This window comes from Scyliorhinus torazame, chromosome 7, assembly GCF_047496885.1.
Source record: "Scyliorhinus torazame isolate Kashiwa2021f chromosome 7, sScyTor2.1, whole genome shotgun sequence".
NCBI lineage: Eukaryota > Metazoa > Chordata > Chondrichthyes > Carcharhiniformes > Scyliorhinidae > Scyliorhinus > Scyliorhinus torazame.
The window spans coordinates 99,477,826-99,622,004 of record NC_092713.1 but is presented as its reverse complement, the minus strand read 5'-3'; the positions used below and the strand labels follow the sequence as shown (position 1 = coordinate 99,622,004).

The 144,179-nt window shown below is 46.8% G+C and overlaps 1 protein-coding gene across 4 annotated transcripts; it reads left to right on the top strand.

The window, feature by feature from the left end:
- Positions 1 to 31,093: 31,093 nt before the first annotated feature.
- LOC140427309 (ubiquitin-conjugating enzyme E2 U-like) lies at positions 31,094 to 118,408 on the top strand. Of its 4 annotated transcripts, none has more exons than XM_072512872.1 (11): positions 31,094 to 31,199; positions 34,832 to 34,983; positions 36,385 to 36,466; positions 53,470 to 53,562; positions 54,285 to 54,382; positions 80,411 to 80,540; positions 93,279 to 93,363; positions 98,237 to 98,322; positions 101,121 to 101,208; positions 105,581 to 105,699; positions 118,065 to 118,408. In XM_072512872.1, exons 2-11 carry the CDS (start codon positions 34,918 to 34,920, stop codon positions 118,217 to 118,219), a joined length of 1,002 nt encoding a protein of 333 aa, XP_072368973.1. In that variant the 5' UTR covers positions 31,094 to 31,199; positions 34,832 to 34,917; the 3' UTR covers positions 118,220 to 118,408. The 4 variants fall into 4 exon arrangements, with proteins under 4 accessions (XP_072368973.1, XP_072368974.1, XP_072368970.1 ...); XM_072512873.1 differs by having other exon boundaries at positions 31,103 to 31,228; positions 118,068 to 118,408; XM_072512869.1 differs by having other exon boundaries at positions 31,103 to 31,228.
- The last annotated feature ends 25,771 nt before the right edge of the window (positions 118,409 to 144,179 follow it).

The following is a 144,179-nucleotide window of genomic DNA, read 5'->3' as shown; positions in this document are numbered from 1 at the left end:
GAAGCTCGCCTGTAGTTCCTTCCTCTTTTCCAGCTTTGCTGGGTCCTCATCTTCTGCATAACTCCTATCTACCTCCAGCATCTCATCTATTACCCTCTGCCGCTCCAACCTCTCCCCTTTGTCCACCCTGGCCTTAAACAAAATCACCTCACCACCACCTTTAAGCCTCCCAGACAACTGCCTTCGACACCTCACCCGTACAGTTGAAACCTACATATTCCTTAATTACATTTTCAATTTTGTCACAGAATCCTTGGTCCCCCAAAAGTCCCACATCTAATTTCCACCCCAGCCTCTGCGCTACCCCCTTCTCCTGCACCATATCCACCCAATGCAGAGCATGATCTGACATTGTAATTGCCGAGTATTCCGACCCCTTAACCCCAGCCAGCAAAGCCTTCCCCACCACAAAAAAGTCTATCCGCGAAACTAATGAACTAATGAAACTAATGCAGCAGGGGCATGGGAACCTGGATTGTGGTTTTAGGGTATGGGAGAATGAGAATATAGAGGTCAGGAGCACAGATTTGACTTCGCAGGAGGGGGCCAGTGTTCAGGTAGGTGGTTTGAAGTGTTTCTACTTCAATACCAGGAGTATACAAAATAAGGTAGGGGAACTGGCAGCATGGGTTGGTACCTGGGACTTCGATGTTGTGGCCATTTCGGAGACATGGATAGAGCAGGGACAGGAATGGATGTTGCAGGTTCCGGGGTTTAGGTGTTTTAGTAAGCTCAGAGAAGGAGGCAAAAGAGGGGGAGGTGTGGCGCTGCTAGTCAAGAGCAGTATTACGGTGGCGGAGAGGATGCTAGATGGGGACTCTTCTTCCGAGGTAGTATGGGCTGAGGTTAGAAACAGGAAAGGAGAGGTCACCGTGTTGGGAGTTTTCTATAGGCCTCCAAATAGTTCTAGGGATGTAGAGGAAAGGATGGCGAAGATGATTCTGGATAAGAGCGAAAGTAACAGGGTAGTTATTATGGGAGACTTTAACGTTCCAAATATTGACTGGAAAAGATATAGTTTGAGTACATTAGATGGGTCGTTTTTTGTACAATGTGTGCAGGAGGGTTTCCTGACACAATATGTTGACAGGCCAACCAGAGGAGAGGCCACATTGGATTTGGTTTTGGGTAATGAACCAGGCCAGGTGTTGGATTTGGAGGTAGGTGAGCACTTTGGGGACAGTGACCACAATTCGGTGACGTTTACGTTAATGATGGAAAGGGATAAGTATACACCGCAGGGCAAGAGTTATAGCTGGGGAAAGGGCAATTATGATGCCATTAGACATGACTTGGGGGGGATAGGTTGGAGAAGTAGGCTGCAAGTGTTGGGCACACTGGATATGTGGAGCTTGTTTAAGGAACAGCTACTGCGTGTTCTTGATAAGTACGTACCGGTCAGGCAGGGAGGAAGGCGTCGAGCGAGGGAACCGTGGTTTACCAAAGAAGTGGAATCTCTTGTTAAGAGGAAGAAGGAGGCCTATGTGAAGATGAGGAGTGAAGTTTCAGTTGGGGCGCTTGATAGTTACAAGGTAGCGAGGAAGGATCTAAAGAGAGAGCTAAGACGAGCAAGGAGGGGACATGAGAAGTATTTGGCAGGTAGGATCAAGGAAAACCCAAAAGCTTTCTATAGGTATGTCAGGAATAAAAGAATGACTAGGGTAAGAGTAGGGCCAGTCAAGGACAGGGATGGGAAGTTGTGTGTGGAGTCTGAAGAGATAGGCGAGATACGAAATGAATATTTTTCTTCAGTATTCACTCAGGAAAAAGATAATGTTGTGGAGGAGAATGCTGAGACCCAGGCTATTAGAATAGATGGCATTGAGGTACGTAGGGAAGAGGTGTTGGCAATTCTGGACAGGCTGAAAATAGATAAGTCCCCGGGGCCTGATGGGATTTATCCTAGGATTCTCTGGGAAGCCAGGGAAGAGATTGCTGGGCCTTTGGCTTTGATTTTTATGTCATCATTGGCTACAGGAATAGTGCCAGAGGACTGGAGGATAGCAAATGTGGTCCATTTGTTCAAGAAGGGGAGTAGAGACAACCCCGGCAACTATAGACCGGTGATCCTCACGTCTGTTGTGGGTAAAGTCTTGGAGGGGATTATAAGAGACAAGATTTATAATCATCTAGATAGGAATAATATGATTAGGGATAGTCAGCATGGCTTTGTGAAGGGTAGGTCATGCCTCACAAACCTTATCGAGTTCTTCGAGAAGGTGACTGAACAGGTAGACGAGGGTAGAGCAGTTGATGTGGTGTATATGGATTTCAGTAAAGCGTTTGATAAGGTTCCCCACGGTAGGCTATTGCAGAAAATAGGGAGGCTGGGATTGAGGGTGATTTAGAGATGTGGATCAGAAATTGGCTAGCTGAAAGAAGACAGAGGGTGGTGGTTGATGGAAAATGTTCAGAATGGAGTTCAGTTACCAGTGGCGTACCACAAGGATCTGTTCTGGGGCCGTTGCTGTTTGTCATTTTTATCAATGACTAGAGGAGGGCGCAGAAGGGTGGGTGAGTAAATTTGCAGACGACACTAAAGTCGGTGGTGTTGTCGACTGTGCGGAAGGATGTAGCAGGTTACAGAGGGACATCGATAAGCTGCAGAGCTGGGCTGAGAGGTGGCAAATGGAGTTTAATGTAGAGAAGTGTGAGGTGATTCACTTTGGAAGGAATAACAGGAATGTGGAATATTTGGCTAATGGTAAAGTTCTTGGAAGTGTGGATGAGCAGAAGGATCTAGGTGTCCATGTACATAGATCCCTGAAAGTTGCCACCCAGGTTGATAGGGTTGTGAAGAAGGCCTATGGAGTGTTGGCCTTTATTGGTAGAGGGATTGAGTTCCGGAGTCATGAGGTCATGTTGCAGCTGTACAAAACTCTGGTACGGCCGCATTTGGAGTATTGCGTACAGTTCTGGTCACCGCATTATAGGAAGGACGTGGAAGCTTTGGAGCGGGTGCAGAGGAGATTTACCAGGATGTTGCCTGGTATGGAGGGAAAATCTTATGAGGAAAGGGTGATGGACTTGAGGTTGTTTTCGTTAGAGAGAAGAAGGTGAAGAGGAGACTTAATAGAGGCATATAAAATGATCAGGGGGTTAGATAGGGTGGACAGTGAGAGCCTTCTCCCGCGGATGGAAATGGCTAGCACGAGGGGACATAGCCTTAAACTGAGGGGTAATAGATATAGGACAGAGGTCAGAGGTAGGTTCTTTACGCAAAGAGTGGTGAGGCCGTGGGAGGCCCTACCTGCAACAGTAGTGAACTCGCCAACATTGAGGGCATTTAAAAGTTTATTGGATAAGCATATGGATGATAATGGCATAGTGTAGGTTAGATGGCTTTTGTTTTTTGACTTCCCATGTCGGTGCAACATCGTGGGCCGAAGGGCCTGTACTGCGCTGTATCGTTCTATGTTCTATGTTCTATACCTTATGGACTGCTGAGAAAAACGAGTACTCCCGTTCCCTCGGATGCAGAAACCTCCAAGGGTCCACCCCTCCCATTTCCACCATTAGCCCAGCCAACGCCTTCACCCCCCCCTTATGGGACCAGCGAGCGCGGCCGTGGTTTGAGGGCTTTGTTGTTGCCACCTTTACCGTTTTCGTGGTGCCTCGGTGTGGGCGCCAATCTGTAATAATCATAGGTTTGCACCGGTGAGGCTGGACGCAAGGTGTAGGGAATGGTGGCAGGCAGGGATTGAGAGCTTTGGCAACTTGTTCATAGGGGGCAGATTCACAGGGCTGGAGGACCTGGAGGAAATGTATGAAATGTTCAGGGGAATGGCTTTAAGTACCTGCAGGTTTGGGACTTTGTCAGGAGAAAGATGCCGTATTTTCCTGGGCTCCGCCCCAGAGGTTGTAGGACAAGTGCCGTCGAAGGACAAAATAGGGGAGGGGAAGATGCCAGATAGCTAAAAGGAGTTGATGGAGTGGTAGGGAGCCCTGGTGAGAGATATTAAGATGAAATGGGGGGAGGAGCTGGGAGGGGTGGTGGGGGCTGAGATGTGGGCAGAGGTCTTGTGGAGGGTGAACCTGTCCTCGTTGTATGCGAGGTTAAGCCTATCCCGTACCGGCCCAGAACAGGAGCCGGAATGTGGCGACTAGGGGCTTTTCACAGTAACTTCATTGAAGCCTACTTGTGACAATAAGCGATTATTATTATGTGGGTTTTCAAATGAAAATACCCCCTGAAGCTAAGCGAAAGGGCCGATTTCTAGCAGCAGCTGCCTGGTGCATGTCTTCCCCCTGCATAATGCCGCCCAAGGTCCCTCCACCAAGTTATTGATAGGTGCTCAATGTTCCGATTTTAAAATGTTCTCAGTTTTTTTGCGTAACATTCAAAAGATGATTTTGAGTTTTAGAGATCAAATGCTTTCCACTGTTCTCATTGGATAGCAGCTATACCACTGAGGTACAAAAATGTTTTAAAATGTTTATTGCAGCAATGCAAAAGAGTTCAAAATTCCTCCTATTTAGAATTGGGCCCGATTTATATTGCAGTTTTTTATATAATTGCAATGCCTTGTTAAATTCTAATAACTTCACGTTGGAATTCATTCAACTTTTATGTGACAGTTATTTCTGTGTGCTCTTCTTTATGGTCATGCAACTCTTAAAATTGTTCCCTTGTCTTGACCTTCTGCAAAACACAACATTCTTGTATTATTATGTCTGCCAGCTTTGACGCATCTTTCAACCTCAAAATTGTTTTGTTCACCACATTTACATGGTGTATTCGGTCTAGTAGCTCATAATGATCAGGCCATTTCTGCTGTCATTGCCTTCAGTGTGGAAAGAATGAAGGCTGAAGTAACAATTGATTCCTACACAAGAGTCTTACAATGGAACTTTGTATGTCAGCCAACAGAACCTGCTTAAAGGGCTGCAGGTGGATGCAAGTGAGAGGGCTCTCTGTCCCTTGATTACAAGGTGAGGTTTGTTAGATGATCCTTTTCAGAAACTTAAGAAAATTAATTAATCTGCCACTCATCTATCCTCACTCAATCTCACTCATTACATACATTCTCCCGCTCATTCACCTTGACATTGACATCTCTCCTCTCGCTGAGATTGTGATCACCAACAAGCATTCTGTAGCTATTTCTTGCCACTGACATTGTCTTAACATATCCCAACACTCAGGGAAAAAAAATCCATCCTCAGAAATTTCCCTCAGCTCTCTTAATAATTATCTTTAAAATTGCTGGCTATGTCCTCCATTTCTGGCCTTCTATTGATATCTATCCCACTGTTGATTTGCTAAATTTCACCCTCAACTCTGAATTCAGCACACTCGTTCCCATAAAATTATTCACGGCACATGATATTTGCTCTGATGTAGTCTTCAATTTCACTCCATCAAGTCTGAGAGCTGCAAACTTAAGTGCACCAAACCCACGACTGGCCAGAGATTGTCAGAAAGTAATAGAATCTAGCATTCTGCCTATGATTGTTGTTAAGCTAACTGGCCTATAGTTCCGCATATTGTCCCCCTCTCCTTTCTTAATTAGCAGGTTTTTGGTTTGCTATTTTCCAGCCCTTGAGAACTATTCTAGAATCTGAGGAATTCTGGAAGATCAAAATGAATGCATTGGGGATTACATGAGGAGAGCATGTGAGCAGCTGAGTTATTGCAAGCTCCAGCTCTGCTCATCTTCCAATCTTTATTTCTTTCTATCCTTGTGCACATCTTTGTTTTGTCTTTTCTTGGTCTACACAGTTAGCACAATGTAGTAAATGTTGTTGGTCAGTGTTTCAGCTTCATTGCGTTGAGATGAAAGCTTTAATCCTTGTTGATTCGTGGCAGGTGGAAGGAGTTGGGATGGATCCCTGTCTTTGGTGGCACAGCTACTTTTGGGAGGATTCCTGCCCTGACAGTACGGTGCGGTGCTTACTGGCGGATGAAGGCTGCCAGCGATGACGTTAAGCCATTGAATAGCTTGACTCTGCGATATGTGTCATCAAAGCCCAGTTTCAGGCGTTACGAGGTGTCTTTATGAAGGCAGTGGCAGCACATAAGGAGGTCCTTGCAATGGCGAGAGCATTGTCTTTGGTGGAAGTCTGCCTCCATACAGACCTGTGGCATGGCCTATCGTCCATTCTGAGGGGTGTGGATGAGAATGAAGGGAAGCTGATTAGGAGCCCTGCTGAGCCTAGTGTCTCCAGTGAGATGGTGCAGAGGTTCCCAGCCGAATTTGAGAACTGGCTGCCATGTTTTGGGAATCGTGATCTGGAGTGCGGGCAGCTCAAATGCGATGTAACACATTTAATCCTGTCTTCGAAGCCTGGGGTCGGGGTGGCCTTCCAATCTCTGGTGCTGCGCGTCATAATATCCACTCATGTATATAATGAGGTGCAGACAGGCAGTGATTGACACACAGGATAACCAATGAACACACACGACACATAACAACCAATCACCAGACAGGACACCACCACTATAAAACACACAGGGCATTAAGACTCTCTCTCTCTCTCTACAGGACACAGCTACTGAGATAGCAAGAGTGCACAAGCCAGTGAGCACTATCACCATGAGGTAGAGTGTTAGTCTGGTCAAGCCAGTAGGAGGTTATCTGTTAGATTGATAGAGTGTCAACTCACAGCAGACTATGTGCAGCAATCAGGAAGTTCAATAAAACAGTGTTGGACCATCTCCTGTGTCAGAAGCCTGTTTCTAGTTTCACTGCATCCAGTTGCAGTCAACGTTGAACCAACTCACTTAACACACTGTGTGGTCCTGTTCCTGGTATAAGGGTCCTTCCTGTTGATTCCCTTATTTCCTATCTCTTTATTTTGCTGTTATCATTTTGGCATATATGTTTAAGTCGACCAGGGAAAGTGTGGAATTCAAAAGTTGCAAAACAGAACACTCTGCTAGCTTTGAACAGCAAAACACAGATTTTTCGGCACCCGAGTGCTCAGTGGGACTTGATTCGATTGATTGGCTGATGGCCAATGAAATGGCCAAAAGGCTGTATTCTGCCCGGTAACAGGCGGTGATTGGGTTTTGCCTCAGTGGGATGATTTCCAGAGAGCCAAGGGATACACAATTTTAAGTCCTGGATGGAATGTAAGGAAAGGACCTGTTCTCTTCTCCCCTTTGGGCTTTCTCCAGAAAGGCTGCTGTATTTCTGAAACTGCAGTGACCTGAATGAATCTACCGTGAAAAATATTACAGACTGCAAACAGAAATATCAAACTGAAAGCCTAAATTGAAGGAAGCTGTGCTGGAAACAACCATCTGAAACAAATACCTTGGGTGGTTCCCCCGAATTGGCATTTCCCTTGACCCTGCCCCAACCCGAGGTGTTGGCGAAACTGCCTCCAAATTCTCAATGAAGCTATTATTACCGGACTCCCTGAGTATTTCCCCGGGCCTATCGGGAGCGGCGCTGTTGCTAGCGCCTTCAATCCTGACCCCTTACACAAACTCTCCTCCATTCTTACCCACTGGGAGTCAACCCCTCTGACCCAGTTCAGCACCTTCTCCACATTCACCACCCAGTAGGTTCGGAAGCCCCAAACCCCCTGCCTGCCTTCCCCTCTGTAGTAGCCCCTTTCTAATTCTGGCCACCTTCCCTCCCTATATAAACAACGTAATCATTCCCTCAATCACTCTAAAAAATGCCTTTGGCAGGAAAATCGGTAGGCATTGAAAAATAAACAGAAATCGCGGCAACACGTTCATTTTAACCGCCTGTACCCGACCCGCCAGTGACAGAGGGAGACCATCCCACCTTGCCAGATCAGCTTTCACTCTCCCCACCAAACTAGAAATATTGTACCTACGGAGCCCCCCCCCCACCCCCCACTCCCGGGCAACCTGCACCCCCAGGTACCTAAAGTGAGTCCCTGCCCTATGGAATGGCAGCCCCCCCACCCCCGGCCGCGACATCATAAAATATTCACTCTTGTCTAGATTTAACTTGTCCCCCAAGAAAGACCCTGCAGTGATCTGCATATCTGTACATACACAAGGGGTTAATGTAAATACACTACAACTCAGTAATCACCAGAGGGAGCACTAGAGATGTATAAATAGACAGACGGAAGCCAGGATCAGTCTCTTCTTAGGACCAGAAGCTAGTGACCAGCAGCATACAAAGACAGCTCAGCGCAAGCAGCTTACCTCTAGCATTTCTTATTTTATATCTTAATTGTGGAATGTCTAGTTTAGGCTCTGGAGAGAGAACAAACTGACTCAATAAAGCATCTGCTTCAACTGGAAGACTCTGAGCATTATTCGGAAAGAAGAAATAATATAGACCCAAACACCCGAAGCAGCTCCAATATTCCCCCAATTGACACACTCGGTTACAACACGTATAGCAACAAGTCATCGGCATATAAGGACACCCGATGCTCTATCCCCCCCCCCCCCCCCGCACTATCCCTTTCCATACCCCCAAACTTCTTAATGCGATGGCCAACGGCTCAATCGCGAGTGCAAACAGCAGGGGGGACATACGACATCCCTGCCTCGTCGCTCGGTGGAGAGAAAAGTATTCCGAGCTAATGTTATTTGTGCGGACACTCGCCCTTGGCTCCTTATATAGTAGCATTATCCAGTCCACAAATCGTGGTCCAATCCCAAACCGCTCCAGAACTGCTATCAAGTAGCCCCATTCTACCCGGCCGAACCCTTTCTCGGACGCCCAATGCCAAAACCACCTCTGTTTCCTTCCCTTCCATCGGTGCCATAACCATGTTCAATACCCTCCTCATATTCAAAAAGAGCTGCCTCTCTTTCACAAACCCCGTCTGATCCTCACCCATCATCTTTGGGAGGCACTGCTCCAGCCTACCTGCCAGGACCTTCGCCAATACCTTTGCGTCCACGTTTAAAAGTGATATGGGCCTGGATGACCCAGACTCCGTCGGATCCTTGTCTTTTTTAAGCAACAGGGAAATCGATGCCTGCTCCAAATTTTGTAGTAACACCCCTTCCCTATCGCCTCCTCAAACATCCCCACCATCAGCAGTGCCAGCTTATCCGTAAATTTTTTATAATACTAGAAACCCATCCGGCCCTGCTATTTTCCCCGACTGCATCCTCCCAATCGCATCTTTAATCTCCTGCGCCACTATCGTACCTTCTCATGCAAACCTGTCCCTCCCCCCTAACCTCGGGTATTCCAGCCCATCTAGAAATTCCACCATCTACTGAGCTCCCGCAAGTGGTTCTAACCTGCACAACCTCTCATAGAATTCCTTAAAGACCTTGTTTTAAAAAATATATATATTTTATTCAATTTTTCGGCCGAACAAAACAATACAAAGGTTTTCCCTTTTTCCAACAATAAAACAATATAAATAACAGTGACCGTTTTAACAAGTAAATAAATAATATATAAACTAAACTAAATGGCAACTGCCATAACAAAAATAATAACTCTCCAGATAATAAAATCAATCAATCCAATATACATAACCAAGTACAAATATCTATACCAAAACCACCCCTGAGGACCCACCTGAGCCCTCACCCTCTCCCCCCCCCCCCCCGCCCCCCCTCCCCCCCTGGGTTGCTGCTGTTACCTTCCCATTTCCTTTATCGTTCTGCGAGGTAGTCAATGAACGGTTGCCACCGCCTGGTGAACCCTTGAGCCGAACCCCTGAGCGCAAACTTTATCTGTTCTAGTTTTATAAACCCTGCCATGTCATTTATCCAGGTCTCCACGCCAGGGGGTTTGGCTTCCTTCCACAAAAGCAATATCCACAAAAGCAATATCCTTCGCCGGGCTACTAGGGACGCAAAGGCCAAAACATCAGCCTCTCTCGCCTCCTGCACTCCCGGCTCTTCTGCAACCCCAAATATAGCCAACCCCCAGCCTGGCTCGACCTGGACCCCCACCACCTTCGAAAGCACCTTTGCCACCCCCACCCAGAACCCCTGCAGTGCCGGGCATGACCAAAACATGTGGGTGTGGTTTGCTGGGCTTCTCGAACATCTCCCACACCTATCCTCTACCCCGAAAAATTTACTAAGCCTTGCTCCGGTCATATGCGCCCTGTGCAAGACCTTGAATTGTATCAGGCTTAGCCTGGCACACGAGGACGAAAAATTTACCCTACGTAGGGCATCAGCCCACAGCCCCTCCTCAATCTCTTCATTCAGCTCTTCTTCCCATTTTCCCTTCAGCTCATCCACCATGTTCTCCCCCTCATCTCTCATTTCCTTGTATATATCTGACACCCTACCATCCCCCACCCATGTCCCTGAGATCACTCTATCTTGAATCTCCTGCGGCGGGAGCTGCGGGAATTCCCTCACCTGTTGCCTCGCAAAAGCCCTCAGTTGCATGTATCGAAATGCATTCCCTTGGGGCAACCCATATTTTTCCGCCAGCACTCCCAGACTCGCAAACGTCCCGTCTACGAACAGATCTCTCAGTTGCACAATCCCAGCTCTCTGCCATGCTCCAAATCCCCCATCTATTCTCCCCGGGACAAACCTATGATTATTTCTTATCAGGGACCGCACCGAGGCTCCCGTCCTTCCCCTATGCCGTCTCCACTGCCCCCAAATTTTCAGTGTTGCCACCACCACTGGGCTTGTGGTGTATTTCTTCGGGGAGAACGGCAACGGCACCGTCGCCAGTGCTTGTAGGCTGGTTCCTTTACAGGACGCCATCTCCAATCTCTTCCACGCCGCTCCCTCCCCTTCTCCCATCCACTTACACACCATTGAGATATTGGCGGCCCAGTAGTATTCACTTAGGCTCGGTAATGCCAGTCCCCCCCTATCCCTGCTACGCTGCAAGAACCCCCTCCTCACTCTCGGGGTCTTCCCAGCCCACACAAAACTCTTGACACTTTTCTCGATTTTCTTGAAAAAAGCCTTCATGACCATCACCGGGAGGCACTGAAACACAAAAAGGAATCTCGGGAGGACGACCATTTTGACCGCCTGCACCCTACCCGCCAGTGACAGGGGCACCATGTCCCATCTCTTAAAGTCCTCCTCCATCTGTTCCACCAATCGTGTTAAATTAAGCCTATGTAAGGTTCCCCAACTCCTGGCTATCTGAATCCCAAAGTACGGGAAATCTCTTGTTACCTTCCTCAGCGGTAAATCATCTATTCCCCTGCTCTGCTCCCCCGGATGCACCACAAACAACTCACTCTTCCCCATATTCAATTTGTACCCCGAAAATTCCCCAAACTCCCTGAGTGTCTGCATTATCTCAGGCATCCCCTCTACTGGGTCCGCAACATACAGCAATAAATCATCTGCATACAATGATACCCGGTGTTCTTCTCCTCCCCTGAGTACTCCCCTCCACTTCCTGGAGCCCCTCAGTGCTATGGCCAGGGGCTCAATCGCCAATGCAAACAGTAACGGAGACAGGGGACACCCCTGCCTCGTCCCTCTATAAAGACGGAAGTAGTCAGACCTCTGCCTGTTCGTGACCACACTTGCCACCGGGGCCCTATATAGCAGCTGTACCCATCCAATAAACCCCTCTCCAAAACCAAATCTCTTCAACACTTCCCATAGGTAGTCCCACTCCACTCTGTCGAATGCTTTCTCGGCGTCCATCGCCACCACTATCTCCGCCTCCCCCTCTGGTGGGGGCATCAACATCACCCCTAGCAGCCTCCGTATGTTCGTGTTCAGCTGTCTCCCCTTAACGAACCCAGTTTGATCCTCGTGGACCACCCCCGGGACACAGTCCTCTATCCTCGTCGCCATCACCTTGGCCAGGAGCTTAGCATCTACGTTTAAAAGGGAAATGGGCCTATAGGACCCACACTGCAGCGGGTCTTTTTCCTTCTTCAAAAGGAGCGATATCGTCGCCTCCGACATAGTCGGGGGCAACTTCCCCCTTTCCCTGGCCTCATTAAGGGTTCTCGTCAAAAGCGGGCCAGTAGGTCCATATAATTCCTATAAAATTCCACTGGGAATCCGTCCGGTCCCGGGGCCTTCCCGCCTGCATGCTCCCAATCCCCTTTACCACCTCCTCCATCTCAATCTGTGCTCCCAGTCCCGCTCTCTCCTGCTCCTCCACCTTCGGGAATTCCAGCTGATCCAGGAAACACATCATTCCATCCTTCCCTTCCGAGGGCTGAGCCTTATATAACCTCTCATAGAATGCCTTGAACACTCCGTTCACTCTCTCCGCTCCCCGTTCCATCTCTCCCTCCTCATCTCTCACCCCACCTCTGCTATCTCCCTCTCTGCTCCCCTCTTCCTCAATTGGTGGGCCAGTAGCTGACTCGCCTTCTCTCCATACTCATACTGTACACCCTGTGCCCTCCTCCACTGTGCCTCTGCCTTACCCGTGGTCAGCAGGTCAAATTCCACATGTAACCTTTGTCTTTCCCTGTACAGTCCCTCCTCCGGTGCCTCTGCATATTGCCTGTCCACCCTCAGAAGTTCTTTCAACAATCGCTCCCTTTCTTCACCCTCTTGCTTCCCATTATGTGCCCTTATGGATATCAGTTCCCCTCTGACCACCGCCTTCAACGCCTCCCAGACCACTCCCACCTGACCTCTCTGTTGTCATTAAGCTCCAAGTACCTTTCGATACACTCCCTCACCCTTAGACATACCCCCTCATCCGCCAATAAGCCCATATCCATTCTCCATAGTGGGTGCTGTTCTTTTTCCTCCCCTACCTCCCCCAAGGTGGAGCGTGGTCCGAAATGGCTATGGCCATATACTCCGTCCCTGTCACCTTCGGAATCAGTGCCCTTCCCAAGACAAAAAAGTCTATCCGTGAGTATACTTTGTGAACATGGGAGAAAAATGAGAACTCCTTACTCCTAGGCCTACTAAATCTCCAGGGATCTACCCCTCCCATCTGCTCCATGAAGTCCTTAAGCACCCTGGCCGCTGCCAGCCTCCTCCCGGTCCTGGACCTCGACCGGTCCAGCCCTGGATCAAGCACCGTATTGAAGTCTCCCCCCATTACCAACTTTCCCGCCTCCAGGTCCGGGATTCGTCCCAACATACGCCTCATACAATTTGCATCATCCCAGTTCGGGGCGTATACGTTCACCAGAACCACCGCCTCCCCTTGCAATCTGCCACTCACCATCACATATCTACCCCCACTATCCGCCACTATGGTCTTTGCCTCAAACAGTACCCGTTTCCCCACTAAGATAGCCACCCCCCTATTCTTCGCATCTAAACCCGAATGAAACACCTGCCCCACCCATCCTTTACGTAGTCTGACCTGGTCTATCAGTTTCAGGTGCGTCTCCTGCAACATAACCACATCTGCCTTTAATTTCTTTAGGTGTGCGAGTACCCGTGCCCTTTTAATCGGCCCGTTCAGCCCTCTCACGTTCCACGTGATCAACCGGGTTGGGGGGCTCTTTACCCCCCCCCCCCACTTGTCGACTAGCCAGCCCCTTTTTTAACCCAGCTCCTCACCCGGTTCCCACGTACCCGTATATCCCCCCCGACGGTGCCCTCCCGCCTCGACCACCCCATCCCATGACAGCTCCCCCTTCTCCTTAGCAGCAGCAACCCAGTTAACCCCCCCCTCTCCGCTAGATCCCCTCTAGCGTAATTGCACCCCCATGTTGCTCCCAGAAGTCAGCGAACTCTGGCTGACCTCGGCTTCCCCCCTTGTCCTCGGCCCCCACTGTGCGAGGCCCCCTCCTTCCTGCGTCCCCGTTCCTGCCACAATTACCATAGCGCGGGAACAAAGCCCGCGTTTCCCACTCGGCCCCGCCCCTAATGGTGCATTTCTCTCCTCCTTCCCCTTTCCGTCCCACCAGCGCCCACAGTTCCTCATACTCCCCCCCCCCCTCCCCCACATGGGGAAGAGAGAAAAGTTACAGGATCACAGAATTAACAATTGAAAAATCATCCCCCCCCCTTCCCCTTCCTCGCCCCACATATCACCCCACCACTTTGTCCCAGAAGCTCTTTCTCTCGCCAGACTATTGCAGCTTCTCGTCCACAATGAATGTCCACGCCTCTTCTGCCGTCTCAAAGTAGTGGTGCTGCCCTTGGTGTGTGACCCACAGTCTCGCCGGTTGCAACATTCCAAATTGAACCTTCTTTTTGTGAAGCACCACCTTAGCCCGATTAAAACTTGCCCTCCTTCTCGCCACCTCCGCACTCCAATCCTGGTATACGCGGATCACCGCGTTCTCCCACCTACAGCTCCGAGTTTTCTTCGCCCATCTTAGGACCACCTTTCTGTCGTTGTAGCGGTGGAACCTCACCACTATGGTTCGAGGTATTTCTCCAGCCTTTGGTCTTCGCGCCAGAACTCGATAGGCTCCCTCCACCTCCAAAGGGCCCGTCGGGGCCTCCGATCCCATTAGCGAGTGAAGCATCATGCTCACATATGTCCCGACGTCCGCCCCTTCTGCGCCTTCGGGAAGACCCAGGATTCTTAAATTCTTCCTCCTCGAGTTATTCTCCAGTGCTTCCAACCTCTCCACACACCTTTTGTGCTGTGCCTCGTGCGTTTCTGCCTTCACCACCAGGCCCTGTATTTCATCCTCGTTTTCAGCAGTCTTTGCTTTCACGACCCGAAGCTCCAGCTCTTGGGTCCTCTGCTCCTCCTTTAGCCCTTCAATCGCCTGTAGTATCGGGGCCAACACTTCCTTCTTCAGCTCCTTCTTCAGCTCTTCCACACAGCGCCGCAGGAACTCTTGTTGCTCCGGGCCCCATAACAAACGGCCACCTTCCGACGCCATCTTGCTTTGAGCTTCCCTTCCTTGCCACTGCTCCAGTGGATCCTCCGTAATCCGGCCGCTATCCTCTCCCTTTTCCATGCGTGTCCGGGAGGGATTCCCTTCTGGTTTACCGCACAGTGTTTTTGGCCGTTTAAATTGCTGTTGGGGCTCCTATTAAGAGCCCAAAAGTCCGTCCCAATGGGAGATGCCGAAACGTGCGACTCAGCCGGTCATTGCCGCACCCGGAAGTCCTTAAAGACCTTGTTAATCTGATCCAGAACCACCGCCAACTTCCCTGCCCTGTCCCACACCTGAACAATTTCCCTTGCCGCCACCTCCCTCCGGAGCTGACCTGCTAACATATGCCCCGCCTTCTCTCCATGCTTATAAACTGCACCCCTTGCTCGCCTCAACTGGCGCACCGTCTTCCTGGTAGATAGTCAATCAATGCTCGCCTGATGTTCCTTCCTCTTTTCAAACTTCACTGGGTCCCAATCTTCTGCATAACTCTATCTACCTCCAACATCTCATCTATTACCCTCTGACGCTCCAACCTTTCCTCTTTGTCCATCCTATCCTTAAACGAGATCACCTCCCCCCTCATCACCAGCTTTAAACAACCGCCTTTGACACTTCCCCCGTGTATTGAAACCTACATATTCCTCAATTACTTTTTCAATTTTGTCACAGAACCCTCGGTCCCCCAACAGTCCCACATCTAATTTCCACCCCGGCCTCTGTACTTCTCCAGTACCCAATGCGGAGCATGATCTGATATTGCAATTGCCGAGTACTCCAACCCCTTAACCCCAGCCAGCAGAGCCTTACTCACCACAAAAAGGTCAATCTGCGAGTATACCTTATGGACTGCTGAGAAAAACGAGTACTCCCGCTCCCTCGGGTACATAAACCTCCAAGGGTCCACCGCTCCCATTTCCACCATTAGCCCAGCCATCGCCTTCGCCCCCTCTCTGACAGGACCAGCGAGCACGGCCATGACCTGTCCAATCTTGGCTACTGCACCAGATTCCAGTCCCCCCCCCCCTATCAGTTTGTGTGAGTCGAAGTCGGGGATGGCCCCACATAACTTCTTCACGAATGCCACATCGTCCCAATTGGGACCATATACACTTACCAGCACCACTAACCTCCCCTCCAGTGCCCCTGTCACAATCACATATCTATCCCCTGACCTGCAACCACCTTCTCCAACTGGAACCGTATCCTTTTGCTGACCATTACAGCTACCCCTCTATCAAATCCAGAGTAAAACACCTGACTAACCCAGCCCTTTTGAAGTCTCACCTGGTCCTTCACCCTCAAGTGAGTCTCCTGCAGAATTGCTACATCAGCCTTCAAGTTTTTAAGATGCGCAAGCACCCTTGACCTCTTGACTGGACCACCCAACCCCTTCACCTTCCACGTGACTATCCTAACTGGGGGTCTCTCGCCTCCCACCTCCTTATCCACCATCATCATACCACCGGGCCCTGCCCTATGGGCCTGACCCGCCCCTATCCATTGTTAACATCGAAACCCCTCCCCCTTCCCAGAATTCCCCCCTGTACTTTCGCTCGAAAGAAGCTCACCCAGTATTGATCCCTTTCCCCCACCCCGCTCGCCTCATAGGCCCATCGAAACCTGCTACCCAGGCTCCAATGTCCGCAGCCCTCCTCCCACCTCACCTCCGTTCACTAGCCGACTTTAGTTAGCTAGTCCGGGTGCACCCCCCCCCCCCCCTCCAAGGCATACTGTCCCCCCCCACCCAGTCCCAGAGGAAAAAGAAAAAACAATCCAACCCATACAACTCAATTATGTAACATATAACTGTCGCAACAAAGAATGCCAATCAAACCAAACAATTACTTAAACTCTATAACAATGTGAAGTCAAGTAAGGGCAGCACGGTAGCATGGTGGTTAGCACAATTGCTTCACAGCTCCAGGGTCCCAGGTTCGATTCCGGCTTGGGTCACTGTCTGTGCGGAGTCTGCACATCCTCCCCGTGTGTGCGTGGGTTTCCTCCGGGTGCTCCGGTTTCCTCCCACAGTCCAAAGATGTGCAGGTTAGTTGGATTGGCCATGATAAATTGCCCTTAGTGTCCAAAATTTCCCTTAGTGTTGGGTGGGGTTACTGGGTTATGGGGATAGGGTGGAGGTGTTGACCTTGGGTAGGGTGCTCTTTCCAAGAGCCGGTGCAGACTCGATGGGCCAAATGGCCTCCTTCTGCTCTGTAAATTCTATGATAAGTTACAATACAGGTCAATGAAAAGAAAGTTATAACATTTATAAATTTTCCAGCTCCCCAATCAACGTCCCCAACCTTTCTTTCAGCTCCACTCCTCAATACTGTCCCAAGCATTCTGCCTTCACGAACGCGTCCGCCGCCTCCACCGTTTCGAAAGAAAAATCCTTGGTGTTGCACACCACTCTCAGCTTCGTCGGGTACACCATACCAAATCGCACCCTCTTGTTGTATAGTGTTGTCTTAACCCGGCCGAACGCCGCTCATCTCTTCGCCAACTCCACCGTCAAGTCTTGGTATATCCAAACTGTAGCACCAGCCGACTGCACCTCCCGCTTCTGCTTCGCCCAGCTTAATACCCTCGCCTTCATGTGGTATTTATGGAAGCGGATAATTACTGCTCTTGGTGGCTCATTTACTTCAGGTTTCGGCCTTAATGACCGATAAGCTCGGTCCAGCTCATACCGGGAGGGATCCTCATCCTCCCCCATTAACTCCGCCAGCATCTTAACAAAGTACTCTGTTGGACTCGGGCCCTCTGACCCTTCGGGCAAGCCCACAATTCTCAGATTGTGCTGGCTCGAGTGGTTCTCCAAATCTTCGAGCTTCGCTCAAAGCCCCCTGTTGGCTTGCACCACCCTCCGCAGCTCGCCCCCTATCGAGCTGAGCTGATCGCTGTGCTGCGACACGGCTTCCTCCACTTCCATCATCTTCTCACCCTGCTCTCTCACCTCGGCCGATGCCTTTACCACAGCTACTCTCACCGGGGCGATTGCCTCCTCCACCAATGATTTCAGCGCGACCGCCATCTCCTTGTTCAAGCCCTCCATGTGCCTCGCAAGCTGCTTCTTCAGCCCCACAGCACTCACCTCGGTCACCTTTCCTATTGTAAACAGTGCGGCCCCACCATGTGGTGCGGCATCTGCCACCTTGCCAGCACTTTTGCTGGCCCTCTCCCTTGTCGGTGAACCCTCGTTTCCTCCCTTCTTTCCAGATGCTCCTTGCAGCCCTTTTCACATCCTTTAGAGACTTATTATCTTTCCTTCTTCAATCCTCAAAAAATTTCCCCTGGGACTGGACTTCAAACCTCTTAAAAATTCATCTCAAGCGGGAGCCACCCAACGTGCGACTCCCCCTCTCCATGCCGCCACCGTAAGTCCTCAGCATGGCTTTGTAAGGGGAAAGTCATGTTTCATGAATTTGATTACGTTTTTTGAAGGGGTAACCAAGAAGGTAGATGAGAGCAGTGCAGTCAACATTGTCAACATGGACTTTAGCAAGGCCTTTAACAAGATACCGCATGGTAGGTTGTCGCAAAAGGTTAAATCTCACAGGATCCAGGGTGAGGCAGCCAATTGGATACAAAATTGGCTTGGCGGCCAAAGCCAAAGGGTGGTTGTGGAAGGTTGTTTTTCAAACTGGAGGCCTGTGACCAGCGGTGTGCCTCAGGGATCGGTGCTGGATCCACTGTTATTTGTTATTTATATTAATGACTTGGATGAGAATGTAGGAGACATGGTTAGTAAGTTTGCAGATGACACCAAGATTGGTGGCATAGTGGACAGTGAAGAAGGTTATCTAGGATTGCAACAGGATCTTGACCAATTGGGCCTGTGGGCCGATGAATGGCAAATGGAGTTCAATTTGAATAAATGTGAGGTGATGCATTTTGCTGCCTCAGCTGATGAGCTCACAGACAGCTGGCCTTCTCCCCATACTCATAAAAGACCCCCCTCGAACGCCGCAACTGGCTCAAAGCCTTCCTCGTAGATAACAGATCAATCTGTGTCTGCAGTATTTTCCCACTTGCTAGGAGCTCCGGGGGTAGGGTCACATGAATACCTGTGGTCCACCTCCAAGATCTCATCAACCAACCTCTGCCATTCTGCCCTTACCTCCCTCTCCATATGCACCTTGCATGATATAATCTCTCCTCTAATCACTGTCTTCAAGGCCTCCCAAAGCGTGGAGGGTGAGACAGAATCATTCTTATTGAATTCCACATATTCACCAATGATCTTGGACATATTCACACAAAACCCCAAACTTGCCAATGACCCTACATCAAAATTCCACGATGGACACCAAAAAAGGCCTGATTCCAGAACCAAATCTACCAGATGTGGGGCATGATCCAAGATGACAATGGCCAAATATTCTGCCTTCTTTACCGAAAGGAGAAGAGACCTACCGACCAAAAAAAAGTAAATCCTCGAATACACCTCATGTATTGGGGAGTAGAATGAAATGTCCTTACCCCATGGCTGCATAAACGTCCACGGACCTGTTCTCCCCCACCTGTTCTATAAACGCTAATAGCATCTTCGTCACCCCCAAGAACACAAACTATTTTGGCTTAGAACGGCCTAACTTCGGATCTAGAATGCAATTTAACCCCCCCCCCAAAAAATAAGTTGGTGCGTATCCAAATTCAGAATGGAAGCCACCAGGACGGCAGGGTGGTGCAATGGTTAGCACTGCTGCCTACAGCACTGAGGACCCGGGTTCAATCCCGGCCCAGGCTCACTGTCTGTGTGGGGTTTGCACATTATCCCCGTATCTGGGTGGGACTCACCCCCACAACCCAAGATTTGCAGGTTAGGTGGATTGGCCACACTAAATTGCCCCTTAATTGGAAAAAAAAAATTGGGTCCTCTAAATTTATTTTACAAAAAGAATGGAAGCCACCAAGCTTCCTGATAAATCTGTATCATCACAATTTGGCACATATATATTAACTAATACCACCAAACTACCTGCCAAAGACCCTGTAATCATCACGTACCTACCGTATGTGTCCGCCACTACCTTGTCTGCCAAAAAATTAACCTCTTTATTGATTAAGATTGCTGCGCCTGAACCCTACCGTTGCAGCCTGAGTGAAAAAACTGGCTCACCCACTATTTCCGCAGTCTGATATGATCCCTCACCCGCAGATGAGTCTCCTGCAAAAACACCACATCAGTCATCAGATTCTTTCGATGAGAGAAAATTCTCAACCTTTTTACTGTGCCCCCCCAATCCCCTTACATTCCAGGTGACCAACAGAATCTGGGTCTCCAACCCCCCCTTTAACCTGCAGTCAGCCATTTCCACTGTAAGGAATTATCAAATGCCTGCCCAGAGGATGTAGGCCCAAGGCCCAAACAAGATAGCTACTAAACAAACCCAAACAATAAAACAAAGATAATCCAATGATCACCAGCAGAAAACTTATCCTCCACCTATTACCCCCCTCCCCTGAACCAAACCCCACCCAAACATCTATATTGATCACATTACAAAGAACACTGCCCTCTCCTCACCCTCCCCACCCATACAAAAGCGCTTGGCTCATTGAACCACTAAAACAGGTCCAACAGGCCGCAGCCACTCTCTCCACCTTGTTTCCGTTCGCTAGCTAAAACTGCATTGCCAGTGAGATAGCTCCCAACCCCCACCCCCCGAAAAGGGCCGAAAAAAAGAAAAAAGTGCCCCCACCCGTCCCAGCTACAGAAATATAATAAAAATTCAGCACCCCTTACAAAAGTATTTTCCCACCAGGAGGCATAAATTTCCAAATATAAGAGAAATATTGCCTTAAACAATATCCCACAAAAACAATTATCCAACCACCACTGTACAGCTTGTACAAAAACAATCCCATCCCAACCCAAAAAACAAAGAAATCACAACAAATATATACAAAATACAGAAAACAAAACCCTCTCCTATAAACAGTCATAACCAGTCCACACAGAGCCCGTTTAATTCGACCCCAGTCCATGCTCTGTAACAAAGGCTCTGTAACAAAGACCCAAAGGTAACATTGCAGCCGCGTAGGGTACACTCCTCCAAACTTCACCCCACTCTTGTATAACACCGCTTTGGCCTAATTAAAGGCTGGCCACTTTTTCGCCAGCTCTGCACTGAGATCCTGATCTATTCTGACATGGCTTCCTTCCCATCTCAGGTGACGATTCTCCTTAGCCCACTTCAGGACCTGCTCCTTCTCTTGGAAGCTATGGAATCTGGCCACCACCGCTCGTGGTGGTTCATTTTCTCGAGACTTCTGCTGGCGTCTCCCACCACCTTACTGAACATCTGCAAAAGGTACGTAGTTGGATTCAGGCCCTCCATGCCCTCCGGCATCCCAATGACCCCTCAGATTCTTGTTCTTTTCCTCTACCATCGAGATCTCAGCCTCCAGCATGGTGCTTTTATGGCTGTGCCTCGACAAAGCTGCCTCCACTCCTTTCAACACTGAGCCATGCTCCTTTACAGCCTCCGATGTCCTCTCCAGCGCCTCATTAACAGGGCCCAGCGCCTCCTCAATTGACTTACGCCGAGTGTCATACATCACTCTGAATTGCCTCTCGAAATGTTTGTCAAATAGTGGCCAGTACCCCTATTAGCATATCTGCTATGATCAGGGTGGCCCCAGCTGCCTGACCCACTGCCGCCATCTTCTCTGCTGAAGCTTGATGCAAAGCTTTCGACTCAATTGAAGAATTTCCAGCTGCAGACTTCGGAGTGTGGACTTTTTTGACATACTTCTCCTTTTGGACCTCTCTATTTTCTTATAGGAGGAGATTGTCCATAAAAGAAACCCTGGGAACCGGGTAAGAAGGACCAAAAAACAAGTACGTTGGCAGGAACTACCTAATGCATGACCTCCTCCTCAGATTTTTCAGGCATGAACTCCCCTTGATAAATCCGTGCTGATTCAGTCCTATTTTATCATGCACTTCCAAGTACTCCGCAACCTCATCCTTAATATCTTACCGACCACCAAAGTCAGGCTAGCCAGCCTATAATTTCCCATCTTCTGCCTCCCTCCCTTCTTAAACAGTGCTGTTACATTAGCCATTTTTCAGGCCTCTGGGCCCCTCCCTGCCTCCAGTAATTCCTGAAAGATCACCACCAATGCCTCCAAAATCTCCTTGGCTATCTCCTTCAGAACACTGGGGTGTAGTCCATCTGATCCGGGTGATTGATCCACCTTCACTCCCTTCAGCTTCCCCAGCGCCCCCTCCTTAGTAATGGCCACTATACTCACCTTTGCCCACTGACTCTCTTGAAGTTCTGGGGCGAAATTCTCCCCCAACGGCGCGATGTCCGCCGACTGGCGCCAAAAACGGCGCCAATCAGACGGGCATCGCGCCGGCCCAAAGGTGCGGAATGCTCCGCATCTTTGGGGGCCGAGCCCCAACATTGAGGGGCTAGGCCGACGCCGGAGGGATTTCCGCCCCGCCAGCTGGCGGAAATGGCGTTATTTGCCCCGCCAGCTGGCGCGGAAATGCGGCGCATGTGCGGGAGCATCAGCGGCCGCCGACAGTTTCCCGCGCATGCGCAGTGGGGAGAGTCCCTTCCGTCTCCGCCATGGTGGAGGCCGTGGCGGAGGCGGAAGGGAAAGAGTGCCCGCACGGCACAGGCCCGCCCGCGGATCGGTTGGGCCCCGATCGCGGGCCAGGCCACCGTGGGGGCACCCCCCGGGGTCAGATCGCCCCGCGCCCCCCCCAGGACCCCGGAGCCTGCCCACACCGCCTGGTCCCGCCGGTAAATACCAGCTTTGATTTACGCCGGCGGGACAGGCAATTTCTGGGCGGGACTTCGGCCCATCCGGGCCGGAGAATTGAGCGGGGGGGTCCCGCTAACCGGCGCGGCCCGATTCCCGCCCCCGCCCAATCTCCGGTACCGGAGACTTCGGCGGGGGCGGGGGCGGGATTCACGGCGGCCAGCGGCCATTCTCCGACCCGGCGGGGGGTCGGAGAATGACGCACCTGGTATGCTACTGATGTCGTCCATCGGGAAGACTGATGCCAAGTACCTATTTAGTTCCTCTGCCATGTCTTTGTCCCCATTACTACTTCCCCAGCCTCATTTTCCAGTGGTCCAATGTCCATTCTTGTCCCTCTCATACCTTTTCATATCAAAAAAACTCTTACAATCTTTTATATTACCAGCTAACTTACACTCATATTTCATCTTCTCCCCCTTATTGCTTTTTTGGTTGTGTGGTGATGTAGGATGTAGGGGTTAAGGTAGTCCTAGGAGCTCGGTCTTTCACGTCTTTATTCTTCTGGCGGTGCTGGGCTATGCCAGGTCTGGTATCACGGTCATTATCCTGAAGCTCCTCGGTCAGTGCACCTCCCTTGGGGATGCCATGGGAGGTCCCGATGTGGATGATTGGATGATCCACATTCTGAGAGATATTGATTTGGGATAGGTCTGAAGGTAGGACCCAGTCTTTATCCCTGGTTAATTCCACTTCAAAGCTAGACGGCCCCACGTGGCAGTTGGTCGGCTGGACTTTGTTTTGTACTAATATCATGGTTTAGTTCTGTTTAGTTCTGACAGTTCTTGTTTTTCTTTGTCCTCGTATTGCTTCAGACTTGGTGAAGTGCTGGGGTGTTACTTTTATTCCTCTTAGTTTTGATGCCCTTGCAGGCTAGTGCTGGTAGTGTTGGAAAGTGGGCCTTGGTAGCATGGACAAGCAGATATCGATTTTTGTTGGCTTCTGGGTAGTCAAATCCATCCTTTATTTTGATGGTCTTAGTGGTGGTTGGGGGGGAGGGGGGGTGGAGAGGTGTTAGGTTGAAGATTGTAGAGGCTCCCACATTTCTGGGGAGACCGACAAGCCCTGTCTTCCAGGATGCCCCCGATCTCTTCAACGGGGCCAGGCTATTTTCCTCTTGAGTCTTGACCCCAGGGTTGCCTCGTGCCCTTTTGGGGGTGTTTTGTCCTAGGATCTGGGGCTGGGAAATGGGGTTGTAGGGGCTCGGTGTTTTGCTCTTGGCTCATGTCCGTGTTCTCTTTTTATCTTTTCTATGATAGACCCTGGGTTGTTAACATGGATCTGATTGTGCCTGGTCCTCGCTTTGCATTTGTCTTTTGTCATCCTGAATGTGAGGGTGGCTGTCTGTTCTTGTCATCTGGAGAAGAATTTAAATTGCACTGTAAGAGTTAGCCAAATTCCCCTTAGTACTGGGTATTGCTTTCTTCTTCTGTCATTTTGTTTTGTAGCTATGCGTGAGATGTAGGTCTATAATGCTGCATGTATCATCTTTAGGTGCAGGTGGGTCATTTATCAATGGGGAACATGTTGGGGATTTTGCCCCTGAATCATCTGGCCATGTTGTTCCTAAAGCTGTAAGGACTGTTGTTTTGAGCTGTATCTGTTGTACATTGACACCCTTAGCTGCCTTTTTGCTTTTACTTGTTTTGTGTGAATTTGAAACACTCCAATAAACAGATATTTGAAAGAGAAAAAAAATACATCCAATTCCTCTGAAGCTACCTCCTTTAAAACCCGAAGATGCAAGTCATCAGGTCTCAGGGGATTTGTCACCATTCAATCCCATTAATTTCTCCAGCACTATTTACTTCTACTTTTATTATGTTCTTAATTATTGTTAGACCTTCCATTATTTGTGGAATGTTTTGTGTCTTCTACCTTGAAGACAGATGCAAAGACCATTTCCTTATTCCTCATTATAATTGCACCCATCTCTCCCTTTAATAGGCACACTTTTACTTTCATAATCTCTTTCTATTATTATATATTTATAGAAACATTTGCAATATATTTTCATTTGTCTTGCTAATCTACTCATATCTGCATTTTTTTCTTTCTGAATTTCTTGGTCCTCATTTGCTGAAATCGTCAGCTTGACTGTTCTTTTTGGCAACATCACAAGCCTCTTCGTTTGATCTAATACTGACTTTAACTTGGCTTATTAGCCACAATTGAACCACGTTTTGTGGAGCTTTTTGTGTCTTAAAGGAATGTTTATTGGTTTCAGATTGTGTATAAAGTAGTTTAAGTACTCACCCACTTGCACTCTGGTCTCTACGTGTTGACTTCCTATGTTGTTCTAATGAACAACAAACAGCACCTCCTCTTTCAATTAAGCACTTTGTAACCTTCCAGAATCAACACAGAGTCCAGCAATTTCAGATCATAACCAAGCAGCAGGTACTGGCAATGATTCCGGTTTTGTTATTTTCTAGATTCACCTTTGGTTTCTTTGTCCCACTATCACTCCCTTTTGCCCTGTACCATTAACAGCCCTTTTGTCATTTCTGTAATGATATGTATAATGTCAGTATAGTAAAGGGTTAATATCTGAATCTATGAGTAAATCAAACACTAGATGGCGTCACTAATTCACTGTATATAAGACAGCATCTCAAGGAATTCTGGGAGAAGCTGAAGAGAACATGAAGAGAGCAGAGTGAAATTGAATAGAGAAATATAGCACAAGGTCAAGTCATAGTGTAGGTTAATACTTAGATAGAATATTGAATACTGTACTACAGATTCAGTATCATTAGTTTATTATCTGTAACTCAGTAGAGTGTGCAAACTTCATTGTAGTTTAGTAGTGTAAAATAAATTGGTTTTGAATCAATCTTTTTATTTGTATATTCTTTGTCAACACGACACATCTGGCTATCTTGGAGGAAATCTTTTTTTGTTTCTATCAGTTCAATAAACATTTTACGCATATACACACTTGTATAACATACAAGCTGTTCCTAGCCAGGTTCTTACCTGCTTTTAAAATACGAGTTACCATATTAAATTAAGTAGGGTGCTCTTTCCCAGGGCCAGTGCAGACTCGATAGACTGAATGGCCTCCTTCTGACCTCTCAGAGACATTGAAGGAGCATGGGGAGGTGTAGAAGGGTGTGGAGGTGGCCTTGTCGTGGCATGGGGATCAAATCACCTGATTGGAAGCTGAGGTGTTGCTAGCTGAGAAGGGGAACAAGAGTCTGAGGGCAAAGGTGGGAGAATTGGAGAACATATCGAGGAGAAAGAACCTCAGAATTGTGAGGTTGTCAGAGGGGGTGGAGGGCCCGAAGCTGACTGAGTACTTTTCTTCGATGTTTGCCAAGCTTTGGGTGGGTGAGGTGGGTGGGGGTTGGTGGGGGCACGTTGGAGGAGGCTTGTCGGAGAAGACGGAGGCTTTTGTCAAGGAGCATGGACTTGGATTTGATTGAATGGATTCATTTGGGACTTTAATGGGGACAGTTGGGAGGGATTGGTTTGAGAGGGGCTGTAGTTTGTATCTGTTGTATGTTTGGGATTGAGGGGGCTAAGGTTGTCAGGGGGTAGTGGTCATGGCAATGGAATTGGGAATATATGGCCCTCGGGAGTATTTTAAGGGTGTTGGGCTTTGGGTACTCTTCTGTAGCCGGTATGGGTTGGGGGGCATCATTTTTCTTTGTTCTTTGAGCATACTCCCATTATGTTTTTTTTGCCTTTGTGGTTCCTCAACTCTACCCACACAGACTCCACATCATCTGACCCTATGTTATTTAGTGCTATTGATTTAATTTCATTCCTAATTAACAAGGCAACCCCGCCTCCTCTGCCCACCTCCCTGTCTTTTCGATAGGTTGTGAATCCCTGGATGTTTAAATGCCAGTCCTGAACCCCCTGCAACCATGTCTCTGTGATGCCTACCACATCATACCTGCCAGTCACAATCTGGGCCACAAGCTCATCTACCTTGTTCCGAACACTGCGCGCATTTAAATATAGCACCTTTAATTCTCTATTGACCGTCCCTTTTTGTTTTCTTAGTGTGGTGGACCTTGGTTTACTGAGCCTTTCCATACACTGTGTCATATTTTGTGGGATGGGGACTATCGTAACCTCTCCTGAGTTTTGTCTTTTCGTGCTTTTTTGTATTCCTAAGCAGCTACGCTTCCCACTGATTACTTCACCTCTTGGTTCCCTGACTTTCCCTTCCCCCCCCAATCTTTAGTTTAAAGTCCTATTGACCACCCTATTTATTCTTTTCGCCAGAACACTGGTCCCAGCTCGGTTCAGGTGGAGACCATCCCAACGGTATAGGTCCCCCCTGTCCCAAAACTGATGCCAGTGTCCCATGAAAAGGAACCCCTCTTTCCCACACCACTCTTTCAGCCACGTGTTAACTTCCCTTATTCTTGCCTCCCTATGCCAATTTGCACGTGGCTCGGGCAGTAATCTGGAGATTATGACCCTTGAGGACCTGTTTTTTAATTTGAATCCTAGCTCTTTATAATCTCTAAACAGGTCCTCTTTCCTAGACTTGCCTATGTTGTTGGTACCGACATGGACCACAACAACTGGATCCTCCCCCTCCCTCTCCAGTATCCTTTCAAGCCGGTCAGAGATGTCCCGCACCCTAGCACCGGGCAGGCAACATACCATGCGGGACTCTTTATCCTGCTCACAAAGGATACTATCTATCCCCCTGATAATAGAATCCCCTACAACTACAACTTGCCTATTTACTCCCTCCCCTTGAATGGCCTGCTGAACCATGGTGCCTTGGTCAGCTGACTCATCCTTCCTGCAGCCCTGTTCGCCATCCACACAGGGAGCAAATGCCTCATACCTGTTGGACAGAGTCAAGAGCTGAGGCTCCTGAGTTCCTGACTGCTGGTTCCCTTTACCTGCCTGACTTGCAGTCACACCCTGCTGTCCCTGGCCACTGGCAGGATTTAAACTACTTACTCTGACAAGTGTGACTGCCTCCTGAAACACAGTGTCCAGGTAAGTCTTCCCCTCCCGGATGTGCCTCAGTGTTTGAAGCTCAGACTCCAGCTCATCAACTCTGAGCCGGAGCTCTTCGAGCAGCCAACACTTACTGCAGATGTGGTCGCTGCAGCTCGCAATGGGATCTGCCAGCTCCCACATCAAGCAGCTCAAGCACATCACCTGACCAGCCATCACTAATTAATTAATCAGTTTAATTTAAGCCTCCTAACAGTGGTCAGGACCGGGGGCACAAAATGCACCATGAAATAGAAAGTGCATGTCAGAAAGGCAAGGTCACAGTGATCATGGGGGACTTCAATATGCAGGTGGACTGGGTAAATAATGCTGCCAGTGGACCCAAGGAAAGGGAATTAATTGAATGTTTACAGGAGGGCTTTTTGGAAAAGCTTGTGATGGAGCCCACGAGGGAACAGGCCATTCTGGACTTAGTGTTATGTAATGAGCCAGACTTGATTAAAGATCTTAAAGTAAGGGAGCACTTAGGAGGCAGTGATCATAATATGGTAGAATTCAATCTCCAATTTGAAAGAAAGTAGGTAGAATCAGATGTAAAGGTGTTACAGTTAAATAAAGGTAACTACAGGGGCATGAGGGAGGAACTGACGAAAATCGACTGGGAGCAGAGCCTAGTGGGAAAGACAGTAGAACAGCAATGGCAGGAGTTTCTGGGAGTAATTGAGGACACAGTGCAGAGGTTCATCCCAAAGAAAAGAAAGGTTATCAGAGGGGGGATTAGGCAGCCATGGCTGACAAAGGAAGTTAGGGAATGCATCAAAGCAAAAGAGAAAGCCTATAATGTGGCAAAGAGTAGTGGGAAGTCAGAAGATTGGGAAGGCTACAAAAACAAACAGAGGATAACAAAGAGAGAAATAAGGAAAGAGAGGATCAAATATGAAGGTAGGCTAGCCAGTAACATTAGGAATGATAGTAAAAGTTTCTTTAAATACATTAAAAACAAACGGGAGGCATAAATTGACATTGGGCCGCTCCAAAATGACGCTGGTAATTTTGTGATGGGAGACAAGGAAATAGCTGAGGAACTAAATAAGTACTTTGCGTCAGTCTTCACAGTAGAAGACATGAGTAATATCCCACCAATTCCGGAGAGTCAGGGGGCAGAGTTGAATATCGTAGCCATCACAAAGGAGAAAGTGCTAGAGAAACTAAGAGGTCTAAAAATTGATAAATCTCCAGGCCCAGATGGACTACATCCTAGAGTTCTAAAGGAGATAGCTGAAGAAATAGTGGAGGCGTTAGTTATGATCTTTCAAAAGTCACTGGAGTCAGGGAAAGTCCCAGAGGATTGGAAAATCGCTGTTGTAACCCCCCTGTTCAAGAAGGGAACAAGGAAAAAGATGGAAAATTATAGGCCAATTAGCCTAACCTCGGTTGTTGGCAAGATTCTAGAATCCATTGTTAAGGATGAGATTTCTAAATTCTTGGAAGTGCAGGGTCAGATTAGGACAAGTCAGCATGGATTTAGTAAGGGGAGGTCGTGCCTGACAAACCTGTTAGAGTTCTTTGAAGAGATAACAAATAGGTTAGACCAAGGAGAGCCAATGGATGTTATCTATCTTGACTTCCAAAAGGCCTTTGATAAGGTGCCTCACGGGAGACTGCTGAGTAAAATAAGGGCCCATGGTATTCGAGGCAAGGTACTAACATGGATTGACGATTGGCTGTCAGGCAGAAGGCAGAGAGTTGGGATAAAAGGTTCTTTTTCGGAATGGCAACCGGTGATGAGTGGTGTCCCACAGGGTTCAGTGTTGGGGCCACAGCTGTTCTCTTTATATATTAACGATCTAGATGACGGGACTGGGGGCATTCTGGCTAAGTTTGCCGATGATACAAAGATAGGTGGAGGGGCAGGTAGTATGGAGGAGGTGGGGAGGCTGCAGAAAGATTTAGACAGTTTAGGAGAGTGGTCCAAGAAATGGCTGATGAAATTCAACGTGGGCAAGTGCGAGGTCTTGCACTTTGGAAAAAAGAATAGAGGCATGGACTATTTTCTAAACGGTGACAAAATTCATAATGCTGAAGTGCAAAGGGACTTGGGAGTCCTAGTCCAGGATTCTCTAAAGGTAAACTTGCAGGTTGAGTCCGTAATTAAGAAAGCAAATGCAATGTTGTCATTCATCTCAAGAGGCTTGGAATATAAAAGCAGGGATGTACTTCTGAAGCTTTATAAAGCATTAGTTAGGCCCCATTTAGAATACTGTGAGCAATTTTGGGCCCCAGACCTCAGGAAGGACATACTGGCACTGGAGCGGGCCAGCGGAGATTCACACGGATGATCCCAGGAATGGTAGGCCTAACATACGATGAACGTCTGAGGATCCTGGGATTATATTCATTGGAGTTTAGGAGGTTGAGGGGAGATCTAATAGAAACTTACAAGATAATGAATGGCTTAGATAGGGTGGATGTAGGGAAGTTGTTTCCATTAGCAGGGGAGACTAGGACCTGGGGGCACAGCCTTAGAATAAAAGGGAGTCACTTTAGAACAGAGATGAGGAGAAATTTCTTCAGCCAGAGAGTGGTGGGTCTGTGGAATTCATTGCCACAGAGGGCGGTGGAGGCCGGGACGTTGAGTGTCTTTAAGACAGAAGTTGATAAATTCTTGATTTCTCGAGGAATTAAAGGCTATGGAGAGAGAGCCGGTAAATGGAGTTGAAATCAGCCATGATTGAATGGCGGAGTGGACTCGATGGGCCGAATGGCCTTACTTCCACTCCTATGTCTTATGGTCTTATGGTCTTATACACCCTGGTAGCTGTACATTTTCATCTTGCAAATGGGGGTGAGGTAGGGAGAGGGGCTGTGGCTTGTTGGACATGCTTGAGCAAGGTTCAGTGAGCCTAGCTTATTTCTTTGGTTGGCGGGTAGGCAGGAAGAGAGGAGGGAGTTGTTTGTCTGGAAAGCTTATGAGTGGGGCGGGGAGGGGGGGAGGAATGGGGAGGGGATCTGAATGGGCCTAAGGGCGTTTATGTGTCTCATCTGAGGGGCGGGGTTGGTGGCTGTCTTGTGTGGGTCCTGGGCCTGGACCCACCGGAGATGGCGACCGTTGTCTTTTATAGAACAAATAACAAAGAACAAAGAAATGTACAGCACAGGAACAGGCCCTTCGGCCCTCCAAGCCCGTGCCGACCATGCTGCCCGACTAAACTACAATCTTCTACACTTCCTGGGTCCGTATCTCTCTATTCCCATCCTATTCATGTATTTGTCAAGATGCCCCTTAAATGTCACTTATCTTTAGAGATTGGTCATAGTCAGTGGGTAGGGGACGGGGGTTTATTTGTATGGATTTGTTTATTTTGTGTTTTATAAAATTGAAACTTTAATTAAAATATTTTCAAGATAAAAGTTTGAATGGTGATTGCAATAAGCAAATTTTAGGGTGAAAGCTAATAATATGAAATAATTTTGCGTTGACTGTATTAGACTCCTCAGGTTATGGTAGCTTGACTGGAGAAATGTTTGGTGGGAGATTTTTACGTTGTGCTAATGTTTGTGTTAGATGAATTCAGAGTGAGCTTTAAGTGGCGGTTCAATTCCACATGTGCACAGACTGTTCCTGCAGCGACTGTGTATGACCAGCAGGGGGAAGGGGAAGCAACACCGTCTGCTCCCACCGGAAACACCGTCTACTCGTTACTTAGCAACCGGGGCAACACTTCCGGACTGCAGGAGCCAGCTGCAGACACCCAATTTAGGGCGAAATTTGCTGGAAATCTGCGGGTAGAGCACTCGGGCCAAAACTGAGGGTACTGCACGTTTCAGAAATATATTTAAGGTGCTTAAGTTTTAACCTTTTTATTTAAAAGATAAATAAATTTGCATTCATTCCATCGCTCCTGAAGGAAGCTGATCTCTGTAATTATTGTCCTTAAGTTTTATTAAGTGTTGATAAATCTGTTTTGAGCTCCAACATTTGTGAACAAGCTGGTCTGCAACTGGAAATGGAAACTCCCTCTCAATAATGCCCCTAAACCCCGCAATAATACCCCAAATAATACCCCAATGTCCCTTAAAGACTCCTCCGACTACTGCACTTCAATACCCCATTTCACCTCCCCTCAATATCTCAGACACCCCTTGATACAGACCCCCTCAATACCGTCTATATCCACCCCAAAACTCCTCCATTGCCTCAGTATTCTCAGCACCCTCTATATATACCCTGTATACATACATCTACCATCTATGCCTCTTATACCCACCCTCTAGCAACTATATCTACCCTCAGTGCCCTGTACACTTAGGCCTGGTGGCCTTACACCTACCCTTAACTCAATGACTCCCTGCACCCATTCTTGGGATACTATACACCTCGCTTAGTTCAATTCCCCCGACAGCTACCATTCATACCCCTTTATATCAACCTTTTGGGGGTTACCATTGATGAAAAACTGAACTGGACTAGCCATACCAATACCATGGCTTCAAGAGCAGGTCAAAAGCTAGGAATCCTGCAGTGAGTAACTCACCACCTGATGGTTTGTCCACCATCTACAAGGCACAAGTCAGGAATGTGATGGAATACTCTCCACTTGTCCGGGTGAGTGCAGCTCCAACAACACTCAACAAGCTCAATACCATCCAGGACAAGGCAGCCCGCTTGATTGGCACCCCATCCACAAACATTCACTGCCTCCAGTGTGTACCATCCAGAAGATGCACTTCAGGAGCTCACTAAGGTTCCTTGACAGCACCTTCCAAACTCATGACCACTACCATCTAGAAGGGCAAGAGCAGCAGACACATGGGAACCACCACCTGGAGATTGCCCTCCAAACCACTCCCCACCCTGACTTGGAAATGTCTCACTGCCCCTTCACTGTTGCTGGAACACCCTCCCTAACAGCACTGTGGACACCACATGGACCACAGTGGTTTAAGAAGGCAGTTCACCACCACCTTCTCAAGGACAATTGGAGATGGTCAATAAATGCTGACCTAGCCAGTGATACCCACATCCCAAAAATGAATTTTTAAAAATCGACCTCCGATCAAAGCCCATTTCATTCACCATCAGTGGCCACTACACCTCCCTTAGCTCATACTCCTAACTTCCTCTTAGTGCCTCCTTTACCTGCCCTTAGACTAATAGATGTACCCTTAGTGTTCGCTACAACTGCCCTCAGCTCAATGTCTCTACATCTGTCCTTGGATGTCGGAAATGTGGTCACTGTTGTAATATAAACTTAGGATCAGGATGTTACATAGAAGATAGGAGCAGGAGGAGACCTTTTGGCCCTTCGAGCCAGCTCCTCCATTTATCACGATCATGGCTGATCATCCAACTCAGTAGCCTAAGGGCAGCCAGGTAGCACAAGTGGATGGCGCTGTGGCTTCACAGTGCCAGGGTCCCAGGTTCGATTCCCCGCTGCGTCACTGTCTGTGCAGAGTCTGCACGTTCTCCCCGTATCTGCGTGGGTTTCCTCCGGGTGCTCCGGTTTCCTCCCACAGTCCAAAGACGTGAGGTTAGGTGGATTGGCCATGATAAATTGCCCTTAGTGATCAAAAAGGTTAGGAGGGGTTATTGGGTTACGGGCAGAGGGTGGAAGTGAGGGCTTAAGTGGGTCGATGCGGACTCGATGGGTCAAATGGCCTCCTGTACTGTATGTTCTAATCCTGTTAATCTATTACTGGCACAAGCTTGTGTCATGTGTGCGATGCAAGACCTCAGAACTTCTGGTTGAAGCTAGTTTTTGAATTTAATTGATAAAGACTTTGAAAATGGGAAGTAAAGACCAAAAAAGATCTTTTAAACCTTGAACTAATGCCAGATTTTAATTTTAACTGCCAGACTAAAGGGATTTTCTAGGGAACTTTCAGATGCTGAATGTTAGCAGGTCACAGACCCGCCAAGGATATTATTGTCAGTTCTACTCTATCTAGTTTCCCATCAGAGGTGTGTTGTATTGAGATGTGGTGAGCAGAGCCCACAAGGTGTCAAGTCAGGTTAGCAAGGAATGAAATCTCGGTAAAAATGTGTTACGGCTGGGATGGGTGTAGTGCCCGTCTTATTGAGCCCCAAGACATCGCATTTAAATTTTAATGTTTAATTTACTCATGCAAATGGCCAATTGTTTAAAACAATTAATAAAAGGGACTTCAACCAGGTACCTTCAATAAACTCAGAACAATTGTTTATTGTAAAACAAAACTCTTTAACAAGTTGCAGGTACTGGTTAACACAATAGTTATACATCCAGATTACAATCTATCTCTTCCTAAAACAATGCCCCCAGCGCACAAACAGACAAACAAAGGACAAACACAGAGTCTGTAGAAATGGGCTTTAGCGGGTAGGCATTATAAAATAAAGGATAAAGTTTGAAGGGTCTTGATGCTGTCCGCTGGAGTTCCAGACGAGCTGTTGGTCCTAGTGTATGCAAGTTCTCACCAATAGAACTTGGTGTGGAGGAAAATGTGGGGTTGGATCAATTCTTCTGGTCTCAGCTTTGCTAGTCCCAATGCGGACAAATCGAGGATTCTCAGGCTACAAGTTAATAGCCACACAAAAATTCCAGCAAGGCTCAGAGAGTGAGAGAGTAAGCCTTCCTTTATCAGCTTATTCCCCAACACTGACTTCAAAACCAGCAGGTCCAAAATTTAAGCTTTTTTCATTTCTGTCATGTGATTTCCAGCAAGTTACCAGTTTTCTTTCATTATTTCTCCATTCATTAAAATAATTTCAGTTCAAAACAAGCAGATGTTTCTCAATTACACGTAGACCAGGTGAGTTCTTGCAAGAGGCCTGCTTGTTGACATTTCCAAGGTTAACATCTGACCTTTTCTTTAAAAAACTCCCCGGTCAGATTCCAAATGTCTAGATAATGCAATGTCCTACCATATTTTAAAAGAAACATTTAGTCTTGAAAGATATGACACTGACAAGTGTCATATCTTGGGTTTTGGAAACTTATTGGCAGTCAGCTTTATGGGTGGTGATCTATGAACAAGCCATGCAACTTCCATGTCACCTGCAGAGGTTGGGCAGAGAAAGGGGATAAATATACAATGATAAAAAAAATCTTACTCCAAAATACCCTTCAAGTAAGAAATAAAGTAAACCTAGTGTTCACATCATATGGTATTATAGTGTGTCAATTCAGACTGCATTTTTCCCAATCATCGTCGCTCTAAAACAAGACAAACTCTCACTGTGAACATATTAAACAGGATAATTTCTTACTGTCAAGTAATCAATTTTGCATTAAAGTTCAAATGGCATTTTGCCTTTCATACAAAATCACTTTTCTTCCTATTCCTCCCTCATAATAAGTGATTGGCAATATTGTTTGGATTTAGATGTTATTTAATTAATTTTGTTTATTTAACTGTTGTAGTATATTAAACTGTGCTTTCTGATTTGTTTGACACTACAAAGGTGGAGGAAGGATGAAATGACTTATTTTATACTGACGCGATTCAGCAGATTATTTCTTTGATGAGGAGTCATTATCCTGAAAGGCCATGCAATCCAAGGCTTACTTATTACTGGCAAGAGAATATGCTCAACTTCAAGAAGCTAGACTCTTTGTAAGTAAGTCTGAATAGCTTAATATATTAGTTGACCTTCTATGACAGGAAAGACTTTCACACAGTCTGTTTTGCATTATTTTCTCCCTCAGAATTGACACAAAATCTGGGGGTCAGAGCAAAGTGATTTGACCCTTTTGACTGATCTCGTTTGTCATTTTCCTATTTTTCCCATATTTTGTCAACTTGATGTCCTGAAGCATTGCTCACAGACAAAACAGCTTTATTTTATCACCCTAGTCCTGTTCAACTTCCAATCTTGAATTATTTTTGTTACCTGCTCTATCTTTCAAATTCTCTCTCTCATAGTTGCTTCCATTGTCTCTGTATTGTCTGCAGCCTTGTTCTGATTCTTTCTCTGCCTAATTCCTTAGGTCTTTCCTTCCCTCTTCACTGCCACTGCTACCGTCCCAACCCCATCACCCCCCTGATCATTACACCTCATACACTTTCTCTTTGAATCTCCCCGGACTCTCTTCCCCACACTATCTTTCATAGTTAGATGATGAATGAGGTAAGTGAGTTGTTTGATTTTGTGCTGTTTGATATTTTTGAATTGGTCGCATTTAAGTACATAAAAATTCTTGAGCCAATTTGTGCAATATGGAAATAATTGTCTGGCTCAGTTGGTCAGCATTTGATGGGTGAAATTTGAACAATCTGATGCTTTCTGCCATAAAGATACAGAATTCATATTCCCATATTTTACAGATATAGGCTAGACCCAAAATGTTTAAATATAGATGTACTAATGCATAATTTAATAATAATAATCTTTATTGTCACAAGTAGGCTTACATTAATACTGCAATAGAGTTACTGTGAAAATCCCCTAGTCGCCACATTCCGGCGCCTGTTCGGGTACAGTGAGGGAGAATTCAGAATGTCCAAATTACCTAACAGCACGTCTTTCGGTACTTGTCGGAGGAAACCGGAGCACCCGGAGGAAACCCACACAGACACAGGGAGAACATGCAGACTCCACACAGTGACTCAAGCCAGGAATCGAACCAGGGACCCTGGAGCTGTAAGGCAACAGTGCTACCCACATTGCTACCGTAATTTATCTGATCAACAGGAATTTAGATTAAACTGATCAGGAATTTCAAAGCTGACAAGGACACTTTTTCTGCACTTTAACTTGATTTCCCTGAAGATCGTGATTCATGCAAAAGTACAGTTATGTGGGTGACATCTGCCCTCTTGGGTGAGCCAGGACAGTATTGGTAGATTCATTTTCCATGGAAGGCAAACTGAACCCAAATGTCCTCGTTCACCATTCAAGTAGGTCACTGGATGTTGAGTGGAAACTGCAGTTGGGAGGAGGGCATCCAAATAAATGTGCGTGTTTGAAGCACTCAGGGCACTTCAATAATATAATATACTTTTATGCAACTGTAGGGCATTACTGTGTCCCCAGTCAGAGATGATCTGTTGGAGTGGGTGGCCACAGTTCAGGGATTGAAAGATTCCCTCTGGGAAGGTAAGAGATGAACTGAACTGCAATAATTTATTTAATTTATTTCTGAAACTTCATGTGTAGTGGAGAGCAAAAATTGAAATGTCTTGTTCTACATCAGATGTTGGCAATTACTAATTTAAATGAAAAGGCCACAATAAAAGTCTGGCCGTCTGTTTCAGATCTTTAGCTGTTTGATAATTACTCGGCATTTCTTCCTGTCTGTGCACAGTTTTCAGTTCTAATAAATCTAAGCACGTTCACATCCCCCGTTTCCTTTTTTGAAATTGATAAATGAGATGGTAAATTCACTCTGCATCATTTTGGAGCTAAATGCTGACAGATGGGGTTGAAATTGCAAAGGAAATTCCATTCTGAAGGAAACAATTTAACAATTAATTTTAGGTTTTCATTGTTTTCTATACAAATGATCATTCTTTTTTGCCATTTTTTTTCTTCCTTATTTTTCGACCAGTTTTACCCCCTGCCCTCCTCCTGTCCTGAATTCATTGATTTCTTTCTGGAGGAGAATTCCATAAGCAACACTTATCACCTGCATCATCTTGATGTCTCTTTCCTTACTCTCTCCATCTTCCCTTAAACTCTGTCTCTGTCTGTCTGTCTTCCCTCTTGCTCCCTCTCCCCTCACTCTCTCACCCAACTCATATTATTTTCCTGTTGTGTTCCCTCTTTCTTCCAGGTGTTGCTCAATACTGATCACCAGTAGCAGGATCTATGCTTGTTTTCTACTCTCTAATCTCAGACCAGTGAAGTCAATTGTAGCTCAGTTTACAGTCACTCCAACTGAGAAGCGCTAACCCAGCACAGATTGAACCTGGGATTTTTGTCGTTTCAATTGCTCTAAGATTTACTGTTCAAAACAGTTGGACTACCTTACAAACCCATCACCTGTTCATTACTTATTTTATATTGAACTTAGTTGTCAAAATTAAGTATAAAGTTTCAATGGTTGAACGACAAAATGTTGGCCCTTGAAGGCTCACTCATCCTGTCCAGTGTGGAAATAATCTCTAAAAACAAGAATGTCTCAGGTAATTGCAATTTAAGTGGAATGAGAGGCCCTGCATTGGTCCTTGCTGCCTTCAAGCTAAGGAAAAACTTCTCCTGGCATCTGCTTCTGAACATTATTGGAAAATAGACATGGATGTCGGATGAGAAGGGTAGGATCATTGCATAATAGACAAATAGTCTGTTCACACTCATCCCAGACACACCAAGAACAAAGATAAGTACAGCACAGGAACCGGCCCTTCGGCCCTCCAAGCCTGTGCCGACCATGCTGCCCGACTAAACTAAAATCTTCTACACTTCCTGGGTCTGTATCCCTCTAACCCCATCCTATTCATGTATTTGTCAAGATGCCCCTTAAATGTCACTATCATCCCTGCATTCACCACCTCCCCCGGCAGCGAGTTCCAGGCACCCACTACCCTCTGTGTAAAAATCTTGCCTCGTACATCTCTATACCTTGCCCCTCGCACCTTAAACCTATGCCCCCTAGTAATTGACCCCTCTACCCTGGGGAAAAGCCTCTGACTATCCACTCTGTCTATGCCCCTCATAATTTTGTATACCTCTATCAGGTCTCCCCTCAACCTCCATCGTTCCAGTAAGAACAAACCGAGTTTATTCAACCGCTCCTCATAGCTAATGCCCTCAGGCAACATCCTGGTAAATCTCCTTTGCACCCTCTCTAAAGCCTCCACATCCTTCTGGTAGTGTGGCAACCAGAATTGAACACTATGCTCCAAGTATGGCCTAACTAAGGTTCAATACAGCTGCAACATGACTTGCCAATTCGTAAACTCAATGCCCCGGACAATGAAGGCAACCATGCCATATGCCTTCTTGACTACCTTCTCCACCTGTGTTGCCCCTTTCAGTGACCTGTGGACCTGTATACCTAGATCTCCCTGACTGTCAGTACTTTCGAGGGCTGTACCATTCACTGTATATTCCTTACCTGCATTAGACCTTCCAAAATGCATTACCTCACATTTGTCCGGATTAAACTCCATCTGCCTTCTCTCCGCCCAAGTCTCCAAACGATCTAAATCCTGCTGTATCCTCTGACAGTCCTCATCGCTATCCGCAATTCCACCAACCATTGTGTCGTCTGCAAACTTACTAATCAGGCCAGTTACATTTTCCTCCAAATCATTTATATATACTATGAACAGCAAAGGTCCCAGCACTGATCCCTGTGGAACACCACTAGTCACAGCCCTCCAATCAGAGAAGAACCCTTCCATTGCTACTCTCTGACTTCTATGACTTAGCCCGTTCTGTATCCATCTTGCCAGCTCACCCCTGATCCCGTGTGACTTCACATTTTGTACCAGTCTGCCATGAGGTACCTTGTCAAAGGCCTTACTGAAGTCCATAGAGACAGCATCCACTGCCCTACCTGCATCAATCATCTTTGTGACCTCTTCAAAAAATTCTATTAAGTTAGTGAGACACGACCTCCCCTTCATAAAACCGTGCTGCCTCTCGCTAATACGTCCATTTGCTTCCAAATGGGAGTAGATCCTGTGTCAAAGAATTCTCTCCAGTAATTTCCCTACCACTGACGTAAGGCTCACCGGCCTGTAGTTCCCTGGATTATCCTTGCTACCCTTCTTAAACAAAGGAACAACATTGGCTGTTCTCCAGTCCTCCAGGACATCACTTGAAGACAGTGAGGATCCAAAGATTTTTGTCAAGGCCTCAGCAATTTCCTCTCTAGCCTCCTTCAGTATTCTGGGGTAGATCCCATCAGGCCCTGGGGACTTATCTATCTTAATATTTTTCAAGGCGCCCAACACTTTGTCTTTTTGGATCTCTACACACTATCTACACACCCTTCTCCAGACTCAACATCCACCAATTCCTTCTCTTTGGTGAATACTGATGCAAAGTATCCATTTAGTACCTCGCCCATTTCCTCTGGCTCCACACATAGATTCCCTTCCCTGTCCTTCAGTGTGCCAATCCTTTCCCTGGCTACCCTCCTGCTTTTTATGTACGTATATACGGGGCAGCACGGTAGCATTGTGGATAGCACAATTGCTTCACAGCTCCAGGGTCCCAGGTTCGATTCCGGCTTGGGTCACTGTCTGTGCAGAGTCTGCACATCCTCCCCGTGTGTGCGTGGGTTTCCTCCGGGTGCTCTGGTTTCCTCCCACAGTCCAAAGATGTGCAGGTTAGGTGGATTGGCCATGATAAATTGCCCTTAGTGTCCAAAATCGCCCTTAGTGTTGGGTGGGGTTATTGGGTTACGGGAAGAGGGTGGAGGTGTTGACCTTGGGTAGGGTGCTCTTTCCAAGAACCGGTGCAGACTCGACGGGCCGAATGGCCTCCTTCTGCACTGTAAATTCTATGATATAAAAAGCCTTGGGATTTTCCTTAACCCAATTTGCCAATGACTTTTTGTGACCCCTTTTCGCCCTCCCGACTCCTTGCTTAAGTTCCTTCCTACTTTCCTTATATTCCACACAGGCTTTGTCTGTTCCCAGCCTTCTAGCCCTGACAAATGCCTCCATTTTCTTTTTGACGAGGCCTACAATATCTCTCGTTATCCAAGGTTCCCAAAATTTGCTGTATTTATCCTTCCACACAGGAACATGGCGGTCCTGAATTCCTTTCAACTGACATTTGCAAGCCTCCCACATGTCAGATGTTGATTTACCCTCAAACATCCGCTCCCAATCTATGTTCTTCAGTTCCCGCCTAATATTGTTGTAATTAGCCTTCTCCCAATTTAACACATTCACCCTAGGACCACTCTTATCCTTGTCCGCCAGCACTTCAAAACTTAGTGAATTGTGGTCACTGTTCCCAAAATGCTCCCCTACTGAAACCTCTACCACCTGGCTGGGCTCATTCCCCAATACCAGGTCCAGTACAGCCCCTTCCCTAGTTGGACTATCTACAGATTGTTTTAAGAAGCCCTCCTGGATGCTCCTTGCAAATTCTGCCCCATCCAAGCCTCCAGCACTAAGTGAGTCCCAGTCAATATTGGAGAAGTTGAAGTCTCACATCACAACAACCCTGTTGCATTTATTCCTTTCCAAAATCTGTCTACCTATCTGCTCCTCTATCTCCCGCTGGCTGTTGGGAGGCCTGTAGTAAACCCCCAACATTGTGACTGCACCCTTCTTATTCCTGATCTCTACCCATATAGCCTCGCTACCCTCTGAGCTGTCCTTCCATAGTACAGCTGTGATATTCTCCCGAACCAGTAGCGCAACTCCGCCACCCCTTTTACATCCCCATCTATCCCGCCTGAAACATCTAAATCCTGGAACGTTTAGCTGCCAATCCTGTCCTTCCCTCAACCAGGTCTCTAATGGCAACAACATCATAGTTCCAAGTACTAATCCAAGATCTAAGTTCATCTGCCTTACCGGTTATACTTCCTTCATTAAAACATATGCACTTTAGGCCACCAGTCCTGCTGTTTTCAGCAACATCTCCCTGTCTGCTCTTCCTCAGAGCCATACTGGCCCTATTCCCTAGTTCTCCCTCAATGTTTTCACCTTCTGACCTAGGGCTCCGGTACCCACCCTCCTGCCATACTAATTTAAACCCTTCCGTGTGACACTAGCAAACCTCATGGCCAGGATATTTATGCCTCCCCAGTTTAGATGCATCCCGTCCTTCTTATACATGTCACACCTGCCCCGGAAGAGCTCCCAGTGGTCCAGATAACGGAAACCCTCCCTCCTTCACCAGCTGTTTAGCCACGTGTTTAGCTGGTCTATCTTCCTATTTCTAGCCTCACTGGCACTTGGCACAGGGAGTAATCCCGAGATTACAACCCTAGAGGTCCTGTCTTTTAACTTTCTGCCTAGCTCCTTGAACTCCTGCTGCAGGACCTCATGCCCCTTCTTGCCTAGGTCATTAGTACCAATATGTACAACGACCTCTGCCTATTTGCCATCCCCCTTCAGGATGCCCGCTACCCGTTCTGAGACATCCTGGACCCTGGCACCAGGAAGGCAACATGTCATCCTGGAGTCCCTTTCACGTCCACAGAAGCGCCTATCTGTGCCCCTGACTATAGAGTCCCCTATGACTATTGCTCTTTTGCGCTTTGACCCTCCCTGCTGAACATCAGAGCCAGCCGTGGTGCCACTGCTCTGGCTGCTGCTGTTTTCCCCTGATAGGTTATTCCCCCCAACAGTATCCAAAGCTGTATACCTGTTCAAGAGGGGGACAACCACAGGGGATTCCTGCACTGACTGCCTGCCCCTTCTGGTGGTCACCCATCTCTCTGCCTGCACCTTGGGTGTGACCACATCTCTATATCTGCTATCTATGATGCTTTCCGCCACCTGCATGCTCCTAAGTGCACCCAATTGCTGCTCCAACCGAACCATGCGGTCTGTGAGGAGCTGCCATTGGTTACATTTGCTGCAGATGTAGTCGACAGGAACGCTGGAAGCGTCACAGATCTGGCACATCTGACAGTTGGAGCACTGCACCCCGCTGAGTGACATTTAAGCACTAATTAATTAATTTAAAATAAACACTTGAATTATTGTTAGATTGAGTTACAATTAACTATATGGCCCTGACACTAGATGATTTTTACTGTAAAATTAAATGCTAAATACCGTTCACTGCCCTCAGGTTTAGTTACTCCACTATCTAGTTAATCAATTAGATTTTTTTTTTGCAATATTATTTTTTTTTTCAAATTTAACTGATTCCCAACCAGCTAATCAGGTCACAGCTTTACTGTGATGTCACTTACAGTTTTCCCCCCACACACAATTTGAAAAGGAAATAAGAATCACTTACCTTCCCAGGATGCTCTCTGGTTCTCTCCCTGCCTATTAACAGTTACAAGCCAGCAGAAAGGAAACAAAACGGTAGGGGAAAAAGCACCTTCTCCCACTCCGCACCGAATTACCTCACTGCACCAAATTACCAAGTTCCAATTCCCACTCTGGATGTGTCTCACTCACTCAGGATGTGTCTCTTTCACCTGCGCAAAGCACATGCACACATGTTGGCAAATTATCAGAGGGTAGTCAGTGCCTATTGGAACTGTTGCCTACATGTGTCAATACCTTCTGAAGAAATAAAATACAAGAAAAGGCTGGGATGCCATCGGGGCTAAAATATGACACTCCATTTTTGAGAGGTGGGATATAGAATTTGTGACCTATTGCATCATTATATTCTTAATCTTTGCTCAAGGCCTGATGCTTCTGTTCATCAAGGGAGAGTAAAATCTCTTGAAATATATTCACGAGAGACTTTTATGTCAATATGTGGACGGTGCAACAAGGGACAGCGCAGTGCTGAATCTAATTCTGGGGGATAAAGCCGGACAGGTGTTCGAGGTGGCAGTGGGGAAGCATTTAGTGATAGCAACCACAACAGTATGATTTAAGTTTGTTTTGGAAAACGAAAAAGTTGGTCTGCAAAAAACAGTTTTGGATTGGGGAAGGCACATTTTATTAGAATAAGGCAGGATCTGGCCAAAGTAGACTGGGAGCAGCTTCTCATGGGAAAATCTACATCAAAGCAGTGGGAGGTGTTCAAAAAGGAAACAGGGAGGGTACAGTCCAATATGTTCCCTTTAGGTTGAAATGTAGGAGTAACAAAACTAGAGAATCCTGGATGTCTAGGAATATTCACGACTGGTTAAGAGAAAAAGGAGAGGCTTTTAGCAGGTACAAAGGGAGCAAATCAGCAGAGGCCTTAGTGGAGTATAGAACATGCATGGGGGAACTTAAAGTAATTAGGAGAGCAAATAGGGGGCATGAAAAAGCACTGATAAATAAGAATAGGGAGAATCCCAAGACATTCTGTCAGTATATTGAGGGGAAGAGGATAACCAGGGAATGAGTAGGGCCCATTGGGGATCAAGGGGACAACCTGTACCTGGAGCCGGAGGACATTGGTATTAAACAAGTACTTCACAACTACCTTCACTCGAGAGGAGGATGTAGGTACAGAATTCTGGGAAATGGACTCCTGTGAAGTCCTTGAACAGTTTGACATAGGATTTTGCGTGCTCAAAAGTGGACAGATCCCCAGGCCTGGATGAGTTGTATCCCAGGCTGCTGCGGGAGGCAAGGGAAGAAATTACAGGGGCCCTGACCCAAATTTTTAATTCCTCTCTGGCCGCAGGGGTGGTGCCAGAGGATTGGAGGACAGCTAATGTGATTCCACTTTTTAAGAAGGGTGGTAGAGATAAACCAGGGAGTTGCAGACCAGTGAGTCTCAATCAGTGATAGGGAAACTACTGGAGAAAGTTCTGAAGGAGAGAATTAATCTCCACTTGGAGAGGCAAGGTTTGATCAGGAACAGTCAGCATGGCTTTGTCAGAGGGAAGTCAAGCCTGATAAATTTGGTTGAATTTTCCGAGGAGGTGATCGGGTGTATAGATGTGGGTAGTGCAGCTTATATGGATTTCAGCAAAGTGAAGGTCCCACATGGGAGGCTGATAAAGAAGGTAAAAGCACATGGGTTTCAGGGTAACTTAGCAAATTGGTTCCAAAACTGGCTTAATGGTAGGAGACAGAGGGTGGTGATAGAAGGCAGTTTGCGTGACTGGAGGCCGTTATCCAATGGCATAGCACAGGGATCAGTGTGCTATTGTTTATGATCCATATGAATGACATGGATGAGAATGTTGGGGGGACAGGAGAGGAAGAGAAGTAAGTTTGCAGATGACACAAATATTAGAAGGGTGGTTAATAGTAAGGAAGAAGGTCTTGGGTTGCAGGAAGAAATACAAGGGTTAGGCAGATGAGCAGATGAAATTTAAACCCTGAAAAGTGGAAGGAGTAACACGATTCATTGAATGGCAGGACACTCGAAAGCTCAGAGGAACAGAGGGATCTTGGGCATCATAGGGAGAGAGCAAGATCAGAGGGAGAGAGCACATCCTGAGTGAGATAGAGCCAGAGTGCGTGTGGATGTTGGGAATTTGGAGCACAGTGAGAATTTGGTTCAGAGAGGAAAGTGGTTCTTTTTACTTTTTTCTTTGCTTTCTAACTTTTGAAATCTTCAGAGTGGTCTTGCTCTGTTGCAGTGGTAGAGGCTACAATGGAGAGAGCTGATTGGTAAGTACTGGGTACGGTTGGGTAAGTATTTACTACCTTTATCGCTTATAGTTTGTCAGGTCTTTTTGTGATTTATAGTTTGCAAGGGCTATATCTGTAGTAAAGAGGACCAGGAAAGAAGGGCCCTAGAGTAATTGATATTATCTGATGTTAAACATCTTCCAACGGTTTAATTTAAAGGGATAATTCATGACAGGAGAGCGCAAAGCCATGGTGTGCTCTTCATGCTCCACACGGGAAGCTGGGAACATTTTCAGTGGCCAGGGCCAGCAAATGTGCAGGAAGTGTCTCCAGCTGCAGCTCCTGGAAACACAGATTTCGGAGCTGGAGCGGCAACTGGGGCCACTGTAGAGGTAGAGAGTATTGTGAATAGCATGTGTAGAGAGATGGTCACACCGCAAGCTGAGACCCCACAGGCAGGAAGGGAATGGGTGACCACCAGGGTGAGCAAGAGGGCTAGGCAGGCAGTGCAGGATTCTCCTTTGACCATTCCCCTGCAAATCAGATGTATCGCTTTGGATACTGTTAGTGGGAATGACCTCTCAGGGGAAGCATCAACAACCAAATTTGTTGCATCACAGTTGGCTCTGCTGCACAGGGGAGAAGTAAAAAGTGTGGAAATGCAATAGTTGTGGGGGATTCAATTCATCTTTATAATCATCTTTATTAGTGTCACAAGTAGGTTTACATTAACACTGCAATGAAGTTACTGTGAAAATTCCCTAGTCGCCACACTACGGCGCCTATTCGGGTACGCAGAGGGAGAATTCAGAATGTCCAGTTCACCCAACAAGCACGTCTTTCGGGATTTGTGGGAGGAAACTGGGGCACCCGGAGGGAACCCACGCAGACACTGATTCCGCACAGACAGTGACCCAAGCCGGGAATTGAATCTGGGACCCTGGAGCTGTGAAGCAACAGTGCTCACCACTGTGCTACCGTGCCGCACTTGTAAGGGAAACAGGTAGGCGTTTATCTGGCCGCAAATGAGTCGCCAGGATGGTATGTTGCCTTCTTGATGCTGGGGTCAAGTATGTCTCGGAGCGGTTACAGGACATTCTGGAGGGGGAGGGTCAACAGGCATTGGTCGTGGTACATATTGGTGTACCATTGGGCGGAAGGTAGCACAGTGGTTAGCACTGTTGCTTCACAGCTCCAGCATCCCAGATTCGATTCCTGGCTGTCACTGTCTGTGCGGAGTTTGCATGTTCTCCCCGTGTCTGCGTGGGTTTCCTCTGGCTGCTCTGGTTTCCTCCCACAGTCCAAAGATGTGCAGGTTAGGTGGATTGGCCATGCTAAATTGCCCCTTAGTGTCCAAAAAGGTTAGGTGGAGTTACTGGGTTACGGGGAGAGGGTGGGGGTGTGGGGTTAAGTAAGGTGCTCTTTACAAGGGCCGGTGCAGACACGATGGGTCGAATGGCCTCCTTCTGCATTGTAAATTCTATGATTCTATGATTGTATGGTACAAACGACATCGGTAAAAAAAAGGGATGCGGTCCTAAAAGCAGAATAGAGGGAGTTAAGAAGTAAGTTGAAAAGTAGGATCTCGAAGGTAGTGATCTCAGGATTACTGCTCGTGCCACGTGCTAGTCAGAGTAGAAATAGCAGGATATATTGGGTGAATATGTGGCTGAAGAGATGGTGTGAGGAGGAGAGTATCGTATTCTTGAGGCATTGGGACTGATTCTGAGGGAGTAGGAGGACCAGTACAAACTTGGAGGGGTTACACCTGGGCAGGACTGTGACCGATGTCCAAGGGGGAGTATTTGCTAGAGTGATTGGGGAATGTTTAAACTAAAATGGCCGGGGGATGGAAAACCTATGCAAGGAGTCAGTGGAGAGGGCATCAAGAACAAGAACAAAAGACAGAAAGGGGAATAAGAAAAGTGATGTGCAGAGAAATCAAGTGCCAGAATCAAACAGAAGCCACAATGAAAAACAGTGAGTGGATAAGTAATATTAAAAGACAACGTAAGGCTTTGTGCCGTAACGCGCAGAGCATTTACAATAAAGTTGATGAACTAATCGCACAAATAGATGTAAATGGTTATGATATAGTCGGAATTACGGAGACATGGCTGCAGAGTGACCAGGGAAGGTAATTGAACATCTCGGGGTATTCGGTATTTAGGCAGGACAGACAAAAAGGAAAAGGCGGTGGATTTGCATTGATGGTTAAAGAGGAAATTACCAGGACAGCACGGTGGCGCAGTGGTTCGCACGGCTGCCTCACAGCACCGAGGTCCAAGGTTCGATCCCAGCTCTGGGTCACAATCTGTGTGGAGTTTGCACATTCTCCACGTGTTCGCGTGGGTTTCGCCCCCAGAACCCAAAGATGTGCAGGATAGGTGGATTAGCCACGCTAAATTGCCTGTTAATTGGAAAATGAATTGGGTACTCTAAATGTTTTTTAAAAAAAGAGGAAATTACCGCAATAGAAAATATTAGCTCCAACAATGTGGAATCTGTATGGGTAGAGCTGAGAAACACCAAGAGGAAAAAAACTGTAGTGTTGATGTTGGGAATGGCATTAAACAGGAAATTAGTGACGTCTGTGATAAAGGAACATCTGTAATTATGGGTGAATTTAATTTGCATATAGATTGGGCAAATCAAATTAGTTATAATACTGTAGAGGAGGAATTCCTGGAATGTATGCAGGATAGTTTTCTGGATCAGTACATTGAGGAACCAAGTGGAGAACAGGCTATCCTAGACTGGGTATTGTGTAATAAGAAAGGAATCATTGACAATCTAGTTGTGCAAGACCCTTTGGGAATGAGCGATCATAATATGTTATAATTCTTCATCAAGATGGAGAATTACATAGTTGATTCTGAGACTAGGGTCCTGAATCTTAATGAAGGAGACTATGATGGTATGAGGCACGAGTTGGGCAGCATGGTAGCAGAAGTGGCTAGCACTGTGACTTCACAGCGCCAGGGTCCCAGGTTCGATTCCTTGCTGGGTCACTATCTGTGCGGAGTCTGCACGTTCTCCCCATGTCTGCATTGGTTTCCTCTGGGTGCTCCGGGTTCCTCCCACAGTCCAAAGATATGCAGGTTAGGTGGATTGGCCATGATAAATTGCCCTTAGTGACCAAAAAGGTTAGGAGGGTTATTGGGTTACGGGGATAGGGTGGAAGTGAGGGCTTAAGTGGGTCGGTGGTCTTTTCTGCACTGTATGTTCTATGTTCTGTGATGGATTGGGAAACATTACTTAAAGAGATGATGGTGGATAGGCAATGGTAAACATTTAACGAGCACTTAGATGAACTGCAACAATTGTTTATTCCTGCATGACACAAAAGTAAAAACGGGAAAGGTAGCCAAACCATAAGTTACAAGGGAAATTAGAGATAGCATTAGATCTAAGGAAGAGGCATACAGATTGGTCAGGAAAAACAACAGGCGGATTAGGGGCGGTTTAGAATTCAACAAAGGAGGTCCAAGGGATTGATTATGAAGGAGAAAATAGAGTACGAGAGTAAGCTTGTGGGAAACCTAAAAACTGACGTTTCTATAGGTACGTGAAGAGAAAAAGGTCGGTGAAGACAAATGTTGGTCCCTTGAAGTCAGAAACAGGGGATTTTATAATGGGGAATAAAGAAATGGCTGACCAACTAATTACATACTTTAGTTCTGTCTTCATAAAGGAGGACACAAATAATTACCAGAAATGTTGGAAACATAGGGTTTAGTGAGAGGGAGGAACTGAAGGAAATTAGTATTAGTAGCCGATAAATCCCAGGGCCTGATCATCCACATTCCAGAGTAGTTAAGGAAGTGGCCCTAGAAATATTGGATGCATTGGTGGTCATCTTCCAAGATTTTATAGATTCTGGAACAGTTCCTACAAATTGGAGAGTAGCTAACGAAACCCCGCCATTTAAAAAGGGAGGTAGAGAGAAAACAGAATTATAGACGAGTCAGCCTGACGTTGGTTGTAGGGAAAATTCTAGTGTCCATTGTAAAAGATTTTATAGCAGAGCACTTGGAAAACAGTGGCAGGATTGGACAGTCAGCATGGATTTACAAAAGGAAAATCATGCTTGACAAATCTACTGGAATTCTTTGAGGATGTAAAGAGAGGGAGAGCCACTGGATGTGCTTTATTTAGACTTTCAGAAGGCTTTTGACAAAGACCCACATGCAAAATTAAAGCGTGTGGTGGGAGCGGCACAGTGGTGCAATGGTTAGCACTGTTGCCTCACGGCGGCTAGGACCCGGGTTCGATCCCGACCCCGGGTCACTGTCCATGTAGAGTTTACACATTCTCCCCGTGTCTGCGAGGGCCTCACCCCCACAACCCAAAGATGTTCAGGATAGGTGGATTGGCCACGCTAAATTGCCCCTTAATTGGAAAAAAATAATTGGGTACTCTAAATTTATTAAACAAAAATGAAAGGGCATGGGATTGGGGATAATGTCTAGAGTTGGATAGAAAAATGGTTGGCAGAGAAGAAACAGTAGGATTAATGTGTCTTTTTTTCAAATGGCAGGCAGTGACTAATGGGATACTGCAGGGATCGGCGCTGGGACTCTAGCTATATATTAATGATTTAGATGAAGGAACTAAATGAAACATCTCCAAGTTTGCAGATGACACAAAGCTGGGTGGGAGGGTGAGCTGTGAGGAGGATGCAGAAATGCTTCAGTGTGATTTGTACAAGCTGAGTGTATGGGCAAATGCATGGCAGATGCAGTATAATGTAGATAAAAAATTGTGAGGTTACCCACTTGGCTGAGGAGGAATGTCCTTGCTTTAGAGGGAGTGCTGGGAAGGTGTACCAGATTGACTCCTGGGATTGTGGGACTGACATATGAGGAGAGATTGAGGTGATTAGGATTATATTCACAGGAGTTCAGAAGAACAATGGGCAATATCATAGAAACCTGGAAATGAGAAATGTCTTCACCCAGAGAGTGGTAAGTCTGTGGAATTTGCTACAACAGGAAGCAGTTGAGGCCAAAACATTGTTTGTTTTCAGAAAGGAGTTAGATATAGATCTTGGGGCTAAAAGGATCAAAAGGTATGGGAGGAAAAGAGGGAACAGGTTACTGAGTTGGATGATCAGCCATGATCATATTGAATAGCAGAGCAGACCTGAAGGGCCAGATGGCCTTCTCCTGCTCCTATTTTCTATGTACTTGTTCACAGATCCCTAAAGGCGGCAGGATAGGTTAATAGGATAGTTAAGATGGCATAAGCACTAGGAGCAGGAGTAGGCCATCTGGCCCCTCGAGCCTGCTCCGCCATTCAATGAGATCATGGCTGATCTTTTGTGGACTCAGCTCCACTTTCCACCCGAACACCATAACCCTTAATCCCTTTATTCTTTAAAAAGCTATCTATCTTTATCTTATGAACATTTAATGAAGGAGCCTCAACTGCTTCACTGGGCAAGGAATTCCATAGATTCACAACCCTTTGGGTGAAGAAGTTCCTCCTAAACTCAGTCCTAAATCTACTTCCCCTTATTTTGAGGCTATGCCCCCTAGTTCTGCTTTCACCCGCCAGTGGAAACAACCTGCCCGCATCTATCCTATCCCCTTCATAATTTTATATGTTTCTATAAGATCCCCCCTCATCCTTCTAAATTCCAACGAGTACAGTCCCAGTCTACTCAACCTCTCCTCGTAATCCAACCCCTTCAGCTCTGGGATTAACCTAGTGAATCTCCTCTGCACACCCTCCAGTGCCAGTACGTCCTTTCTCAGGTAAGGAGACCAAAAATGAACACAATATTCCAGGTGTGGCCTCACTAACACCTTTTACAATTGCAGCATAACCTCCCTAGTCTTAAACTCCATCCTCTAGCAATGAAGGACAAAACTCCATTTGCCTTCTTAATCACCTGTTGCACCTATAAACCAACTTTTTGCGACACATGCTCTAGCACACCCAGGTCTCTCTGCACAGCAGCATGTTTTAATATTTTATCATTTAAATAATAATCCCTTTTGCTGTTATTCCTACCAAAATGGATTACCTCACATTTGTCAACATTGTATTCCATCTGCCAGACCCTAGCCCATTCAGTTAACCTATCCAGATCCCTCTGCAGACTTCCGGTATGCTCTGCATTTTTTGCTTTACCACTCATCTTAGTATCGTCTGCAAACTTGGACACATTGCACTTGGTCCCCAACTCATCTATGTAAATTGTGAACAACTGTGGACCCAACACTGATTCCTGAGGGACACCACTAGCTACTGATTGCCAACCAGAGAAACATCCATTAATCCCCACTCTTTGCTTTCTATTAATTAACCAATTCTCTATCCATGCTACTACTTTACCCTTAATGCCATGCATATTTATCTTATGCAGCAACCTTTTGTGTGGCAACTTGTCAAAAGCTTTCTGGAAATCCAGATATACCACATCCATTGGCTACCCGTTATCTACCACACTGGTAATGTCCTCAAACAATTCCACTAAATTAGTTAGGCACGACCTGCCCTTTATGAACCCATGCTACGTCTGCCCAATGGGACAATTTCCATCCAGGTGCCTCGCTAGTTCTTCCTTGATGATAGATTCCAGCATCTTCCCTACTACCGAAGTTAAGCTAACTGGCCTGTAATTACCCACTTTCTGCCTACCTCCTTTTTTAAACATACGAGATGCTTGCTTTTATCAGTCATGGCACAGATTATAAGAGCAGGGATGTTATGTTGGAACTGTGCAAAACTGTGGTTAGACCACAGCTGGAGTACTGCATGCACTTCTGGTCGCTTCAATATAGGAAGAATGTGATTATACTGGAAAGGATGCAGAAGAGATTAACCAGAATGTTGACTGGGATGGAGCATTTGAGCTATGAATAATAATAATCTTTATTAGTGTCACAAGTAGGCTTACACTGCAATGATGTTACTGTGAAAATTCCCTGGTCACCACATTCCGCCACCTGTTGGGTACACTGAGGGAAGAATTCAGAATATCCAATTCACCTAACAAGCATGCCTTTTGGAACTTGTGGAAGGAAACCGGAGCACCCGGAGGAAACCCATGCAGACATGGGGAGAACATGCAGACTCCACACAGACAGTGACCCAAGCCGGCAATCAAACACGGGTCCCTGGTGCTGTGGAGCAACAGTGTGAATCACTGAGAAGAGAGGCTGGATAAGCTGGGGTTGTTTTCTTCAGAGCAGAGGAGGCAGAGAAATGACCTGATTGAGGTGTATAAGATTATGAGAGGTATGGGCATGGTAGATAGAAAGCAGTGTTCCCCTTAGAATCATAGAAGAGTTGTAGTATCATAAAATCCCTGCAATGCAGAAGGAAGCCATTCGGCCCATCGAGTCTCCACCGACCCTTTGAATGATCATTCTATCCATGTCCACCCCGTCCTATCCCCGTAACCCTATAACCTAACCTGCACATCACAGGCCATTAAAGATACTAGGGGGCAATTTATCATGGCCAATTCACGTAACCCACACATCTTTGGACTGTGGGAGGAAACCGGAGCACCTGGAGGAAAATCTCACAGACATGGGGAGAATGTACAAATTCCACACAGTTACCCAAGGCCTGAATTGAACCCAGGTTGCTGATGCTGTGAGGCAGCAGTGTTAACCACTGTGCTGCCATACCATTCACTAGTTGAAGGGTCAATAACAAGGAGGTATAAGGTGAGGGACAAGCGGTTTCGAGGGGATTAGGGGGAAACTTTTTTCACCCTGAGAGTGATGGGAGTCTCAAATGCACCATATGAGAGGGTAGCAGATGCGGGAAACCTCACAACCTTTAAAAAGTACATGTATGAGCATTTGAAATGTCATAACATTCAAGGCTGTGGGCCAAGTGCTGGAAAGTGGGAATGTAGATTCAGTGTAGTTTTGGCACTGCAGGTTCGATGGGTTGAAGGGTAATTTCTGTACTGTATGATTCTATGACATTATAATGAGGAGTCATCTCTCCCTCTCATAAACCGATGAAGTGCAACATCAGAATTTCAGGACTGAGAGCAGGTTTGCTTTCTCGGTTTTGAACATTGCATAACCAAAAGGCCACGTGCAAAGGAAATGCAATTTGTACAATAGTGGCTTACCACAAAAATAAAATTACTGAAAGATATTGAACCCATTTTGTTTTGGTCTGAATAGCTAATTACTGTCAGATATAATGAGAAGTTAAATTAATTAAAACCATGTTGTTGTGCTTTTGCTGGAGTTCTGAACTAATGCTAACAGGAATAACTTTAACAAAAATTAAACTCTTCAAGTAAATGTCAGAATCAAGTCCCATGGGCAGTTCTGGTTGCAACAGTGATTTCCATTCAATATTTTGTAATCCTTGTTGAAAGAGTGTTGAAATGTTTACTCTGTGCATTTGAAATGAAAAGAAACTTTGATATTTTTAAAATGTGATTGAAAAAAGTCTTCAAAACTATTAACCTCCCCCTCAAACTATTAATTTCTCCCTCTGTAAGTTAAATTGACTTTAAACATTTCTCACTTATTCAGCTAACAAAGGGATTGACTAGTTTGGAAAATCCTATTATATGCCGTTAGCTGGTCTCAGCTGGAATGGCTTTATTCTTCCGACTCCTGACCATTGCCCAGTGACCCCTGTCGGAAAGTGTGCATACTGGGTGAGGGCAGAAGTCAATTCAGCTGTGATGCCTCTACAGCTAAATAGCCTACCGAGGGAATTCTGATAGGTTGCCCTTTGTATCACTTTGTGGAGTTGATTGGACAGGGTGTTGCACTTTCGGCTGGTGGCAAAACTCCCTCAACAACATGACATTGAATATGGCTCCTCCAAACCCGTAGGCCCACATGAACGGAAATTGGCACTCAAATAATGTTCAGGTAGTATGCGAGTGTAGAGACACAGTGCCACAACCTCTTCAAACCTCTGTTCCCCTCCTCCGTGCCAGAAGTTCTTGATTGACTAAAACATTTTTTTTTCAACTTCATCAAGGCGCTTCTCTTCAACTATCCCTGAAGTATACAGAAGATTATGACTCAACCCCTCCAAATGTCACTTTCAATACAATTCCATTTCATCCCAATGGTGAGTATCTGCAAACATTCTCTTAAGGGATGGGTTTACCGGGGAACAACATAATCTCAGCATCTCTTTCAGAATACGATTGGATGGCAGCACGGTGGTGCAGTGGTTAGCACTGCTGCCTCACGGCGCCGAGATCCCAGGTTTGATCCCGGCTCTGGGTCACTGCCTGTAAGGAGTTTACACATTCTCCTTGTGTTTGCATGGGTTTTGCCCCCACAACCTAATGATGTGCAGGGTAGGTGGATTGGCCACACTAAATTGCTCCTTAATTGGAAATAAATGAATTGGGTACTCTAAATTTATTTTTTAAAAACGATTGGATGGATGGTCTGCTTTGGGAATTGGACTGGAAGTTCGGAGGGAAATAGATGAAGACCGTGGTTATTGAATACTGCATGGGACACAATCCTCACAGTTTTGTAGTGAAGAGAATGGAGCATTATTCACAGAGAGCAGTAAGCTTTTGTGGTGATGCAAAAATAGATGATCGTTCTGGAGTTATTCTGCCTCCATTAGTGATCATGGAGTATTTACACAGAACATACTTGGAGATTAAATGGGTGTCATAGAATCCATGAATAAGCCAATTTTAATGGTATGCGGAAGAGATGCGGAAGGGTTTCATTGCTGAATGATCTGCTCTTGTTTTTATGTCCTCTTATAAGTTATCAGTTACTTGACAATTCATTCCACTTTTTTTTCTGCTTATCCTTTGTTCACAGTGGACACAGTTTCAGCCAAACCATGTATAGACTTTCTTGAAAATCCCAGGAAATGGGAAGAAGGCTTTTCCTTGACAACCATTCTACTTACCATTCAGGTAGGATGACATTTATACAAGGTGGGGGGGGGGGGCAGAGAAGGAGACAAGAATCAGAGATTGGGACTGTTTCCAGGTCTCAGACCTTCAGAGCAGGGGAAATACTTACTAATTGTGATTTTCACATGGACACCCCTCAGTTGACATTGAGATAGGTACTCTGTCCAATTAAGGATGGTGGGCTGGTGGGGGAGCGGAAAGACGAAGAGGAGGACCATCTACAGGGAAGCCTGAGACTATTGTAACACCCAAACAGGCAGAGAGAACTTCAAGATCTGCCTCTAATGTCGGAACCCCGACCTGCCATCATATGCCCACCTCCAGGCACCTAAACTAACTCCCCCTGCCTGTGGGAACTTGGAGGTTGACTCAAAAATTCTAGTACGGGTGGGTAGCTCTGCTGGCTGCTAGGTCCTCCTCTGCAAAAATAGCCTGGAGACAGGATGGAACAAGTAAACCACCACTCCAGTCAGCAGGGTTAATTTTCAGTCCCAAATCCAGGCAATTATATCTTTCATGTTCATTTGAAAGGAACTGATGGTTCTGTACCTTTACATTAATAGCATGCCAATGTCCAAAGCTGCCAACTTTTAATGAGCTAAACTCTGAGCATTCACTAGCATCTGGAATCTGTACTTTGGACTCTGAGGGCAGAGGCTTTAAGTATAGAATTGTGGGGCTGGCTTTTATGCATCCTCTAGTAGGGACTGGTGATACATTGGCCTGGAGTTTAGCTTCAAAGACATGTGAGGACTGTTTTAAGGTAGGGAATCCTAGAAGAACAAAACTGCCAGTTTAGTCAAAAATCTCCAGAAACTGGAGCAAGATTCATGAAAATCAATAATCAGCTAAGTACTTTGTAAGGCTGTATGGGTGGATTGACACCTCAGGCCATCCATCCTCAGTTAGACCCTAACATACCACATTAAAGTGCTGCCAGTATGTCCTGGTCATCTTTGCTACTATCTGCACTTTCAGTCAGCGGAAGCAAGCATAAACCCTATTTATGGAAGCATTTTATTGTGTGTTCAGTGGGATTTACATTTGATCATTTATTCAACAGAGCTGTCAGAGTCAACCATGTCACATAAAGAAGGCATATGAGGGGCTGTAACACTGAGCTAATTATGCACGGGTCCATAATTCTGCTACTGTGATAAGAGAGCCAAGTGTAGCAGCATATATGATGGGAGTCACTCATGGATCCCAGTTTTATAAAACCCCAAACTACACCAATGCCAATATAAAAGCTATTCTGAACAGCAGATGGCCAGCAGGGAACAGGCTAATGAGAATAGCCTGGAGGAAAAGTGTCAAGTGGGGAAATAAGACAAGATGGTTAGTGAAGGTAGCTTTAATTTTTTCTGTTTAAATCAACACTTCTCCTTCCTGACACTCTCCAACAGAAAGATAATCTATACATATTGTGTTTTAAATACAACTAATGCATTAAAAAAGTCAATATATGTATGTGGTACTATTTAACTAATCAACAAATCATCAATTTAACTTATGTATGAAATCCACTTTGATATCATTGGCATCACTCAGACATAGTTGAGCGAGGGGCAGGATTGACAGCTCAATATTCCAGGATATAGGATCTTCAGGTGAGACAGGGAAGGATTTTCAACAATTTCAACAATTTTGTTCAGGGAATCAATTACAGCAGTAAGGAGAGATGGCATCTTAGAAGGCTCTTCAAATTAAACCATATGGGTAGAAATTAAAAACCCAAAAAGAGCAATCACATTGCTGAGAGTGTTCTATAGGCCCCCTAACCGTCCAAAAGAAACAGGGCAGCACGGTAGCATTGTGGATAGCACAATTGCTTCACAACTCCAGGGTCCCAGGTTCGATTCCGGCTTGGGTCACTGTCTGTGTGGAGTCTGCATATCCTCCCCGTGTGTACGTGGGTTTCCTCTGGGTGTTCCGGTTTCCTCCCACAGTCCAAAGATGTGCAGGTTAGGTGGATTGGCCATGATAAATTGCCCTTAGTGTCCAAAATTGCCCTTAGTGTTGGGTGGGGTTACTGGGTTATGGGGATAGGGTGGAGGTGTTGACCTTGGGTAGGGTGCACTTTCCAAGAGCTGGTGCAGACTCGATGGGCCGAATGGCCTCCTTCTGCACTGTAAATTCTATGAGGAAACAGAAGAGAGTCCAAAAGAAACAGAAGTGATAGGGTAGTGATCATGGGGTTTTCACCTTCCCCCGACATTAACTGGGGTAATCATAGTCTGAAAGGTTCAGAGGGAGCAGAACTCTTAGAATGTGTCCAGTAGAACTTTTTAAGCCAATACATAGAAGGTCTGACAAGAGAGGGGGAGGGGGTCCCAGTAGATTGGCGGGGGGGGGGGGGGGGGGGGGGGGGGTCCGGACCTTACCTGAGAAAGGACATATTGGCACTGGAGGGAGTGCAGAGGAGATTCACTAGGTTGATCCCAGAGTTGAGGGGATTAGATTATGACGAGAGGTTGAGTAGACTGGGACTGTACTCATTGGAGTTTAGAAGGATGCGGGGGGATCTTATTGAAACATATAAAATTATGAAGGGAATAGATAGGATAGATGCGGGCAGGTTGTTTCCACTGGTTGGGGAAAGCAGAACTAGGGGGCATAGCCTCAAAATAAGGGGAAGTAGATTTAGGACGGAGTGTAGGCGGAACTTCTTCACCCAAAGGGTTGTGAATCTATGGAATTCCTTGCCCAGTGAAGCAGTTGAGGTTCCTTCTTTAAACGTTTTTAAGAAAAAGGTAGATACCTTTCTAAAGAATAAAGGGATTCGGGGATATGGTGTTCGGGCCGGAAAGTGGAGCTGAGTCCACAAAGATCAGCCATGATCTCATTAAATGGCGGAGCAGGCTTGAGGGGCCAGATGGCCTACTCCTGTTCCTAGTTCTTATGTTCTTATGTAATTTTAAGTTACCAAGCGAGGCAAATGGTTGAAGTATCAGTGGGGGAGTATTTTGCAGGCAGCGATCATAACTCTGTTAGATTTAAGATTGTTCTGAAAAAGGACAAGGATGGGCCTGAAATCAAAGTTCTAAACTGGGGGAAGGCCGATTTTAATAAGATCAGATATGATTTTGACAGAGTGGACTGGGAGCAGACACTTTTAAACCTGTGACAGAACAGTGGGAAGCATTCAAGAAGGAAATAGGGAGAGTACAAGGCCAACATGCGGAGTTTGCACGTTCTCCCCGTGTCCGCGTGGGTTTCCTCCGGGTGCTCCGGTTTCCTCCCACAGTCCAAAGACGTGCAGGTTAGGTGGATTGGCCATGCTAAATTACCTGTAGTGTCCATAAGGGTTGGGAGGGGTTATTGGGTTGCGGGGATAAGGTGGAAGTGAGGGATTAATGTGGGTCGGTGCAGACTCGATGGGCCGAATGGCCTCCTTCTGCACTGTATGTTCTATGTAATCTATGTTCCAAAAAAGAAAAAAGGTGGTAGCAACAGATCCAGTGAACCCTGGATATCGAGGGAGACACAGCAGTGGATGAAGAGAAAAGGGGAGGCTTATGGCAGATATCGAGGGCTCAAGACAGCAGAAGCCCTCGAGGTGTATAGAGTGTGCAAGAGGGAACTTACAAAGAACATTAGGAGAACAAAAAGTGGAAGTGAAAGGATACTGGCAGTTAAAGTAAAGGAAAATCTTAAATTGTTTTAAAAGTACATTAAGGGTAACTACGGAAAGAGAAGGCCCATTAAGAACCACAGTGGTTATTTGTGTGTGGAGCCAGAGGACGTAGCTAGGGTTGTAAATAAACACTTTGTGTCTCTGTTCACTAGTGAGAGGGATGATGTGGGCATAGAAATCAGAGAGAAGGACTATGATAACATTAAAGTAATTAACGTAGACCGAGAGGAGGTTCTGATTGGTCTAGCAGGCTTAAAAGTAGATAAATAACCAGGACCAGATGAAATGTATGCCAAGCTGTTGACTGAGGCAAAGGAGGAAATAGCAGGGGTGCCGGCAATAATTTTCAATTCCTCTCTGGCCAAGGTGGCGAAGGACTGGAGGATAGCCAATGTGGTACCATTATTCGAGAAAAGAAGAAGAGATAAACTAGGAAACTACAGGCCGATCAGTCTAACCTCAGTGGTGGGGGTCTATTGGGAGCAATTCTGAGAGACAGAATTAAACTGCATTTGGAGAGGCAGGGATTAATCAAAAAAAGTCAGCATGGTTTTGTTAAGTGTAGGTCATGTCTATCCAATGTGATTTAATTTTTTGAAGAGGGTGACCAGATGTATTGATGAGGGAAATACATTTTACGTAGTTTATTTGGACTCCAGCAAGGCGTTTGATAAGGTCCCACATGGGAGACTGATAGATTTCATAAAATTTACAGTGCAGAAGGAGGCCATTCGGCCCATCGAGTCTGCACCGGCTCTTGGAAAGACCAACCTACCCAAGGTCCACACCTCCACCCTATCCCCATAACCCAGTAACCCCACCCAACACTATGGGCAATTTTGGACACTAAGGGCAATTTAGCATAGAGAAGATACGAGCCCATGGGATCCAAGGAAATTTGACAAATTGGATCCAGAATTGTTGACTGACAGGAAACAGAGTGTGATGGCCGAGGGGTATTTTACAAGGAATCACTACTCTTTGCAGCAATTTAAAGATATTATCATCCCCAAAACTGAAACTTGCGGAACTACCAAATTCCTTAACTTTGTTCCGATCTTTGTCACTTAAGAGTCCAGGTAACATTTCAACCATTCTATTCCACACACTGTAGATGTACATCCGCTGTTTAATACAGCATAATTGAAGGATTCTGCAACCAGCACATTCATCACTGGACTGAAACTTATTGTTACTAAGTTAATGCCTTCTCTTTGGTCAATATCTCCCTCTTCTTCACAGTTTTCTATCTCGTGTTTGGTTTCAAACACACTATTATTGTCATAATATACACACAAGTGTATGATGGTGCAGAGACAGACACTGACTGACACACTGAAAGACCAATCAACACACAGAACACAGCAGCCAATCACCAGACAGGACATGGCCACTATATAGCCAGAGGGCACTAGTTTTCCCGCTCATTCAGGATGCAGCCTCTGAGACAGCCAGAGCCCGTGATCAGTAACACGAACATCTACCATGTGCTAGCAGTATAGTCTGGTCAGGTTAGCATCAGGTCTCCAGTCAACCTAACATAGTGTCAACCCACAGAGCAAGTATGTTTAACAGCTCATAGCTAAATAAAATAGAGTTGTACTTCTACAAGTGTTGGTAGCCTGTCTCTCTCACTGCTCTGGTAAACGCAGTCCTCACAGACCCAGCATACCCAACATATCAATTATATCTCTGATGGCAGTTTGTTGCATAATGGAATTTTGAATAACACCTAAAACACCGACTAACACACATCCTTGGCATTTCTGGGGTTCTGTTTCTGTTGAAATTTCCTCATTCATTCCTTCAGATTTAATTGTTAAAGATGTATCTGTCCTTGTTATTTTTAGTTTAAATCTTCTTTCATATGACGCTTGCGGCCTAATTCTAGACCACTTCGCCATCCCGTTAACATTGTGTCTTCCATAATATGTCTTATTGCTGATCAGCCCATTTGTGTCATGAATGCTGCTGAGAAGAAACGTTTGCCTCGGAACTTTTTGGCCTCTGACATTTGTTCAAACAGGTGTGTCTTTCTGCAGATTTAACTCCATTCAAAACCAGAAACTTAGCACAGTCCATCATTTAAACACCACCATGGTTTGGGGGATTTCTAGATGGAATTTTTTGCAGCCTAGTAAATAGTCTACATACTCTTCTATGGAGGTATCATCCAACTCTCTGTCAAAATCTGACCAGGCCTCATAAGTGCTTAATAAGTAGTCTTTTTGGTAAATTTTAGCCATGAAAGCTAATAATGTATCCAGACTGTCATCTGAGTCTAACTGATCCAAATCCAATTCCGAGAATACATAGAATATACAGTGCAGAAGGAGGCCATTCGGCCCATCGAGTATGCACCGACCCACTTAAGCCCTCACCTCCACCCCATCCCCGCAACCCAACAACCCCTCCTAACCTTTTTGGACACTAAGGGCAATTTAGCATGGCCAATCCACCTAACCTGCACATCTTTGGACTGCACCTTGCATCTTATTTTGCTTTTGTATGTTAGCGAAAGTGCCAAGCCATTCCTTGTTTTTTCTTGGGCAAGGACATAATCCATGTCCACATGGCAACTTCATTATTCCATTGGTCATAGGGTTGATCCTCCGAAAACAATGGAGGATAGTCATACCTTGACACTCTACACTTGGATTCAGCCATTTGTTTTCCAAGTTTGTTCAAATCACTCTTCTAGGTGAGAATTCATCCTAAGAAACCTTAATTTGTAATCCTTTTTACTTACTATATCTCTGTAATACGAACTTGGAAGGAAGTCTTGACTTCTTCAAATCTAATTTTATTGAGTTCTACAATCAACTATGTGGGCGGCATGGTGGTACAGTGCTTAGCACTGCTGCCTCACAGCTCCTGGGACCCGGGTTTAATTCCGGCCCCGGGTGACTGTCTGTGTGGAGTTTGCACTTTCTCCCCATGCCTGTATGGGTTTCCTTCAGGTGCTCCGGTTTCCTCCCACAGTCCAACGATGTGCAGGTTTGGTGGATTGGCTATGTTAAATTCCCCCTCAGTGTCCAAAACGTAAGGTAGGGTTACGGGGATAGGGTGGAGGCGTGGGCTTAAGTAGTGTGCTCTTTCAAAGGGCCGGTTGCAGACTCGATGGGCCGAATGGCCTCCTGCACTGGAGGGATTCTATGATTATAATTCTACTCCAACACCATAGTGCCACATGTATCCCCTTATACATGTCTATGCAGTCTATCAAACAATAAGTCTATTGAACAATTAAACCTCCATTTCTAACTTAAAACACTGGGGAATATTAACTATTTCCTAACAGATGTACTGTACTTAAGATTTCCAGAAGGCAGTTGATGATATCCAGAAGACAATTTATAAAGTGCCACATCAAAGGCTATTGCGGAAAATGGAAGCTCATGTTATGGGGGTAAGATATTGGCATGGATAGAAGATTGGCTGGCTAACAGAAAGCAGAGAGTAGGCATAAATGGGTCTTTCTCAGTTGCCATGTGGTGTGCCCCCCGGGATCAGTGCTGGGACCTCAACTGTTTATAATTTACACAAATAACTTGGATGAATGGAATGAAGAGGTGGATGGGATTGTTGCCAAATTTTCTGATGACACAAAGCTAGGTAGGAAAGTAAATTGTGAAGAGGACATATGGAGGCTACAAAAAGATACAAATAGGTTAGTGAGTGGGCAAAAACTGGTAAATGAAGTATTATGTGGGAAAATGTGAAACTGTCCATTTTAGCAGGAAAATAAGAAAGAAGGATATTATCTAAATGGTGAAAGATTGCAGACACCTGAGGCGCAGAGGGATCTCTGTGTCCTGATGCATGAATCGCAAAAGACTAGTATGCAGGTACAGCAAGTAATTAGGAAGGTTATTATTTTTTGCCTGGGGAATTGAATATAAAAATAGGGAGGTTATGCTTCAGTTATTCGGAGCACTAGTGATACCACATTTGGAGTACTGTGTACAGTATTGATCATCTTATTTAAGGAAGGATGTAAATGCATTGGAAGCAGTTTACCAGGTTTACCAGACCTAATACCTGAAATGGTCAAGTTGTCTTCCAAGGAAAAGATAGGCACGGTTTGTATATGCTGGAATTTAGAAGAGTAAGAGGCGACTTGATTGAAACCTACTGAGTGATCTTGACAGGTGAATGTGGAGAGGATGTTTCCTCTTGTGGGACAATCAAGAACTGGGGTCACTGTTTAAAAATAAGGTGTCGCCTATTTAAATGGAGATTAGACAAAATGTTTTATCTCCGGGATTGTAAGTCTTTGGAACTCTCGTCCTGAAAAGGCAGTGCAAGCATGTCAAGTAATGGGTTAAGTGACATTGCAATTCGTTGTCTCATTTATGTTAAGTATCCATTAATTGACACTGATATGTAAAGGGGCTTCAGGTGGCCTCTGGGAGGTGGTGTGTTATTAAGAGTTTTGTGCAGAGGCTGTGGAAGTGAAATAAATGGTGTTTGGTGAAAAGGAACAAGAACTTTAGACTCTTCATTTCACAGCAACTAAAACGTATAACAAGCAGAGCCTTTGAATATTTTTACAGCAGTGGTGGATAGATTCTTGATAAGCAAGGAGGTGATAGGTTATTGGGGGAAGATGGGATGCAGATTTGAAGGTACTATCTGATCAGCCATGATCTTATTAAATGGCAGAGCAGGCTCAAGGGGCTGAATGGCTTACTCCTCCTTCTTGTTTATATGTTTCTTCATATGACTAGAAGATTCTTGACTACTACAAGCAGATCTTAGAAAAATGGGTTCATGTTTGACAAATCATGTTCAGAAAAGAATAGAGTTATGCCTCTATGTGTGGGCAGATCAAATGCTGACTATGCGTATATATGCCCTACAGGGAATGGAATTAAAACCAGAAAGAGAACTGGGTATTTTAGTGCCTCACCCTCCAGGGGTTCATGTCCAACACTGCAAGGCTATAGCTAAAGTGAACTAGGATGAAACAGGACAGTTTACTATAAAACAAAACCTACACTTTTGCTCTTAAAGAAGCATTTGGATTGGCCTTAATTAGAAGTATTTTGTTCTGATTTGATGTTGGCTGATATTGATGCTTTGAAAAGGTGCAAGAGAAAGGGGCACAAATTAGAATCCCAGTTTTCAACACTTGAATTACCCAGACAAAAAGAGCTGCATCTGTTTCCAGAACTTTAGAAAAGTGTAGGCTTAGGGGTGATGGAGGGTTTATAGGATAATGAAAGAACTAGATTTGTGTTTATATGGAAGAATAAATTCAGCTAAACAAGTTATGTAAGAGCAGAGACAGGTTGGATGTTGGGTCTTGTTCCTTTCCCAAAGAATAGTGGACTAATAAAACAGATGGCTGGCCAATGCAGAAAACACTGATTTGCTGTACTTCTTCAAGGTGGAGCACCCTGGGTTCTGCTGGGATGTATAGGAACATTTGAATTTGGAACAGGAGTAGGCCACTTGGCCCCTTGTGCCCGCTCTGCCATTCAATAATATCACAGCTGATCCGATTGTAACCTCCCACTTACCCCAATAACGTTTCACGCTTTATTATCAAGAATCTACCGACCTCATCCTTAAAAATGGTCAAAGACTGCTTCCACAGCCTTTTGAAGAAAGGAGTTTCAAAGATCCACTACCCTCTGAGAGAAAAACAATTCTTCTCATCTCTGTCCTAAATGAGCAAGCCTTTGTTTTTAAACAGTGACCCCTCCTTCTAGATTCTCGCACAAGAAGAAACATCCTCTTCACACCCACCCTGTCAAGACCCCTCTTCACATCCACCTGTCAAGACCCCTCAGGATCTTGTATATTTCAATCGAGTGCAAATTACTTTGTCCAAGAGGTAGCCATCCTGTAAAATAAATCAGAATCAGTGTGATCCCCTGGGTTAGCTTTGATCACAGAAAGGGATTGGAGTGGAATTTTCCTGAGTTGATTCCCTAAATTGGCATGGGTTTTTGTCTTTTTGTTTGGTCTCTCTCAGGAGATTGCACGGCTCTGACAGGTGGAAGTATGAGCATCACGGCTCTATGGGACAGGCTAGGCAAACCAGGGTGTCTGTTCCTGTACATCGCTTTGATACATTCTGTGCATTGCTTTGATACATTCTTACATATGATTTCTATATTGGAAAATTCATGTGGATGGCTGTGATGCAGATGCAAGAGTAACAAGTCAATGAAAAGAGTGTACAAATCACAACATCCCTGCTTTATTGCCTCATGCTGATTTACAGGTCGATGCACCTGCAGTAGCTGATGCTTTATTCCAAATCTTCGCAGAAACATTGGAAGAAAGGTTATGGAAAATCAGCATTATTACTCATAAAATATAAGACAAGAAAGTTAATCCACATTCAACATTCACATTTTAAATGCAAATCTTTAAAAAAAAAAAGAATTAATAGAAATGATAAAGCAGTCTGACTTCCAAGTCACGTGTATCCAGGAGCATCATCTCCATCATGATGATGATTGGATTTTTACAACAGAATTACAGTAGCCCCTGTATTCTTTCCAAACCCACATTTATTAAATCTGTAGATGGAATCGACTGTAGAATACTTAATTGCAGAATTCTCTGAACCCATCGGTTACATAATAACCTGCTATGGCCCAAATGACCAAAGTCGTCAATCTAGAAGCACTCAGATTTTAAGAAGAAAGATGCCAAATAAAGGAATCTGTTCCACCCCATAACTGCCTGATTAACAAAGCTGATACGAATGCACAACAAGTAAATGTGAGCAAAGGAATAGTTCAAGACCACCTTTAATGATGATACAAATGGAGAATTTTTTCTTGACTGCACCATAGAATTCAAGCTCTGGTCTGCAGATAACAACTTGCAAAGAAAAAAAGAGTAATTTTGAATGTATGAATCTTGAATATTGCTGAAAAGCTAGACATGTTGCCAAAGCAGATGAGTGCAAAGCGAAAGCTTAAGCAATATGTCTCTCTTTTTAGCAAAATATGAATCCCCAAATATAAGATGCCCAGCTGGATTACATCTTAGTCTGGAAAAAGTAAAACAAAACCGGATCTGGAATGTTGTAGCTTACAACTCTGAATACAATTGGATCAGATCATAGAATAATGACAGCAAAAATAGTCTTCGTTTCAGGTTTCCAAGAACAAGTTCTGGGCAGGAATTTATGCTGGAGCAGATTGAATAAAGATAGTTAACATGAAAAACCTATTTATGATCAGAGGCCCAAACAGATTTGCAAACCTTTGAAATGGAAAAGACAACACGCCATCAGAAGCTTGGATTCTGGTAAAGTCAGTAGCTGAAGCAGTGGTAAAAATAATCCTCAAGAAAGCACATCACTTGAAACCTGATATCAAAACTCACCCACTTGTTCAAGAAAAGAGAGAACAGTTGTAGGACAAAGATATGTTAAAATAGAACATGTAGAAAATAGTTCAAGAAAGTCTATGGTGTTACGCGAGGGAGATATTAGGAAATTAGGTCCAGAAATGATATTGAAGGTGTAGCAAGCAATTTAGGGGTTAAAGTGACTGAAGGAAAATACCGCAAGCACGGCTTCAGAGGGATAGGCCACACCTGGCTGACTTACGTTGTCCCAGTCATACTTAAACTCGTTAGTGGGAATAAGCAAGGTGCCCCAGATCCATTGTTCTTCGGGACATCCTGTCTGACTAACTATTAACCCATTACAGAGTCTTGTGGCCTCTTTGTCTGTCAATGGGAGGTTAGTTGCATATCAATAGCATGGCTCTGTTCTTTTGTATAAATCGGAGTGGGCAATCAAATAGCCAAGATAACAAAGATAGGTTTACGTCTGGAAACTCCAGAGAACCTTTGCTTGAGGGGCTGGGTGGAGGTTCGAGAGAGAGAAAAAAAATCCTGTTTTGAATAGATATAGGAGAAAGCTTTGGAAAAGGGTTCTGAGTAAATGTCCCTAACAAGAAAAATTGCTTTGGAATGCAAGTGTTGCCTTTGTCTGTTTGTATAAGTGTGGGGGCTGGTTTAGCACAGGGCTAAAGAGCTGGCTTTTAAAGCGGACCAAGGCAGGCCAGCAGCACGGTTCAATTCCCATACCAGCCTCCCCGAACTGGTGCCAGAATGTGGCGACTAGGGGCTTTTCACAGTAACTTCATTTGAAGCCTACTTGTGACAATAAGCGATTTTCATTTTCAAGTGGTATGAGTGCTGCATGTTTATTTAAAGTGCTGTTTAATTGGAACTAGTATATTAAGGTATAGAATCTACATGTAATCTGTTAGTGTTAGAGTTTAGAAGTTTAAATATTGTTTTCTTTTGTTTCAATAAAGTTTGTAAAATAACCAAGTCCTATTTCTTATATTAGTTTCCATGCCATCTTTAGACTTAAAAAAAGTTATGGTCTTGGTCCCATCTCTTACCCACTGACTCACCAGGCGCCTGTAACAATGTCAAGGTGAAGCTGCTGACTATTACTTTTTTTTAGAAAATATTTTATTGAGGTAATTATAATTTTAACAATTTTCAACATCAAATTTCAACAAAAACAAAAACAAGCTGCTGACTATAACAATAACAAGTTTGACAGCTAAAAAGATAAAATAAAGATTAAGGACAATAGATATGTATGTACTAATACTAGCCAATTTTGTAACTGGACGCAAAAATACAATAAAAGGAAAATTTAAAAGGAAAGAATAAAGTAACAAAGAAACAATCATGGAAAGTTCACTTTGACCAGCTGTTGGGCCAAGAGCTGTCAACATATACCTTGAACATATATGTCAGAAAGAGAATGTGACATTAGCATCGAGCCATTTACTCATGAAAATCTAGTAAACCCAATTACAAAAGCCAGATCAGGAAAAGACCCTGGACTGGATATGGTTTTAGAAACTGAAAGATACTTAAAATTATGTTCTATGGCTGAGTAACCATACTTTCACTAACAAAAGCGAAGGCAGCTGCCACATTCTTGGAAAGTTGTATTATACACCCTCAAAAGCAAATTGAAACCTTACGATCAACTCTGGGGGAATCTCACTTAAACCAAAAGCAGCAAAGATTTACAGCTGACTTCCATTAATAAAGTACTCAACTTGTATGGGATACAGAAATCCTGATAGGATACATGATGAATAAAGAGGAGTAAGGACTGTCGTAGGGACTTTAATATTTAATTGATGATAGAGATGAAAGTTAGTTGGTTGTGAATGAAAATTATCTATTTATTTCAGTCGTGCCAATAATGCAAGGACACTCCTATGACTCATATTCCTGAGAGTGGAAGGAAAAGGTGGAGTCAGGCAGGGCATTGCTGCAGACATATAGTGACACACGGATGCTTTCCCCTATAGCCTAGTTCTTGTGCTGTTGAATATTACAAACCAGAAGATCCCAAATTAAGTCCGGTCAGTATTGAGTTTGCTAATCACAGAACGGCAGCACTGGTATATGTAAGTAGTTTTAGTGTTTATATATTAGGGAGGTGACAAATCAGCCATTATACAGTTCACTAACTGGTAAGACTTTGGCTGACTAAAGAATTAGACTGTTGTGATACCCTTCATAGTCCATATCTTGTTGAGACTTAAAGGTTGTACCAGGACTCTGAGCTGCCCCACAAAATTTATTTAAAATCCTTTTTATTGGCATTTTCAAAGTTATGTACATTTGCCATTCGTTTTAATTTATTATACAATGTAAAATGGCTTTGGCTTACTGGTCTTTATGTACATATTGTTGCTGTCTAGTTTGGAGTGACCTCTGCCCCCCCCCCCCGCCCCCTTTCCCTAACCCGTCCCCCTCTCCCCCGCCCATCCCCCCGATGTCCTCCTTGGTCGATCCAGGACAGATGTTCCCCTATCTGCCTTTCCCCTCTCCCTTTTCCTTTCTGCCTCCAGCGGCTTCAGCTGTGTTAGTTTTGTGTGGGGAGGGGGGTTCCCCCCCCCCCCCACATGCCCCTCCCCCCACCCACCCCCACCTGGCCCCCTCCTCTACTGTTGTCTCACTTTGCCCTTCTCAGGCTCTCTGCCTCCTTCCCCCCTGGGTTGTGCATTCCTGCCATTTCTCCTTGTCCTTCTTCCTTTTCCCTTTTTAATCCTTCCCTTTTCCCTTTCTACGGGCTGTTGCTGGCCTCGTACAGGTTTTGGAACAGACCGACAATTGCTCTCATGCAGTGAGGAAGCCTTCCTCTGACCCTCGTATGGCGTATTTGATCTTCTCCAGGTGGAGAAATTCAGCTAGCCAGTCTGCAGCTGTGGGTGGTGCTGCTGATCACCAGCCGAGCAGGATTCTCCGGCTTGCGATTAGGGAAGGGAATGCTAGGGCCTCAGCCTTCTTGTCCACGTGTCGCTCTGGATGCTCTGATATCCCGCATGGCTTCATCCTCACCCCCACAACCTTGGACATTGCCTCAGAGAAGGCTGTCCAGAACCCAGCAAGTTTGGGACAAGCCCAGAACATGTGGGTGTGGTTGACCGGGCCCTTCTGGCACCGTTCACATTTATTCTCTACTTCCGGGAAGAATCTGCTCATTTGGGTTCAGATCAGGTGTCCTCTGTATACCACTATGAACTGCATGAGACTGAGCCTTGCGCAGGAGGAGGTGGAGTTTGTCCTGCTCAGTGCTGCGATCAAGGGTCCCCACCCTACTTCTGTTCCCAGTTCGTCCTCTCATTTCCGTCTGGTCTCGTCCAGTGGTGTTCGGGCTCTGTCCAGTAGCTGTCCGTATATCTTTCCACAGAGTCCCCTTCCTTATTGTCCGTGCTCAGCAGGTGCTCTAATAGTGTGGTCTCCGGGGCCCAGGGGTATCCTACTGTCACTTTGCAGAGGAAGTGTTTTATTTGTCGATGTCTCATGTCCTGCCCTGTCGGTAATTCACATTCCTCCGTCAGTTCGTTCAACGTCGCTAGTCTGTGTCCTATTTAGAAGTCCCTGACTGTCAGCATTCCCCCGCCCTGTCTCCATTTAAAAAAAGTTGAGTCTAGCATGGCTGGCGGGAATCTGTGATTCCGGCAGATGGGGGCCATGGGGGACATCCCGGTCAGCCCGAAGTGCTGTCTTAGTTGGCCCTATGTTTTCAGTGGGGCTGCTACCACTGGGCTCGATGTGTATTTTGTCGAGGAGGATGGGAACGTTGCCGTGGCCAGGGCCCATAGGGCCATTCCCTTGCAGGAGGCCTCCTCCATTAGCACCCACTCCGAGTTCAGTTCGTGCACCCATCCCCTCTTTCCGCTGTTGTTGCCCAGTGGTAATATTGGAAGTTTGGCCTCTCTTAATTTTCCTCCTTTGCAATGGTGATTTGGGGACTCTTGGATTCTTGTCCCCCCCACACAAACGCCATAATTTATCTACATTTTGGAAGCAGGCCTTGGGTATGGTATGGACCTAAACAGGAAGAGGAGCCTCGTCAGCACGTTCATTTTGATAATCTGCACTCTCCCCGCCCAGAAGAGTGGGAGTGCGTCCCTTTTGACTTCCTCCACCAGGCTGGTTAGGTTCCACTTGTGGATCTGTGTCCAGTCTCTGGCTATTTGGTTTCCCAGGTATCGGAATCTGTTTTGAGCTATTTTGAACAGGAGTCCCTCCAGCTCAGTCCCTCCCCCATTTGGGTTCACTGGGAATGCCTCACTTTTGCCCAGAATGCGTTTGTAACCTGAGAATGTTCCGAACTCTTTCAGGATCCTCATGGTTGCTTTCAGTCCCTCCTATTACTTTGAGACGTACAGGAGCAGGTCATCCGCATAGACTGCTCTCTGTCTCCTCTTTGGATGCCCTTCCAGTTTTTCATGCCATCGTAAGGCTATCGCCAGGGATTTGATTGCTAATGCAAACAGGAGCGGGGACAGTGGCCTTTGCTTCTTTGTAGCTGGAAATATTCAGAGCTGGTGGTGTTGGTTCGAACACTTGGGAGCGATGTATAGGAGTCTCACCCAGATGGTGAATCCTGCTCCTAGCCCAAACCTTTCCAGTACATCGAGGAGATACTTCCTTCAACTCTGTCGAAGGCCTTTACTGCGTCCAAGGAGACGATCGCCTCTGGTGTTCTCTCCGGGGGGGGGGGGGGGGGGGGGGGGGGGGGGGGGGGGTCATTTTTGCATTCAACAACCACCTGATATTCGTAGTGGGTTGCCTACCCTTGACAAAGCCCACCTCAACGACCACCTCTGGTACACAGTTCTCCAGCCTTTTAGCCAGGACCTTTGCGAGTATTTTCACATCCACGTTCAGCAGCGAAATGGGTCTGTATGATCCACATTCCATCGGGTCTTTGTCTTTTTTTGGTATCAATGAGATTGTGGCCTGCGCTAGCCTAGAAGGCAAAGTGCCCCTTGCTAGTGAGTCTGCGAACCTGTCTCTTCGGTGTGGGGCCAGGGCCGGTGCAAACTTTTTATAGAAGTCCACCGGGAACCCATCCGGTCCCGGTGCCTTCCCCGCCTGCATGGAGCTGATGCTTTCTATGATTTCTCCCTGATCTATTGGTGCTTCCAGCTCCCCCCATCTGTCTTCCCCCACAAGTGGCATTTCCAATTCGTCGAGGAACTGTTTCATCCCTGCGTCCCCGTTGGGGGGTTCAGAGGTGTACAGCCCTCGGTAGAAGGTCTCAAATGCTTGATTGACCTCTTTTAGTTCTGCTACCAGTCTACCTCTGCTATCCTTTACCTGCGCGATTTAACTCGTGGCTGCCTTCTTTCTCAGCTGGTGAGCCAGTAGGTGGCCAGCCTTTTTTCCGTGTTGGTAAAAGGTCCTCCGTGTCTGGCGGAGTTGGTACACTGCTTTCCTGGTGGATATGCTGCCCCACAAAATTGCCCGATCATTAATTTTAACCTTTACTGACCTCTGTGGCCAGATTCCCAATATGTGTTGCTCACATAAAAAGCACAGCACTGGAGTGTAAGTTTATAAAATCAGCTTTTTAGTCCAGGCCTGCATACTCCTGCACGCTACCTGAAGGCAACGTTTGAAGCATTCTTTAACCTGGCTTTGTGTTGAAAAGAGGTGAGGAAAACATTGGGGATGGTGTGGACAGGACTGTGAGTCAGTCAAGAGTAATTCTTTCCTGTTGGCATGTATACTACACAGAATTCACAACACAGAGTAGTAACAGTTTACTGAATATTGTAACAGGTTCTGCAGGCTTAGCACAAATCTGAAAACACCAGAAGACAATGAGCAGAGCTTTTCCTAATGTCTCAGTAAGTGCGTCCCAGCTCAGTATTACGTCAGCTAATCTCAATGAGGGTGCAAATTGCAATGCTGGAAAATGTTTGGAGGAAACAAAATAAAACAATTACCTTACACATACTAGGAAGAAGGATCGATTCACATTGAGATTGAAATAGAAATAAGGTTTAAAGTAAAACATAATCCTCTTTAAGTTCTTTAATGACATTCTATACATTCATAATTCAACCAGTATTGTTAATTGGTTGGGTTTTCGATGCATGGGCGTGTAGTGTGGTTTGTATAAATCATAATTGAGGAACACAATGCTTGACTGGCTTCTTCTCATATCCAGACTAAAGGTAGAATATGACAGCTGCTTAGCTTCATGAATGAAAACATCTGCAAACATAATGAATTGAGACAATATAGAATAACCTCATTATTGAACTGCAGTCGGAGCTAGAGTTTTCTTTTCAGTGTTTACGATGGTGTTTCAAATTTACTGCCTCTGAGGTACATATTTTGCTTTTTCTATGATATTGTCACTCCATTTAATTAGAGTGTAATAGCCAGTCATTCCAGCAGAGAGAGCTATTGTCTGCAGTTTGTGTTTAATCTACAGTGCACTCACTTTCACAGAAGCATAAGATTTTACAGTCCCCCCCCCGCAAACATTTTGACCTACCACACCTGTGCCAGCTCCCCAAATGATCTACCCACTTAGTCCCTTTCCTTGTTCCTTCCCCATAACCTTTTATAACACCCAGAATTTCATAACTGCATCCTATTGTTAGGTGCAGTGATTTTCAGTTTGAATTTGGGATATGATAAACGATTAAATGAATCTTATTTTCAGGTCGGTACAGTGGTGCAGTGGTTAGCACTGCTGCCTCACGCCGCCGAGGACCCGGGTTCAATCCCGGCCCAGGTCACTGTCCGTGTGACGTTTGAACATTCTCCCCGTGTCTGCGTGGGTCTCACCCCCACAACCCAAAAGGTGTGCAGGGTAGGTCAATTGTCCATGCTAAATTGCCCATAATTAGAAAAAAAAGAATTGGGTATTCTAAATTTATTTTTAAAAGGTGAATCTTATTTTCTTTCAGCCCTGCTTTCTTTTCTCACTCCTCCAGCGGTCACTGTCCTTCTCCCCTGACAGCAGTCATCAATTCTAGAATCATTTGTTCCTCGTCACCATCACCTTAGTGGGCTGTTGGCATCGTCTTCCTCCTTTGGCTTTCTTCAAACCTCCTTCAGTTCACGTCTCAATGTTATCCACCTGTCCGATTTATTCTTCTTCATCTTCTGGTTCTTACCCTCAATTTCTCCTTCAGTTGTTGCCAGGTCAAACAAGGCTGCCGGGCCTTTGTTTCCAGTGGCTGGACTTGGCCACCTTTCTCTCCCTAACTGTACACAGCAACCCTTTCGACTCTTGACCTTCTACTCTTGATCTAACCCCCTCATTTGTTTTTCTATCCATCCAACATATTCTGAGCATTCTCCGCCACTCCCACATTTCAAAAGCTGCTATCCTAGATGTAGGAGCTGTTTCAAGGCCTGTGTATTGAGTCGACTTCCATGTGGGCTTTTCTCCTGTGGCTCAACTCAGTACAAAGAGCAACAGACACATCAACAATCTGAAGACGGTTTAATATTCTACAAGCTTGCTTTCATCTACATGAGCGATAAGACCTGGAAAGCTGCCAAAGTCCTTCTACAGAACAAAGACACAAACTTAGCACATATACAACATTCAAAAATTAATAGCCCTCCCCAGTTGGATCTGATCCAATCCCTGAAGCTGTTATGTTTAAACTCACCCAATAGAATTGCAAGCAATGTTAAACCTTCACCCAATAGAATTGCAAGCAACCCATGATTAATGCCAGGATCCTCATCCCGACAGCTATGTACAATCGCAACATCCTGTGCTGTTTGTTTGTGAGAAACAGATCAACAGAACCCGCACCCTGGATTGTTTCACGATTGATTACTTATTACTGCTATGTCCTAAAAATACATGTTTAATGGTTAATAATGATTACTCTGTACTCTTCCTATAATTCATCCCAATCCTTAATAAAGTAACTTATGTAAAACTAATCTAGTGGCATGCTAACTATTTAGTGTTAAGAGGTATCGTCGCTGAACCCCTCCTTCAATCCCCCCTTTTGGCACTTGGCTAGCCCAAGAACAGGCCATTAAAGAGACATTGTTGGAGTCTGGCCTTGGTGTGGAATGGACAACAGGCAAGAGCCGTAACAGTTCCTCTTTAACTAGGGGGCGACAGTCTGTCTGCCATTCCCTAATGCGGCGTCGGAAGCAACAGAGCGTGATTAAAAAATATAAACAGCTGCAAAATTACAACAATGTGCGATATAATACGTATCCATGGATGGATATTGGTATTCAGTCCCCACTTCCATATTTTAGAGAAAGAGTTCTGTGACTGAAACTGTCCCGTCGCCTTCTCGGTGTGAGTTCTGGATGAGCTCCTGCTCCTTGTTCCAGAGGTGGTCAATTCGCGTCCCCTCCTTCTTAAGTCCTTCCCAGTCAGCCCGCAAGTACGGGATGCGTGGAAGTCCCTTCTGGACGTATCGGTGAATCCGTTGGTCATCGTCAGTTCGCTCGAGGTTATCTGCTTCCACGGTGGACACCTCCCTGTATGGAGTCAGTTCATGTCGGCCAATGGTAATAGACTCGGATAAATTGGTTAGAACAACATTATGTCCAGGCAATTCACACACAATGCCATGCTTGGTATAATTGTGGTATGAATTCACAATGTAGTAGTTGTGTTAGTATTGAGCATGATTAAACACAGTCTGGTTAATTCGACCGCTAACGTTCAGTTCTCATACGTAGTATACCCACAGTATTCTTCCGCACTAATGGCTCTCTCTGGGCACAACCAGTTATTTCCCCCACCCCCTTTGCATACCCGGAGGTCGATAGAGAATATCCTACCTGCCCTTTGGATTGCATGTGCAGGGGCATTCTTCAGTTTAACTAACACACCATTCCCATAGTGTCCCAAGTTGTGCACCTGAAGAAGTTCATGTGTACTGTTCTCCCCTGCCCTGGGAACATGCAACATCATTTCCACTAGGGGGGTGTGGTTATCATTGGCAAAGGGAATGCAACTGGCCAATGTCAACTCCCTCAGATGTTCAGGAGTTTGGTGGGCAGTTTTGACCCAAGTCATCAATTGATCATTGCTCACCCAATTAGGTACACGGTGTGTAGCCAGCTGGAGTAGGTTGGCCTGAAGACATTGTAATACGTATGTTGCATACATATTACATGCCTGCATGCAGCACACCTCCTTCGAGAAAGCACTCTGTCTATCAATTAACTCATTAATCGTGGTCTGATATGGTTGCAACTGTCTAAGTTCTCTCCACACACGCTGATTGACTTGCTGGCTAAAGTCTGTAGCCGTTTCGGCATCCTGGTATATGTCCTTAACTGTAGGTCTCATTTGCTCTTTCATAACCTCAATCTCCTCACTTATCTCAGCAATGTCATGGGCATTGACAGTCGAAACTCCTGCCCGATAACCTCCAACCGCCAGTTCCACTATGCCTCTCTGTCGTTGCTTACGTGTTGCCAATCCACTCCCATCCAAAATCACCCTCTCCAAGGCTACAAACAATCCTTGCCCATAGCAATAGGCTGGAGTACAGTTTCTTTGCTTATCTCAAGTTCCGCCCCTCCAGTTATCACCTCCAGGAGGCACATTGCTCTCCCTGTCATTAACTCAAAAGGGGTTAGACCCATCCCCCGGGCGGGGGTGGCTCTTTGACACAACAATATTGGCGGCAGGGCCCGTACCCAATTATTCCCTTCCTGCAATATAGCTTTGGCCAGGCTCTTTTTTAAGGTCCAATTCATCTGCTCTACCATTCCCGAGCTTTGAGGATGGTATGGGATGTGGAATCTTTGCCGGATCCCCAAAATCTTACAAGCCTCCTTCATGACTTTTCCCGTGAAATGGGCCCCTTGGTCAGAATCCAGTTGGAGGGGCACCCTCCACCTTGGTATTATTTCATTCACCAATATCAAAGCCACGGTACTTACACGGGAATGCTTCCACCCACCGGGTGAATTGATCTACAATCACCAAACAGTATGTTTTACCATGTACCCGAGGCAAAGGCCCAGTAAAATCCAATTGCAAATGTTCCCATAGTCCTTTGGGCCGGGGCTGACTTCCCATTTTTATCTTGCAGGGACGGCCTGGTTCTACCAGGGCGCACTGTATGCATCGCTGGTAGAATTTGGTCACATCCCTGCCCATTCCCTGCCACCACCAACATTCCTTTAATAGTTTGATCATATTGTCTCTCCCTGTGTGCGCTTGTCCATGTTATATGTCTAACAGGGATTGTTGCACGGCCTCCGGGCTATTATCTTTCCCTCTCTCCTCCATATTCCATCATGGCCTATCCCGTTCTTTCTCCACACCTCCTTTTCCTCCACTAGTGCTCATTCTTGCACCTGCCCTACATCAATATCAGCATTGCCTGCGGCCTTCACGGCTGCTATTTCTGGAGTCTGCATCCCCACCCATTCCTGCTCTAATAGGTCTTTCGCTATCTGATCGGCCCAGCCTTGCTGAGCAGAATTCTCAATTCTCCGATGGGCTTGGACCTTAATCACAGCTGCTTCTAAGGGCTGTCGGGCGGCCAGGATCAAGTCCTTGATTAAATTCTCATGCTGTCTGTGTCCTCCGCTGGACACAAAGTTCCTGCAATAGTTAAATAATCCCAGCACTTGTCTGACCCCTCATACCGTGTGGGGTCTCTGCATGCAGAGCATGGCTTTCTTTCTGTCTTCCGGAATTTTTTTCTTTCCTTGAGCAATAATATGTCCTAAATATGTCACCTGACTCTGTCCAAGCTGTGCTTTGTTTGGATTTAGTTTAAGTCCAGCGTCTTGGATCGCCTGCACCACCTGGTGGAGGGCCAGGCAGTGTGATGCTGAACTGTTTGAGGCGATTAAAATATCATCCACATATTGTAGAATAGTGGTCCCGACACAGTGTAGGGGTTTGATTATCTGGACCATATTCTTATGAAATATAGCGGGGCTATTGTGGTACCCTTGTGGTAAGCGGGTCCAGGTGTACTGCTGGTTCCCCACTGTAAAAGCAAACTTGTACTGATGCTCCTCAGCCACGGGGGATTGACCAAAACCCGTTAGCTATGTCTAGAACTGTAAATATCAAGTGTTCCAGCCCTATGGTATTAAGAATACTCGCCGGGTTTGCTACTATCAGGTATTCCCTGGCTGCATGACTATTTAGGGCAGTGTAGTCGATGGTCAGTCGGTAGCTGCCATCTGTTTTTTTAACGGGCCATATAAGTGAATTAGTACAGGAGGAAGTTTTAGTTACAATCCGTTGCTGTTCCAGATCAGCAATGATGCCTTTGACGGCTTCCAATTCTTCCGGTTTAACAGGATACTGCTTGTGTGGAGGGTGAACTCCTCCAGGGATTGCTATGGCGGTGATGGCAAGGTAACCGCAATCCTGCCTGTGTGAGGCCCAGACCTGGGGGTATTGGGAGGCTAGGTTTCCCCAGGCCGTTCCCTTCGCCCAACTGGGCCAAATAGTCGGTACCCGGGAGATTGCACATCCTTTCCGTTGCCCCCATCAGTCCCGTCTGTAGGGTTTGTTCCACGTTATGGAGGCTGCCTTTGTGGCAATTACAGCCCCCAGCTGTTCTAATAAATCTATCCCCAGAATGCTGCCTTTCCCAGTCGAGCATTTCCAAATTTGAACCTGTTCTGCTTGACCCCCTATTTCTAAAATGATCGGTTCACTTAAGGTTGCCGTTCGTGTTCCTCCAGTCACTCCCTGTAGTTGCATACTATGATTAGTTGTCGGCAAGGGTAAATCTGTAATGGACACGGTTGCCCCGGTGTCAATCAGCATTGTACAATGCTGACCCCCCCCCCCCAACACCGCGTCCACATACACCGGGGGGCCCTGCCCTGGGTTCCCAGGGCTGCTAATTGTAATTTCTGTCCCAACAACTTCTGTAATTCGGACGCTGTGATTTGAATCACTGGCTGAGGCTGCGCTGAGACGAGGCTGCTAGGGAGGAACTCTGTGCCAGTCTTTGATTGTTGGGTCCCTGTCCTTCCTTTCCTCCCCCTTTCGCCCAGCAGTCCCGTTTCTCGTGGCCATTCCTCCGCGACAGTTAGTACATCGAATTACCCTCCCGGTGGCCCTATTCTGACATTCCCTCGCAAACTGTCCTTTCCTCCCACATAACAAACATTCCCCTTTTGCTTTAGGTTGGAATTCCCCAGTTTGAATTGTGGGTAATTTGGAGTTTTTCTGGCAATTTGCCTCAGTTTTCATGGCCCAATTCATAATTTCCTGATATGTATTTCCTACCGGGAGACCCATTTCTACTATTTTAGTTCGGGCTGGACTGAACCCGTCCTTTAACATATTTTAAAATATCTCATCTTTCTGGGGGTTGACTATACCCCCCTCATTTACATAATTTCGGAACTTCCGTTCCCCGTATTCGTCTGCTGTTTCTTTGGGACCTTATTTAACGAGTGTCACCTTTGTCCAATTAGCACTACCGTGTCCTAAGGCTCGCTCCAGGTCCCGTTTAAAATTAGCATATTTCTGTTGGTCTGTTATCCATCCCCTGCTTTATACCTTGGCGGGTAACATCTGCCAGGCCGAACCAGGTAATTTCCTCTTTGTTAACAGTCTCACGTCATCCAGGGTTAGATCGTGGGTTTCCCGTAATTCATCCATGGTTTCCCAAAAGGCTGAATTAGTATGGTTTTGGCACAATGGACCGGGTTTGTCCATGAACATTTCCGCTGCAGTCAGTGGCATTGCTTGAGTAGCCGTTATGGCTCCTCTCCCACCCGCGGCAGTTTCGAATGTAGTTCGAATTGGTGCCATGGGAGCGGATGGGATTTTTGAATTATACGGGGGTGGATAGTCATTATACTGGGCTGCTTCGTCAGCTAAACTGGCCCCGTCTATTTTCCCCTGTTCTCCTTCCTCCTCAGGGAGGGAGGACTATAGTGGCTCAGCCACCATCCTTCCCTGTGGTTTGTTCAGTCCCTCCTCCTGCGCTTTTCTGATAGGGGCTGCTTGTTTCTGCTCTGCCTCAGTGTTGAGGTGATTTTTCATCAGTGCAGCAAGTATTACAGCTGCCTCTCTGCCTTATTTTTAGTCTGCCCTGGCCACTAAGCCTTTTGCTCAGATTCGGGCACTTCTGAATCATATCCTTTTTCAACCATCTTTTTGATCAACTTCCTATGCTCAATTACAATGGTTTGTATCATACTGCAATCAGGTCCCCACTGGGGGCTCCCTGTTTTGGACTCCATCGAATCGTCGGAGGGCCCTACCCTTTCCACTCTTCTTCTTTTAAAACACGCGGCGGTTTATCCTGCACTGCTCCTTGGCGTGGTACAAAAGTCCGTCTTTGTCCACCCAATATTAGCCCATTCTCAGTGTTGCTTGTGTCTGCTGCTACCTACTCGCAACTTGCACCCCTTGTCCGAATCGCACAATTTATGGATCCGACCGTGTGATACGCAACCTCTATCTACTGGGTGGTAAATCAAAATGTACTCACCCAGGGGGGCATATCATTCTGGTCAGAATCCTGTGGACGATAATGCTCGCAGCGCCAAATAATGTAGGAACTGTTTCAAGTCCTGTTTATTGAGTCGGCTTCCACGTGGGCTTTTCTCCTGTGGCTCAACTCAGTACAAAGAGCAGCAGACATAGCAACAATCTGAAGACAGTTTAATATTCTACAAGCTTGCTTTCATGTACATGAGAAATAAGACCTGGAAAGCTGCCAACGTCCTTCTACAGAACAAAGACACAAACTCAGCACATATACAACATTCAAAAATAAATAACCCTCCCCAGTTGGAGCTGATCCAATCCGTGAAGCTGCTATGTTTAAACTCACCCAATAGAGTTGCAAGCAATGTTTAACTTTCACCCAATAGAATTGCAAGCAATGTTTAAACTTCATCCAATAGAATCGCAAGCAACCCATGATTGATGCCATGATCCTCATCTGACACTATGTACAATCGCAACATCCTGTGCTGTTTGTTTGTGAGAAACAGAACAACAGAACCAGCACCCTGGATTGTTTCACTATTGATTACTTATTACTGCTATGTCCTAAAAATACATGTTTAATGGTTAATAATGATTACTCGGTACTCTTCCTATAATTCATCACAATCCTTAATAAAGTAATTTATGTAAAACTAATCTAGTGGCATGCTAATTATTTAGTGTTAAGAGGTATCATCACTGAACCCCCCCCCCCCTTCACTAGAATAGAGTTTCAGAGTCCAATAGATCTTGTGATACCTTGCCAGACTGGTAATCTCTAGTGCCCATGCATTGAATGCTCTCAGAATTTACTGATGCTGAGTTTGGTCTTCCAGCAACGTCTATACATGCACTTTCCAGAAGGTTGTGGCAAGGAGCAGAACTCCTATCTGATTTATTTCCTTGCTTTCTTGCTAATGGACGATAATAAAAATTTTTTAATAGTGTCACAAGTCACAAGATGATAATGGCATAGTGTAGGTTAGATGGCTTTTGTTTCGATGCAACATCGTGGGCCGAAGGGCCTGTACTGCGCTGTATCGTTCTATGTTCTCTATGTTCTAAGTAGGCTTACATTAACTGCAATGAAGTTACTCTGAAAAACGCCTAGTCGCCACATTCCGGCGCCTGTTCGGTACACTGAGGGAGAATTCAGAATGTCCAAGTCACCTAACAAACAGTCTTTCGGGACTTGTGGGAGGAAACCAGAGCACCCGGAGGAAACCCACGCAGCCACAGGGTGGATGTGCAGACGACCCAAGCTGGGAATCAAACCCGGGTCCTGGTGCTGTGAAGCAACAGTGCTAACCACTGTGCTGCCATGGCGCCCGTACCGTGCCAATGAGACCAGTTGGAGTTTTATGAATGGTTGATGGGGTATGATTTTGTAATACTGCCATTAAATCCAGTAGTCTAATGATAAGATTATAACACAATAAACAGCAAGAAGAGGAAGTTGAATTTTACCCTGTCAATTTAGTTTGGGTTGAAAGCTGAAATCCAGGTGTGGCAAGATGGTATTTAATCAATCAATTCACCACTCAGTCCTTTTCTGTTGTTATTTAATTGGTCTGTTTGGTTTTGAAACTCAATTACCGAAACACTGATTTAGAGATGTGCTATAATCTCCAACTAGGTGATGTTGTCCAATCCAGTGCTGGAAAATGCGGTCAATGTGGAAGCCGTTGAGATGTTAAAGGAGAACCCATCACGTTATCGAGAAATGATTTTGGAATGTGTCAGAACCAGCAGAAAGCTTAAAGAAAGTAAGATCTTTAGAGTCAGAAACACTTGAAATATTTATATAGTGAGAATATAAGGCATGGTACTGCCTGCCTGCTAGGTTTCTATATATTTTAGCAGCACACAGAGCTGAGACAAGGGAAGAAAGCTCATTTCTGAATTTAAAATTAGAAACTCTTTTTAAAAATGGAATAGACCAGCTCAGTGGCTCAGCTGATGTATGAAGCACATCTGTATTTGCCAGCAAAGTTCCAGGATTGATCTTGAGTTCACTTTTATTAACTGGGCCTATGGTGGTGAATCTGAGCTGCTCTGGCTTGGAGGGGGAAAAAATGAACCAGAGATGTTGCTGCTGATCACTATTAGGTCTCCAACTGGGAAAGTGTACACCTCTGCTGTGTACAGATTGGACATGGGCATGATGCCGATTGGAGTGAAGACTATTGATACTCATCGTCCAGAATTACCACTAGAGTGGTGGTGGAATGATTTCAGGGAAGAAAATTGAAAAAAAGAAAATGTTTCTCAAGTGTTAATTTATAAAAACAAATGGGATCTTTGATTCAAATATGAATATATGAATGTTGCTTCCAGCTCTCGCCCTGATTTAATTAACCTTTCATTCTTTCCGTCAAATATCTCCCTTTAAATCGTAGAATCATAGAATTTAGTGCAGAAGGAGGCCATTCAGCCCATCGAGTCTGCACTGGCCCTTGGAAAGAGCGCCCACCATATCCCCACAGTTCCACCCTATCCCCATAATCCCACCTGTCCTTTTTTGGACACTAAGGGCAATTTAGCATGACCAATCCACCTAACCTGCACATCTTTGGACTGTGGGAGGAAATCAGAGCTCCCGGAGGAAACCCACGCAGACACGGGGAGAACGTGCAGACACCGCACAGACAATGTCCCAAGCCGGGAATCGAACCTTGAACCCTGGAGCTGTGAAGCAGCTGTGTTAACCACTGTGCTACCGTGTGTGGTAGTCGGTATTAGGGTTATTACAGTACCCAGGTTGATGCTGTAAGACCATTGGTGTGGGAGGTACCTGAGACAGCAATATCATTGGTGAAGCCTACCTACTGGTTCCGCCCAGTAAGGCGGAGTATAAGAGCCTGCGTCTCCTTAGCAGCTGCATTCTGTACCTGCGCTGCTGGGGGAAACATCTAGTCCAATAAAGCCTTCAATTGTCTTCCAATCTCGCTTCTGGAGTTATTGATCGAGCATCAATTTATTGGACCAGATTTTAAAGAATGGAGCTCCGAATCAAGCCGGAGTGTCTGCAACTCAGCCCCCATGCGGCAAACTCAGTGGCAACCTTCAAACACTGGCTGGCGTGCTTCAAAGAGTATCTCAGGACAGCCACGACTGAACCTACGGAGGACCAGAAACTGCAAGTTCTCCACTCCAGAGATCTACACCCTCATTGAGGATGCGGACGATTTCGACGCTGCAATGACCCTGCTGAAAGGACACCATATACCCCCAGTAAACCAGGTCTACGCCCGACATCTGCTAGCGATGAGGCGACAAATCCCCGGGGAATCGCTGGAGGAATTCTACCGTGCGCTCCTCGTGTTAGGTAGCAACTGTGACTGCCCGCAAGTTTCAGACAGCGACCACACACAACTTTTGATCCAGAACGCTTTCGTTGCAGGTATGCTGTCCTCCCAAATCTGTCAGCGGCTGCTAGAAAAAGAGACACTAGGCCTCAAGGAAGCAAGGATCCTTGCTTGCTCCCTGGATGTGGCCTCCTGAAACGCCCGCGCTTACGTACCCGACCGCGCGGCGGCCCTTTGTGCAGCGTGGAACCCCCCCGCGGCCGACTCCGATGCATCCCCCATCCCCCCCCCCACAAGCTTGCGCTGCGCGACTACCAGGCAGCCCCGGGGGGCCCCGCTGCTATTTTTGCGGGCAAGCCAAGCACCCCCGGCAGCCCTGCCCGGCCCGCTCCTCCACCTGCAAAGGGTGCGGCAAAAAGGGCCATTTTGTGGCGGTATGCCAGGCCCGGGCGGTCGCCGCGGTCTCCGGTGACGAACCGGGACCGCCACCCCAACCCTCTCCACGAGACATGTGCGGCCAGCGGGCGCCGCCATCTTCCTGTTCCAGAGCCATGTGCGGGCCCCGGGCGTCGCCATCTTGTTCCTCGGGGACCACGTGCGACGGATGGGCGCCGCCATCTTGCACACCCCCAGCCATGTGCGACCAGTGGGCACTGCCATCTTGGCTGGAGTCTCAGGACCCCGGTTCGGATGACCACACACCGCCCGAGGAAAACCTCCAACTTCTGCCACGACTTGCCTCGGTGACCCTGGACCAGTCTCGGCCCCGAACACTCTCGACCACGACGCCGACCGTGCTCATCAGTGGGCACGAAACATCCTGCCTGATCGACTCCGGGAGCAAACAAAGAACAAAGAAATGTACAGCACAGGAACAGGCCCTTTGGCCCTCCAAGCCCGTGCCGACCATGCTGCCCGACTAAACTACAATCTTCTACACTTCCTGGGTCCGTATCCTTCTATTCCCATCCTATTCATGTATTTGTCAAGATGCCCCTTAAATGTCCCTATCGTCCCTGCTTCCACCACCTCCTCCGGTAGCGAGTTCCAGGCACCCACTACCCTCTGCGTAAAAAACGTGCCTCGTACATCTACTCTAAACCTTGCCCCTCTCACCTTAAACCTATGCACCCTAGTAATTGACCCCTCTACCCTGGGGAAAAGCCTCTGACTATCCACTCTGTCTATGCCCCTCATAATTTTGTATACTTCTATCAGGTCTCCCCTCAACCTCCTTCGTTCCAGTGAGAACAAACCGAGTTTATTCAACCGCCCCTCATAGCTAATGCCCTCCATACCAGGCAACATTCTGGTAAATCTCTTCTGCACCCTCTCTAAAGCCTCCACATCCTTCTGGTAGTGTGGCGACCAGAATTGAACACTATACTCCAAGTGTGGCCTAACTAAGGTTCTATACAGCTGCAACATGACTTGCCAATTCTTATACTAAATGCCCCGGCCAATGAAGGCAAGCATGCCGTATGCCTTCTTGACTACCTTCTCCATCTGTGTTGCCCCTTTCAATGACCTGTGGACCTGTACTCCTAGATCTCTTTGACTTTCAATACTCTTGAGGGTTCTACCATTCACTGTATATTCCCTACCTGCATTAGACCTTCCAAAATGCATTACCTCACATTTGTCCGGATTAAACTCCATCTGTCATCTCTCCACCCAAGTCTCCAGACAATCTAAATCCTGCTGTACCCTCCGACAGTCCTCATCGCTATCCGCAATTCCACCAACCTTTGTGTCGTCTGCAAACTTACTAATCAGACCAGTTACATTTTCCTCCAAATCATTTATATATACTACAAAGAGCAAAGGTCCCAGCACTGATCCCTGTGGAACACCACTGGTCACAGCCCTCCAATTAGAAAAGCATCCCTCAATTGCTACTCTCTGCCTTCTATGGCCTAGCCAGTTCTGTATCCACCTTGCCAGCTCACCCCTGATCCCGTGTGACTTCACCTTTTGTACTAGTCTACCATGAGGGACCTTGTCAAAGGCCTTACTGAAGTCCATATAGACAACATCCACTGCCCTACCTGCATCAATCATCTTTGTGACCTCCTCGAAAAAACTCTATCAAGTTAGTGAGACATGACCTCCCCTTCACAAAACCGTGCTGCCTCTCACTAATACGTCCATTTGCTTCCAAATGGGAGTAGATCCTGTCTCAAAGAATTCTGTCCAGTAATTTCCCTACCACTGAAGTAAGGCTCACCGGCCTGTAGTTCCCGGGATTATCCTTGCTACCCTTCTTAAACAGAGGAACAACATTGGCTATTCTCCAGTCCTCCGGGACATCCCCTGAAGACAGCGAGGATCCAAAGATTTCTGTCAAGGCCTCAGCAATTTCCTCTCCAGCCTCCTTCAGTATTCTGGGGTAGATCCCATCAGGCCCTGGGGACTTATCTACCTTAATATTTTTTAAGACACCCAACACCTCGTCTTTTTGGATCACAATGTGACCCAGGCTATCTACACCCCCTTCTCCAGACCCAACATCTACCAATTCCTTCTCTTTGGTGAATACTGATGCAAAGTATTCATTTAGTACCTCGCCCATTTCCTCTGGCTCCACACATAGATTCCCTTGCCTATCCTTCAGTGGGCTAACCCTTTCCCTGGCTACCCTCTTGCTTTTTATGTACGTGTAAAAAGCCTTGGGATTTTCCTTAACCCTATTTGCCAATGACTTTTCGTGACCCCTTCTAGCCCTCCTTGCTTAAGTTCCTTCCTACTTTCCTTATATTCCACGCAGGCTTCGTCTGTTCCCAGCCTTTTAGCCCTGACAAATGCCTCCTTTTTCTTTTTGACGAGGCCTACAATATCACTCGTCATCCAAGGTTCCCGAAAATTGCCGTATTTATCCTTCTTCCTCACAGGAACATGCCGGTCCTGTATTCCTTTCAACTGACACTTGAAAGCCTCCCACATGTCAGATGTTGATTTGCCCTCAAACATCCGCCCCCAATCTATGTTCTTCAGTTCCCGCCTAATATTGTTATAATTAGCCTTCCCCCAATTTAGCACATTCAACCTCGGACCACTCTTATCCTTGTCCACCAGTACTTTAAAACTTACTGAATTGTGGTCACTGTTACCGAAATGCTCCCCTACTGAAACATCTACCACCTGGCCGGGCTCAGTCCCCAATACCAGGTCCAGTACCGCCCCTTCCCTAGTTGGACTGTCTACATATTGTTTTAAGAAGCCCTCCTGGATGCTCCTTACAAACTCCGCCCCGTCTAAGCCCCTGGCACTAAGTGAGTCCCAGTCAATATTGGGGAAGTTGAAGTCTCCCATCACCACAACCCTGTTGTTTTTACTCTTTTCCAAAATCTGTCTACCTATCTGCTCCTCTATCTCCCGCTGGCTGTTGGGAGGCCTGTAGTATACCCCCAACATTGTGACTGCACCCTTCTTATTCCTGATCTCTACCCATATAGCCTCACTGCCCTCTGAGGTGTCCTCTCGCAGTACAGCTGTGATATTCTCCCGAACAAGTAGCGCAACTCCGCCTCCCCTTTTACATCCCCCTCTATCCCGCCTGAAACATCTAAATCCTGGAACGTTTAGCTGCCAATCCTGCCCTTCCCTCAACCAGGTCTCTGTAATGGCAACAACATCATAGTTCCAAGTACTAATCCAAGCTCTAAGTTCATCTGCCTTCCCCGTAATACTCCTTGCATTAAAACATATGCACTTCAGGCCACCAGACCCGCTGTGTTCAGCAACTTCTCCCTGTCTGCTCTGCCTCAGAGCCACACTGTCCCTATTCCCTAGTTCTCCCTCAATGCTCTCACCTTCATGAGCTTCATACACCCCAACACGGTATGGCGCAAGTTAATCTACCCAGTTAATCAAAAATCTCCCTGGCCTCCGGATCTCACTCTGTAGAGATCAAAGGGTTCTGCGTAGCGAACCTCACGGTCCAGGGAAGGGAATTAAAAAATTTCCGCCTCTACATTCTCCCTCACCTCTGCGCTGCCACGCTCCTAGGATTAGATTTCCAATGTAACCTCCAGAGTTTAACTTTTAAATTCAGGCCCTATACCCCCCTCACTGTCTGCTGCCTCGCAACCCTCAAGGTCGATCCACCTTCCCTTTTTGCGAACCTCACCCCGGATTGCAAACCCGTCGCCACCTGGAGCAAATGGTACAGTGCCCAGGACCGGCCCTTCATTAGGTCGGAAGTCCAGCGGTTACTGAAGGAAGGTATTATTGAGGCTAGCAACAGTCCCTGGAGAGCTCAAGTAGTGGCAGCTCCTGGACCCATCCTGCTCCGCAAACATGTGCGGGCGCACAAGTCAGACCCATTGGTCGAGAGGGTCCACCTTCTTCACGCTAACCCTCAATACACCTACGTGGCATACCCCTACGGCCGACAGGATACGGTCTCCCTACAGGACCTGCCGCCCGCTGAGTCCCCATCCACACCCCCACCCTCCCTCCCACCGGCGCACCCACAGCCGGCCCCTTCCCAGGTGGATCGGTTCTCCCGCTGGTCCCATCTTGGGGTGATGAAGCTGCCGAAGAAGCCGAAGCCACGCTCCCGGAGCCATGGATGCCCGAGCCGACGCCTGCATCACCGCCGGAACTGCGACGATCGCAGAGGACGACCAGGGCCCCCGACCGACTAATTGCCTCATTTTGAATGTAAATAAATACTGTAAATAGTTGCGACATGTAACGAGGCAAAACACTGTACTAATGTATACTGGGTATCACCATAACCTCAACCTCTACCACTGGATAACGTGAGACCACCACTCTCGCCGGACTCTTTTTTTTTAACAGGCGGTGAATGTGGTAGTCGGTATTAGGGTTATTACAGTACCCAGGTTGATGCTGTAAGATCATTGCTGTGGGAGGTACCTGAGACAGCAATATCATTAGTGAAGCCTGCCTGCTGGTTCCGCCCAGTAAGGCGGAGTATAAGAGCCTGTGTCTCCCTAGCAGCTGTATTCTGTACCTGCGCTGCTGGGGGAAACATCTAGTCCAATAAAGCCTTCAATTGTCATCTAATCTCGCTTCTGGAGTTATTGATCGAGCATCACCTGTTATCTATTACAAGCAAAGCCACTCCAACAGCTCCCTGGTTATACTTTTGACCTCCCATTTCCAAAGAAGACTCCATTCCTTTCTTCTATTTTCGCCATGTCCATCACAGGTGTTATGATTAGGGCGGCATGATGGTGCCGTGCTGCCTACGGAGCTGAATCGACCCCGGGTCACTGTCTGTTCGGAGTTTACACATTCTCCCCATGTCTGCGTGGGTTTCACCCCCACATGTGCAGGTTAGGTGGATTGGCCACACTAAATTGTCCCTTAACTGGAAAAAAATAATTGGGTACTCTAAATTTATTTTTTTAAAAAGAAGTTTATGCCATCTTCCGCACGATACTTTCCAATATGTCCTCCCTGTTCCTCAGCCAAGGACTCTTTTCTACATTGTAGACAAGATCCTTAATCACTATCATCCCATTTGCCATGCTTCTGCTCCTACCATCCTTCCTTTCTCCTGCGACACTGACAGGATCCACCTTATTCTTGCCTTCCACTCCACCAGCCTGCACATTTAATTCTTTTCTCCACCTCCAACATGATTCTACCACCAAATGCATTTCTCTTCAGCGAAAGGTCAGTCTTAAGATGAACTTGAAGAAATGAAAAGGGTAGATGGGGGAGGAACTAGGGAGCATTGGTCATTCATGGTGAGAGTGGGAGGAGGTCTGGAATAAGGTTGGGCTGAGCAGACAAGGGAAACCGGCAGGAATAGCTGAATGGATGGTTGTTAACAAAGAGATCCATGAGTTCCTTGCAACTGTTATTAGGCAGACAAGATATTGGAGAAGGGTCTAAGGAAGAGGTCTGTGTCCAATGCAGATATGGCAATAGCTGTAATGCTGAGGTTTCTGACCCTTGGACTTGTGTCAGAAAACAATGGGGCTTTATGAGGGTGTTGGGAATTGATGGAAGACAGTAAAAGTCTCAGGCGTAATCCAGTTAGCTGCTAAGTTGATCTAAGTTAGCTGCTCTCAGCTAGGGGCAGCAGTTAGTATCAGTGATGCACGATCAATGACCACTAAAGCGAGGTTGTAGTCCAACTGAAGGCTTTAATAAGCTAGATTTTCCCCCCAGCAGCTCAGGTACAGAATGAAGGCTGCTGGGGCGGCACGGGCTCTTATACCCCGCCTAGCAGGGCGGAGCTACCATACAGCTTGACCAATAGGAACCATACAATATCTACCAATGGTGTCCCAGTGTTACCAGGTACCGTAATACCTCTACACAGACTACCACATTCACCCCCTGTTAAAAGAGTCCGGCAGGGGTGGTGGCCTGATACTACAAACATGGCAACGTGGTAGAATTAGTTATGGAGGTACCGTAGTACCTCCGTACAGCGTTTTGTAACTATTTACAATTCTATTAACTATTTATAATTTATGATTTAAATTTACAATTTAAAATGAAGCAATCAGTCAATCGGGGGCCCTGGTCATCCTCGGTGATCGTCGGAGCTTCGGTGGTGACTCCGGTGGAAGCTCGGGCGTCTGTGACTCCGGGAGCGTGGCCTCGGTCTGTCTGGAAGCTTCGACACCCCTCGACGGCGCTGATGAGGAAAACAGTTGACCTGGGAAGGGAGTGCCTGCGGGGTGCGTCGGTGGGTGGGGGGGGGGGCTAGACGGGACCGACGAACGGACCAATCCTCCTATAAGGTGTCCTGGTGGGGGGAGGGGGGACTGGTGGCTGGGGTGTGCGTGGGGCTCCGGCGGGCGCCAGGTCTCGTAGGGAGACCGTGTCTTGTCGGCCGTCGGGGTACGCCACGTAGGCGTACAGGGGGTTAGCGTGGAGAAGATGGACCCTCTCGACCAACGGGTCCGACTTGTGCACCCGCACGTGTTTTCGGAGCAGGATGGGTCCGGGAGCTGCCAGCCAGGTCGGGAGCGAGGTCCCAGAGGGGGACTTCCTGAGGAAGACAAGGAGACGTTTGTAAGGTGTCTGGTTGGTTGTGGTACAAAGCAGTGACCGGATGGAGTGGAGGGCATCCGGGAGGACTTCCTGCCAGAGGGAGACTGGGAAATTCCTGGACCGTAGGGCCAGTAGGACGGTCTTCCAGACCGTTCCGTTCTCCCTCTCTACCTGTCCGTTACCCCGGGGGTTGTAACTGGTCGTCCTGCTCGAGGCGATGCCCTTGCTGAGCAGGAATTGACGCAGTTTGTCGCTCATAAAGGAGGACCCTCTGTCACTACGTTTGTAAGCGGGGAACCCGAACAGTGCAAAGATGCTATGGAGGGCGTTGATGACGGTGGTTGCGGTCATGTCGGGGCAGGGGATGGCGAATGGGAACCGGGAGTACTCGTCAATCACGTTCAGGAAGTACGTGTTGCAGTCGGTGGAGGGGAGGGGGCCTTTGAAGTCCATGCTGAGGCGTTCAAAGGGACGGGAAGCCTTTATCATGTGAGCTTTCTCTGGCCGGTAGAAGTGCGGTTTGCACTCCGCGCAGATTTGGCAGTCCCTGGTGGCTGTCTTGACCTCCTCGATGGAGTAGGGCAGGTTGCGGGTCTTGATAAAGTGGGAAAAGCGAGTGACCCCCGGGTGGCAGAGGTCCTCGTGGAGAGCTCGGAGGCGGTCCACTGGTGCAATGGCACATAAGCCGCGGGATAGGGCATCAGGAGTCTCGTTTAGATTCCTGGGACGATACAAGATCTCGGAGTTGTAGGTGGAGAGTTCGATCCTCCACCGCAAGGTCTTATAGTTTTTTATCTTGCCCCGCTTTGCATTATCGAACATGAAATCAACCAACCGTTGGTCAGTGCGGAGTGTGAATCTCCTGCCGGCCAGGTAATGCCTCCAGTGTCGCACAGCTTCTACTATGGCCTGGGCCTCCTTTTCGACTGAGGAGTGGCGGATTTCAGAGGCATGGCAGGTACGTGAGAAGAAGGCCACGGGCCTGCCCGCTTGGATGAGGTTGGCCGCCAGAGCTACGTCAGACGCGTCGCTCTCGACCTGGAAGGGGAGGGACTCGTCGATGACGTGCATCGTGGCCTTTGCAATGTCCGTTTTGATGTGGCTGAAGGCCTGGTGGGCCTCTATCGACAGGCGAAAAGCTGTTGATTGGCTCTGGGACGGGCCTTGTCCGCATAGTTGGGGACCCACTGGGCGTAGTAACTGAAAAACCCTAGGCAGCGCTTCAGGGCCTTGGAGCAGTGAGGGAGGGGGAACTCCATAAGGGGGCATATGCGCTCAGGGTCGGGGCCAATAACTCCATTTCGCACTACGTAGCCGAGGATGGCTAAGCAGTCGGTGCTAAACACGCATTTATCCTTGTTGTATGTAAGGTTAAGGATCTTTGCGGTCTGGAGGAATTTTCGGAGGTTAGTGCCGTGGTCCTGCTGGTCGTGGCCGCAGATGGTGACATTATCGAGATACGGGAATGTTGCCCGTAAACCGGACCGGTCAACCATTCGGTCCATCTCGCGCTGGAAGACCGAGACCCCGTTGGTGACACCGAAGGGAACCCTTAAGAAGTGATAGAGCTGCCCATGTGCCTCGAAAGCAGTGTATTTGCGGTCACTAATGCAGGTGGGGAGCTGGTGGTAGGCAGACTTAAGATCCACCGTGGAGAAGAACTTGTAATGCGCCATCCTGTTTACCAGGTCGGATATGCGGGGGAGGGGGTACGCGTCCAGCTGCGTAAACCAGTTGATGGTCTGACTGTAGTCGATTGCCATCCTATGCTTCTCCCCGGTCTTTACCACCACTACTTGAGCTCTCCAGGGACTGTTGCTAGCTTCACTGACTCCTTCCCTCAGTAGCCTCTGGACCTCTGACCTAATAAAGATCCGATCCTGGGCACTGTACCGTCTGCTCCTGGTGGCGACGGGTTTGCAATCCGGGGTGAGATTCGCAAACGGGGAAGGTGGGTCGACCTTAAGGGTCGCGCGGCAGCAGACAGTGAGGGGGGGTATAGGGCCGCTGAATTTGAAAGTTAGACTTTGGTGATTAGACTGGAAGTCTAATCCTAGGAGTGTGGCCAGAGGTGGGGAAGGACGTAGAGCCGGTAATTTTTAAACTCCCTTCCCTGGACTGTGAGGTTTGCTTCACAAAACCCCTTTATCTCTACTGAGTGGGAACTGGAGGCCAGGGAGATTTTTTGATTAACGGGGTGGACGAGGAGAGAACAGCGCCTTACCGTGTCGGGGTGTATGAAGCGCTCCGTGCTCCCAGAGTCGATTAGGCAGGACGTCTCGTGCCCGTTGATAAATACAGCCGTTGTAGCAGTTGAGAATGTTTGAGGCTCGGACTGATCCAGAGTCACCGAGGCTAATCGCAGCAGTTGAGTGTTCTCTTCGGGCAGTGTGTGGTCAGCCGAGCTGGGGTCCTGGTGGTCCATCCAAGATGGCGCCTCCCATTGGTCGCACATGGCTGGGGGTGCACAAAATGGCAGCGCCCATCCATCTAACGTGGCATCCGCGGGAGAGGATGGCGGCGCCCGGGGTCCGCACGTGGCCCTGGAGTAGTAAGATGGCGGCGCCCGCTGGCCGCATGGGGACTGTAGAGAGGTTTGTGGTGGCGGTCTGTATTCGCCGCCGGAGACCGCGGCAACCGCATGGGCCTGGCATACCACCACGAAATGGCCCTTTTTACCGCATCCCTTGCAGGTGGATGTGCTTGGCCTGCCCGCAAAAGTAGCAGTGGGGCCCCCTGGGGTTGCCAGGCCGCCATGCAGCACAATCTTGTGGGGGGATGGGGCATGTCTCGGGGTCGGCTGCGGAAGGGTTCGGTGCCCAGGGGGCTGCCGTGCGGTCAGGGACGTAAGCGCGGGCGTTTCTGGGGGCCACATCCAGTGAGCCTGCAAGGGCCCAAGCCTCCTTGAGACCTAGAGTGTCTTTTTCCAGCAATCGCTGGCGGATTTGGGAGGACAGCATACCTGCCACAAAAGCGTCCCGGACCAAGAATTCTGTGTGTTTGCTCGCCGAAACTTGCGGGCAGCTGCAGTTTCTCCCCAACACCTGGAGTGCACGGTAGAATTCTTCCAGCGATTCCCCCGGGATTTGTCGCCTTGTTGCTAGCCGATGTCGGGCGTAGACCTGGTTTACCGGGCGAATATAATGTCCTTTTAGCAGCTCTATTGCTGCATCGAAGTCTTCTGCTTCCTCGATGAGGGTGTAAATCTCCGGGCCCTCGAGTGCAGGACTTGCATTTTCTGTTCTCCCAAGGGTGTGTTTTTGGCCGTCCCGAGTTATCCTTTAAAACACGCCAGCCAGTGCTTGAAGATTGCCGCTGAGTTCGCCCCATGGGGGCTGAGTTGAAGACACTCCGGCTTGATTCGGAGATCCATCCTTTTAAATCTAGCTTATTAAATTGATGCACGATCAATGACCATTAAAGTGAGGTTGTAGTCCAACTGAAGGCTTTAATAAGCTAGATGTTTCCCCCAGTAGCTCAGGTACAGAATGAAGGCTGCTGGGGCGGCACGGGCTCTTATACCCCGCCGAGCAGGGTGGAGCTACCATACAGCTTGAAGCATACAATATCTACCAATGGTGTTCCAGCATTACCATGTACCGTAATACCTCTACACAGACTACCACAATCAGCTGCATTTGGTTAGGGAGGATAGAAAATTGGCCACCGTCCTGGATTTCCACTCTTGATCCTTATCCAGTGGCTCCTGCTGGAAAGTAGACCTGTGTGGATATGATTCAGCTCCATTGCGATTTCTCCCACGGTAAAATTGCTTGCTGACATTCACATTTCAGGCTCGTGCTTGAAGAATGGTCTTGTTGGAGAAGTGTTTGTGATGTGGAAGAATAACCCATCAATGTCTGATCAAAACAGAAGCAAATTGCAGAAATGGTGAGCGGGCTGGGGGAATGTGCGAAAATGCTGTAAATTACGTGGGAGGAATGTAATTATGATAAAATGAATTTCCATGCCAGAAATAATATTTTGATATAAAATATATATCCTGCGTCTGGCTATTATGGACCTATTCTTCAATAGTGTCACAGGGTTCACAGTCAGAATGCTAGAAAGGGAGAATCTGAGGATTTTAATCTGGCAGCTCAATTTAGTGGTGTATGGTGGAAAGTTTGGGGAATAAGAAATACAATGTGATGGTGTTGGTTCTTTGTATGGGTACTAGAGTTTCTCAAGTTTTCCTTTGCCCCTCAACAGCTGGAGTCAAGTTAGCAGTTAAGAGTTTTCCTGTGGCCCATTTTCAAGACCAAGTTTCCACACCAATTTATGGGAAGCCACTACTGTGAGTAGATCAATAGACTCTTGCTGTTGAACAATATTTGGATATTCTGGACCCACACAACTTGCTTTAACTCATTTAAATAATAACTTTGATGTAATGAGGACACTGGTTGATAATATATTTTCTGGTAACCATCACAACTCTGGATTGATATTTTTAATCTCCCATTTTACAGTAAGGTTTTGTCCTGATTTTCATTTTTTGTCTTCCAAAATAATTATAAATGTTCTTGAATTTGTTTATATCATGATGCTTAAATGAAACTAAAATATATTAATTAATTCAGTGAGAAACTGATTGAAATTGAAGTAGTTACAAGATGTCAGTAAAAGACGAAGAAAATAGGAATCTTAAAACCTAGAATCCCTACATTGCAGAAGTAGGCCATTCGGCCCATCGGGTCTCACACCGACCCTCCGAAAGAACACCCTACCTCGGCCCACGCCCCCTCCTGTATCCCTGTAACCCCATAACCCCAACTAACCTTACAACTTTACAAGAGGAACTCTTACAGCATAAACTGATGGGAGCAACAAAATACATAACTCTGTGGTGTTTGCAGATCAAGATCCTTTTAAGGCTACAAGTTGTTTTTGAAGTGCTATTGTGTGAACAAGATGAAAGAAGACCTGCCAGGGAGATCGGTAGGCACTGAGTGGATTACATTCTTACCCTACAATGTAACCAAGCATGTTAAGGTTCTGCCACACATACTTGCTGGTGACTAAGGGGAATTGGTTGTGCTCAAGGTTGCTCAAGGCCATTAAAAAGCCAGATACCAAGCTGTCACAATGGAAACAGCTGGTTCCCTGCAGTGCCAAATTTTGGCACTCATCAATAAGCTACACATAAATGCTCAATTTGACAACATGTCATGGAACAACAAACAAGTAATTGATGTTGGTGGTTATTCGGTACACCAAGACTTCTCCATCCAACAATTCATAGATAATTTGAATCTCATGGATTGCCTTGATGCAGTCCAGAGCTTGATACAAAACTAGAATCATAGAATCCCTACAGTGCAGAAGGAGGCCATTTGGCCCATCAAATCTGCACAATGTGCAAACTCCACACACAAAGTCACCCAAGGTTTGAATTGAACCTGGGTCTCTGGTGGTGTGAGGCAGCAGTGCTAACCACTGTGCCACCCAGGTTAAACGTTTAAGAAAACAAAAGTCGTTAAATTTCTAAGCAGTAAACGTAATCAGACAAAAGCAAAATATCAGTCGAAGAGGGTGCGCTTCAGTTGTTACAAGACTGAGTCAAAGATTGTATGGGTATGATGTCCTTATAACTTTGTTTTGTTTTGTCTAATTTTCTAACCTTTTCTCTCATTTCCTGAAGGCAGTGAGTCATTATCCATTTGGATCAAAAATCTTCTGTTGCCTCAAACAAGTGATTATTCTTCATGTGTTACAGTTTACACAATGACTGTTTCCTTACTATTTGACTCTTACTATTAACTGATGTCCAATTGTCTGTCCTTAGCACAGGTTATTGGATAGAAACAGATTATTGGATAGCTATCATTACAGGAGTAGAATTTCTCCTCTTTAGGCCAGGATCACAGAGGCCAATAGTAGCACATCACCTGCTGCCCAATCAACTACAATGGGCTGGGTTTTGTGATGAGCGGACGAGAATGGCAGTAGCCATTCATTACATTAACCACAAACATTCTATGGGACATGGCACTGGAACTTTCTGTGATTACAAAGCTATTTCAGCACAGCTTCCTCTTTAGGTCTGGGACCTGTAAGAACAGGTTAAGCAACTGTACATTTCCCTAAAGAATCAAATTGAAGAATTGTTAATGAGGAGCCCAGAGTCTGTACCAGAAAGTATAGGTTAGAATATTTAATTCAATGTCAAATCATGTAAAGAAAGCAAAATAAGGGCAGCACGGTGGCGCAGTGGGTTAGCCCTGCTGCCACACGGCGCCGAGGTCCCAGGTTCGATCCCGGCTCTAGGTCACTGTCCGTGTGGAGTTTGCACATTCTGCCTGTGTTTGAGTGCGTTTCACCCCCACAACCCAAAAAGATCTGCAGGCTAGGTGGATTGCCCCTTAATTGGAAAAAATTAATTGGGTACTCTAAATTATTTTTTATAAAAAGAAAGCTAAATCATAGGAGGGAAAATGTGTTTAAGAGAAAAATAAAAGAACCCGGAAGAAATAGTATTGTTAAAAATCTAATCTCCAACAATAATTAAAATTTGAAGGAAAGTGACTCAATTGTAAAAGTTAATTTTCAGCACCAGAGAGGTTTTTTTTTTAGCAATCAGGACATATCATGCGTTAATCATCTACATGTTTTGGACAGAACAAGCCCAAACATTTTCTATTGCATTTAGTGGGTATCAATCATATAAGTGCCACAATTTAATATCCATGCATAAATTTCAATGATATGTCTCTCAGCTAGCTTTTGGATAGGCAGGGCATCTTGGGCAGCAACTTACTGATTTCTGCATATAGCTGCACATGTGCACACCAGATGTTGCTGTACAATTTAAACTTCACCATTATTTTTACGGCAAAATATGACCCATTTTTAATCTAATATTCATCAAGTTCCCTTTGGAAAGGAATGAGTACAGTATGCTGAAATTCTCCTCACTTGAATGTTAGGAAGGTTGACCAAACTTTGTTTTGTGAAAATGGTCTGGTATTTATTTAAACTGTCTGATTTCAGTATCAGGTTCTCAATAATCTTTTCAGAACTGCGCACCTATGTGATCTGTATACTGTTATCTTTATATATATATATATATATATATATATATCATTTTCAAAAGCTTCTGAAAAGTGTCTCCATCTGTTTGTTATAACTAAGACTCAATGGCTTTTCCTTTAATATCTCAAATTTCAGTCAATCCTAAGAGCCTTTCAGACCCTTTCTGCTGTCTCTGCCTCCATTTAAATTGTTGCTTGGGGTTAGTTGTGATCTGTACGAAATAGAATCATTGGAAAGTGTTTGTGTGTTAACCCTTTTAAGCACCAAAATCTGAGTGTATTTCCAACGATTCAACACCTTGGGTATTTGGGACCTTCCTTGAATTTATGGCTCAATACTGGGCAGCACGGTAGCACAGTGGTTAGTACAGCTCCAGGATTCCAGGTTCGATTCCCGGCTTGGGTTACTGTCTGTGTGGAGTCTGCACGTTCTCCCCGTGCCTGCGTGGGTTTTCTCCGGGTGCTCCGGTTTCCTCCCACAGTCCAAAGATGTGCAGGTTAGGTGGATTGGCCATGCTAAATTGCCCTTAGTGTCCAAAAAGGTCGGGTGGGGATATTGGGTTACGGGGATAGGGTGGAGGTGTGGGCTTGGGTAGGGTGCTCTTTCCAAGGGCCGGTGCAGACTCAATGGGCCGAATGGCCTCCTTCTGCACTGTAAATTCTATGATTCTATGAGTACCACAGCATGTGATGCATTTAATTATCAAGCTAAGCCATATGTCAAACTTTTTTTCAAATGAATATCGATCTAGTTTTTCAAGCTCCCACTGACAAACCTGTGACTTCCTGATCTTGTGTTTTTCCCAACCAAGAGGACAAGGAACCAACCTAGTCTTCTCATTCTGTAAAATGCTGTTTAAGACAGGCCACTGAAAGATGCAAGTGGGCCGGCTGTACTGACCCTTCTGATTTTCCTTTCCTCCCTCTGAAACGACCAGCTAAAATTGAGGAAACAATTGTGTGCACAATCCATTTCTTAACATTGTATTGCACAATGACTCGGCTAATTCATGGCATTGAATAGACGATCAAAAGCAATTAATTTCACTCATGTCCTGCATTTTCTCAGTTTGGATTTAAAAAATATCTCAATAGAAGCTCTGGTGACCTGGATAAATACAGTGTAGAACGGAATTTAGGCATACAGATCAGGATGTTCAAACCATAGTTATTGTGATTTAGATGATCTCTGAGGGGTAGGGGAAATTGCTCTTTGGCCAATTTGCCCCCTCTTGTATTCCAGCTGTCCTTTCTTATGGGACTGTGTTTCTTTCTCCAAACTTCTCTTACTCATCATCTCTGCCAATGAAAAAAAATGAAAATCGCTTATTGTCACAAGTAGGCTTCAAATGAAGTTATTGTGAAAAGCCCCTAGTTGCCACATTCCGGCGCCTGTTCGGGAAGACTGGTACGGGAATTGAACCGTGCTGCTGGCCTTCCTTGGTCTGCTTTAAAAGCCAGAGATTTAGCACTGCGCTAAACCAGCCCCTGTCTCGTGGCCCTTGCAAATCAGTTTGAAGACCTTGATTCTCACCTTCAAATCTCTTCATTGTTTCACACCAATGTTTCTCTATTCCTCTGACTCTGCATCATTGCTTCTTTCTCACTCCCTGTTTCTTCATTGGAGGCTGATAATTCAGCCACTGCATCCTTATCCTCTGGAATTCTCTCCCAAAAGGACTGCCACTCCATCTGGAACGCATCCTTTTAACTTTGGACACTTCTCCAACCCCATTGAAAAGCTATTCATTGTCAAGGATCATACTTGAAGAATAGCTGCTTAGCAGGGTTACTAGAGTGCTTCTGGTGACTAGGAACCAACCTCGAATCCAGCATTCAGAAGGGAAGGAGGAAATAAATATAAAATCAAAGAGCAAGAGATCTGTGTTATTCTGCGACTTTTGTCTGCCCATGTCAGTCAGATTCCCATTTTTTAGTTGCCTTGAACCTTTTTTATAGGAGCATTTCTGTGAGCATTTACTTCCTAATCAATCATAAAAGCAGGACCGGGCTAGATTTTTTATCCTCATCTATTAGCCCTTGCATGTAAAATGCCTCATTTTAATAAGTGTGTACCTGTAGGAGAGTGGTTAAGCTTTTCTTATAATTAACATAAATAATTATGCTTTACTATAGAATTAAAAGGATCGCATTTGCTGATTATCACAAGGCCTGGAGTGAAATTGCCACGTCAAAAGCAACTGAGAGCTGCAAAGATCAAAGTACGTAATAAGCCTCCTCCTTAGTCACCTTGAGAAAATGTAGCATGGAATTGGGTGATGTAGTGGGTTAGTGTGCCTCCTTATCGGTAGCACAGTGGTTAGCACTGCTGCTTCACAGCACCAGGGACCCGGGTTCGATTCCCAGCTTGGGTCACTGTCTGCCTGGTCTCCCCATGTCTGCGTGGGTTTCCTCCGGTTTCCTCCCACAAGTCCTGAAAGACATGCTGTTGGGTGCACTGGACATTCTGAATTCTCCCTCTGTGTACCCGAACAGGTGCCGGAGTGTGGCGACTAGGGGATTTTCACAGTAACTTCATTGCATTGTTAATATAAGCCTACTTGTGACACTAATAAAGATTATTATACATCTAGGGCCTGTACTTGAATTCAGCCTAGAGTGTGTCTGCTGGTTATAAGAGTTAAATCTGCAATGAGTTTGGGACAGGTTCAACCCTAGTTGCCAATTGTTCTGGGTACACAATGCAAAACTATATTTTAGGTAAGTTCTGGAAGGAAAGGACAGATTGAGCTTCGAAGGGGAATAGTTATTGCAAAGCCTGTGGAATTGGTGGAGGACTCATTCCTGAAACTCTTGGTTCCAGAGGAAAGGTTTCAAAATAACTTATAATTTACCATTTGTCGAAGAATCGTAGCACGCGCCGCACTTTGGAAGACAATCACCTACCCTTAATGAAACCCGTTTGATCCTCCCCCAACAACCTGTGGAGACACTCCTCCAACCTGAGTGGCAGCACCTTCGCCAAAATGTTTGCATCAATATTCAACAATGAGATTGGTCGGTATGACCCACGCTCCACTGGGTCCTTGTCCTTTTTCAATGGGAGTGTGATGGATGCTTGACTCAGCATCTCTGCGAGCGACCCCCGGACCACCGAATCCTCAAATGACTCCACCAATAACGGCACCACCCGATCTGCATACTTCTTATAAAACTCCACCGGGAACCTATCTGGCCCTGGTGCCTTCCCCGGCTGCATTCTCCCAATCGCATTCCTAACTTCCTTTATCTCCAAAGGCTTCTTCAACCCTTCCTGATCCTCCTCCTCCAGCCTGTGACACGCCAATCCCTGCAAAACCTCCACCATATTGAGCCAACCCCTAGCGGCTCCGAGCCGTTCTTATAGAACGCCCCAAACACTTATTCACCTCCTCTGTTGCCGACACCAGCTCCCCACCCCCTCATTCGAACCTCAACAATTTCCCGGGACACCACCTGCTGCCTCAACTGGCATGCCAACAGGCGGCTTTCCTTTTCCCCAGACTCATAAACTACCCCCTTTGCCCATCTCAACTGCTGCACTGCTTTATTCATTGTCACCAAACTGTCCCTGTAGCAGCTTACTGCTTGCCAAGAACTCCAGAGTCGGGTCCTCCGAATATTTCTCATCCACCTCCAATATCTCATTCACCAGCAGCAGGCGCTCCTTCCCTATCCACTGGCACCCGGTAAGCAATCGCTTACCCCCTCACCACCGCCTTCAGAGCATCCCACAGCACCAAGGGCGTGACCTCCCCATTCTTATTAAACCTTATGTACACGTCCAGCACCTGAGCCATCCTCACACAGATCCCCAGATCCCCGAGCAGCCCAACATCCAAACTCCACGCCGGCTGCTGGGCCTGCCCTCTCTCCAACATGCAGAGCATGGTCGAAAATAGCAATTGCTGAATACTCTGCATTCCTTACCCCCAGCAACATCGCCTTCCCCATTTTTAAAAATCGATCCTAGAGTAGATCTTGTGCACAGGCGAAAAGAAGGAACACTTTTACCTTCTGCTTCTAGCGAGGCAAGCTGGTCACTGTGCCTCGGCAATGCCTCCTGCACTCCCTTCAGCACCTCACCCTGCTCCCGCACCACCTCCTATTCTTCCAGGCCAACAGATCCTCCACTGAATGCTTGAGCGATTCCAATATCTCCCTCCCTTGCCATTCAAAGTGCTTATTAAACTGACGTTCAAATTCCACTGCCATCACCTCCATCAGTGTATAGACCGTAATAAAGGCAGTCCCACCCGACCAGCTTGACTCTGCCATCTTCCCTGCCAGCGCACCTTTCACAATGCTCGACAATGCTAGCATTCAAATTCTTTCTTCCCGCAGCTTTATAGTTGGCTCGTGGTCATTCTTCACCAATTAAGTCTCATTGGGGACAAATGTTCTTATGATTTGTCCCCCAAAAAACGGGTAGAGAGTACCAAAAATCCGACTCTAGCAGGAGCTACCTAACGTGCGACCTCCTCTCACAAGCAGCCACCGGGTGTCCTGTTGGTTTTGTTTTGCTCTCTTCCTTTTCTCCTTTTCAACTTTCAGAATGCAGCTGTTAATTATTCTGCATTTAATCTCTCCTGTCTCTGACCCTATCACCACACCCCACTCCCTTCACATACTTAAAACCAGGACATTTCTAACTTTTCCCAGTTCTGTTGAAAGGTCATCGCCTGAAACGTTAATTGTTTCCCTCTCCAAAGATGTTGCCTGACCTGCTGAGTATTTTCAGCAATTTCTGTTTTCACAACACTTATCTGGAAAGGGAAGGCAAGTAAAAAAGTTATGTTAAGGAGTTTTAATTTATCGAATGTTGAAAGGTCTTCCCAACTCTCCACAATGCTTACTTTTTATGTTGCATAAGAATAAATTCCATCCTCTTGTGTACCCATCGGGAAAACTGCTCATCAAGAGATATGATGACAGCATTATAGCTCTCCAATTTGTTAAACCAGTAAAAGCTATGCGGAACAAACAAATCAGTGATTTTTTTTTTGCACCTTTGTTACAGTGCCAGTGACCTATCCCAATCTTCAAGCATTATATAATGGACTGGGAAAAGAGGACTTAGAAAAAGAGATTGAAGCACAGAATAAAGAGTGCGTATTCATCTGAGTTCAATAACTTAGCACCTGACTGTACAGGTACACACCTATAGGAGGTTATATAGACAGCCAGTCTTGTATAACAAAGCCAGGGTATTGATGATACTGTCTGAAGCACTATTGTATTTTAGCTGCAAGGGACCCATGCCACTGTGAACACTGACCTGAAATGTTCTAGTGTGGAAGCAATGAAAGCACAAAGCACTAAAAACACTAGAAGCCTGTGCAACAATTGTCTGAGGCCTTGTAAAACTCTAAATCAGCTGCAAATGAGAGGTTTCCATATGATATGGCTGAAATTACTGAGCAGCATGCCAGTTCAGCATCTGTTTGGAATGGATGCTTCAAAGAAAGCCGAACTGAAAATGAAACAAAAGTGCTGCTGAACAGTCCTCACTCAGCTTGGTACATCTCCATTTTTCCTTACTGCTCCAGTTAGGATTTTTTGGTTTCGAACAGATGGGGCAGCTAGCAGTCCTTTATTAGCTGTAGCCAACAGTCATTATGTCCCTGACTCACATGGCATACTCAGCATGTCATGCACAACATGGCACGAGTATGACAAAAATATTTACATATTCTAATTTCACATTATTGTGTGAGATCAGCTCATTTGGATGAAAGGATACACAAAGCTTCAGGAGCTTCTACCCTCATGGCATGACACAAGAAAGCATTGTCTGCCCTCATATGCTAGTATTTATAAGAAGCCTTGCCTTTGGTACATATACCGCCACAAACTAACTAGTTAAATCACTTAAATAATTAATCAAATCGCTTTCAGCTACCATTTTCCTTCCTCATTTAAATCAGTATGTACAGCCAGAAATAATACAGAAAAAAGGGGAATTGCATTTATATGGTACCTAATTTGTTTCCTTTCATAAGAGCCATCATCTCCACTCAACATCCATTCCTTCAAAGGATGATTAAGTGGGTGGTCGTGGTGTAGTGGTTAGCACTGCTGCCTACAGTGCTGAGGACCCGGGTTCGACTCCCGGCTCTGGGTCACTGTCCGTGTGGAGTTTGCACATTCTCCCCGTGTCTGCGTGAGTTTCGCCCCACAACCCAAAGATGTGCAGGTTAGGTGGATTGGCCGCACTAAATTGGAAAAAAAAATAATTAGGTACTCTAAATTTATTTTTTTTAATTTTAAAAAAGGATGATTAAAACATACAACTGATGTCAACCGATTCCATGCTGTCCTGTGATAGAATCCTCTGTGATTATGGCAACAGTCCAGCAGAACTTCTGAGGAAATCCGGATTTTTTTATGTTTCTCATATGTGGAGTCAAAAAGTGCCATCTCTTATTTTTGCAAACTCCAATCTGAGTTGACATTGTTGGACTCACTGCCTCTTCTAATCTCAAAAAGAACTCCATTCCTTCATATTGCGCAATCAATAGTTTCTGGTTTACCTAATCTCTCTATTCAACCTATTTGTCCTTTATAAAAGGCCTTGGACCAAGTTAACTGCCATCAAGCAATGGCCAATTAGGTACATCACCTCATCAGCACTAAAATAAAGCTGGCACCACCATCCAAGGCAGAGGGCAGATTATGATGGGCATGTTGAATCATTGCTACCGCTCTTTTACTACTCCAGTGGGACTCTGCAATGCAATTGTAATCTCATCAAACGATCTTGGATTATCGCTGTGTACTTAAGCAACAGATTGAGGGATTAAAATAAAAGTGAAAGAGGGCAGCATGGTGGCACAGTGGATAGCACTGTTGCCTCACGGCGCTGAGGTCTCAGGTTCGATCCCGGCTTAGGGTCACTGTCCGTGTGGAGTTTGCGCATTCTCCCCATGTTTGCGTGGGTTTCGCCCCCACAACCCAAAGATGTGCAGGATAGGTGGATTGGCCACACCAAAATTACCCCTTAATTGGAAAAAATGAGTTGGGCACTCTAAATTTTTTTTAAAAAAATAAATAAAAGTGAAAGATCAGGAGGGAATTGGGGCAGGAGAGTGACAGGACAACAGTGAGTAAAAAAAGAAGCAACAATGGAGCTCGACAGCAAGTGAGTGGGTCAAATGCCCTAAACAAGTGTAATTAATAATTGTTTTCATTAATTTTACCATACTCCCACCATTCAGTTTTCTTTGCAGTCTTATTTGCTATGGATTAGCTACTAATTGCACAATTATTGTTACAGCCACCTGATATTGTGGCAGTCACTTACTGCTCTCCCAGTTGGCATTCAGAGACCAAAGCTGCGTTTCACTACAAAACATATATATATATCCTGCCTAATTAGTGCCTCCATGCTTTTCCCTTAGTGATGATGTAAGTAGTATTTCTAAACCTTAATGTAGTGCACCCCTCCATGGGAGGAGCATTTTTAGGAGTCGGGTTAAGCTGCTAGCCTCCAACGTTAGCCGTGGTCATTTACCTCTTGAGTGCAGGGCCTAGATGACACTTTGCACCTCTCTGCATTAAATTTCATCTATCATGTGTTGGTTATTTCACCAGTCTGCCTTTGTCCCGTAGTCTGTTATCATCCTCAATATTGGCTACATGTCTGAGTTTTGTGTCATCTGCAATTTTTTTAATTATGCCCTATATTCCCAAGCTCAGGTCATTAATATATATCAAAAAAGAGCAGTGATTCCAATACTGATTCCTGGGTACACCACTACAAACTTCTCTTTAGTCTGAAAAGCAACTGCTTACCACTGTTCTCTGCTTTCTGCCCTGTGGTCTATTATGCAATCTGAACCATACTACCCTCATCAGCCCTCCCTGGTACTTCATCAAATAACTTAAACAAATTAGTTAAACGCAAACAGTTCTGTGTTTACATTCGTTTATTAACCCATATTTTTCCAAATGCTATTTAACTTTGTCCCAAATTATTGTTTCTCAAAGTTTTCATTACTTGGGGGCTGAACTCTGAAATCGGACCGCCATTTTGAAAGGGTGCCCTGACCTCTAAGTGAGCTTGTGGATCCCCCCATCCATGGGCAATGTCACTCCACACTTACATGGGCATTACCTAACCCCCCCACCCCGAAGCGAGGACACTCCACTATGGGGTCCCTGGGCCCCGCCCTCTTCAGGCCCCCTATTACAAGACCCCACCCATCACCCACCCCCAACATCCCAGAGGCCCCTTCTTACCAGCCCTGCCCCCCCCTTAATGCCACCCTCCACCATATTTTCATGGGCATTGCCCCCTTGAGCCCTGACCATTGGCCTGAGGACCTTGGCAATGTCAGGGTGGCAGTGCCAAAGTGCCAGCCTGGCAGTACGAAGATTCCCACATTCCAGGAGGGAGTGCCAGTGGGCCGCCCTGCACTATCCCTAGCCACCTAGGGGTCTCTGGTGGCCTGGGAGAGCCCCCCCCCCCCTCCCAGTTGCCGTTCCGCCTTGTCCACATTTGTGTGGACCAGTACTGAACAACCCATGGCTGCAGCCACCCTGGGGAGGGCAATAGATCCCGGGAGGCCGGCAGATACCAGGTAAGTAGGTCTGAAGTAGGTTTAAGGCCTACTTACACAAGCAAAATTTGGTCTCGCCCATTGTTGGTGAGTTCCTGATCGCGACACCTAGCAGGACTTGGGTGGATCCCACAAAGCATCGTGGCTGTCGGGAAGCCCATGAGAGGCTTCACCCCGCATCGCACCCATAATCTGGATACATTAACCTAAGGTCTTTTAATAACATTACTGCAACAGACATAATATATATAAACATTTCCTACATTCATCACAACTAGAACAACAATATTTTTCCAAGTAGGGATAATAGCCATCATGGAGGTGGTGTTTTTTGCCTCCAGTGGTATGATTTAGAGTGTCATCTATATTAATGTTACCTCTAAACAAAGGGCCAGCATATAATTGGAGACAAAATAGTTCTAAAACAAGCTCAATTCAATACTACACGTTCTTACAACACTCGGTTGAAGTCCAACAGGTTTGTTTGGAATCACTAGCTTTCGGAGCGCAGCTCCTTCAAGTGAGTGATGAAGTGAGCAGTGCCCACTCACTTGATGAAGGAGCTGCTCTCCGAAAGCTAGTGATTCCAAACAATCCTGTTGGACTTGAACCTGGTGTTGTAAGACTTCTTACTGTGCCCACCCCAATCCAACGCCGGCATCTCCATATCATACTATATGTTATAATGGTATTATTGCAGGAAAGGTATCAATTAGGACATCTGGCTGCACAGAGGCATCAGATACATTCAGATATATTCCAGTCTATTTCTTCCAGCCAGATGCCTGAACAAGGCACTGTGACTCATGTTCCTGTGGCTGGCTTTTCCTTGACTAAAAAATCTCTGAAGATTTAGAATCACAGTGAACAACTAACTGCGAGATACAAACAGAGTGCTTTTGTGTCATGTTGTTTGCAGGTTCAATGATGTGATGTATGGAGTATTTGGGAAAAAAAGGAAAAGGCAAATAACATTGGACCAGAAACTGGAGCGAATCGATCGCATGAAGAGGAGTTACATTATGGATAAACCCTTAGGTGATTTTTTTTTTTTTAAACTCTTTCATGGGATGTTGGTGTCACTGGCTAGGCTAGCATTTGTTGGCCATCACAAATTGTCCATGAAAAGATGGTGGTGATCAGACTCTTTGAACAGCTGTAGCCTATTTATAGTGCTAGATCCCTAGGTGAGAAGATATGTACTGGACTGGATTCTCCAGTCCCCCAGCCACATGGATCTCAGCGGCGTGCCATTCGCTGGCTTCTATACTCCTGCCACTTGTCAGTGGAATTTTACATTGAAGCCACCCCACGCCGCCGGGAAACCCGGGGGCGGGGGTGTGCTGCCAGCAGGAAAAGTGACTTGCAATGGCCGGGGAATACCGGCCATTGTCTCTCAGTAATGGGATGATTTTCTTCTCCACTCCACCAGGTCCTTCCAATTCTTTTGAAGACACTGATATATGCTGTGGAATCGTGCCACAGGAGCTTGCAGAACTATGGTATTTTGTCCAATTGGCTACTCTTAAATGTGACAGCCTGTTTTTAAAAGGTAGCTGGTAGCTTGATGAACTTCCCTGAGCCTCATACCTGAACCCAATATGAACAGCAGTCACACCCATAGCAAACGTTACTGGATATCATTTGAACGAGAAACTCCTCTCATTTCATGAATTGGCATTAAAAGACAGTACAACTGTATAGAATGTAAACTCCCTGATGGGTCCATTGCCAAGTATGACACTGAAGCATACAGAGCAGGATCTGCCTAAGTTCAATTGCTAGTTTGTAGTGAGTTATCCAGCTTCAGTTGAGATGATCACGACAACTAATTGTGTTCCTAATCTAGGCATAAAAAAAGCAGCCGTGTTTCTGCTTCTACCATTACCATTCAGTCCTCTTCTAGAAAGTGCACAGGTGTGGATATTAAGTGAGGGATGAGGTCTACTTCTATTGTGAAACTCCAATAGTAGATGGTATTTAATGCCTTCCGACTCCACGGTCCCACCCTTCCTGCCCAGGAGCAGGCATTTAATTGGGTTGAAAAGCACAGGCTGGAGAGCCCATTGCCTTCCCAATTAAGTTGGGGTGGTATAGGCTGGGGTTCGGCCTTTCCGTTTTCTGGGTAAAGTGACCAAATAAGGGCCACAACCTGCCGCTGCGTGTGGATAAGTGGAGGTGGTGTTATACCGGGTAGCTTGCGAGCAGCCTTTGCTGGGGAAGTCCTCTTATTTGGGCACCCTATTCAAGGGCCACTCCTGCAGGAAAACACACCCACACCATGCCCTCCACTGTCATGTATTTTTCTTTCTCTTTGGACACAATAAGCAGGCTTTTTCCATGGCCTCGGCAACAGGTTCAATAATTGGATGGGAGTGCAAAAATCGGTTTTATGCTGCGTGAACTTTCCACGGTACCTTCCATTAGTGCCCACTATGTTGGATTGGGAAACCCACTGGAGGCTCACATAAAACTGATTTGCTATTGGATGCAGATGAAGCCCCAATCGGAATCTTCCATCCATGTCCAATTTTTCTCAACGCCAATGTGAAGGACACCAGTCCTAAACACGTCTGGAACAGCATGGTTTGCATATGTCAACACTCATCTGAACAATGTCTGGGGTTGCCTCTGAGTTCAGAATGGGTGCTACCAGCAACCCTGGACACGAGAATAGCACCAGAATAGTGGGTGGAAGTAGCCTCTGAATCTTCCAGATTCAATGTCATCGAGGAAGTCCATCTCTCAGCCTCAGTGTGTTCCTGGAGATCTATCGTCTTTCTCAGGAGGTCCATCCTCTTTCTTCAATACTGGGTTAGTAATGTTGAGCACCTTTTCAATATGGCGCCCAGATACAATTACAAAATATGTGCCTTCATGCTTGCCCTACTTTGGAATATGGCACAAAACATCCAGTTGTGTAACTATTGGGGGTCAGGGCCAAAGATATGGGGTGGGATTCTCCAGCCTCCCAGCCGCATGTTCCTTGGCAGTGGGAGGTGGCACGCCATTCACTGGCAGTGGGATTCTTTGCCCCTGATGCTGTCAATGGGATTTCCCATTAAAGTCACATCACATCGCCAGTAAATCCACCGGCGGGGGTGTGCTGCTGGTGGGACCAGAGAATCCCGCCGCCAGCGAACAGCCAGAGAATTCCAGCCATGGCGTGGTTTCCCACCGGTCTCCACAGTGGAAACACTCCATGTTCCCATCCCTGCCTCTGGACTTAATTCCAAATGGGAGAATTCTGCCCAATGTAATTTGCTGCTGCATTTGCCAAACGTGTTGAAACTGTCTCTGATTTTATTCCCAGTTTATGTTGATTTAATTGCTATCAGCCAGAGCAGCAGTTTTTAAAGTTCATTTACGGAATGTGGATGTCGCTGGTTAGGCCAGCATTTATTGTCCATCCCTAGTTACCCTTCAGAAGGTGGTGGTGAGTTGCCTTCTTGAACCCCTGCAGTCCTTGAGGTGTGGGTACTCCCACAGTGCTGTTAGGGAGGGAGTTCCAGGATTTTGCACCAGCGACAGTGAAGGATCGGCGATATATTTCTAAGTCAGGGTGGTGAGCGACTTGGAGGGGAACTTCCAGGGGGTGGGGTTCTTGTCCTTCTAGATGGTAGTGGTCGTGGGTTTGGAAGGTGCTGCCTAAGAAATCTTAGTGAGTTATTGCAGTGCATCCTATATGTGGTACACATGGTTGCCACTGTTCATCAGTGGTGGAGGGTTTGAATATTTGTAGAAAGCGGAGCAATCAAGCAAGCTGCCTTGTCCTGGATGGTGGCGAGCTTCTTGTGTGTTGTTGGAGCTGCACTCGTCCAGGCAAGTGGGGAGTATTCCATTACACTCCTGTGGACAGGCTTTGGGATGTGAGTTAATTGCCGTAGGATTCCTAGCCTTTGGCTAGTCCAGTTCAGTTTCTGATCAATGATAATCCCCCAGAATGTTGATTGTGGGGGATTCACTGATGATAATGCCATTGAATGCCAAGGGCTGATGGTTAGATCCTCGCTTGTAGGAGTTGGTCATTGCCTGGTATTTGTGTGGCGCGAATGTAACTTGCCACTTGTCAATCCAAGCCTGGATATTGTCCAGATCTTGCTGTATCTTGCTGGATATGGACTGCTTCATTATCTGAGGAGTTGCAAATGGTGCTGAACATTGTGCAGTCACCTGCAAACATCCCCACTTCTGACCTTATGATGGAAGGAAGGTCATTGATGAAGCAGCTGAAGATGGTTGTGCCTAGGACACTACCCTGAGGAACTCCTGCAGTGATGTCCTGGTGTTGCGATGATTGACCTTCAACCACAACAACCATCTTCCTTTGTGCCAGGTATGACTCCAACCAGCGAAGAGTTTTCACCCTGATTCCCATTGACTCCAATTTTGCCTGGGCTCCTTGATACCATACACAGTCAAATGCTGCCCGGGTGTCAAGGACAGCCACTCTCATCTCACCTCTGGCATTCAGCTCTATTGTCCATGTTTGAACCAAGGCTGAACCCTCAAGAGTATTGAAAGTCAAAGAGATCTAGGAGTACAGGTCCACAGATCACTGAAAGGGGCTACACAGGTGGAGAAGGTAGTCAAGAAGGCATACGGCATGCTTGCCTTCATTGGCCGGGGCATTGAGTATAAGAATTGGCAAGTCATGTTGCAGCTGTATAGAACCTTAGTTAGGCCACACTTGGAGTATAGTGTTCAATTCTGGTCGCCACACTACCAGAAGGATGTGGAGGCTTTAGAGAGGGTGCAGAAGAGATTTACCAGAATGTTGCCTGGTATGGAGGGCATAAGCTATGAGGAGCGATTGAATAAACTCGGTTTGTTCTCACTGGAACGAAGGAGGTTGAGGGGCGACCTGATAGAGGTATACAAAATTATGAGGGGCATAGACAGAGTGGATAGTCAGAGGCTTTTCCCCAGGGTAGAGGGGTCAATTACTAGGGGGCATAGGTTTAAGGTGAGAGGGGCAAAGTTTAGAGTAGATGTACGAGGCAAGTTTTTTACGCAGAGGGTAGTGGGTGCCTGGAACTCACTACCGGAGGAGGTAGTGGAGGCAGGGACGATAGGGACATTTAAGGGGCATCTTGACAAATATATGAATAGGATGGGAATAGAAGGATACGGACCCAGGAAGTGTAGAAGATTGTAGTTTAGTCGGGCAGTATGGTCGGCACGGGCTTGGAGGGCCGAAGGGCCTGTTCCTGTGCTGTACATTTCTTTGTTCTTTGTTCTTTGTAATGAGTCAGGAGCCGAGTGAGCCTGGCGGAATCCAAACTGAGCATCCATGAGCAAGTTATTGCTGAGTAAGTGCTGTTGGATAGCTGATAGTTGATGACTCCTTCCATCGCTTTGCTGATGATGGAGAGTAGATTGATAGTGGTAATTGACTGGGTTGCATTTGCTCTGTTTCTTGTGTACAGGACGCACCTGGGTAATTTTCAAAATTGCCGGATAGATGCCAGCGTTGCAGCTGTACTGGAGCAGCTTGGCTAGGAATGCGGCAAGTTCTGGAGCACAAGTCTTCAGTACTATTGCCGGGATATTATCAGAGCCCATAGCCTTTGCAATATCCAGTACCTTCAGCGTTTCTTGATATCACGTGGAATGAATCTTATTGGCTGAGGACTGACATCTGTGATGCTGGGAACATCCGGAGGAGACCGAGGTGGATCATACACCTAGCACTTATGGCTGAAGATTGTTGTGAGTGCACATATGTGCTGGGCTCCTCCATCATTGAGGTTGGGGTTATTTGTGCAGCCTCCTCCTCCAGTGAATAGTTTAATTGTTCACCACCATTCACGGCTGGATGTGGCAGGACTACAGAGCTTAGATCTGATGCATTTGTTGTGGAATCGCTTAGCTCTGTCTATTACTTGCTCCTTATGATGTTTGGCAAGTAGACCTGTGTTGTAGCTTTACTAGGTTTGACACCTTATTTTTCGGTTTGCCTGATGTTGCTCCTGGCATGCTCTCCTGCACTCTTCATTGAACCAGGGTTGATTCCCTGGCTTGGTGGTAATGGTAAAGTGGGCGATATGCCGGTCCATGAGGTTGCAGATTGTAGTTGAATACAATTCTGCTGCTGCTGATGGCTCACAGCGCCTCATGAATGCCCCAGTCATGAATTGCTAGATCTGTTCGAAGTCTATCCCATTTAGCATGGTAGTAGTGCCGCACAACACAATGGAGTGAAGACGAGCCTTGTCTCCACAAGGACTGTGCGGTGGTCACTTCTACCAATACTGTCATGGAAAGATGCATCTGCAGCAGGCAGATTGGTGAGGATGAGGTCAAGTATGTTCTTCCCTTTTGTTGGTTCCCTCACCACCTGCTGCAGTTCCAGTCTAGCAATGTTGTCCTTTAGGACCCAACCAGCTCAGTCTGTGGTGGTACTACCGAGTCACACTTGGTCATGGACATTGAAGTCCCCACCTAGAGCATATTCTGCGCCCTTGCCATGCTCAGTGCTTCCTCTAAGTGGTGTTCAATATGGAGGAGTACAGCTTCATCAGCCGATGGTGGCCACCATGTGGTAATCAGCAGGAGGTTTCCTTACCCATGTTTAAACTGAAGCCATGAGATTTCATGGGGTTCAGAGTCGATGTTGAGGACTCCCAGGGCAACTCTCTCTTGACTGTATACCACTGTGCCGCCACCTCTGCTGGATCTGTCCTGCTGGTGAGACAGGACATACCCAGGAATGGTGATAGTGGTGTCTGGGACATTGTCTGTAAGGTATGATTCTGTGAGTATGACTATGTCAGGCTGTTACTTAACTAGTCTGTGAGAGGAACTTCCGGGTGCGGCGATGACCAGCTAAGTCGCATTGTTTCGGCAGCTCCCGGTGGAACGGACTTTTGGGCTCTTAATAGGAGCCCCAACGGCAATTTTAACGGCTAAAAACACGGTAAACCAGAAGGGAATACCCCCTGGACACGGATGGAAAAAGGAGAGGAAAGTGGCCGTATTGCGGTGGATCCTCTAGAGCAGCGGCCAGGAAGGCAAGCACAAAGCAAGATGGCGTCGGAAGGAGGCAGTTTAATATGGGGCCCTGACCAACAAGAATTCCTGCGGCGCTGCGTGGAAGAACTTAAAAAGGAGATGAAGGAGCTGTTGGCCCCGATATTACAGGCAATTGAAGGGCTAAAGGAGGACAAAAGACCCAGGAGCAGGAGCTTCGGATCGTGAAGACAAAGGCTGCTGAGAATGAGGACGAAATACAGGGCCTGGTGGTGAAGACAGAGATGCACGAGGCACAACACAAAAAGTGTGTGGAAAGGCTGGAGGTGTTGGAGAATAATGCGAGGAGGAAGAACTTAAGGATTCTTGGTCTTCCCGAAGGTACAGAAGGGGCGGACGTCGGGGCATATGTGAGCACGATGCTTCACTCGTTAATGGGATCGGAGGCCCTGACGGGCCCGTTGGAGGTGGAGGGAGCTTATCGAGTTATGGCGCGAAGATCAAGTTATGGCGCGAAGACCGAGGGCTGGAGAAATTCCTCGAGCCATAGTGGTGAGATTTCTCCGATATAAGGACAGAGAGATGGTCCTCAGATGGGCAAAGAAAACTCGGAGCAGTAGGTGGGAGAACGCAGTGATCCGCGTATATCAAGATTGGAGTGCGGAGGTGGCGAGAAGGAGGGCAAGCTTTAATCAGGCCAAGGCGGTGCTGATTTAACAAAAGGAAGGTTAAATTTGGAAAGCTGCAGCCGGCAAGACTGTGGGTCACACATCAAGGGAAACACCACTACTTTGAAACGGCAGAAGAGGCGTGGACATATATTGTCGAGGAGAATCTGGAATAAGCGGGCTAGAAAAAGAACGTTTGGGACAAAGTGGTGGGGTGACTATGTGGGGTGAAGGGGGGGAGGAAATGGGGGAAGAGATGATTTCCCAAGTTGTTAATCCTGCGACCCTGTAACTTTTCTCTCTTCCCCATGTCGTGGGGGAGGGAGGATGAGGAGCTGGGGGCGCCGGCCATTGGGGGCGGAGCCAAATGGGAAGCGCAGGCTTTGTTCCCGCGCTATGGTAATCATGGCGGGAACAGGGAAACAGGAAGGAGGGGGCCTGGCACAGTGGGGGCCGAGGTCACGGGGGAAGCCGAGGTCGGCCAGAGTTTGCTGACTTCTGGGAGCAACATGGGGGGTGCAATTACGCTAGCGGTGGGGGAGGCCTTAACTGGGTTGCTGCTGCTGGGGAGAAGGGGGAGCTGGTATGGGGTGGGGTGGTCGGGGCGGGAGGGCGCCGTTGAGGGGAGATACGGCTACGTGGGAACCGGGTGAGGAGCTGGATTGAAAAAGGAGATGGCTAGTCGACGGGGGGGGGGGGGGGGTAAAGAGCCCTCCAACCTGGCTGATCACGTGGAATGTGAGAGGGCTGAACGGGCCGATTAAGAGGGCACGGGTACTCGCACACCTAAAAAAAACTTAAGGCAGATGTGGTTATGCTGCAGGAGACTCATCTGAAATTGATAGACCAGGTCAGACTTCGCAAAGGATGGGTGGGGCAGGTGTTTCATTTGGGGCTAGACGCAAAAAACAGGGGGGTGGCTATATTAGTGGGGAAGCGGGTAATGTTTGAGGCAAAGATCATAGTGGCGGATAGTGGGGGCAGATACGTGATGGTGAGTGGCAGACTGCAAGGGGAGGCGGTGGTTTTAGTGAACGTATATGCCCCGAACTGGGATGATGCCAATTTTATGAGGCGTATGTTGGGACGCATCCCGGACCTAGAGGCGGGAAAGTTGGTAATGGGTGCAGATTTTAATACGGTGCTGGACCCAGGGCTGGACAGATCGAGGTCCAGGACTGGAAGGAGGCCGGCTGCAGCTAGGGTGCTCAAGGACTTTATGGAGCAGATGGGAGGAGTAGACCCCTGGAGATTTAGTAGACCTAGGAGTAAGGAGTTTTCGTTTTTCTCCTATGTCCACAAAGTCTATTCACGGATAGACTTTTTTGTTTTGGGAAGGGCACTGATCCCGAAGGTGACGGGGACAGAGTACACGGCTATAGCTATTTCGGACCACGTTCCACATTGGGAGTACCTGGAGATAGGGAAGGAAAAAGAACAGCACCCACCCTGGAGAATGGACATGGGATTATTGGCAGATGAGGGGGTGTGTTTAAGGGTGAGGGGGTGTATTGAAAGGTACTTGGAACTCAATGACAATGGGGAGGTTCAGGTGGGAGTGGTCTGGGAGGCGTTGAAGGCTGTGGTTAGAGGGGAGCTGATATCTATCAGGGCACATAAAGGAAAGCAGGAGGGTAGGGAAAGGGAGCGGTTGTTGAAAGAACTTTTGAGGGTGGACAGACAATATGCGGAGGCACCGGAGGAGAGACTGTACAGGGAAAGGCAAAGGCTACATGTAGAATTTGACTTGTTGACTACGGGTAATGCAGAGGCACAATGGAGGAAGGCACAGGGTGTACAGTACGAATATGGGGAGAAGGCAAGCAGGTTGCTGGCCCACCAACTGAGGAAAAGGGGAGCAGCGAGGGAGATAGGGGGGGTGAGAGATGAGGAGGGAGAGATGGAGCGGGGAGCGGAGAGAGTGAATGGAGTGTTCAAGGCATTTTATGAAAGATTATATGAAGCTCAGCCCCCGGAAGGGAAGGAGAGAATGATGTGCTTTCTGGATCAGCTGGAATTTCCTGAGGTGGAGGAGCAGGAGAGGGCGGAACTGGGAGCACAGATTGAGACGGAGGAAGTAGTGAAAGGGATTGGAAGCATGCAGGCGGGGAAGGCCCCGGGACCAGACGGATTCCCAGTGGAATTTTATAAGAAATATATGGACTTGCTGGCCCCGCTACTGATGAGAACCTTTAATGAGGCTAGGGAAAGGGGGGCAGCTGCCCCCGACTATGTTAGAGGCATCGATATCGCTCCTCCTAAAGAAGGAAAAAGACCCGCTGCAATGCGGGTCCTATAGGCCCATTTCCCTCCTGAATGTGGATGCTAAGATTCTGGCCAAGGTAATGGCAACGAGGATAGAGGATTGTGTCCCGGGGGTGGTTCATGAGGACCAAACTGGGTTTGTGAAGGGGAGACAGCTGAACACAAATATACGGAGGTTGTTAGGGGTAATGATGATGCCCCCACCAGAGGGAGAAGCGGAGATAGTGGTGGCGATGGATGCCGAGAAAGCATTTGATAGAGTGGAGTGGGATTATTTGTGGGAGGTGCTGAGGCGATTTGGCTTTGGAGATGGGTATATCAGGTGGGTACAGTTGCTGTATAGGGCCCCGATGGCGAGCGTGGTCACGAATGGACGGGGGTCTGATTATTTTCGGCTCCATAGTGGGACGAGGCAGGGATGTCCTCTGTCCCCGTTATTGTTTGCACTGGCGATTGAGCCCCTGGCCATAGCATTGAGGGGTTCCAGGAAGTGGAGGGGAGTACTCAGGGGAGGAGAAGAACACCAGGTATCTCTGTATGCGGATGATTTGTTGTTGTATGTGGCGGACCCGGCGGAGGGGATCCCAGAGATAATGCGGATACTTGGGGAGTTTGGGAATTTTTCAGGGTATAAATTGAACATGGGGAAAAGTGAGTTGTCCGTGATGCATCCAGGGGAGCAGAGCAGGGAAATAGAGGATTTGCCGTTGAGGTGGGTAACAGGGGACTTCCGGTACTTGGGGATCCAGATAGCCAAGAATTGGGGTACATTACACAGGCTGAATTTAACACGGTTGGTGGAACAGATGGAGGAGGACTTTAAGAGATGGGACATGGTGTCCCTGTCACTGGCAGGTAGGGTGCAGGCGGTTAAAATGGTGGTCCTCCCGAGATTCCTTTTTGTGTTCCAGTGCCTCCCGGTGGTGGTCACGAAGGCTTTTTTCAAGAGAATCGAGAAGAGTATTATGAGTTTTGTGTGGGCCGGGAAGACCCCGAGAGTGAGGAGGGGATTTTTGCAGCGTAGCAGGGATGGGGGGGGTTGGCGCTACCGAGCCTAAACGACTATTACTGGGCCGCCAATGTTTCAATGGTGTGTAAGTGGATGGGAGAAGGGGAGGGAGCGGCGTGGAAGAGATTGGAGAGGGCGTCCTGCAGGGGGACTAGCCTACAAGCAATGGTGACGGCACCGTTGCCGTTCTCACCGAAGAAATACACCACAAGCACGGTGGTGGTGGCTACATTGAAAATTTGGGGGCAGTGGAGACGGCATAGGGGAAAGACAGGAGCCTCGGTGCGGTCCCCGATAAGAAATAAGCATAGGTTTGTTCCGGGGAGAATGGATGGGGGATTTGGAGCATGGCAAAGAGCTGGGGTAGTACAATTGAGAGATCTGTTCGTAGATGGGACGTTTGCGAGTCTGGGTGCGCTGACGGAAAAATATGGGTTGCCCCAAGGGAATGCATTTCGGTATGTGCAACTGAGGGCTTTCGCGAGGCAACAGGTGAGGGAATTTCCGCAGCTCCCGACGCAGGATGTGCAGGATAGAGTGATCTCAGAGACATGGGTGGGGGATGGTAAGGTGTCGGGCATATATAGGGAAATGAGGGACGAGGGGGAGATCATGGTAGATGAGCTGAAAGGGAAATGGGAAGAAGAGCTGGGGGAGGAGATTGAGGAGGGGCTGTGGGCTGACGCCCTACGTAGGGTAAACTCATCGTCCTCGTGTGCCAGGCTCAGCCTGATACAATTCAAGGTTCTACACGGGGCGCATTTGACTGGAGCACGGCTCAGTAGATTTTTTGGGGTAGAGGATAGGTGTGTGAGATGCTCGAGAAGCCCAGCGAATCACACCCACATGTTCTGGTCATGCCCGGCACTACAGGGGTTCTGGGTGGGGGTGGCAAAGGTGCTTTCGAAGGTGGTGGGGGTCCGGGTCGAACCAAGCTGGGGGTTGGCTATATTCGGGGTTGCAGAGGAGCCGGGAGTGCAGGAGGCGAGAGAGGCTGATGTTTTGGCCTCTGCGTCCCGAGTAACCCGGCGCAGGATATTGTTAATGTGGAAGGAAGCCAAACCCCCGGGTGTGGAGACCTGGATAAACAACATGGCAGGGTTTATAAAGTTAGAACGGATCAAGTTCGTATTAAGAGGTTCGGCTCAGGGGTTCACCAGGCGGTGGCAACGGTTTGTCGACTACCTCACAGAAAGATAGAGGGAATGGAAAAGAAGAAGACAACAGCAGCAACCCAGGGGGGAGGGGAGGGGGGAGGAACCGGACGGACTCTCAGGGATGTCATTGTGTATGTATAGACACTTGTTATTGGTAATGTATATTGGATTGTTGGATTGTATCTTTGGAGAGTAACTATTTTTGACAAGGCAGTTGCCACTTGGTTTTGTTTTTGCTTTTGTTTATATATTATTTATTTATTTGTTTAAAATTGGCCACGGTTATTTATATTGCTTTGTTGTTGTTCAAAAGAAAAACTATGTACTGTTATGTTTGGCCACAAAATTTTGAATAAAATATATATATTTTTTTAAAAACTAGTCTGTGAGACATCTCTCCCAACTTTGGCACAAGCCCCCAGATGTTAGTAAGGAGGTCTTTACAGGGTCGGCAGGGTTGGGTTTAACGTTGTTATTTCCGGTGCCTATTTCAGTGCTGCGTGGTCCGTCCGGTTTCATTCCTTTTTTGTGTTTTTGTAGAGGTTCAATACAACTGAGTGGCTTGCTAGGCCATTTCAGAGGGCATTTAAGAGTCAACCACATTGCTGTGGGTCTGGAGTCACATGTGGGCCAGACGAGGTAAGGGTGGCAGATTTCCTTCCCTAAAGGATATTAGAGAACCAGATGGTCATCATTAGACTTTTAATTCCATTTTAATGGTTTAAATTCCATCACCTGACATGTTGGGATTCGAACCGGTGTCCCCAGATCCCCGGTAAGGACACTACAGCTAAACTCAGCATTTCTGCTGGAAAGTGTGTCTGTATATACATCGTAAGAAGTCTTACAACACCATGTTAAAGTCCAACAGGTTTGTTTCAAATCACTAGCTTTCGGAGCACTGCTCCTTCCTCAGATTCACCTGAGGAAGGAGCAGTGCTCCGAAAGCTAGTGATTTGAAACAAACCTTTTGGACTTTAACCTGGTGTTGTAAGACTTCTTACTGTGCTCACCCCAGTCCAACGCCGGCATCTCGATATACATCGTGAGGAGGGAATCAGGTTTGATACTGATGCTCTCCAGACTGACAGCATCCGCTGTTTCAGTTCAGATATGATGATCAGGGGCACTTGGCTCATGTGTAGCTGTTACCAGTGACAGCCCGAGCTGTCGGAAAAGGAGGAAAAGAATTAGAAGTAAAATAATAAGAACTCCAAAATTTGTTCAGACTCTCGAAGGTAATCAAGTGTAAAGTTTTTGAGTGTCAGATTATTCAACTCTGGATGGTTATATGTCATACATTGGTATATTGTCCTATTTGCTTTACTGTAGAAGATTCAAATTCAATAATCCTGAATCTGCCGACCAGCATCACGAGAAAGCGACCCAATACCAATACTCAAGAGGAGGAAGAGTGGAACAAGGAAGTAGACAGTTTAATTGACTGGACAACTGGGCTCAACATAGATGATCTTGAAGATGATTAAGGAAAAAGATCTCAACATTCAACTCATTCATGGCCCTCAAATCTGTCATGAAATTAATTTGAAAGATATAACGGACTCTTCAATGCTGCAATAACTCGGAGTTCCTCAAATAATATCCAAAAGTCATTATCCGGGAACATAACTTTATTTCCAGATTGTGAAATAAATGTTCTCAATTTTTTGAAGTAAGCATGTTTGCATTGCTGAATTTAATTTGTTTTCACTACTATTGACATTTTGCCATCAGATATTTCTCAAAACAATTCCAGGTATCTCAATACCATAAGTTCATAAGATATAGGAGCAGAATTAGGACATTTGGCCCATCGAGTCTGCTCCGCCATTCGATCATGGCTGATCTCATCCTGGCCTCTACTCCACCGTCCTGCCCATTCTTCATAACCCTTCAACCCATTACCAATGAAAAATCTGTTTAACTCCTACTTAAATTTACCCAGCATCCACTGCACTTTGGGGTAGCAAATACCACAGATTCACAACCCTTTGGGTGAAGTAGTTTCTCCTCAACCACATTTTAAATTTGCTACCACTTATCCTAAGACTAAAACTTCTCATTCTAGAATGCCCCACAAGAGGAAGTATCCACTCCACGTCTATTTTATCCATACCTTTTATCATCTTGTATACCATGAAAAATGATAGCATGATGACCAGGATCATTTATTTTCTCAATCTTCATTTTCTCTAGTGAAAATATTTCAGTTCAAACCTCAAGTTGTAGAGTTCGTATGTAACTCAGTCATACAGTCCAGAAGGTTACATGTTTAATTTCTGATCTCTGCGAGCTTTCAGATTTTAACCTTGAAAGTTTCTCCTACTTTCTGTCGTAAATCTCATACATTTAATCTTGTATCTTGGCGCATTGTTCTTGAAACCTCAACTACTAGAAAAAATCTTTCTGTCTACCTGTCCCATCCTTTCTTTATAAAGACAAATTTGAAAATTTACCTTTTCCAACCTGGATTTTCCTTAATGCAGTCATCCATTTTTGGATGGGATAAGCGATCTAGCAAGGAAAATGAGACGGTGACCTTCCTTTGAACCATGACTTCAAAAAATGGCTACAAAATATTTCCTCCACTGCATTCAGTATTTTGGTCGAAACCTCATGTTGGCTTAAAAAGTGTACATCTCAGATTCACTCGTGTGATACCAGGGCTTAAAACATTTATCATATTGACTTCTGGTGGTGGCCATGTTGTGAGAGATCGCACATTTGGTAGCTCCTGCTTGTGGCGGTGTTTTTGGACTTTTCCCCGATTAACGGGCAGATGTTTTAGTGGAGAAAGGTGCAGGTGTGGTGGAGGAAGAGTTTGTTCCACCGGTGAATGGATTCGTGAACAGAAGTGGTTTTCGGCGAAAGGAGCTGTTGGAGCAAAAATAGGGGAATATGGCGGAGGGTAAGGGAACGGCCCCACCATCTCAGTGTTCTATGAATCAGCTGGTGGACTTCTTGAATGAGAAGTTCACCCAGCAGAGGACGGAGTCTCTGGAAGACCTGGCAAGGACAGTGGATCGCTTCAGGTGGGAATCGACCACATGGAGATGAGGTTGGAGTCTCAAAGCCAGGCGATCTAGAAGGTGGAGGAGACGGTGAGGGAGCATGAGGAACAGCTTGCTGAGTTGGCAGCCGAGATGTGATGCCAGATACCCAGAAGCAGCTTCAGGAGAAGGTGGAGGATTTGGAGAACACTCCCGGAGACAGAACCTGAGGATCGTGGGAGTGCCAGTAGGCATTGAGGGAGCGCACGCTGGCTCGTATATGGCCACGATGTTGGAAAAGTTGCTGGGAGAGGGGGTCTCCTGGAGGTGGACCGGGCGCACTGGGTGCTGATGAGGAAGTCACAGCTTAATGAGCCGCCGAGGGTGATGGTGGTGCAGTTGCACCGGTTTCTGGACAAGGAGCGGATCCTCAGGTGGGCCAGGATCGAGATAGTCAAGAATAATATTTTGGGATGCCAGACGAAGCGATGGAGTTTGTGAGAGACAATGGACTGGCAGGAAAAGGAGGACAGTAAACTTTGGAGGAGGTGTTTTTTTTCCTCTGGGGCCATTGTCCTTCGTTCTTCTGTGGGTATTGGGGGGGGGGTTCTTTTGTGTTTTGGTTTGTGAATTTGTGAATGTTGGTGTTGCTGTTCTGTAGAGTGTTGGTGCGCGGGGGGGTGGGGGGTGGAATCAGTGGGGGGTAGGATGCTAGGTGCCATGGCGGGGGCTGCCAGGCTAGTTCACGGAAGCACAGTGGGGGGTGAGCAGGTGGTTAGAGTGTTGATAGGGGTTGAGATTGTTGTTTTGTGGGGGGTTGGGGGGGAATGCTGACTGGGGAGGGGTTTTTGAAATGTGGTTTGAGGGGTGTCGATGATGTTGGACGTCCGATGGTTTGCCTGAGGGAGTGTGGAACACAGGCTGGAGGCTGGCCCAGGAGAGGCTATGGTTGATCGGCCGGGGAGAGGAGAGTGTGTCCCCCGACCAGATTGATCACATGGAACGTGAGAGGGCTGAATGGGCCGATCAAGAGGGCTCGCATGTTCGCGCATCTGAGGAGCTTCACGTCGGATGTTCCATTCTTACAGACCAGGCTCAGGAAAGCGTGGGTAGGGCAGGTCTTTCATTCAGGACTGGATTTGAAGATGAGGGAGATGGCGGTCTTGATAAATAAACGGATAGCTTTTGACGTGGGGAGCGCAAAGTGACAGATTCCGGGGGAGGTTTGTTCTGGTGAGTGGGAAATTGGAAGGGATGCCGGTGGTGTTGGTGAATGTTTATGCCCCAAACTGGGATGATGTAGAGTTTATGAGGCGGGTGCTGGGGAAGATCCCGGACCTGGACTCGCACCGGTTGATGATCGGGGGGGGATTTTAACACAATTCTTGAGCCGAAATTGGACTGTTCGAGCCTGAGGTCGAGGAGGGTGTCGGCGGTGGTGAGGGAACTAAGCGGGTTTATGGAGCACATGGGGGAGGGTGAACCCGTGGAGGTAAGAAGGTGTTGCTGGAATGGGGTCGAGGGGGTTAAGGGAGCGCTCCCAAATTTGATGAATTACTACTGGGCGCCGAATCTAGCCATGGTTAAGAAGTGGGTAGTGGGGGAGGGGCCGGTGTGGGAATGGATGGAGGCAGCCTCTTTTAAAGACAGGAGTTTGGGGCACTGTTGATGGCGCCTTTACTGTCCTCACCGACCAGTGACTCCACAAGCCCGGTGGTGGTGGCGGCCCTGAGGGTTTGGGGACAGTGGCGGACTTGAAGCTGGAGGGGGCCTCGGTTTGGACCGATTTGCGGAAATCAACGGGCAGGGATTGAGCGGTTTGGGGACCTATTCGTTGGGGGCAGCTTTCTGAGCTTGGGGGATTGGTGGAGGAATTTGAGTTGCCCGTCGGGATGTGTTCCAGTATTTGCAGGTGAGGGATTTTGTCTGGAAGCAGGTACCGTCCTTTCCTCACCTGCCCCGGGGGCAACAGTACAAGGTGGTGTCAAAAACAGGGGTAGGTGAGGGTAAAGTGTCGGGAATTTATAAGGAGTTGATGGATTGGGAGTGAAGCGAAGTTGGGGAGGGGGGGTGGAGGCTGGGTGTGGGAGGAAGCTTTGAGGAGGATGAACGTGTCCTCGTCATGTGCCAGGCTTAGTCTTATTCGGTTCAAGGTGGTCCACAGGGCACATATGACTGTGGCCAGGATGAGCAGGGTTTTTGAAGGGGTGAAGGATAGGTGTGGGTGGTGCTTGGGCCCGCAAATCATGTCCACATGCTTTGAGGGATTCTGGCAGGGGTTTGCTGACATTGTGTTGGAGGTCTTGAAGGTAAAGATGCTCCCGAGTCCAGAAGTGGCGATCTTTGGAGTGTCAGAAGACCTGGGAATCAAGGGGGCGAGAGAGGCCGATGTCTTGGCCTCTCTCGCCCCCTGGGGTTAAAAAAAGGAGGTAGCAGGAGGCGGGATGGTGGGGTGTTAGGTATTTAGTTGGTTTGACTATTTGCAGCCCTGTTGGCTTGTTTTGTTTTATGGTTATGTTTGATGTGTAAATATATAAATGCCTGAATAAAATATTTTTCAAGGAAAAAAATATTTATCATAATGTCAGATTGTTTAAATTTGGTTTGTATTCCCATGAGTGATGGTTGAGGGGCAATCTTATTATGGTGTTAAAGGTAGTTAAATGGATTCAATAAAGTCAGTACAAATAAACTATTTCCTCCAGAGAAAGATTCAGAACAGAGTGACATATGCTTAACATTAGATCCAGGGGATCTAGGAGTTAAATCAGGAAGCACATTTTCACACAGGCAGGAATCTAGAAAACAATACAGAAAAGGGAAGGAAAATGTGGAGAAACCGAAAGACATCTCGGAGGCAGTCACCACATCTTGTTGGAAGTACAATGATTTGTTTCCTCTCTACCCCTCATTCCTTGAGCTCGGGTTTAATAACTTCATGCACATTTTTAAGTGGTGCGATAAAATATGTATGTAATCTCTTCCAAACCTGTTCGGGAACATGGTCCTAATTTGCCATTTTCTCAAAACACTAAACACCAACTATAACCATATATGCTTCACTTTCTATTACACTTATCATCCTTCTAAAAATCTAAACCTTGGCTGCGCCTCTGGCAGGAATAAAAGATGCATTTTCAAGACTCATTCTTGGAAGTGTATAAGAAACTAATCACTGAGATGCCCATCTCAAAATGTTAAACCAAGATTGCCTGTGGGGACCTCCAGTCATATATTGGGACCTGCTCCAGGTAGTAGCATTTATGCTTAGGCACGGTAAGGTAGCAATTTATGGCAGCACAGTGGTTAGCACTGTTGCTTCACAGTGCCAGGATCCCAGGTTTGATTCCCAGCTTGGATCACTGTCTGTGTGGAGTCTGCACGTTCTCCCCGTATCGGTGTGGGTTTCCTCCAGGTGTTCTGGTTTCCTCCCACAAGTCCCGAAAGACGTGCTGTTAGGTAATTTGGACATTCTGAATTCTCCCTCCGTGTACCCGAACAGGCGCCGGAATGTGGCGACTAGGGGCTTTTCACAGTAACTTCATTGCAGTGTTAATATAAGCCTACTTGTGACAATAAGGATTATTATTATTAGGTTCAAACCCTTGTCCACCAGATGAACTGTAGAACAAAAGGTGATGAGTCTACAAATCTGCTACCCTCAGATTCTTTTGCCAATTACCTAAATCTATGTCCTCTAGTTACTGACTCTTCATCAGGAATAACTTCTCCTTATTCACCTGATCAATACCCTTTATGATTTTAAACACCTATTATATCTACCCTTGACTTGCTCTGCTCTAATGAAAACCACCCCAACATTTCTCAGTTCCAGGACAGCATGGTGGTGTAGTGGTTAGCACTGCTGCCTCACAGCACTGAGGACCCGGGTTCAATCCCAGGTCACTGTCCATGTGGAATTTGCACATTCTCCCATGTCTGCATGGGTCTCACCCCCACAACCCAAAGAGGTGCAGGGTAGGTGGATTGGCCATGCTAAATTGTCCCTTAATTGGGAAAAAAGGAATTGGGTACTTTAAATGTATGAGAAAAAAACATTTCTCAGCTCCACACTTTCCACAGCTCTTGTTGCATACAAGTGTGACTAGAGGAATTTATAAAGAAAAACATTTACAGGAAGAGTACTGAGATTGTTGAATGGTCACGGCATAGAAAGAGGTCCTTCAGTCCATCTTGTCAGGGCTGGCCCTCTGCAAGATTAATTCACTTAGTGCCATTCCTAGTCTTTTCCCTGGAGCTCTCTCTAGATCTAGATTCAATTCTCTTTTGAATGCTCAGATTGACCGTGCCCCCACCACACTCACAGACGGTGCATTCCAAATCCTACCTAACCACTTATTGCATTTTTAAAAAAATTCCTTGGGTCACCGTTGCTTCTTTTGTCAATTACCTCAAATCTGCGCTCTCTGGTTCTTGATCTTTCCATTAATGGGAACAGCTTCTCCCCATCTACTCTGTCCAGTCCCCTCATGATTTTGAATATCTCTACCAAACCACTCAATCTTCTTTTCATTCATCATTCCTGGAACCATTCTCATGAATCTTTTCTGAACCCCTTCTAATGCCTTCACATTCTTCATAAAATATGGTGCCCAGAACTGAACAGAACACTCCAGTTGTGGCTGAACCAGTCTTTTATGCCGGTTTAATATTATTTCCTTGCTTTTCTACATAATGTATAAACCCCAGGATGTCATATTCTTTATTAATCATTCTCTCAACCTGTCCTGCCATCTTCAATTATTTGTGCACATATACCTCCAGGTCTCTGCTCCTGGATCCTCTTTAGAATTTTACCTTTTGTTTTATGTTATCTCTCTGCGTTCTTCCTACCAAAATGAATCACTTCAAGATTTTTAAAAATAGATTATAGTCAGATAACCATTCTACTGGGTTTAGGCACTCTTCAATGTTTTACTATGCTAATACAGATCTGAAGGACCCAGGTTCAAATCCTTACAGTCTCCCATTAGCTTTGAATTACTTCCCTTGTGCAGTGTCCTGTGAGTTGTAGTTTACCCAGGTTTGGCTTAGAACTAGGAGTCTTGGTCTTGGGGGCCTGCCAGTTAGGACTGAGATGAAGCAAAATTTCTTCACTCAGAGGGGTTGTGAATCTTTGAAATTCTTTACCCTAGAAAACTGCGGATGCTCAGTCGCTGAGTACATTCCAAAATTGGATAATTGAAAACCAAGGAATCACGAGATAGGGCAGGAAAGTAGAGCTGAGATGGAAGATTAACCATGATCTTATTGAATGGGGAGCATGCTTAAGGAGCCACGTATCCTTTTCCTGCTCCTATTACATTCTGAAACACTCTTCCTCAACATTTGTCACTGTGACCACCCCTTGTGTCTAAGACTCTTATGATTGACCCTAAGCTTTTATTCCTAGGTTGTGCTACCTCAATGTCAGGTTCTTGCATTGATGGAGCTTTGAAGAATTGTTGTGATACTTGCCTCAGTAATGCGGATGTCTTTGTAGGATCTGCTTTTGCTGTCATGTCACTTACAGGCCTGGTGTCCGGTCCTTGACCAGAAACTCCATTTTGGGCTGGCCTTGTTATGGCTGCATCATCTGAGAAACAGAAACACCTGTAAAAACCCCTTGTAGTCCATTAATGCTTGGCTAATAATCCAAATGACAACAGGCCAAATGGTTCCAATTAAGTCCTAAAACTCTTTGATGGGTCAAACTGGAGACAGTTTTAATTTATTCCTACCCCATGCTGGGCCTTACCTTATGTTTATCATGCTGGAAAGCAGCTTGTATCTTTGAAACTAAAGCCTAACAAGTCATTGTTTTCATGAGAGAAGGGGAGCAAAGTTGAAGTATTGGAGAGATTAACAATATACTAATCAACAATTTGGCTAAATTCATCCCTCTGATTCCAAAGCAATAGTGTTGTTATTTAGAGGGATCAGGTCATCGAACATGACTTCCAAATATTTCATTGGGAGTAGCTGCAGATGCACAAATAAAATAAATCTTTCATCAGACCGGTGAGAACTATAGTACTGTCATAGCCTGCAGCACTGTGCTGCAACACTCAACTAATGAGTCCTTACACGTGGCTTTTTTCATATTTTGTGCATTCTGTAATTATATCGACTTGTTATTGCTGAAAATAGATGCATATCAAGAAATACTGGCAGTCAGATATATATAGGAGATAGTGCTATATTACAGTGTCCTTCAAACTTTTTTTCCGGGGACCCATTTTTACCAACCGGCCAACCTTCAGGACCCAACCCAGCCGACCTTCGCGACCCACGCCGGCCGACCTGCGCGACCCACCATTTTCTCTTACCTTGTCTGTTGCTGACAAAAATGGAGGAAATGATTTTAGGTCCCTTTGGCCCTCGTACACGCTCCTCCAATGGAACCTGTTGGATGAAGGTGAAGCCTTCTGGTGTCGGAAAGTATTGTTGCTAACTTTGCCTTAGTTTAATTGCTCTGTTTTATCACCTTTGCTCTTGAGTCGCCAGGTATCTTTATGATACCGCCACATGGTTCAAGTCCGAGTAATAATCAATAATCCAATACACCGCTTAGTAAGATTTAAATCCAATGTAGGGAAGAGTGAGCTCTTTGTATTACAGGCAGGGGACCAAGAAAGAGGGATAGGGGACCTACCGCTGAGGAGGGCGGCGGGGAGTTTTCGGTATCTGGGGATCCAGATAGCCAGGAGTTGGGAGGCCCTACATAAACTGAATCTGACGAGGTTGGTGGACCAAATGGAGGAGGACTTCAAAAGATGGGACATGTTACCGCTCTCGCTGGCGGGTAGAGTGCAGTCGGTCAAAATGGTGGTTCTTCTGAGGTTTCTGTTTGTGTTTCAGTGCCTTCCCATCGTGATCACCAAGGTTTTTTTTAAGAGAGTAGGTAGGAGTATTATGGGGTTTGTGTGGGCGAATAAGACCCCGAGGGTAAGGAGAGGGTTCCTGGAACGCAGTAGGGACCGAGGAGGGTTGCCGCTGCCAAACCTAGGGAGCTACTACTGGGCAGCAAATGTGGCGATGATCCGCAAGTGGGTTATGGAGGGAGAGGGGGTGGCATGGAAGAGGATGGAGATGGCGTCCTGTAAAGGAACGAGCTTGGGGGCGTTGGTGACGGCACCGCTGCCGTTCTCGCCGTCAAAGTATACTACGAGCCCGGTGGTGGCGGCAACCTTAAGGATCTGGGGCCAGTGGAGACGGCACAGGGGTGCAGTGGGAGCCTCGGTGTGGTCCCCGATCAGGGGTAACCACCGGTTTGTCCCGGGGAAGATGGACGTGGGGTTCCAGGGCTGGCATCGGGCGGGGATTAGAAGAATGGGGGACCTGTTCATTGACGGGACATTTGCGAACCTAGGGGCACTGGAGGAGAAGTTTGAGTTACCCCCGGGAAATGCTTTTAGATAGATGCAGGTGAGGGCTTTTGTGAGGCGACAGGTCAGGGAATTCCCATTGCTCCCGGCACAAGAAATTCAAGACAGGGTGATCTCGGGTGTATGGGTCGGGGAGGGCAAGGTGTCAGCAATACACCAGGAGATGAAAGAAGAGGGGGAAGCGCTAGTAGAAGAGTTGAAGGGTAAATGGGAAGAGGAGCTGGGGGAGGAGATTGAGGAAGGTCTGTGGGCTGATGCCCTAGGTAGGGTTAATTCCTCCTCCTCGTGTACCAGGCTCAGCCTGATACAATTTAAGGTGGTTCACAGAGTTCACTTGACGGGGGCGAGGTTGAGCAGGTTCTTTGGGGTAGAGTACAGATGTGGGAGGTGCTCAGGGAGCCCGGCGAACCATGTCCATATGTTTTGGTCATGCCCGGCACTAGAGGGGTTCTGGAGAGGAGTGGCGGGAGCAATATCTCATGTGGTGAAAGTCCGGGTCAAGCCAAGCTGGGGGCTAGCAATATTTGGAGGAGTGGACGAGCCGGGAGTGCAGGAGGCGAAAGAGGCCATTCTGGCCTTTGCGTCCCAGGTAGCCCGTCGAAGGATCTTGCTAATGTGGAAGGAGGCGAAGCCCCCTAGCGTGGAGGCCTGGATAAACGACATGGCTGGGTTCATAAAGCTGGAGAGGATTAAGTTTGCCTTGAGAGGGTCTGCGCAGGGGTTCTACAGGTGGTGGCAACCGTTCCTAGACTATCTTGCGGAGTGTTAGAGGAAGATCAGTCAGCAGCAGCAACCCTGTGGGAGGGGGGGGGGGGCCGAATGGGGGCTTGCTTGGGGGGATGGATGAGCAAGAGATAACATGAAGGGTGGGGGAAGCTGGCACGTGCGGGAGAGAGCCAGTGGATAAAGCTATGTAAATATACCATTTTGCCATGTATATATCTTGCTCAGTGCGATTTCTTGTTATTTCGTTACGGGGGGTGGGGGGGGGGGGATTATTGTTTGTAAGGGGAAAAAATTGCGTTGTTAAAAAACTTTGAAAAATATATTTGAAAAAAAAATAGTACCATTTAAATCAAAGCACATTTATTATACACAGTAATCACTACTCATGCACAAATTCTACGTCTAAGCTACGTCTTACAACTAACAGGCCTATACTTAACCTGGAACTGGCCCACCATGTCAGGGAAACGAATGGCCTTTCGTTCGGGTTCTGAGCCTGCTGGATTCGAAGTTGGTACAGATTGATAGCTAGGAGCGCCTATCTCGTAGCGAGCGTTGAAGTAAGACTTACAATTTTGAGCGGCTGTTGAAGAGTGAAGAAAGCTGGAAGAGGTGGAAGAGAGCGCCTTGAACTTGGGGCTCAATTCTTGTAGTCCCCAGGGGCTTCCCGCCTTCCGGGGTGGACCCTGTACCTCGTCCCAAGTGTTTGGACTTTGTCCCAATCACTTGGTTCGATTTTCTCCAATGCTGGAGCGGTTCCCTGATCGATGGGCGGTCTTGAGGTATTCGTTCACCTCCTTTTGTGTAGGCGTCTGCTGGTGCCGAAGAGTCTGGTTTGGCTTTGTGTGTCTAAATGTTGCTTATTGTTCCCGGGGATTGCTCATTAGTATGCAGATGGCTGGTGTTTTGTTATGCTGATGGTTGCTGGTATCGATCTTGTCTGGCCTTTCCAGAGGTAAATACACAGCCAACCTGCAGCTGCTCATTTTTGTCCTGTTGGCTGACTTTCCCATCAGCCTTTGCCGTTCGCCATTTTAAATCGGGAGTTGGCCATTTTAAGTGGCTACATTCCCTCCTTGTGATCCGAACGTGAAGCGTGAAGGATCACATAACTATGTTGCTTTCCATTCCCTGACCTGGAGGGGGGGGGCATTTCCTTCATGGCCTCTGCACTGACCATAGCTATGGAAAAAAAAATTTAACTAACAATTCTAAGGGCGCTATGTCAAACAGGGTCATGCATTACAAAACAATAAATTGGGAACCTCTAACTATTCTTAATACACTACACTCACTTAAACATTTCATTATCCTAACTTCCTCAACCATACAAACAAAATCATAGCAGTTTATACACAGTCTTCCTGGCTTGGCAGTCAAGCTCAGGATCGTACAGTTTGCTCATGAACAGTTCTTTACATTTCTTTATTTACAATAAAACGCAAGTGAATGCTCTTTATTATAGATCGCAGGGGTCGAGGGTTTGGTCGTATCCGAAAATAGGGGATCTGATCCTATATACTGGGGTTCGAGTGCAGTAGACTCTCCTTCTCCATTTCCGTAGACGCATAGTCTGCACTATGCAGCAGAGTATCGCTAATACCAGTAAGGTTTCTATTACATAGGACAAGGGATTACCAGGTTATAAACCTGGCACACCAAGATGATGTGGTGTCGCTGGTGACTGGGCTCTGGGTACTGTGGGGAAGTGAAACATTAACGGCTGGGGGGCTTGAAGTCATGGAGTTCGCGTTCACGTGCAACCAAATGTCCATAAAGATGATGCTGATCCATGTGAAGGAAGTCCTCATGGCTTTTCTCTTTCCTTTTCTTTCTTCTCTTCTCCGGTCCTGGAGCTTCTTGAGTTCTGTGGAAAAAAGGATAGTGTCTGTAACTATCTTTGTTTGATATCTCGTATGATAGTGTGTCTGTCCTGTAGTGCCAATTACTCCCTTTATAAATGGTCTGTATGTGTGACTCCCTCATTTTTTCCCCAAAAAAACGAATTTTAGGACAAGACACACTTCCCAATAATGAACCAGTGCGAGCCGTCTCGCAGACTGCGCAATTTACCATTCAAATGTTTCAGGATGTAAATAGCATGTGGTTGGCAACCTAAAGGTTATCTAAACAAAACAAAACTTTTGAACGAAAAGTGCCAAAATGAGGTGCGTATGGGCCACGACGGGTAAGAGTTGGATGGAGTCCCTGGGTAGGACGGCTACCAATGCCGTGTCTCTCCTACCCGAGCGTAGTTGACCAGAGGGGGGTTCCCAGGCAGGGCGGGTCCCAAGCCGTTTCTCCACTGCCTGAGCAACCGACAAGAACGGGCAAGAAATGTAGTCATCATGGTGGGGCTGCCGTAGTGGTTCTACCTTCGAACCAGAAGGACAGTTATGAATGGGTGTCTGGTTCCTTAACCAGCCTCTGCAGACAAGTCCTCAGAGGTTTCTGCTGAAAAGACGTGGGGACAGGTTCTCAGAGGTTTCGGCCGAATAGGCGTGGGGCAGTGAGAAAAAAAATTCACCTGTCGGACATACAACATTTAACAAACATACAAACAACATAAAACATTCTGCAGGTTCCATCAGAAAGGACACCACTTCTCCCAAGCGGTTCCTTTTAAAACATCATCTGGATACCTCAGTTCTCGGTTGCGAACAGGGTTGCAAAGGGGTTCTCGGTTTGGGAGTCAGACCCACGGTCATCATCTTTTCCCGGGTGCCAAACTCTTGAGTGTATCAGGGCTGAAAGGGCTGCGTGGTGTGAGGTGGGGTTGCTCTCGTCGTTGCGGACGAGTCGGAACGAGTTATCGGTGCCAATAGTTGGTGTCTAGTTGTGTGGGGACAGAATCGGGGTCGTCGGTGTAGTTCGGTGGTCGGTGGTGGGGTTTATTCAGGAAAGTGATCATGAAGAGATCACTCAGATCGTAGTCGGAATCGCTGGGTGTGGGTCCTGTTGCTTGGGGATAGCAGGGAGGCGTGCTGTGGCTGTCGTCCGAGTCACTGTCGCTGTCTCTGCTGCTGCAGTCTGTTGGCGTTCCGGGGCGGAGTGTATATTTCGGGGGTGGAGTCGAGGTCGAGTCCGTGGCTGGGCTGGACGTGTTGGGGGATGGTAGGGTTATGTTGGCTATGGGCGGGGCGGGGTGTGGTGTGCTGCGTCGAGCATGACGTGGTGTGCGTGGTTCGACTGTGTTCCATATGCCTTCAGCTGGTTAATATGGAACCACGCAGTCTTACCATTGGGGTACTTCATTTTATACACGGAAGGGCTTATTTTATCCGCAATGGAGTACGGACCTGAGTATTTTGATGACAGGAATGTGCTGGGGTTATATACAGAGAGCATAACTTGCTGTCCTATACTGTGCTCAGTCGCATGCACTGTCTTATCGAAACAAGCCTTGCTCTGTTTCTTTCTGGTGCCCAATTTTACTGCGGCTGCTAGCTGAGCCGTTTTAACATTTTCAACTAATTGCTCGACTGCTTTCTCGTGTGTGAGGGCCGTCACTTCGGGGCTGGTCAAGTCTAAACCTAACAAAAATTCTGTGCCTTTCATGGGGTGTCCGGTCATGAGGGTGTGTGGGGTGTAACCTGTGGAAGTAGAAATTGTATTACGCAAAAACATCAGCGCAAAAGGGAGGACTGAGTCCCAAGTGGTGTTCTGCTGGACCATTTTTCTGAGGGTGGATTTTAGGGTCCGATTCATGCGTTCCACGATACCACTCGACTGTGGGTGGTACGCTATGTGGAATTTTTGGGTGATGCCAAATATCGTGAGGACGTTCCGCATGACATGTCCCATAAAATGGGAACCTTGGTCGGATTCAATGCTGCGGGGGAGTCCCCATCTTGTAAAGATGTGGTGGGTCAAAATCTTGGCTGTGGTTTTTGCAGTGTTGGTGCGGGCTGGGAATGCTTCCACCCATTTCGTAAATGTGTCAATTACCACAAGTACATATTTATAGCCATTCCTGCAAGGGGGAAGTGGTCCTATAAAATCAATCTGGAGGTTAGTCCAGGGGCCATTAACGGGTCGGGTGTGGCTGAGTTGAGCCTTTTTGGCATATCTGTCCGGATTATTCTGGGTGCAGATAAGACAATTCTCGATGTAGAGGTTTACATCTTCCTTTAAATTCGGCCACCAACAAAGCTGCTTGAGGTGGGCTGTAGTGGGATCGATTCCCTGATGTCCATGACCGTCATGGAACAAACAAATCAGTTGATTCCTGTCCTGTTCAGGAACCACATAAAGGGTGTCTTTTAACACCACACCGTCATTTGGGGCAGCACGGTAGCACAAGTGATTAGCACTGTGGCTTCACAGCGCCAGGGTCCCAGGTTCGATTCCCCGCTGGGTCACTGTCTGTGCGGAGTTTGCACGTTCTCCCCGTGTCCGCGTGGGTTTCCTCCGGGTGCTCCGGTTTCCTCCCACAGTCCAAAGACGTGCAGGTTAGGTGGATTGGCCATGCTAAATTACCCGTAGTGTCCATAAGGGTTGGGAGGGGTTATTGGGTTGCGGGGATAAGGTGGAAGTGAGGGATTAATGTGGGTCGGTGCAGACTCGATGGGCCGAATGGCCTCCTTCTGCACTGTATGTTCTATGTAATCTATGTAATCTATGTGTGGTCAGTGCATTTTGAACCTCTCATAGGGTGCTGGATATTTTCCTTTTACAATCTCCCTGAGATTGCTGTCCTGCTTCTGGGCTTCTACTAGATCCTCGATCTTTGTCTGTGAGACCTGAACTGCATTCACAGGTGCGCTTTTGGGGGGTGTCCAAAAATGTCCATGCCTGGAACCTGCTTTAGCCAGTGCGTCGGCTTTCACATTTCCAGGGGGGGAGGAACGATGGTGACTGCGGACTTTGATTATCCCATAAGTCCTGTTCTGGGCTCACTCTAAAATATGACGGAGCAATGGGGCTGAGGGGAGGGGTTTTCCGTCTGCGGAAACAAATCCTCTTGCTTTCCACAGGGGCAGAAATTTTGTGAGGCTGTTGCAGACATAGAGGCTGTCCGAGTATATGTCTGCTGGGCTGGGGAAGGAATCTGGGTGTTCCACTATATATGCGACGGCCGCGAGTTCTGCTGCCTGCGCGCCTAAGTGGCCTGGAAGTTTTAACAATATTTCCTCAAGGACGTGTCCCTGCGCGTCCTCGACATAAATACCGCAACCTGTTATTCGCTTCCCATCCAAGACTGTGGAAGATCCATCCACATAGATCTTTATGGGCTCACACGTGTCCGTGTGCTGGGGGCTCTGGGTTGAACGACCTATCTTTCTGGGGGGTGTTTTCGCAATAAAGGGGCCTGTGTTGTGGTGTGGAGAAATAACTTCACATTCATGGGGCGTTCCGGGGTACTGTAAGTTGTCGGCTAAATAGCTGTGCGTCTTTGTCCTTTTAACGGTGATGTCCCGTCCCTGCAAGAGAAGGGTCCATCTAGCTGCTCTAATCTGGCTGACTGTACCGTCCTTGAGTCGTCCGTCCAGTAAAAGTTGGGTGGGGGTGTGTACGGTGAGAATTGTGATGGGGTTCAGTCCGGTAATATATGAAAAATACTGCACTGCCCAAAATACTGCGAGCAGGTGCCTCTCACAGGATGAAAATCCCTGCTCCACAGCATCTAAAATTCTGGAGGCGTAAGCTACGGGCCTTAACTGTTCGTGACATTCCTGGAGGAGCACGGCCGGAAGGGTGCCGAAAGGTCTGTGGTTGCTACCTCTATGGCGTAAGGGGAAAGCGGGTCTGGAACTTGTAGTGCGGGGGCTGCTATGAGTGCCTGTTTTAAAGAGTCCACAGCATCCGTAAGCTGCGGAAGCCATTCCCAGGGGGCTCCCTTCTTTAGGAGGTCTGAGAGGGGTGCTGCCTTGCTGGCAAAACCGTCAATGTGGTTTCGGCAGTAACCAACCAGTCCTAAAAACGACCGGAGGGCTGAAACGTTCTGGGGAAGGGGCAATTTAGCAATCATAGATAGATTATCATAGAATTTACAGTGCAGAAGGAGGCCATTCGGCCCATCGAGTCAATCCTTTTATGCTCGATCTCGCGTTTACCATGTGTGATAATTGTTCCCAAATATATCACCTTTTCTTCCAAACTCTGGGCCTTTTTGGGGTTGACTTTACAACCGATTGAGTGTAAGAGTTCCAGGAGTTCGGACAGAAGCTCAATGTGCTCTTCCTTGGTGTCTGTCTGCAGTAGTAGGTCGTCTACATACTGTACCAGACATTCGTGGCGAGAGAAATTAACTAAACCATTTGCCAGCTGTCGGTGGAAAGTGGAGGGGGAGTTGTGGAATCCTTGTGGCAGGCATGTCCACGTGTACTGCTGCGCTTTAAAGGTGAAGGCAAATTTGTACTGGCACGCCTTTGCCAATGGAATGGACCAGAATCCATTACTGACGTCTAAAACCGTAAAGAATCGGGAATTGAGTCCCTGCGTGAGCATGGTCTCGGGACTTGTTGCTACTGTGGAGGCTGCTGCGGGGGTGATTTTGTTGAGTTCCCGGTAATCGATGGTCAGTCGCCATGATCCATCGGGCTTTCTCACTGGCCAAATCGGGGCATTATTAGTGGAGGCTACGGATCTAAGTACGCCCTGCTCTAATAAACTTTCTATTACCTTGGAGATTTCTCCCTATGCCTCTTGGGGAAATCCATATTGTTTCTGGTGTCTAGGGTCAGGTCCTGTTATTTGTACGGAGCCAGTCATCCGTCCACAGTCGTGCTTGTGGGTCGCGAATGCTGCCCTGTTCTTTTGCAGAACTGCCCTAACCTGCTTGTCCGTATGAAACGTGGTCGGGTTGAACCAACATTCGCCTACTGCGCTAATTTTGTTTGCGTACTCTCCTATGTTGAGCGTTGCAGGGGCTCTTGCGGATTTTGCCATCTTCCAGACACACTGGTTGACTGGATCGAATGAAAGACTATGGGAATTCATGAAATTGATTCCCAGAATGTGTTCTGCTGTTTGGGGCAGGTCAACTAAAACTACGGGGTGCTTGGTTGTGATGGTGCCGATTTGAATGGGTACAGGGGCTGTGATGTGTCCCTGCTGTGAGTGGCCTATAAAGCCGCTGAGGGTGATAGTGGCTGTAGTGTGCCATGTGTCCTTTTGGAACATGGTGGAGGAATATATTGTGGTGCGGGACCCTCCTGTGTCCCAGAGAAATTCGATGGGCTGTCCCCGAATTTATGCTGCAACTACCGGTCGTCCGGACCTATCCCAAAGGGTGTCGCAGACCCAACTGGGGGAGCCCGTACACCGTCAGTCCATTCCGGTCAAGTCTGTCTGATCTGAACGGGTGCTAACGCCTTGAATGGGCTCTGTCTTTTTCTTACTCAGAGTGCCCGTCTGCTGGGCTCTCTGTGGCTTTTTGGGGGCATTGCATTCCCTTGCAAAGTGTCCCAACTGTCCGCAGTTGTAACACTCCTGTGACTTGGGTGGGGGGATGTTCTTTCCCTCATTCACCCATGCGGGGTTGTGGTGTGTTGTTTTTACTGCCTGCATATCTGCGCCGGCCTGTTTTTCCTCGGTGTTCTTAACAGCTGGTTTGCTCTGTATTGATTGCTCCCAAGCGCGGGACAATCTTTTCACTACCCACTTCTCGTGGGGAATCTATGTGTGGAGCCAGAGGAAATGGGAGAGGTACTAAATGAATACTTTGCATCAGTATTCACCAAAGAGAAGGAATTGGTAGATGTTGAGTCTGGAGAAGGGGGTGTAGATAGCCTGGGTCACATTGTGATCCAAAAAGACGAGGTGTTGGGTGTCTTAAAAAATATTAAGGTAGATAAGTCCCCAGGGCCGGATGGGATCTACCCCAGAATACTGAAGGAGGCTGGAGAGGAAATTGCTGAGGCCTTGACAGAAATCTTTGGATCCTCGCTGTCTTCAGGGGATGTCCCGGAGGACTGGAGAATAGCCAATGTTGTTCCTCTGTTTAAGAAGGGTGGCAGGGATAATCCCGGGAACTACAGGCCGGTGAGCCTTACTTCAGTGGTAGGGAAATTACTGGAGAGAATTCTTCGAGACAGGATCTACTCCCATTTGGAAGCAAATGGACGTATTAGTGAGAGGCAGCACGGTTTTGTGAAGGGGAGGTCGTGTCTCACTAACTTGATAGAGTTTTTCGAGGAGGTCACTAAGATGATTGATGCAGGTAGGGCAGTAGATGTTGTCTATATGGACTTCAGTAAGGCCTTTGACAAGGTCCCTCATGGTAGACTAGTACAAAAGGTGAAGTCACACGGGATCAGGGGTGAACTGGCAAGGTGGATACAGAACTGGCTAGGCCATAGAAGGCAGAGGGTAGCAATGGAGGGATGCTTTTCTAATTGGAGGGCTGTGACCAGTGGTGTTCCACAGGGATCAGTGCTGGGACCTTTGCTCTTTGTAGTATATATAAATGATTTGGAGGAAAATGTAACTGGTCTGATTAGTAAGTTTGCAGACGACACAAAGGTTGGTGGAATTGCGGATAGCGATGAGGACTGTCTGAGGATACAGCAGGATTTAGATTGTCTGGAGACTTGGGCGGAGAGATGGCAGATGGAGTTTAACCTGGACAAATGTGAGGTAATGCATTTTGGAAGGGCTAATGCAGGTAGGGAATATACAGTGAATGGTAGAACTCTCAAGAGTATTGAAAGTCAAAGAGATCTAGGAGTACAGGTCCACAGATCACTGAAAGGGGCTACACAGGTGGAGAAGGTAGTCAAGAAGGCATACGGCATACTTGCCTTCATTGGCCGGGGCATTGAGTATAAGAATTGGCAAGTCATGTTGCAGCTGTATAGAACCTTAGTTAGGCCACACTTGGAGTATAGTGTTCAATTCTGGTCGCCACACTACCAGAAGGATGTGGAGGCTTTAGAGAGGGTGCAGAAGAGATTTACCAGAATGTTGCCTGGTATGGAGGGCATAAACTATGAGGAGCGATTGAATAAACTCGGTTTGTTCTCACTGGAACGAAGGAGGTTGAGGGGCGACCTGATAGAGGTATACAAAATTATGAGGGGCATAGACAGAGTGGATAGTCAGAGGCTTTTCCCCAGGGTAGAGGGGTCAATTACTAGGGGGCATAGGTTTAAGGTGAGAGGGGCAAAGTTTAGAGTAGATGTACGAGGCAAGTTTTTTACGCAGAGGGTAGTGGGTGCCTGGAACTCACTACCGGAGGAGGTAGTGGAGGCAGGGACGATAGGGACATTTAAGGGGCATCTTGACAAATATATGAATAGGATGGGAATAGAAGGATACGGACCCAGGAAGTGTAGAAGATTGTAGTTTAGTCGGGCAGTATGGTCGGCACTGGCTTGGAGGGCCGAAGGGCCTGTTCCTGTGCTGTACATTTCTTTGTTCTTTGTTCTTTGTTATGGGCCTCCTCTGAGGGATCATAACTCGTGCAAGCTTTCTGTCCTGTTTCTGTGACATGGGAGATAAGGGTGCGGGTCCATTTGGCCATGTTGTCTGGGGACAAGTGGGCACGGTCTAAGTCTCCAAAGACTGGTGCAAAGTGAATCCACATGCGTCCAGCAAACGCTGTGGGGTGCTCGGATTTCTTTTGCCTACATTTGTTGAGGCCATCTACGGGGTAACCCCAGTTATACCCGATCGCATCCAGGATCGCGGTATGCACTTCTGCAAGGGTGCCTCCACCTACATTCTGTGGGTCGGGAAGGGCTGCTGTTACCGAAGGATCTAAACTTAAAACTGTGAGCTTTACATGCTCTCGCTTATCCTGGCCGTACATGGTCGCCTGATGCTTAACTGTGGCAAAGAAATGGTGGGGGTCTGAGGTGGGGAGGAACGGTGTGACCTTATCGCACGCGTCCCGTAATTGGGTCACTGTTAAGGGGGTGGAATATAGAAATTCCACATCGTCCGATGTGGCTGTGCGGTGGGTGGTTACTGGGTTCATTGGAGCTTGAACTATCTGCTGTGTGGGGGGTTGGGGCGCTCTTCTCTTTTGTGGCTTTCCCTGCGCATATGTTCCCTGAACATATCTCTGCGCGGTTTCGTTCAATTCTTCCCAATCAGGGCCGTCTTCCTGATCTAATCTTTCTCCAAAAGTTTCCTGGAAACCTTTCTGAACAGAAAGCAGCGATTGCAGCTCTGCAATCTGCTTCCGGCACTTTGCGTGATCTAGCGTGCTTTGTCTATGTTCTGTGGTGGCAGCATGGAGTGCTCTTAATGCTGCCTTGAGGTCACTACACTGTCTCTGTAATGCTTCTACCTGCTTTTCTGTTTCTTCTCGTACCAGGACTGCACGTTGCGTGTCCTGATTGGCCTTTTCGTATTGAGACTGGAAGCTGCTTAAGTGCACCAGACAAGACTGGTGTGCCCTTTTGGCGTCATCCACCTCTCCATCTTTTACTGCCAACTTCCTTCTCAATTCTAAATTCTCCTTTTCTACCTCGCTTACATCGACCTTACTCATCCGATGTATGCCCTCAACTTCTTTCCGGAGCGTCCTAACGACCTCCTCTGTGCCTCGCAATTGTGCCAAGCAGGACACGATTGCCATCGGCTTGCGAGCTTTCCCTAAGCTCTTTTTGTGGATCTCGCTCAGGTTCTCCCACCAAGTATGTCCTGTACTCTTGGGACCTGATTCCTCGTTGTCACAGAAATCATTCCAAAGGGGCCATCCTTTCCCTTTAAGATATTTACTGATCTCATCCTCCCAAATGGGACATTGTCCCACTCTACTGCTGCTGGTCGCTGCGACCGCAAATTCCTCTGGGTTCATTAGGCGCTGCATTGCCTGCATTGTCATCTTTCCTATCCGAATGCTGCTCTTCAAATTTGGGACAGGGGTTTTAATCCGAATGCTGCTCTTCAAATTTGGGACAGGGGTATTAAGGCGGTGCTGTAAATACGGGTACGGCTTTCGCTACTTTCCAATATACAAACTTTCGACAGTTTTGTCGCAACAAAAAATCTATCTGTTTTACCTTATCGCCCTGTTAGTTACGCATGCATACACACACTTCCGAATTATGAGTTTTGATCAGAACTGCGTGAACGCTTGTGATTTTCTGTTTCCAATTGGATCTCTAATTCAAATTCTGGGTTCTCCCGGAGTGGTTTTCCACTTCTAAATCGGGTCCCGTCAGGATGTCGCCAAATAATGTTTCTAACCTTGCCTTAGTTTAATTGCTCTGTTTTATCACCTTTGCTCTTGAGTTGCCAGGTATCTTTATGATACCGCCACGTGGTTTAAGTCAGAGTAATGATCAATAATCCAATACACCGCTTAGTAAGATTTAAATCAAAGCACATTTATTATACACAGTAATCACTACTCATGCACAAATTCTACGTCTAAGCTACTTCTTACAACTACCAGGCCTATACTTAACTTGGAACTGGCCCACCAGGTCAGGGAAACAAATGGCCTTTTGTTCGGGTTCTGAGCCTGCGGGATTCGAAGTTGGTACAGATTGATAGCTAGGAGCGCCTATCTCGTAGCGAGCGTTGAAGTAAGACTTACAATTTTGAGCGGCTGTTGAAGAGTGAAGAAAGCTGGAAGAGCTGGAAGCAGTGGAAGAGAGCTGGAAGAGAGCACCTTGAACTTGGGGCTCAATTCTTATAGTCCCCAGGGGCTTCCCGCCTTTCGGGGCGGACCCTGTACCTGGTCCCAAGTGATTGGACTTTGTCCCAATCACTTGGTTCGATTTTCTCCAATGCTGGAGCGGTTCCCTGATCGATGGGCAGTCTTGATGTGGTCGTTCACCTCCTTTTGTGTAGGCCTCTGCTGGCGCCAAAGAGTCTGGTTTGGCTTTGTGTGTCTAAATGTTGCATATTGTTCCCGGGGATTGCTCATTAGTATGCAGATGGCTGTTGCTTTGTTATGCTGGTGGTTGCTGGTATCGATCTTGTCTGGCCTTTCCAGAGGTAAATGCACAGCCAACCTGCAGCTGCTCGTTTTTGTCCTGTTGGCTGACTTTCCCATCAGCCTTTGCCGTTCGCCATTTTAAATCGGGAGTTGGCCATTTTATGTGGCTACAGTATGGAGTCTCCATCTGTCCAAAGTTCTGAATTTTTTTCCTGTAAAATTTTATCAAATAAACCCCCCCCCCCGATTTGTAAAAAAAAAAGGAGTAAAATAAATGAAAAAAATGAATAACCCCCCCCCCCTCAACCCGAGCTGGTAAAAAAAAATGAATAAAATAAATGAAACAAATGATTAAACCCCCCCTGAACTTGTAAAAAAAATAAAATAAATGAAAAACATAATAATTGAATGAATAAAATAAATGAATAAATGAATAAAAACCACTACAGAACTTGTAAAACAAAAAGCTGCAACCGTTTAAAAAAATAGGGGCCGCACTGCGCATGTGCGGTGATCATTGTGAGCCCAATTTTTTTTTTAACATGTTCGCGGCTGCTTGCAGCCGGCGTTATGAAAAGCTGGCTGCTGCGCGGGGATTTGCGCGATCGGGAGTACCACGGACAACGGCTCCGCGACCCTCCCGACACCCGTGGGTCGCGCCCCGACTTTGAAGAACACTGCTATATTATATATTCCGAAACAGATACAAAATATTGAAAAAATAACAAGCAAGAAACTTGTGACATCCCCCTCATGCAAGCCAAACACTTTGTATTCAATATGTAGGAAGAAAAGAGTTGCATTCACACAGCACCTTATCACATCTTGTAATAATGTTTCAAAATCTTCAGCTTGTGGTAAACCACTGTGTTCTGATATTAGAGGTTGTACGGTAGAACCTGCACTACAGGTTCACCTGGGCCCCTGCATGCTAGCTCCGCCCAGGAGCCGGGTTATAAATATGCGTGACCTCCAGCTCGCAGCCATTTCAACAGCTGCTGTGGGAGGCCACACATCTGATACTAATAAAGCCTCAGTTTGGATTCAACTTCGTCTCCAGTCCATAAGACCATAAGACATAGGAGCGGAAGTAAGGCCATTCGGCCCATCGATTCCACTCCACCATTCAATCATGGCTGATTTCAACTCTATTTACCCACTCTCTCTCCATAGCCCTTAATTCCTCGAGAAATCAAGAATTTATCAACTTCTGTCTTAAAGACACTCAACGTCCTGGCCTCCACTGCCCTCTGTGGCAATGAATTCCACAGACCCACCACTCTGGCTGAAGAAATTTCTCCTCATCTCTGTTCTAAAGTGACTCCCTTTTATTCTAAGGCTGTGCCCCCGGGTCCTAGTCTCCCCTGCTAATGGAAACAACTTCCCTACATCCACCCTATCTAAGCCAAGTCCCTTTGCACTTCAGCATTATGAATTTTGTCACCGTTTAGAAAATAGTCCACTCCTCTACTCTTTTTTCCAAAGTGCAAGACCTCGCACTTGCCCGCGTTGAATTTCATCAGTCATTTCTTGGACCACTCTCCTAAACTGTCTAAATCTTTCTGCAGCCTCCCCACCTCCTCCATACTACCTGCCCCGCCACCTATCTTTGTATCATCGGCAAACTTAGCCAGAATGCCCTCAGTCCCGTCATCTAGATCGTTAATATATAAAGAGAACAGCTGTGGCCCCAACACTGAACCCTGCGGGACACCACTCGTCACCGGTTGCCATTCCGAAAAAGAACCTTTATCCCAACTCTCTGCCTTCTGCCTGACAGCCAATCGTCAATCCATGTTAGTACCTTGCCTCGAATACCATGGGCCCTTATTTTACTCAGCAGTCTCCCGTGAGGCACCTTATCAAAGGCCTTTTGGAAGTCAAGATAGATAACATCCATTGGCTCTCCTTGGTCTAACCTATTTGTTATCTCTTCAAAGAACTCTAACAGGTTTGTCAGGCACGACTTCCCCTTACTAAATCCATGCTGACTTGTCCTAATCCGACCCTGCACTTCCAAGAATTTAGAAATCTCATCCTTAACAATGGATTCTAGAATCTTGCCAACAACCGAGGTTAGGCTAATTGGCCTATAATTTTCCATCTTTTTCCTTGTTCCCTTCTTGAACAGGGGGGTTACAACAGCGATTTTCCAATCCTCTGGGACTTTCCCTGACTCCAGTGACTTTTGAAAGATCATAACTAACGCCTCCACTATTTCTTCAGCTATCTCCTTTAGAACTCTAGGATGTAGCCCATCTGGGCCCGGAGATTTATCAATTTTTAGACCTCTTAGTTTCTCTAGCACTTTCTCCTTTGTGATGGCTACCATATTCAACTCTGCCCCCTGACTCTCCAGAATTGTTGGGATATTACTCATGTCTTCTACTGTGAAGACTGACGCAAAGTACTTATTCAGTTCCTCAGCTATTTCCTTGTCTCCCATCACAAAATTACCAGCGTCATTTTGGAGCGGCCCAATGTCAACTTTTGCCTCCCGTTTGTTTTTAATGTATTTAAATAAACTTTTACTATCATTCCTAATGTTACTGGCTAGCCTACCTTCAAATTTGATCCTCTCTTTCCTTATCTCTCTCTTTGTTATCCTCTGTTTGCTTTTGTAGCCTTGCCAATCTTCTGACTTCCCACTGCTCTTTGCCACATTATAGGCTTTCTCTTTTGCTTTGATGCATTCCCTAACTTCCTTTGTCAGCCATGGCTGCCTAATCCCCCCTCTGATAACCTTTCTTTTCTTTGGGATGAACCTCTGTACTGTGTCCTCAATTACTCCCAGAAACTCCTGCCATTGCTGTTCTACTGTCTTTCCCACTAGGCTCTGCTCCCAGTCGATTTTCGTCAGTTCCTCCCTCATGCCCCTGTAGTTACCTTTATTTAACTGTAACACCTTTACATCTGATTCTACCTTCTTTCTTTCAAATTGGAGATTGAATTCGACCATATTATGATCACTGCCTCCTAAGTGCTCCCTTACTTTAAGATCTTTAATCAAGTCTTGCTCATTACATAACACTAAGTCCAGAATGGCCTGTTCCCTCGTGGGCTCCATCACAAGCTGTTCCAAAAAGCCCTCCTGTAAACATTCAATGAATTCCCTTTCCTTGGGTCCACTGGCAGTATTATTTACCCAGTCCACCTGCATATTAAAGTCCCCCATGATCACTGTGACCTTGCCTTTCTGACATGCACTTTCTATTTCGTGGTGCATTTTGTGCCCCTGGTCCTGACCACTATTAGGAGGCCTGTACATAACTCCCATTATGGTTTTTTTGCCTTTGTGGTTCCTCAACTCTACCCACACAGACTCCACATCATCTGACCCTATGTCGTTTAGTGCTATTGATTTAATTTCATTCCTAATTGTTCGTGCCTCAATTTATTAGTATCAGATTCAGAAGATGGACCTCCGGATTAAACCAGATCGCCTGCAGCTGGTTCCACACGCAAGCGACGCCAAAAAGGACTTCCAGCACTGGCTAGCTTGTTTTGAAGCGTATATCAACACGGCGCCGACCCCTGTTCCAGAGGCTCAGAAGATCCAAATATTGTACTCCAGACTCAGCTCCAAAGTCTTCCCGCTGATCCAGGATGTGCCCAATTATGCTAATGCCATGACTCGACTCAAAGGAAATTATGAACAGAAGACGAACACGCTCTTCGCCAGACACGCGCTCGCAATGCGTATTCAACTACCTGGTGAGTCAATCGAGGAATTCTGGAGGGCCCTGATCCCACTAGTTCGGGACTGTGACTGCCAGGACGTTACAGCTAGGGAGCACTCAGATCTCCTTATGCGGGATGCTTTTGTGACTGGGATTGGGCCTGATCTTATCAGGCAGCGGCTCCTCGAAGGGGCCACCCGCGACCTCGCAGAGACTAAAACACTAGCGCTCTCCATGACAGTCGCCCTGCGCAATGTCCAGTCCTACGCCCCCAACCGCGCGGCCCACTCCTCCTATGCTTCATGGGCCCCACACACAGCCGCCCCAGCGGGGGCGCTACCCACCCAATACGCCTGCGCTACGCACCAGCCAGTGATCTCCAGGGGGCCCCGATGCCATTTTTGCAGCCAGCAAAAACACCCCTGCCATCGCTGCCCGGCCTGCGCTGCCCTATGTAAGGCCTGCAGGAAGAAGGGCCACTTCGCTGCAGTGTGCCAGGCCCGCTCAGTGGCCACGGTCGCCCCCACCTCTCCCGGTCACGGACAATGGGCACCGCCATCCTCCTCTCCTCCCCAGGCCATGTGCGACCAATGGGCGCCGCCATCTTGCTCCACCCCCACAACGTGCGTTCCATGGGCGCCGCCAGTTTGTAATCCCCAGGACCTCCGGGCGCCGCCACCTTATCTACCCCGCAGCACATGGACGTTCCAGGACCTCAACTCAACGGCCACCTCACTACCCGACGATCAACCACGGCTCGCCTCCATGGCAATCGACCAGTCCCGACCACATAATCTGACCAACGCATCCACCAGCGTGAAAGT

Excerpts from the sequence above, each read along its gene's own strand:
- LOC140427309 (XM_072512872.1), top strand. The coding sequence starts at position 34,918 with ATGCAATCCAAGGCTTACTTATTACTGGCAAGAGAATATGCTCAACTT. Across the intron at positions 36,467-53,469 it reads GAAAGATTCCCTCTGGGAAG|GCGCTTCTCTTCAACTATCC; the intron begins GTAAGAGATGAA and ends AACTTCATCAAG. Across the intron at positions 80,541-93,278 it reads CAGCAGAAAGCTTAAAGAAA|CTGGAGTCAAGTTAGCAGTT; the intron begins GTAAGATCTTTA and ends GCCCCTCAACAG.